Genomic DNA, 144179 nt, shown 5'->3' with positions numbered 1-144179 from the left:
TTGGAAGGAAGAATAAGGAAAGGCAATATAAACAAGATAATACCATTTTAAAGATGCACTGCAGCAATGCACCAAGGCTTCTTCGACAGCACCTTCCAAACCCACAAGAACTACCATCTAGAAGGACAAGGGCAGCAGATAGATGGGAACACCACCACCTGGAAGTTCCCCTCCAAGTCACTCACCACCCTGACTTGGAAATATATTGCCGTTCCTTCGCTGTCGCTGGGTCAAAATCCTGAAACTCCCTTCCGAACCTCACTGTGGGTCTACTTACACCACATGGCCTGCAGCGGTTCAAGACGGTAGTTCACCGCCACCTTTTCAAGAGCAGTTAGGGATGGGCAATAAATGCTGGCCCAGCCAGCAAAGCCCACATTCCATGAATGAATTTAAAAAAAAAGTGGGCTGGAAGAGCAGAGAGACCTGGGGGCATACGCACACAAATTCTTGAAGGTAGGAGGACAAGTTGAGGTCATTAAAAGCTATGTGGGGAGGTGATGGCACAGTGGTATTGTTGCTGGACTAGTAACACAGAAACCTGGGGTAATGTTCTGGGGACCCAGGTATGAATCCCACCACAACAGATGGTGGAACTTGAATTTAATAAAAATCTGGAATTAAAAGTCTAATGATGACCATGAAACCATTGTTGATTGGGAAGAGAAGGAGATCTGTCATCCTTACCTTGTCTGGCCTGCATGTGACTCCAGACCCACAGACATGTGGTTGACTCTTAAATGGCCTAGCAAGCCACCCAGTTGTAACAAGCTGCTACAAAATCACAAAAAAGGAATGAAACCGAATGGACCACCCGGCATTGACTGGAAATGACAATGGTAATCTCAGCCCTGTCGAACCTGCAAAGTCTTGCTGACTAACGGCTGGGGGCTAGTGCCAAAATTGGGAGAGCTGTCTCACAGACAAGTCAAGCAACAGCCTGACATAGTCATCCTCATGGAATCATACCTTACAGATAATGTCCCAGACACCACCATCACCATCCCTGGGCATGTCCCAGTGACAGGACAGGCCCAGTAGAGGTGGTGGCACAGTGGCATACAGACGGGAGGAAGTTGGACTTGGAGTTCTCAACATCCACTCCGGACCCCATGAAATCTCCTGGCATCAGGTCAAACATGGGCAAGGAAACCTCCTGCTGATACCACTGACTGCCCTCCCTCAGCTGATGAATCAGTGCTCCTCCATGTTGAACACCATTTGGTGGAAGCACTGAGGGTGGCAAAGGCACAGAATATACTCTGGGTGGGGATTTCAATGTCCATCACCAAGAGTGGCTCAGAAGCGCCACTACTGGCCTAGTCCTAAAGGACATAGCTGTGAGACTGGGTCTGCGGCTGGTAGGGAGGGAAGCAACATGAGGGAAAAACATACTTGACCTCATCCTCACCAACCTACCTGCCGCAGATGCCTCTGTCCGTGACAGTATCATTAGGAGTGGCCACCGCACAGTTGTTGTGGAGATGAAGTCTTGCCTTCACATTGAGGATACCCTCCATCATGTTGTGTGGCACTACCATTGTGCTAAATGGGATAGATTTCAAACAGAACTAGCAACTCAAGACTAGGCTTCCAAGATGCACTGTGGGCCATCAGCAGCAGCAGAATTGTACTTGAACACAATCTGTAACGTCATGGCCCACACTCTACCATTACCATCAAGCCAGGGGTTCAATGAAGAGTGCAGGAGGGCATGCCAGGAGCAGCACCAGGCATACCTAAAAATGAGGTGTCAACCTGGTGAAGCTATAACACAGGACTACTTGCATGCCAAACAGCAGAAGCAGCAAGTGATAGACAGAGCTAAGCAATTCCAGAACAAACAGATCAGGTCTAAGATCCACAATCCTGCCACATCTAATTGTGAATGGTGGGGGAAAATTAAACAATTCACTGGAGGAAGCGGCTCCACAAATATGCCCATCCTCAAAGATAGGGGAGACCAGCACATCTATGAAAAACATAAGGTTGAAGCATTTGCAGCAATCTTCAGCCAGGAGTGGATGACCAATCTTGGCCTCCTCTGCCAGTCTTCAGCCAATTCGATTCACTGCACATGATATCAAGAAACATCTGAAAGCACCGGATACTGTAAAGGCTATGTACCCTGATAATATTCCAGCAATAGTACCGAATTAATGCTCCAGAATTGCCACGTGCCTAACCAAGCTGTTCCAGTACAGCTACAACACTGGCATCCACCTGGTTATGTGGAAAATTCCCAGGTATGTCCTGTACAGAAAAAGCAGGACAAATCCCAACCCAGCCAATCAAGGTCAGAAGTGGGAATGTTCGCTGATGATTGCACAATGTTCAAACACTTAAGCAGCCCATGTCCGAATACAGCAAGACCTGGACAATATCCAATGCAGTGGCAAATAATATTTGTGCCACACAAGTGCCAGGCGATGACAATCTCCAAGGGAGAATCTACCCAGCACGCCTTGACATTCAATGGCATTACCATTGATAAGTCCCCCACTATTAACATCCTGGGGGTTACCAGTGTGATGGAATATTCTCCAATTGCCTAGATGAGTGCAACTCCAACAACATTCAAGAACCTCAATAGCACCCAGGACAAAGCAGCCTGGTTTATTGGCATCATATCCACAAACATTTACTCCCTCCACCAACGATGCACAGTAGCAGCAGTAGCATTTACAAGATGCACGGCAAGAACTCATCAAGGCTCCTTACACAGCACCTTCCAAACCCACAACCACTACCATCTAGAAGGACAAGGGCAGCAGATGCATGGGAACACCATTGCCTGCAAGTTCCCCTCCAAGCCACTCACCATCCTGACTTGCAAGTATATCACCGTTACTTCACTGTCGCTGCGTCAAAATCCTGGAACTCCCTCCCTAACACTACATGGGCTGCAGTAGTTCAAGAAGGCAGATCACCACAACCTTTTCAATAGCAATGCAATGAGGACACTCCATAGATCTTCAAATAGCTTCGGTGAATGTCTGACTCCTGTGTGGCTGAGGGTAGCATGCTTGCGCTCTGTGATCAGGGTCATATTATGGAGATGCAGCCATGAAACTTTAAATACACCCAATCCCTTGTCAGCCTTCAGCACTTGTGCCCTTCAGGAGCAGACCATCTCCGGACACAAATGTTGAAGAACTGGGGGAGCCAGCCCCACCTCAAAGGTGCTGAGAGGACTCAGAGAGAATGAGGGAACTCTGTGACGCCTGCTCGTGACATTCCGGCAGCAATGACAAGCATCATCGAAATGCAGGCATCAGTAATGTGTCCAGTTAATGTGAAGCTGGACCATCGCTTTGGTCTGAAGGTTTCTCACTGCACAGGGAAGAAGCCCTGGACTGAGACACCTGCCTTGATCTTGTGCAGGGACCAAGGTTTCACATCTGAGTGACAAGAACACTGCTCATGTGAACAAGGAGCCATAGGCAGGGAGACATTATTGGGAGTTTATTTAAAAAGGTGAACATTATGTACAAGTGATTAAAACCCATGCCCAGGCTGTGCAACTTTGTCTTGGTGCTCCCTGGACATTCACAGTGGAGCTGGAGGCAGCCTGCTGACTGGTACACCCTGTCTGTGATGAATTTGGCGTGTGCCCTCTGGAGGGCCGAGACCTGGAGGGCCACAGCCTGATTTGGGTATCCTGCCGTGGGCCAGCTGTACCCTCTTTGGCTTGTGGAGCTGGAGCTGTGAGGATTGCAAGAAGAGCGGATTTGGATCGGCTGGACATTCCCAGAGTCACCTGCTTGGATGGCCCCAGGGTGTTGAGCGGTCCTCCTCCCAAAGGTTGCCCAACGACCCCTGGCTGACTCTTTGAGGAGAAGGGGAAGCCGGAGTGAGATCGAGCTGCCCCGCACCTCTCTCGCATTGAAGCTGTTGGAGGTCTGGACCAAGGTCTCCAAGGCAGCCACCGTCCTGCCATTGTTGATGTTGGTGCATTGGCATGTCGGCGCTATCACCTCAGACTGAAGGCGGACAGACTCCTCCATCGTCCCTTACAATCTGAGGAATGCTCCAGACATCCTTTCCTGATATTCCTATGATTGTCTTTGCAGCTCCGCCAACCGATTGAAGATCGAGTCCAGAGGCTCATCGCCTGACTCGGACTCAGCAGATTCCTTGCCCCCAGCAGTCTTCCGAGTGCTGGTGACCTCGGATGTCCCTGCCTCCGCCTGCTGTGGTACAGGTTATGTGTTGTGCTCACCAGGTTGTGATCCTGAGGCTACTCTAGATATATAGGTCCCACCGAGGTGTGTGTTGCTGCGCTGGTGGAGGGTGTGGGTGAGTGCCGTGATGAGTCTTTAACAGTGCTGCCCTCCGGGTCCTCATCTGAGATGCTCTCGGTGCTGAGGTTGGGTCCAAGGTTGCCTGTGGGAGACGTGTCAGATGTGCCCAGGGCAGAAAGTGGAGATTATTGGTGCTTGGCAGCCATGTCGAGCACAGAACAGTAGACTCAGAGTAACATTGAGATGGGGATTATGTGGTGCAGGACACTCATGTGAGTGTTCTCCGTTAATCTCACTGTAGCGGCAGGAACTGTCCACATCCCCTCCAGCCAACTCCAAAGTTTGACTAAGGAACAGAGTCAGTACCTTGAAGTGATTGTGCATGATCTTGTCCTGCATAAAGACAGACGGAGAGAGTGTGATCAAGGTGCAATGCCAGGCCACATGACAAGGACGCCAGATGTGTGTGCATGTGGAGTGCAACCATGGATGGGATGAGGTGGCGATCTCCAGGGGAGAGGAGGCCAGATGGGGATGTGAGGGTGTGTGTGAGAGAGTGAGTGAGTGGTGATGTCCCTTGAGCTGGCAGTGAGTGAGATACCAGTGAAAGTTGATGGGCTTGTGAGTTGAGATTGATGAAATGTTTGACTTATTCTGGCAGCATGGATGAGATCATTAATCCATTTTCTGCACTGGATGGCCAACCTCTTGTGTGCAGTGTTGGCACTGCCCACCTCTGCCACCACTTCCCAAGCCAGAGTGGTGAGATGATGGGCCCCCTGCAGCCAGAGCGGGGTTAGAGGACATCGTGGTGGGCATCCACTATGTCCAGAAGGCATCCCAGGGATGTATCACTGAATCAGGGGGCTGCACTATTCCTGGCTTTTGGGGCCATCAATTCACCAGAACAGTTCTGGGTTGCCAGCTGTAAGAAGTGTACGTGAGGCTGCAGTTTAAATATGGTGCCTGGCATGAGGAGGTGGCAAAGTAATGCCGTGGTGGACAAATCGGAGGCTACTCGCCAGTGATCTGACATGTTTCCTGTGACTGCATAATTTATGAGGTGGAAGGGAATGATACAGTGTGAAAGCCTGCCATTGCAGTGGATGGGTAAAACATCATTTTTCACAGGTGCTACTGCACTTAGTGCAAATCTGGGATGATTCCTTGTAAAGGAAGTACCAAACAACAGCAGATGCACAATGTCATGAAAAACCAATTACCGCCATGAATTACTTATGGGCATATTGAACTATTTAAGGAAGACGTGCCCGTTTTTAAAGAAATACAAGCAAGGACACTGACCAAAAGATGGCTGACAATGCAAAGTGACCCAATTTATGGAAAATTCCTCTGCGAATTATACTGACAGACCTGTCCTGAGAGAACATAGGTTGTCACACCTGAAATGGTGTCATAGCCTTCTTGGAGCAGAGACACTTGTAATTGAGACTTGAAAGGACTGAACTTTAATCTCCTGTGGTTGCAGAGCCAAAAGACTGACTAGCATGTCTCAGCAGTCACCAAAAAATCCATCTCCTGTTGAGTTATATCTCAGAAAGTGTAAATGGTTCTGTATGAATACAAGACGACTATTCCGCCTCCTGGAATAAAGGGGAAAAAATAGGTTAAAAAGCTAGCTGCAAAGCAGTGCAGAGTATGCTGTAGAGTGGCAGCACAAGAAGGCCAACTCATCACCCTTGCAGTTGCAGGTGGAGTCTCTCTCTCTCTATCCCTTTCTCTCTCTCTGTTGCTGGGGGCAAGGCTCAGCAGAAGGCACAATCAAAAAAGAAATAAGACAGCTTCTTCAGCCACCCTGCAGAATCAAGTGTCCCCAAACCCACTGTGAAACTGCCAAAGTTGGCTCTGCTGGAATTACCCAAGTTAATGGCCACAATGGACTGCCACCTGTGCCTCACGGACAAGCCAAATTTGTATATATTTTTAAACTTTTATTTGGAGTCTCAACTTCTCATTTCTGATCTGCGTGTACGTGTGTTGCGTTTTTATTATTTTTTTCTTGGAATTTAGTCATTAATAAACTTGCACTTAGACTCAAGAAAGCCTAATTAAATTGGCTACCTCTATAAGTAAATATATTGGGACTTTGAAAAGATAAACCACGGTGTGAATGGATCCTTTTTAAATTAACCTTGTTGCGACCAACTGAGGCTGTTGAATAAAGAAGGGGAGCCAGCTCATTCCTCCTCACCTGGAAGCAATACAAAGTTGGGATCCCTTTCGGGAAGTTAACAAATTGGGGGACCTGCCCCGCGGACTGGTTGCAAAAGCTATCAAGAATATCAGTTGAAGGGACCAAAATAGAGGATTTGAATTTTATTGAGGAGGTGGAGTCATATACATTACTCGTTACTCAACACCTACTGCCTATTGCAAAGAAGCTGCAGGAGATAAAACAAGATGACAAATGTGTCCAGATAAGAGGATACTGTCTGGAAGGATGGCCAGACTATAGTCCCAACAACCCAGTACTATAGCAGTATTTTGAACAGAGAAAGCACCTCACAATGATCTTCTAGTATTTTTTTTATTCATTCAAGGGATGATGCTGGCTAGGCATTTATTGCCATTCCCTAATTGCCCTTGTTCAGAGGGCACTTAAGAGTCAACCACATTGCTGTGGGTCTGGAGTCACATGTAAGGAGAGCAGATTTCCTTCCCTAAAGGACATTAGTGAATCAGATTGGTTTTTACAAGAATTATTTCATTTAATACAACAATTAAATCATTAGACTTTTTAATTCCAGATTTTTTATTAAATTCAAATTCCACCACATGTTATAGCAGGATTTGAACCCAGAGCATTGCCCTAGGTCTCTAAATCACTAGTTCAGCAACAATACCATTACACCATCACATCCCCTTGATAGAATAGTCATTCTGAGAGCACTTCATCTTGATATTTTACAAAGAATTAATCAGGGCCACTTAGGGATAGCAAAATGTCAGGCAAGAGCCCAGCAATCAGTCTGGTGGCCAGGGATTACTCATTCTATAGAAGAACTAATTTCAAATTGCCTTACATGTACAGTGAACAGGCCAGAACTAAAGGAACCACTCTCACCTTCTACTTTTCCTTTAAGGTCATGGGGGTCCCTGAGAATGGAGTTATTTGATTTTAAAGGCAAGATATCCCCAATTGTCATTGATTATTAGTTCAGGTAGGTTGAACTGAACAGATTACACAGCATCATGGCGGAAGCAGTCATTCAATCTCTGAATTCAATCCACGCAACACATGGCATTCTGGACATTGTAGTGTCAAATGATGGTCCGCAATTTTCTAATGAATTATTCCACATTTTTGCAAAGGAATGTGGATTTGTTTACGTGACTTGCTCACCTCAGTATCCATAAGCAAATGGGGAAGTTGAGAGAGGTGTTCGAACGCTCAATGAAGAAGAATGAAGGTCTTGTTATGGGGGAAATTAAATATATAGATTAAAAAAGGAGAACACAGTAAGAATTTGCTGAACATACTTAAAATCTTCAGGCAGCCATTGATGCTAAACTTATTGACAATTGAGGATAAGCAGATGGACATTGCATACAAAGAGGCTTTAAGTTTTTGTGTGATTTACACAGAAGTCAATAGATGAGCTAATGTCCAGTAACAGGCAGGACAATTCAAGTGGTGCAATGATGCGGTGAAGCCTTGAGAGCTAGACTAGAGAGAAAACATGGCATAAAGTTAGATTTGGTGTACTCCCCTCTCACATAGGGAAGGGGCAGATGGTTTTAGCTTAGATGTGGGAAGACATACAATAGACAAAGAGGGGGCTTTGATGAAACACAAACTGTCTTGAGTTGTGAGAACCAAGGTCTTTGTGTACGTATTTTAATTTTGATTGGATAATATAATTATGTATACATCCTTTAGAATAATTGGTTAGCAAAATCACATGTTTATGTACTCAATAGGATAGTGTTAACATGGGACCTGTATGTCGGTTACCGATTGGATGTATTCAAATGTACTCAAATGTATTATGATAAGAAAAAGTACAAAAGTAGTGAAATGTAATCAATCTGGGAGCTGGGTCTTCATTCTTAGGAAAGATTGCGGCTCCCTTGCATATGCTTGAATAAAACCAGTTAAAGGAAGCCTGAGTCTCTGTGGTCGCTGTGTGATCTGGGATTGTAATTTCTCCTCTTCAACTGGCCTATGTGGTAGCTACTGGATTGGAGGGGGTGCCTTCTTCAGTCTGAATGTAGCTCTTGTGAGTTACAGTACCTCAACGCTACTGAATGGTTTCTCACCAAGAGAGTTGTTGATGGGAGTTTGACTGAGAACCCAACTTCCAGCTCTGCAACAGAAACCAGACCCTAATATTCCATCAAGCAACCACGAGAGGGTTAAATAGTGTGAAGATAAACAGAGAAACAAACAGGCTTTTAACTTCAACTTCAGGCACAGAGCAGGTGACTTATCAGTACTTCAGTTCAGGGAGAGAGTATGGGTATGAGACCAACAGAAAGAAGGCATAATAATCAAAGATCTCCACAAACGAGATGTTACAGGATTGAGACAGACCATGGAACTATGAGGAGGAACCTTAATATCCTGGGAAAGAAAGCCAATAGAAACTTGGGCTTACTACGCAGATCCTGATGGAGATTATGAACAAGAAACAAGATAAAGCTCTACAGCCACTCAGGAGGAGGAGACTCATATCGAAAGAAGAGAGAGTACGAAATATTCTCGACCACAGAAAGAGATCAGAACGAGCTCAGGGTCAAGGCACCTCAAGAGACTAAGATAAAAGCAAAATACTGTGGATGCTGGAAATCTAAAATAAAAACAGAAAATGCTGGAAAAACTCAGCAAGTCTGGCAACTTTGCGGAGAGAGAAACAGAGTTAACGTTTTGAGTCCATATGACTCTGAAGAAGAGTCATATGGACTTGAAATGTTAACTCTGTTTCTCTCTTCACAGATGCTGCCAGTGTTTTTCTAGCATTTTCTGTTTTTATTTTACCTCAGAGACTAACCCTGCGAAGTCTGACTCTTTGTGGGAGATGTGGGAGGATGTAAATAATTGGGATAAAAGGTTTGGAAGGAGATGTAGAGGAAAGGGTTAACATCAGAAGCACCTGATGCTGATGTAATGATGATGTAATACACATGACTGAGTAACAGAGATCTAGAGGAGGGAGAAGTTCCAAACTCATGCAGAGCTGCTAAGATGTACAAAGTGCTGTAAAGAGCTAATAAATAGTTTTAACAAACTACGGTCTCAAGCAGCTTATTTTGGGAGAATAGGGAAACCACAGAGAACTGCATCTAGACCCTCCCTGAGCACACTAAAGAAAATATATTTGAGGACCAGGATCTTAAACCCGAGACTAAGGTCATGGTTCTCTGGGTAGCAGTGATCCCTGTGCTCCTCTGTGCTTCAGAGACTTGGGCAACCTACAGCCGGCACCTCAAAGCACTGGAGAAGTACCACCAGCAGTTTCTTTACAAGGTCCTCCAAATCCGATAAAGATGGTTGAACAGCAGTGTCCTGTCCCAAGCCAACATCGAGGTGCTAATCACTCAAAATTAGCTCCGCTGGGTGGGATATGTTGTTCATATGCCTGACACCAGACTCCTGAAGCAGCTGCTCTACACAGGACTTGGTCTCAGCAGGACAGTCCCAGGAGCACAGCGGAAACACTTTAGGGATGTCATCAGAGCATCCCTGAAGAAGCTTCTCTTTAGGGATGCACGAGGGCATCCCTAAAGAGGCCAAAATGGAAAAGTCTCATTTGGGGAAGGCGCCGATCACATCAAGAGACTTCATCAAGGAGGTGAAGTTGAGGTGTCAGTAGGGAGCGCCCACACCTACAAAAAAAGCCATTGACCCAACCCTTCAAGCACCACTTGGCCCACACATGGCAGAGTCTGCAGATTGCACATTGGGGCTTAGCAACCATTTCAGAACCCATCAAACCCGAGGGACTGCCTAAGTAGAAGAAGACAAAAAGGAAGCTGTGTTTAAAACTTTATTAAACCGTGACCAAGCCTCAGCTGAGAATTGTGTCCAATTCTGGGTACTACACTTTAGAAAGGATGTCAAAGCCCCAGAGAGGGTGCAGAGGAGATGTACTGAAATGGTACAATGGACGTAGGCCTCAGTTATCTGGAGAGCCTAGAGAAACTGGAGTTGTTCTCTTCAGAGTAGGGAATGATAGGAGGAGATTTGACAGAGGTGTTCAAAATGACAAAAGGTTTTGATTTTGTCAGGAGAAACTGCTTCCACTGGCAGGTGATGAAAGAAAAACAAAGCCAAGGAGAGAAAAAAATGATAACAACGAGAGGAAGAAAAAGATGTAGGGAATTGTTATGACCTGGAATGCACTACTGCCTTAAAGGTGGCGGAAGCTGACTCAGTAGTAACGGCTAAAAGGAAATTGGATAAAAACAAAATGAAATACTGAGGCTGCTGGAAATCTGAAATAAAAGCAGAAAGTGCTGGAAATACTCAACTGATTTGGCAGCATCTGTGGAGGGAGAAACAGAGTTAACATCTCAGGTTGTGATCTTTCATCAGAACAGGAATTGGTTAAATATTTGAAGAAGAACGTTACAGGGCTTTATGGAAAGAGCAGGGGAGTTGGGCTAATTGGTTAGCTCTTACAAAGAGTTGGCACAGGCATTATGCACTGAATGGCCTCATTTTGTACAGTATCATTCTATGGCTAACGCTCACTCCTCAACCAACACCAAAAAGAAATAAGATTAACTAACCATTCATTCAATTGATGTTTATAGGACCTTGCTGTCTGACCTTGTTGGCTGCTATGTTTACCTATCTAACAACCGTGGCTACATATCCAAAGTAATTCATTGGCTGAGAATCAATTTGGTGACAATAAGTGTTCAGGCAACGAGCACGCCAACTGAGAACCCAAAGCTGGTTTGAAATTGGACTTTGGGCCTCATTAATTTTTCATGTGTAGGATGACAGCACCTGCATGGGTAACTCACACATTGAAGATAAAGAATGTCACACCATTTGTCTTGGCGACAATGGTCTAAAAGTAAATGTTGGGAGAGGTATTGGAGCAATAGAGTCTAAATGTGATGACAGCTGGTGGGCAGCAATGGATAGGGGATGGAGGTGAGCATTTCTGCTCCTCTTGGCTCAACAGTGTTTGTTATTTTCAATAAAATGACTTTTAATAAAACATATCTTTATTTGGGAGCCGAGGAGGAGAATCCCGAGTGGGAACAGGTTCCGGGCCCCAGGAACCTGCTGCATGCGCTGGAAGCAGAATCTGGGAATGGGTCTTCAAAGCAGACATTAGGCCCCAAATGAGCATCAGGAAGGGACCTCACGCCCGATTTAGGTGACTGCCTGGAATGCCCCAAAAAAAGGCCTGTTGAAAATTAGCAGCAGCCCAAATGCATGTGCAAATTTGGCACCCGCTGTAGTGCCACTAAATTTAATCAGCATCCTGCCCGTTTAATGCCCGAAAAACAGACGTAACACTTATTCTTTTCTACCCTGGGGATGTCCTAAGGATGTGAAATATCTATATACAACAAAAACTTTTAGTTATATTGCACCTTTAACGTAGTGAAACACATTCAGATTCTTCCTTACTGGGCTTCAGTATTTTGAATTCTTGTTGATGCCAAAGGTAGATAGGGAGTTCCCAGAAGGATAAAAACAGTATTGGGAAATAAGGATACTGGTCCAAACTGGTCCTGTATACTTTACAATGAAACACCAGTAAAAACTGAGAAATCAGAGTGCTGGTTTGAACTGTTTTTTCCGACTGGGTTGACTCCAAGTGCACGGGAATATTATAAGTCCAAGATAAAAACGTCCTGCGGATGCTGGAAATCCAAAACAAAAATAGAAATACCTGGAAAAACTCAGCAGGTCTGGCAGCATCGGCGGAGAAGAGCAAAGTTGACGTTTCGAGTCCTCATGACCCTTCAACAGAACTAAGTAGAAATGGGAAAGGAGTGAAATATAAGCTGGTTTAAGGGGGGGGGGGGGGGAGTGGGGAGAAAGAAGGGGGGGAGTTGTTGGGACAAGCAAGCAGTGATAGGAGGAGATAACCAAAAGATGTCACAGACAAAAGAACAAAGAGGTGTTGAAGGTGGTGATATTATCTAAAAGAATGCTAATTAAGAGTGGAGAGCAGGACAAGCAAGACAGCTCTAGTGGGGGTGGGGTGAAATAACCGATGGGTGGAATACATTTAAAAATAATGGAAATAGGTGGGAAAAGAAAAATCTATATAAATTATTGGAAAAAACAAAAGGGAGGTGGAAGAAACGGAAAGGGGGTGGGGATGGAGGAAGGAATTTAAGATCTAAAGTTGTTGAATTCAATATTCAGTCCAGAAGGCTGTAAAGTGGCCAATTGGAAGATGAGGTGCTGTTCCTCCAGTTTGTGTTGAGCTTCACTGGAACAATGCAGCAAGCTAAGGACAGACATGTGGGCAAGAGAGCAGGGTAGAGTGTTAAAACAGCAAGTGACAGGGAGGTCTGGGTAATGCCTGCGGACAGACCAAGGGTGTTCCGCAAAGCGGTCACCTAGTCTGCGCCTGGTCTCTCCAATGTAGAGGAAACCGCATTGGGAGCAACGAATGCAGCTGACCAAGCTGGGGGAAATGCAAGTGAAATGCTGCTTCACCTGAAAGGAGTGTTTGGGCCCTTGGACGGTGAGGAGAGAGGATTTTTTTAATGAGATAAACCATTGGACACAGTATATGAGCAACCTGCGACTTAATCTGTGATGAGTGTAGCATGTTTGGTAGGAACAGGTGACTGTGCAACTGAGTTTGTAAAAGCTTTTCATCACTGGTGGGGACGGGGGGATTCCTTGTGTTTGGATATGTTGCAAATTCATCTTCCGACTGGGCACTTTACAGCCTTCCAGACTGAATATTGAGTTCAACAACTTTAGATCTTAAATTCCCTCCTCCATCCCCACCCCCTTTCCGTTTCTTCCACCTCCCTTTTGTTTTTTCCAATAATTTATATAGATTTTTCTTTTCCCACCTATTTCCATTATTTTTAAATGTATTCCACCCATTGGTTATTTCACCCCACCCCCACTAGAGGTACCTTGCTTGTCCTGCTCTCCACTCTTAATTAGCATTCTTTTAGATAATATCACCACCTTCAACACCTCTTTGTTCTTTTGTCTGTGACATCTTTTGGTTATCTCCTCCTATCACTGCTTGCTTGTCCCAACAACCCACCCCCTTCTTTCCAACCCCCCTTAAACCAGCTTATATTGCACCCCTTTCTCATTTCTACTTAGTTCTGTTGAAGGGTCATGAGGACTCGAAACGTCAACTTTGCTCTTCTCCGCCGATGCTGCCAGACCTACTGAGTTTTCCAGGTATTTCTATTTTTGTTTTATAAGTCCGAGCACCAGCCTATGTTATTTAGATAATCTTAGCTGGCTGTTAAAATTGGTTTCAATGCCCGCGGTTCAGTGAGAGAAAAATTGGCCAGGCTTCCTCCTTTGTATTCTTATCCAATGACACCATGATCTGTACTGGTGCATGGCAAGGACAAGGTCAGCCTTTGGCTGTAACTTTTCCCTTGCAGTAAAATAACTTGCCGACACTTATATTCAGCTTGAGACATGAATAATAGCTCCTTGGATTAAACACCTGAGAGCAGCTAAGTGGTGCTGGAACTCTGCCCCGGGAAAAAGCCACTGCCTTTAGATAAAGGGCAGAGACAGTTTGCAACAAAATAAATATCTTAGCTCAGATTAAAAGAGGGAGAAATCCGTCCAAGTCTTACATTTGGAGTTGATTTTTTTAACTGTTTTCTACCATAATGCTATTAGAGATAAGATAACACCAGTGGGATAATTTCTCCATCAACACCACTGCGTAGCAATAAATGAAGAGGAGTGGCACTTGGACAGAACACTGGCATTCTTTAAGAATGAGCGGTTTATGCACTGTGTGAGTTCAAGCATTGTACTATTTGTTTCTTTCTGTATCTTGCTGCAGAAGTCTACCTAAGGCGCGAAAGGGACCTGACAATATAGATGAACTAATCCACATTGTCCAGTAGAATCAGGGGACATAGCCTCTGCTTGAGGGATAGTGGAGGGTAAATTCTAATCTAAGGAAATAATGACTTTGATTTTAAGTCTCTCCCCACCAATGCATGGTGGGCTGGAGAGGGTTATGGGGTGGGGTAGGTGAGGGGAGTGGTCAGTGGAAGTAGTTAGAATTGAAACATTACAATGCAAATTAAATCGATTTCTTTGATGAGATAACCCATTGGACACCGTATATGAGCAATCTGTGACTTAATCTGTGATGAGTGTAGCATGTTTGGTAGGAACAGGTAACTGTGCAACTGTGTTTGTCAAAGCTTTTCATCACTGGTGGGGACGGGGGGATTCCTTGTGTTTGGGTATGTTGCTGATCAGCTGATAGAAATTGATAACTGTGAGTTGTCAACAACTCCATTATTATTGGGTCTTGTGACAACCAGTGTTAAATCATTCTGAAGCCAGATGGTGAAGTAGGAAACCGGATGCCAATCTTTTACTTAATACTAGATTTATTTACAGAATGAAGCATTAAAAATTTCTGCCTCTTCTGTAACCAACACCCTGTGTCCCAGCAGTCTTTATTTATATGTGCTCAAGGCATTTAACCAGTCAATGCCCTTCACCTGTCTTAATCTTGATCCTTAATCTTGACAAGACAATTAATGTACCATCAACAACAGGATTGTACAAGTTGAATTCAATGGACCTTAGCCTTTTTGAGTCTTGCTATTCCAATGTTCCTATACAAATACCTCTGTTAATTTAGCCTGAACGTCCTTGTAGTATTGCCATTGTCTTACAGAAAATACAGGGGATCTTGGTGGATGTGCCATGTGATTGCTGGTGTGATACAAAAAACAGACTTTTGAAGGCTAGGGTAAGAGGTAGAAAGCTGAAGCGGTTGTTGCGAGAGACTTCTGAAGATCTGGAGGTTGTTATGGTTCAATGATCACCCTTTGAAGATAGAGCAGGGAATAGGCAATTAAGCAGAATCAAAGGAGAGGAAAACTTCAGAAAAGGTCAACACAACCCTCTTCATTTTACCTTAAAATAAAGACAGTTCCAAAACAAAGCAATCTTATAAAGCTCATAATTGTAACATTGTGTGCAGGTAATGGGCTGGCAAGTTTTCTATATTGCATATATTAGTTTGCAGACAACACAAAAACTTGCTGTGTGGTTGATAGTGAGGAGGGCTGCTATAGACTGCAGGAAGATATCAATGGACTGGTCAGGTGGACAGAAAAGTGGCAAATGGAATTCAATCCAGGGCAGTTTGAAGTGATGCATCTGGGGAGGTCAAACAAGGCAAAGTAAAATACAATAAATGGGAGGATACTGAGAGGCATGGAGGAAGTGAGGGATCTTGGAGTCAATGTCCACAGATCCCTGAAGGTATCAGGACAGGTCGATGAGGTGGTTAAGAAGGCAAATGGAATCCTTGCCTTTATTAGCTGAGGCATAGAATATAAGAACAGGGGCATTACACTGGGTCTATATAAAACATGAGTTAGACTACACCTGGTCAGCTAATTACAGAAAGGATCTAATTGCACTGGAGCAGGACAAAGGAGGTTTACAAGGATGTTGCCAAGACTGGAAAATTGCAGCTATGGGGAAACATTGGATAGGCTGGGGTTATTTTCTTGGAATGGAGGTGGTTGAGGGGAGATTTGATTGAGATGTACAAAATTGTGAGGGGCCTGGATAGAATAGTTGGGAAGAGCCTATTTACTTTAGCAGAGAATCAGTGACTATGGGGGCATAGATTTAAAGTGATTGGTAGAAGAATTAGAGGGGAGATGAGGAAAAATATTTTCATCCAGAGGGTGCTAAGGGTCTGAAAATCACTGCCTGAAAGGGTAGAGGAGGCAGAAACCCTCAACTCATTTAAAAGGTATCTAGATATGCACCTGAAGTGCCATAACCCACAGGGCTAAGGACCAAATGGGATTAGGCTGGGTGGCTCGTTTGTCGTCTGGCGCAGACATGATGGGCCAAGTGGCCTCTTTCTGTGCTATAAACTCTCCATGACTCTATGATTCTCTTCTGTCAGTGACTACACTGCAAAAGTACTTCAGTGGCTATAAAATACGTTTGAATGACCTGCAGCAATGAAAGACACTATATAAATGCCATCCAGCTGGGGATGATTGCTGAGGTTAGTGGAATGAGTGGTTGGATTTGAAAATGAAGATAAGTTCCTTGAAGTTAATTTTCAAAAGAAGGAGGCAGTGGAAAGTAAGAAGGATTGTGGTGATTTGGAGCATGAAACTTCTTAAAAATGACCAAGATTCTTTCTTCTTCCATAGATAAAATTGATAAAGACTTGCATTTATATAGTGCCTTTCATGACTGCAGGTCATCTAAAAGTATTCAATGGCCAATGAAGTACTTTTGCAGTGTAGTCACTGATATAATATAGCAAACACACCAATATATTACCTACTGCATAGCATTACAGTTATGAGGTTTATAAGGTTGTTAAATTTTGGACTGTGTCTTTATTTGAAGGTAAAATGTAAAGGATCACGTGACCTGTTCTGAAGTCCGCCCGACAGCAAGTCTGGGTGATTTGATTCTTAGAGATTAAAGGGGACCTAGGTTGTTTTACTGGAGAGACAGTGCAAGATGCTTACACTTGGAGGCAATGGCAACAGCCTGTGTGCAAACAGTGGATAGAATGTGAGTCTCCAAAGTCACAGAAAAGTGTTGAGAAATTGGTTTGTAAACAGTTGTGCTTTAACCTGCTCAGTTACTTCCAAGATAAAAGAGAGTTGTGTCGCAAGATAGCCAATCAGCATTTCTACCTGGAGACAAGGCCATGTGAAGCACATGGCCATGGGGATGGGCTTTGAGAGGGGAAGGATCTAAGATATCTCTGAAAACTCACAGATAAGGTTAGTCTGCCAGGATCCAGGAGAGGGAAAGCAGCTATAGGCAGCAAGATGCAGGAATGCAGGTGAGAGCTCACACTCAGATTGGAAAGACCGGATTTGTGAGGCATTAAAACGAGGATGGAAGATTTGCCTAGCTTACATAAGAAGAAGACTTCCCAAGGAGAATAGCCTCACTGCAAAAGGCAGTTCAGGGATTAAAAGTTCATAGGCTGACAAAGTAAACCCTCAGACCTCAGAATCACCTTGGACTGGTTCTGTGAGGATTGAATGTCTACTCAAAGGAGAGTGTAAAGTCCATCTATGTAATATGTTTCTGGTTGTGCTAAAAGGAAAAAGGGAATGTTCTGTTTAGTGGTTGAAAGGATAAGTTGCCTGAAAAGACAGGGTGGAATTCTCTGATGCCCCTGCTGGCAGGAGCAACAGTTGGTGAGTGGAGAGAATTAGAAACATAGATAATAGGAGCAGGAGTAGGTCATTTGACCTTTCGAGCCTGCTCCGCCATTCAATATGATCATGGCTGATCCTCTGTCTCAACACCATACTCCCAATCTCTCCCAGTACCCCTTTACACCTTTAGAGTCCATAAATCTATTTCCTTTCCAAATATATTCAGTGACTTGGCCTGAGAATTAGAGAATTCCACAGGTTCACCACCCTCTGAGTGAAGAGGTTTTTCCTTATCTCAGTCCTAAATGGCATTCCCCATTTCCTGAGACTGTGAACACTTGTTCTAGACCCCCCAGCCAGAGGAAACATCATCCCTGCATCTAGTCTGTCCATCCCTGTCAGAATTTTCTATGATTCAATGAGATCTTCTCTCATTCTTCTAAACTCCAGTGAATACAGGCCTAGTCGGCCCAAACTCTCCTCATACGACAATCCTGCCATCCCAGGAATCAGTCTGGTGAACATTCGCTGCACTCGCTCAATGGCAAGTATGTCAATTCTTAGGTAAGGAGACCAAAACTGCACACAATACTCCAGGTGTGGTCTCACCAAGGCCCTGTATAGCTGCAGTAAGACTTCCTGTACCCAAGTCCTTTCACATCCACTATTTCCATGGCTACCTCCTTTAGTACCCTAAGATGTAGATTATCAGACCCTGGGGATTTATTGGCTTTCAGTCCCATTAATTTCTCCAGCACTATTGTTTTAGTAATACTAATTTCCTTTCACTAGACCCTTGGTTCCCTACCATTCCTGGGAAGTTACTTGTGTCTTCCTCCCTGAAGTCAGAGCTAAAGTAATTGTTTAATTGCTCTGCCATTTCCTTGTTCTCTATTATAAATTCTGTTTTGGACTGTAGGGGACCTACATTTGTCTTCACTAATCTTTTCCTTTTAACATACTTAGAGAAGCTTTTACAGTCTGCTTTTATGTTCCTTGCAGGTTTACCCTCATACTCTATTTTTGCCCTCTTAATCAACTCCTTGGTCCTTCTTTGCTGAATTCTAGACTGCTCCCAATCCTCAGGCTTGCTACTTTTTCTAGCAATTTTATATGACTCCTCTTTGGATCTAATACTATCCTTAATTTCTTTCATTAGCCATGGTTGGGTCACTTTTCCTGTTGTGCCAGAAAGGGATGTATAACTGTTGCAATGCATACATTCATTCCTTAAATATTAGCCATTGCCCATCCACCATCATACCTTTTAATGAAGTTCCCCAAACTATTTTTGTCAACTTATACCCCACCCCTTTGTAATTTCCTTTGTTTAGACTTCGAACCCTAGTTTCTGATCGGACTACTTCACTTTCCATCCTAATGAAGAATTCTATCACTGCTCCCTAAAGGACCCCGCACAACAAAATGATTAATTAAGCCCTTTTCATTGCACAAAACCTATTCTAGGATAGCCTGTTCCTCGACATACTGGTCTAAAAAACCATCTCATACACACTCCAGGAATTCATCTGCCACAGTATTATTGCTAAATTAGTTTGCCCAGTCTATGTGTAGATTAAAGTCACCCATGATTACTGTAGTAACCTTGTTATATGCATCTCTAATTTCATGTTTACTGCCATCCCCTTCATTATCACTACTGTTTGGAGGCCTGTAGATAATTCCCACTAATGTTTTCTGCTCCTTGTTGCTTCTTAGCTCCAGCCAGACTGATTCTATATCTAGATTGTCTGAGCCAATATCATCTCTCACTATCGCACTGATTTCAGTCTTAACTAACAATGCCACACCACCTTCTTTTCCTTTCTCCTGTCCATCCTAAATATTGAGTACACTTGGATATTCAGTTCCCAGCCTTTGGACCAAAGATCGTTTTCATGCTGGCGTGATATGACAATGGGATCTTCCCATGCTCCCGCCATGTTGGATCAGGAATCCCGCTAGGTGTCGGTGTGAAACTGATTTGCATCCTGCTAATGGAATACAAATGAAGGCCTGACCGGAATCTTTCATCCACGCCTGATTCTTTGCTATGCCAGCAACAAAACACACCAGTCCAGGACACGTCTGGACCAATGTGGCGTGCAAAAGTCAGGACTTACCTTAAGGGCCTTAGGCCGCTCGTGGACATCCAGCTCCCAGACCCTGAAGTACCATGTGCAGCTCAGGGTGGTTGAAGCCTTATTCACGTGGCTCCTCCGCGAAGCAGCTTCCAAAAGGTGGTGGGAGTTGTCCGTGCAGCCACCTCGCTCAAGCTTCGGACTTTCTTCCAGGGACAGCAACATGGGTTTGGACATCCTTCCAGGGATGTCGCCGTGGGATCAGTTCCCCAACCTGGAAGTGCTAAAGAAGCCCAAGAGGACTGCAGATATGGTGGGGTCTGGGGGCCTAGAGTGGGACATTTGGGGTTGGGGGTGCAGGAAAGGGTTTTACAGGGGAGTACATGGGAAGTTGGTTGTTGGGTCGGGGTGGGGAGGTTGGTGGGGGGGTGGTGGGGCGATAATGTTCAGCTGTGTGATGGAGGGGGTAACGTCCAAGTGTGTGATGGGTTGGGGGGCATAATGGCCAGGTGAAGGGGCTCACAGGGTGGTGTTGGTGGAGTTAACGGCTGACTCCTGAGGAGAGAACTCAGGGTGGGTATGGTAGGAGGGAGTGGTCAAGGTTACAGGGGGCAGAGTATGCTGGTAGTGTGGGAGGGTGAGGCTACAGCATTGATGTGTGAAGGGGTGATGAGGGTTGTTCGTAGGGACTTGGAGATAGACACGGACTCGAAAGGTGGGCAGGATGAGGTTGGGCAGGTTAAGATTTTCGGGTAAGAAGGAAATGTGAACGTTCACCTGGACATTATCAAAGGCAAAGGGTTTGGGTTGGAGGGTAACAGTAGGGCGGTCGAAGGTAATGTTGGAGGGATGGGGGGAAAGGGAGTGGGTAACTGTAGGAGGAGAAACAGTGCCGGAGCGAAGATAAAAGCTTATAACTACAATGCTGGTCAAATCGAAAGTAATCAGAGACTCGCGTTGGATGAGCCGAGATGCTGCATGGGAGTTGGCTCAGTGGGTGGCTGGAGGTGCAAGTCATCTCAGCTGGACAACTGAAAGTGAACCCCAGCAGGCAGCACTGGCAATGCTAGGGACCTGTGTCATGAGTTTGATGGAAGAAGGCTCAGTGTGCGTGGTGAGCGGTTGCACATGGCTTGCAATGGCCCTGCCACATACTCTTCTCCCTGCAGACTCACTCAAGGGATTGGGTGTCCGCAGGGGAGGTGACTGGAGGTGGGGGTGGGGGGGAGTGGTAATGGTGAGGGTTGGGGTGTTCACTAAGCCTTAAGAACCACGTTGAAAAAAGACATTATAGCAGTTAATGTGGTTATATTTACAAAGGTAACAATTGTGACAATGAGTTGTTCAGCCGTGCAACCAGTTGTAATAACAATTGTTTTTATTTTTTGTGGCTACTACTTCCAGGTGCTCCGCCGACATCCACAGGAGTGGTGAAGGCAGCCTGCTGACCAGTCGGCCCTGTTACCTTTGATAACTTTGGCAGCCGTCCTCTGGACCGCCAAGGCCTGGAGGGCCCTGGCTTCCTTTGGCTGTTCTCCTGTGGGCCAGCTGTTCCCTCTGTGGTCACAGAGGATGAGGCTGAAGGGGGCATAGGCATAGGAGATTCGGAAGGTCTACACAACATTTGAGATCCCTGAATAGATGATCTCAGGTGTCCAGTTCCGTTCCTCCTCCCTTAGGGTGCCTTAAGGCCCAAGCCTGACTCCTTTAGGGGAAGAGACACCTGGGTGGAAATTGAGGTGCCCCATCACCCTCCCGCATGCCAACTGCAACAGCTCTGCCATGGCTGCTGCAGCAGAGTGCCGGTCTGTATGCTTCCCTGGTAGGATCCGCTGGGCTAGAGTCTCCGTGGAGTCCGCCAGTCTCCATAGAGACCTTGATGCCCCCCACAGGTCAGCACCATTTGATTAGAGAGTAGGTGGACGGACTCCTCCGACTTGCGTGCCGCTCTGTTGAGGACCTACAACACCATTGCCTGATGTTGCTCAGCTTCTTGCTGACTCTCCACCATTAGTTGGAAGGCCGATTCCAGAGGCTTGTCATCCGATTCAGACCTTGCAGATACCTCTTCCCCAGCAGTCCTCTGAGTGCTGGTGAGCTCAGCTGACTCTGCACCTCGTACTGTGGTATGTATCCATGTGGTGACCACCAGATTGTAAAACCCTTCATAAGTTAATCATGCCTAACAAGGTGTATGTCTCTGGGCTGGTGGAGGGTGCAGGTGTCTGCTCTGGTGCCTCTACAGGTGCACATCTCTCCTCTTCCCCTCTCTCTCCTGGCTCCTCTCTGGGCTAGGGCTTCTGCTAAGGCTTGACAGGTAGTCCTCATCCTTGGGCCTTGGCCTCTTCCTGATGGCACCTGTAAGAGAGAGAGGAGAGAGCAATTGACAACATGAGCTGCCTTCAGCATGGGGGCACTTTTGACCCTCAGGTTTCTATACCATGGATGGATCCTTACTGGGCGGACGCCCAAGTCCAAGCTCCCCATTGCTAACAGCCGTGGCACGTCTACCAGCTGAGCTGCCCTCTCCTTGAACTCTGCGAGGTGCCTCAGATGTGGATGTCCCCGCGCCCCCCTGCAAACTTAGCCAGGATGTCCTCAGTTCCTTCATCTAGATCATTAATGTATAAAGTGAAAAGCTGTGGTCCCAACACTGACCCCTGCGGAACTCCACTAGTCACCGGCTGAGAAGGACCCCCTTATCCCCACTCTCTGCCTCCTGCCAGACAGCCAATCTTCTATCCATGCTAGTACCTTGCCTCTAACTCCATGGGCTCTTATCTTACTGAGCAGCCTCCTGTGTGGCACCTTGTCAAAGGCCTTCTGGAAGTCCAAGTAGATAACATCCATTGGCTCTCCTTTGTCTAACCTACTCGTTACCTCCTGAAAGAATTCTATCAGATTTGTCAGGCATGACCTCCCCTTGACGAAACCATGCTGACTTTGTCCGATTTTACCATGCACTTCCAAATATTCTGAAATCTCATCCTTAATAATGGACTCTAAAATCTTACCAACGACCGAGGTCAGGCTAATCGGCCTGTAATTTCCCATCTTTTGTCTCACTCCCTTCTTAAACAGGGGGGGTTACATTAGTGATTTTCCAGTCCTCTGGGACCCTCCCTGATTCCAGTGATTCCTGAAAGATCACCACTAACGCCTCTACTATCTCTTCAGCTATCTCCTTCAGAACTCTGGGGTGTAATCCATCTGGTCCAGGTGATTTATCCACCTTCAGACCTTTCAGTCTTCCTAGCACCTTCTCCTTGGTAATGGCCACCATACTCACCTCTGCCCTCCGACTCTCTTGAACTTTGGGGATGTCACTCGTTTCTTCTACTCTGAAGACTGACGCAAAGTACCTATTCAGTTCCTCCGCCATTTCTTTGTTCCCCACTACTACTTATAGCCTCTAGCATCTAGCCTCTGAATCCTGGCAATTAGTCCTTTTTTTCTGCATTATTATTTCTTGTTGTTGAATGTTCGAATAATGTAAGCCTGAAGTTTTAGGAATGATGGTTCCTAACATTGTGGCTAAAGCCTGTATCAGGACACCAAGACACATTAACATCCAGAAAATGAGGTATACAAATTATCGGATACAGAAAGTTAACTATTATAAGTGGTCCCCAAGGTTTCTGTGCTGCTCAGCTAATCAGCCCATTAAGACAAAAATCTTTGACTCCATCAATGTTCTATAAACGGCAATACAATATCAAAATCTTGCATGGATATAGTGTCCTTAATGTAACAAGTTGGGTCACAGAAATGTAATCAGACAAAATTGGCACTTAGCCACAAAAGGAGGCAACAAGATAGGGGAGAAAAGTAGATTTTAAGGGGTGTCTTAAAGGAGATAGAGGCTTAGGGGGGAATTCCAGAGTTTAGGATCGAGGTGGCTGAAGGCATGGCCACCAATGGCAGGTTGACAGAAGTGGGATTGCACAAGAGGCCAAAATTGGAGCAATGTAGATACCTTGGAGGGTTGTGGGCCTGGGGGAAGTTTACAGAGATCATAGAATGGTTACACCAGAGAAGGAGGCCTTTTGTCCAGTGAGGCCATACTGGGTCTCTGAAAAAGCGCTTTAGCTCATTCCATTCCCCTGCCCTTTCCTTGTAGCTCTGCAATTTTTTTTCTTTTAGGTACCTTCCAAACCTGCGACCTCTACCACCTAGAAGGGCAAGGGCAGTAGATACATGGGAATGCTAGCACCTGCAAGTTCTCCTTCAAGCCACTCACCATCCTGATTTGGAAATACATTGCTGTTCCTTCACTGTCATTGGGTCAAAATGCTGGACCTCCCTCCCCGTCAGCACTGTGAGTGTACCTACACCATATTGACTGCAGCAGTTAAATAAGGCAGCTCACTGTCACCTTTTCATGGGCAACAGGAACAGGCAAGAAAAATACTGGCTTAGCCAGTGATGCCAACATCCCATGAAATAGAAAAGGTGCATATTAAATTCCTCTTTGAAAGCCATCTTTCAGTCTACTTCCATCACCCTTTCAGGCAGTACATTATAAATCATTATCACTCGCTGCGTAAAAAAAATCTTTTCTACATGTCATCTTTTCCAATCACTTAGAGTATGTGCCCTCTGGTTCTCGACCCTTCTGCCAATGGTAGCTTCTCTCTGATAGTGAGCATCAAGGTTATTTGCATATAAGGATGAGAATAAGATGAATTATTGTGAAGGAATGCAATTATCAACATGGAGTTATGAGAGAATCCAGCTATAAATAAGGAGCTTTAAGATTAAAAAGTGTTTCTCCTATGAAGTTGGGATTAAAATTAAAAGCAGAGTTTACCTGCTGGAAAAAGGTTCAAGAAGTTTATAAACATGCTTGGGAATAATTGTGTGATCAAGGACAACAACATTCTGTAGCATAAGATATAATATATCATCTAACACAAAACAGGGACTGCCTCCACATCACCTCAGCAAGGCACTGGTAAATTGTAAGATACCACAATCTAACAATGGGTAACATTAAAGAAGACTCTAAATAGCTTGTCAATAACTTGGAATCCTGGAAACCGAGTGTGGTGACTACTATCTGCAACTTTCAGCATCCTGTTTGCTTGAAAGATGTTGACTAAAGAATGTTGATATAAACCAGGGTGTTGTCCAGCATGAGTGCCCAACATGTTTTCCGCTGGTTCATTTCCTTTATGGTATAAATATTGAAACCACACAGCAGAATTTTTAGATTTGTTGTATTTAATCCAGCGTCTCTTAAGGTAAAGGCATAACAGCTGTAGCGTAGTGATGATAGCTCTCCCCTTAATTGGGATAGAGGTATCTTGCTAGTCTCAGTAGATTTTTACTTGGGGATTTAAGGTAAATACTACTTCAAATATTGTTGGATATCTTAAATATCTCCCCGTAACATGAATAAGACTTGAATTCTCTATTAGAGACAAGATAATACTTTCTTTTCCTCGAACTATCAATGTTGTGATTATCATCAAATGTGAGTTGCATGTTCTATTCTTTAATAAACTTTTATATAATTTAGAAAGTATATTGTCTCATATAGTCTTCTGTATCAAAACTTGAAAACCCATCTCTATACAACCTTCAGTGGGGAGGTGATGGCATATATGGACTGATAATCCAGAAACCCAGGGTAATGCTCTGGAGACCTGGGTTCAAATCCCACCACAGCAGATGGTGGAATTTGAATTCAATGAAAAAAATCTGGGATTAAAAGTCTGATGATGATCATGAAACCATCGTTGATGGTTGTAAAAACCCACCTGGTTCACTAATGTCCTTTAGGGAAGGAAATCTGTCTGGCCTACATGTGACTCCAGATGCACAGCAATGTGGTTGATTCTCAAATGCCCTCTGACTAAATGTCAGCACATCTCATGAATGAATAAAAAAAAGGTACACTGCTGGGGAGAGATGCCCAGGCCCTTATAAAAATATTTGGGTTGTTATTAACACTGTGTTCAGCTGAGGCCAGGTAAGTTCCAGCTCCTTATCTTACAAATCAATTTCTTTTTTTTCATTGTTCCATCATTTTTTCATTGTTCCATTCATTTCTCCATCTGCCCAGCTTGTATTTCTGCCTGTTTAGTCTAGGTTTAATTCAGTTTGCTTAACTGATTGTACGATTTACTGCATCGTTGCCGGAGCCACCCAGGTGTTTTAAAATGATGCCATATCTTTTTGCATTAAGTTCTGCTTTTTGCTTGTTAAGCCTTGATCAATCCACTACAGAATGTTCTGGACGCCTGACTGGACGTCATGGCCCTCTACTCACCAAAAGGTTGATGCCATGTACATGTTGCAACAAGCAGCTATGGAATATTGCCTTTGTGATCAGATTAAGAAGTATCAAATCTTACAGAAATAACCAAGGTTTATCAACAGGTAAATTCACACATTTCACATTTTGGTTGGAAAATGTCCTTTTGAAGTTCGTAGTGGTCTGTGAAGAGTTTAAATGTGAGGAAAAAACAGTAAAGGAAACCTTGCAGTTACAGATGAACACAACACACTCTTACAAAACTATTCCTGCTTCTACCTGCTTTGCTACCACCAGTTTTTTGATCTTGCCCAAACACCAAGGGTGCTACGTTTCCAGGAACATTTAAAAGAATCCTCTGCTGCTTGTGGATAAAATGCTAGGAGGTTTTGTGAGGCATTTTGGGCCTTAACTTCTGTTAAGTAGGAATGCCCTCCGTTCCTAGTTCCTTTCCTGAAAATCCAGCTGATCCTTTCTCGCCCGACCTTCCAACTCAGGCTGGGCAAGAACTATTCAGTACACTAAGTTCCTGAGGCCTTGTGTTGAGGGCTGGAGAGTAGGAGGTAAGGAAGCCATGCCCCCTTTTTAACAGCACTAGTTGCCATAAAGCAGGTAAGTTTTGAGGTCCTGTCACTTTCAGAAGGCAGGGATAAGGTCAGTTTGTAAGGTAAGTGGGTAAGATTTAGGTGCTTGGAGGGGGGTGGTTGGTCAGTTGGGATGGAAGGGTGTCAGTCACAGGGGGAGCGTCGGTTGGTCAGTGAATGGTTGGGGGTTGGTTGGTCAGTAGAGGATTGGTGGTCAGGTAGTCAGTGGGAGTAGTGGGGTCAGTTGGTTGGACAGGTGGTCAGTGGAGGGGTGGGGGGTCAACGATGGGGTGGGGGGGGGGTTAATCAGGAGGTCAGGGTGGTCCAGTAGTGGATCAGGAATTGGAGAGACACCTGTGGGGGGGTCGGGGGAGGGGGTGGTCTCAGTACTGTAGTCACTCAGGAGTTAGAAATGGGCCTGAATTTCATGCTTGGCGTGTGCAAGTCGGTGGGCCCAGAAGTGGATGTGAACTGTGCTTCTGCCAGCGATCAGCCCCCGAGGGCAATTTCACTCTGGCCAGCCAGCGTAATACACGCTTTGAGAAAGCCTCAGCGCTGCAGAGGGGGTGGGGGGGGGGGCAGGAAGAGGGCAGGCACCGACAAAAGTGAGGGCGCGGGTGGGCGCTTCTAATGAGCTCCCCGAAGGCAGACAGCTGCTGCGGAGCTGCCTCAAGGAGCTGCAGACCCAGACAGATTAAACAGCAAGAACAAAACGCAGCAAATGGTGTCCATGCAGCACATTCAAGCACCCGACTGCAGAACTCACAATCAACAGACGATTCTGGTCATGGCTTTAATACTTCTCAGTTCTACTGGGTAACTATTACTGTCAGACAGTCGGAACTTTTGGATGGTTCAGGTTACAGGGCATCTACTCAATGGAACTTTGAACGTACCAGGCAATTGCTATGCAATCTTTACGCGGGGACTTCTGAGGAGTGGGGGTAGAGGAGGGAGGCCCTAATGCATCTTTGGGGGAGCCTCCAGTTATGATGCCCTGGAACTCGGAAGCTTTTTATTAGATAGCACTTTGCAAAGCTGCTAAGAAAAGTTCCTGTCACAGATCTGGAATGTGCTGCCTACGAGGTGGAAGCAGAGGCGATCAATGATATTCAAAGAAATTGGCAACGCACAACCAGCAGTATAACTCTAGTCTGGTGGCTCTGAGATTCTCCTTACAGGTACTTACTGTACCCTTAAAAACTGCACTGAGCGGCTGTATTATTACGATACTGGAATCATGGACGTAATTTGCTAGACTGTGATTTTCCAGTCTAACACTGGGTGCAATCGAAGCCTCACACAGTTCACCAGCAGAGTGAGACCTTGTGTGCTTTAGCTTTGGATGCAACTGCATTTATCACGACTCTTACAGTTCCACATCCTCATTCATTGTAATCTCGTAAACCTAGCACGCTAGCAAATCAGGTAACAGTGCAGCAAAAGGATTCATAGCCAGAGCCAAAATCAAGCACCTCTGCCCTCAGAACTGATTGTTAAGTTGCTTTCAACATAATCACGTTTCCCATTTTGAATAAAAGGGAGACCCAGCCTTTTGGCTGATTTAGATCTATTGATTTGATTTGTCCCAGCAATACATGCCACAGAGACTATAAATACACTGCTCACATAACTCTCTGCCTGATAAAACTGAGAGCCAGGAGAGGCGATAGTCAAGCAGTCATCTTGCTGGGTGCCTTCAATCCACATTTGGACTTTGCGCTCACGGGGTAGTTACTGATTTTGAGGGCACTCAGATTCTGACTTCGATACTAGGATGAATAGCAGAAATAACCTGCATTTATTTAGTGACTTTCATGTCCTCAGGGTGTCCCAAATTGCTTTGCGGCCAATGAAGTAGTTTTTTGTAGCATAGTCACTGAGCCAGGGAGAGGGCCAGTTAGTTCAATTAGCGAGATGGCTAGTGCTTGGTTCAGAGTAACACCAACAGTGCTGGGTTCAATCCCTGTTTTAGCTGAGGTAGATTTGGGGCCTGACTCCTTGCCCTGTCCGCTAGTAATATCACAGCATAAGCCACGACCCAGCAATGCTTGAATAATCAAGAATCCTAACTATAGCAGAAGTAGTCACTGTTATAATGGAGGGAACACCACAGTCAATTTTTGCCCAGGTAACTCCCATAAACAGCAACGAGATAAATCGATAATGAGTTTTACTGTAGTTGGTTGGGGATAATTATTGGCCAGGACACCAGGGGGAAATGTCCAGTTATTTTTTGAACTAGTGCTGTAGAATCTTTTACATCCACGTGAGAGGGCTGTTATGGCACAGCCGATGGTAAATGCTGAGTTGTTCAAATCCCAAAGGGAAACTTGAAACAAATTGTCACAACTTGTTTTGCAATTTGTATAAATTTTGAGATGCGTGCCCTGAATTCAGCAGTAATAGGACCACCAGGTCTTATAGGTTTTTACAAAACTAGATTAAACATTTATTAATAGAAGGCATGACTTTAAACCACATACATAGATCTGCAAATTACTACTATGATAATTTCTAAATCCCCTATTCAATCTAACTCCAAGGGCAGAATTTTCTGCTTGCTGGGTGGGAACGTGCTTGACCTGAACAAGCGTAAAATGACGCACCATCACGTTAGGCGAGCGTACATCATTGCACACTCGCATGATATTTCATTCGGCAGGCGCATGTGGGAGTTGGCAACGCACCCGCCGACAATTAACAAGCCGATTAAAGTCATTAACACTCGACTTGAATTAAATTTTTCGCTGCCCGCCGGCCATAAGGTTGGCGGGCAGGTGAAAAGGCCAGGCGGCCTTTGCATTTTTTGTGAAGCCTCATCCACGGGTGGGATGAGGTTTTAATCCTTCATTAAAAAAGTTTAAAAACATTTTTATACTAATTTCTTATATGTTCCTGCTCATGTGACAGAGTCACAGTGACATGAGGGGACATGTTTTTTTAACACCTTAAAATTCTTTATTTTAATTTTTTTATATCTTCATCTCCCTGCGGCAGTGCATGCTGCACCCCCTCGCCCTCCTCCCCCCCTACACACAGGCAGCACTGCAGCAGTAAGGCAACAGTAAGACACATCGATTTTAAAAGATCCAGGCAAAGAAACAAGATACCCTGAACAAGTCGACTTCCAGGTGAGTTTTCTTGACTTCAGTCCTTTGAAGACAGCAGCTTGAGGCATAGATGCTGAAAGCTTTTTCACACACTTGTAAGATCTAAAAAATGCCTTCCCTTACACACAGCCCTTGCTCCTTCTTGATACATATCTTTCTCTTTGAATGCAAATCCCCATTGTTTCACTCTGTCTTTGGACTTTATCCCTTGTAATAAAACCTTCTCATAGCATTAAGTTTTACCAGTAATCTTTGGGAAAAAAATAGACCAGACTAGATTGTTTTCAAAGGAGGGGTGAAATGTGTCACCTAGCCAGGTGAAGCTTAGAAATGGTGGACAGGACTTTCCTGTCAGCGAGCGGGGGGGCGGGACCCACTCGCTGACACGTAAAATGATGCGCGGTGATGTCGGATGGAACTCCCAATGTCACCGCGCCCCATTTAAATTTTCCGGTAGGCTGGGGCGCAGCAGAATCAGCTGTGTGCCCGTTGACCTGTCAATGGCCAATTAAGGCCATTGACACCCATGTTTCTAAACTTCCCCATGTTTATCTAATTAACATTTCCAACCTAACCTCTCTCCTTAGGTCAAAGCACCCATACTAGCTGCCTATAATTCAATTCAATCACACACACACACACACACACACACACACACACACACACACACACACACACACAAACACACACACACACACACACACACACACACACACACACACGTCCCATTATTACTCTATTTTCCAATAAATTCCAATAACATTATGAGAATTATTATATCTTCTTGACAGGGCAAATGGGTTTCATATAAAAATCGACGCCTCTGACAGTGCAGCCTTCACTAAGTACTGTACTGGAGTGTCAACTTAGATTCTCTGTTCAGATATCTGGAGTGGGACTTGAACACAGAACCTTCAAGCTCGTCAGTGAAGGTGCCACCAATTGAGTCAGGGCTAACCAATGGAGGCATTGTTCTTCAGATTAATTGTTTAAGTGAGGCTCCATGTGCTTATTCTACTGCATTAAATAAATATATGGCGTACTATGGGACCAAATAAATAGGAACAGATGATCCTTGTGGTATTATGTTTTCATAAATTGAATACTAGTTACTGCTGTATATGAGATCTTTCTGAATAAAGACTGTTTGACACATGTGACAAACAACTTGTAGACACTCCTGAGAGATGTGGCGAGGCACTGCATCCACATAAAGCTTTCTCCAAATTGTGAGGCGTATGAGTTCTGTTCAAAGCTGGACAATGTTTGCAAATGGAGTCGAAACCTGTACATGTACTACGCCCGCCTTTTCCAAACCCTGGAATTGGTATAAATGATACCAATTTAGCTGATGTTAGAATAGGAGATGTAAGGCCTGTTAAAGGATTTCGTTGAGAAATTAATCACTGATGAGCGGGGCAGCCATTGGTACATTTCGTACTTGTTTACCATTTGAAAATTGGATGCAACACATCCCCCTGTCTCTGACATCTTCAGGTGGCCACTTGATTCTATCTCTCTCTTGTCCTGTCTCTCATTCTCTTCTCATCTGCCTTTTTTTCCAGCATCCTTCTTCGTGCTTCTCCATGTCCTTTCCTGCTTCCCTCTCTGCCATTTACTTTTAATCTTTTATTTCAGGTGCGTGGTATGAGGTGCGATAGGGTAGTGTTGGGGGGGTGTCAGGAAAATAAATCAAAAATGGCTTCAGATTGAATTTGGTATGGAGGGTTGGCAAGAGATCTGTGGATGTCAGTGGCTCCAATACCACGCCCCTCAACCATTCATGCTTCCCCATCAACTCTCAGCCATTGAGTCTCCCTTTCCTTCTTCTATTCACTATCCTTTACAACTTCTAATATCTCTTCACTCCTAACACTTCACCTTCAGAGTACCTGCTTCACCCCTTGCCATTCACTTCACCCTTAATCCTACATTAACACTCCCCCATTCCTAATCAGCCTTCCTCCTCCAAATATACAATATATATCAATGAATTGGATGAAGTGATCAAATGTATGTTGCTAAATTTGCTGATGACACAAAGATAGGTAGGAAATTGAGCTGTTAAGAGGGTATAAAGGGTCTACAAAGGGATTTAGATAGGTTAAGTGAGTGGGCAACAGTTGGCAGATGGAGTAGAATGTGGGAAAATGTGAACTTGTCCACATTGGAATGAAGTTTAGAAAAGCCGTATATTATCTGAATGGACAGAGACTACAGGATTCTATGGTACTGAGGGATCTGGGAGTCCTGGTACATGAATCAGAACAAGTTGGTATGCAGGTGCAGCAGGTGATTAGGAAAGCTAATGGATGTTGCCACTTGTTACAAGGGGAATTGAGTATAAAAGTAGGAAAGTATTGCTGCAGTTGTACATGGACTTAATTAGACCACATCTGGAGTACTCAGTACAGTTTTAGTCTCCTTACTTAAGAAAGGATATAATTGCAATAGAAGTGGTCCAGAGAAGGTTCACTTGTCTGATTCCTGGGATGAAGGCATTATCTTATAAGGAATGTTTGAGCAGGTTGGACCTATACCCATTGGAGTTCAGAAGAACAAGAGGTAAGCTTATTGAAACATAAGATTCTGAGAGGACTTGATAAGGCTGATGCTGAGAGGATGTTTCCCTTTTATAGAACTAGGGGACATAGTTTAAAAATTAGGGGTCTCCTATTTATGACTGAGATAAAGAGCTTGTTTTTCTCTCAAAGGGTTATTAGTCTGTGGAATTCTCTTCCCTAAAGAGCAGTGGAGGCAGTGGTTACTGAATATATTCAAGGTTGATTTCAATTTTTGATTGCCAAGGGAGTCAAGGATTATGGGGGATGGACAGGAAAGTGGAACTGAGGCCACAAACAGATCATCCATGATCTTACTGGATGGTGGAACAGGCTTGAGGGGCCGTATGGTCTATACCTGTTCCAGTGTTTTATACAGTTCCAGCATAACCCCCCTGCTCTTATATTCTATGCCTCAGCTAATAAAGACAAGTATCCCATATGCCTTCTAAACCACCTTATCTACCTGTCCCGCTACCTTAAGGGACCGGTGGATACGCACACCAAGGTCCCTCTGATCCTCGGTACTTCCCAGGGTCCTACCATTCATCATGTATTCCTGTGCCTTGTTTGTTCTGCCCAAGTGCATCACCTCACACTTATTCGGATTAAATTCCACTTGTCACTGATCGGCCCAACTGACTAGCCCATTTATATCCTCCTGTAATCTAAGGCTATCCTCCTCACTATTTACCACCCCACCAATTTTCGTGTCATCCACGAACTTCCACAAACAACAAGGGACCCAAGACCGATCCCTGTGGAACCCCACTGGACACAGGCATCCAGTCACAAAAACACCCCTCGACTATCACCCTCTGCTTCCTGACACTCAGCCAATTCTGGATCCAATTTGCTAAATTGCCTTGGATCCCATGGGCTCTTACCTTCTTTATCAGTCTCCCATGCAGGACCTTATCAAAAGCCTTGCTGTAGTCCAAGTAGACTATGTCAAATGCATTGCCCTCATCTACACACCTGGTCACCTCTTCGAAAGATTCAATCAAGTTGGTCAGACATGACCTCCCCTTAACAAAACCATGCTGACTGTCGCTGATTAATCCCTCCCTCTCCAGTGTAAATTAACTCTGTCCCTCAGAATTGCTTCCAATAGTTTCCCCATCACTGAGGTTAGACTGACTGGCTTGTAGTTCCCTAGTTTATCCCTTCCCCACGTCAGTCCATGACCCAGGACCTCCAATCAATCCCCGAAGAAACCTCTGAAGAGGATCTGGAGGCATCCTTCCTGAAGTCCAGTCACAACACTCACCCACACCGTGAGTTGTGGACTCGAAATCTGTGCCAGGGTGGGGGTGGCGGTGTGGATAAGGTATGGAGCGCTTGGTGGCCCTTTGGTGCCTCCATGTTGCTTGTATGGGTGGGCAGGCTAGGAGCCCGACCCCAATCATATCTGTCTCTGTTGCAGAGGCACGGTCAGTTTTTACAGATGTCCCTAATGCGTGGTCACTTCCCTCCCTTACCCTGACACCCACCTCAATTGCCTGTGCTTGGGATGCAGTGCCAGGGAAGCACTTTACACCACACCCACCCGCAATGGTTGTCTCCGAGGCTGTCCAGCACTTACCCTCCGGACACCCCCCCCTCACAGTTGCCTCCGAGGCTGGCCAGCACTTACCCACCAAACACCCACCCCCCCTTCACAGATGCCTCCGGGGCTGGCCAGCACTTACCCTGGACATCCTGCAACAGCAGTCGGCTCCAAGGCTGGCCAGCACTTACCCCACCAGACACCCCCCCCTCACAGTTGTCTCCGGGGCTGGCCAGCAGTTACTCTGGACATCCCCCATAACAGCAATCGCCTCCGAGGCTGGCCAGCACTTGCTACTGGAAAATGTCCCATCCCCCACTGCAGTCGACTCCGTGGCCAGGCATCAGTTGCTACATCATATCAACAACTTCTAGGTCCCTGGCCCCCAACCACCTCCTCTTCACCATGGATGTCCAATCCCTCTACACTTCTATCCCCCACCGGGTTGGTCTGAGGGCCCTTAGCTTCTTCCTCGAACAGAGGCTCGAACAACTCCCATCCACCACCACTCTCCTCCGTCTGGCTGAACTTGTTCTCACGCTGAACAATTTCTCCTTCAACTCCTCTCACTTCCTCCAAATAAAAGGTATGGCTATGGGTACCCACATGGACCTCAGCTATGCCTGTCTCTTTATGTGGTATGTGGAACATTCCTTGTTCCAGTCCTACTCCAGCCCCCTCCCACAACTTTTTCTCCGGTACATCAACGATTACTTCGGTGCTGCTTCATGCTCTCGTCTGGACCTGGAAAAATTTATTAATTTTGCTTCCAATTTCCACCCCTCCATCATTTTCACATGGTCCATCTCTGACACTTCCCTTCCCTTCCTTGACCTCTCTGTCTCAATCTCTGGTGATAGACTGTCCACCAATATCCATTACAAGCCTACCGACTCCCACAGCTACCTCGACTACAGCTCCTCACACCCCGCTTCCTGTAAGGACTCCATCCCATTCTCTCAGTTCCTTCGCCTCTGTCGCATCTGTTCTGATGATGCTACCTTCAAAAACAGTTCCTCTGACATGTCCTCCTTCTTCCTAAACTGAGGTTTTCCACCCACGGTCGTTGACAGGGCCCTCAACCTTGTCCAGCCCATCACTCCCCACCCCCACGTGCCCCCCGCGCGCCCCCCCCCCCCCCCAAATCTTAAACCAGCTTATATTTCACCCCCTCCTTATATTCACTCAGTTCTGTGGAAGGGTCATGAGGACTCGAAACGTCAACTCTTTTCTTCTCCACTGATGCTGCCAGACCTGCTGAGTTTTTCCAGGTAATTCTGTTTTTGTTTTGGGTTTCCAGCATCTGCAGTTTTTTGTTTTTATCAAGATATTGGAAGTGTTGGCAAGCTTAAAAGTGGACAAATCTCCAAGTCTGGATGATTTGTACCCCAGGCTGCTGAGGGAGGCAAGGGAGAAGATCGCAGGGGCTCTGACCCAAATTTTTAATTCCTCTCTGACCACGGGGGAGGTGCCAGAGTACTGGAGAACAGCTAATGTGGTTCTGCTATTTAAGAAGAGTTGTAGAGATAAGCCAGGGAACTACAGGCCAGTGAGTCTAATGTCAATGGTAGGGAAACTATTGGAGAAAATTCTGAAGGAGAGAATCTACCTGCACTTGGAGATGCAAGGTTTGATCAGGGATAGTCAGCATGGCTTTGTCAGAGGGAGGAAATGCCTAACAAATTTGATTGAATTTTTTGAGGAGGTGACCAGGTGTGTAGATGAGGGTAGTGTAGTTGATGTAGTTTATATGGATTTCAGCAAAGCCTTTGACAAGGTCCCACATGGGAGACTTATAAAGAAGGCAAATGCACATGGGACACAGGGTAATTTGATAAGGTGGATTCAAAATTGGCTTAGTTGTAGGAGGCAGAGGGTGATGACGGAAGGATGCTTTAATGACTGGAAGCCAGTGTCCAGTGCCGTACTACAGGGATCGGTTCTCGGCCCACTATTACTTGTCATTTATATAAACGACATAGATGACTTGGGGGGGGGTAGGATTAGTAAGTTTGCGGATGACACAAAGATTGGCCGGGTGGTTAACAGTGAGGTTGAGTGTCTTGGGCTACAGGAAGATATAGATGGGATAGTCAAATGGGCAGATAAGTGGCAGATGGAATTTAACCCTGAAAAGTATGAGGTGATACACTTTGGAAGGAATAATTTGACAAGAAAGTAGTCAATGAACGGCATGGCAGTAGGAAGTTCTGAGGAATAAAGGGATCTTGGTGTGTGTGTCTATAGATCTCTGAAGGCAGAGAGGCATTTTAGTGGGGTGGTGAAAAAGGCATATAGGACACCTGCCTTTATCAATTGAGGCATAGAATACAAAAGTAGAGAGGTCATTTTGGAGTTGTATAGAACCTTGGTGAGACCACAGCTGGAGTACTGTGTGCAGTTCTGGTCACCACATTATAGGAAGGATGTGATTGCACTGGAGGGGGAGCACAGGAGATTCACCAGGATGTTGCCTGGGATGAAACATTTAAGTTATGAAGAGAGGTTGGATAGACTTGGGTTCTTTTCATTGGAGCAGAGAAGATGAGGGGCGACCTGATCTAGGTGTACAAGATTATGAGGGGCATGGACAGGTTGAATAGGGAACAGTTGTTCCCCTTAGTTGAAGGGTCAGTGACAAGGGGGCATAAGTTCCAAGTGATGGGCAGGAGATTTATGGGGATGTGAGGAAAAACTTTTTACCCAGAGGGTGGTGACGGTCTGGAATGCGCTGCCTGGGAGGATGGTGGAGGCGGGTTGCCTCACATCCTTTAAAAAGTCTCTGGATGAGCACTTGGCACGTCATAACATTCAAGGCTATGGGCCAAGTGCTGGTAAATGGGATTAGGTAGGTAGGTCAGGTGTTTCTCATGTGTCAGTGCAGACTCGATGGGCCGAAGGGCCTCTTCTGCACTGTGATTCTGTTATTCTGTGATAGTGAGTTACTGTAACGAACAGTATAATAAATGCAAGCAATGTGACCTTAGAAAATCTAGTTTTTAATTTGATTATTGAAACATGCGGTTTCAATTTCATGAACTCTTTGCACTTTTTTCTAAAGAGTTTTTTTTAGATCTTTTGCCCTTTCAATGGTTTCCCAGAAAGCTCTGTTGTGGTTTTCATCCCACACTAGCCTGATATCATTCTCTTTTATCTAATCTGCCCTTGTCGAGCTGCATGAACTGCTTGTCGACAATTAGGTTTAATGCAGTAATCTGTTTACCCAACTTAATGTAGTTTCATGCTACACTCACTACCAAATGGCAGAGATAACACTCAGATAGATGGCAATAATTAAAATATTTACTCATAATTAAATATAAATATAAAGCACAAAAACACTTGTTAACTTAGATCGGGAAAACATCCCTGGGAGTTCTACCCTTTTCATGAATTATTCCACAACTAAGTTAACAAGCCTTATTGTGCTTTATATTTACATTTAATTGTGAATAAATATTGTAATTATTGTCATCTATCTGAGTGTCATCTCTGCCATTCTGAAGTGAGTGCAGCATGAATCAACATTAAGTTGGCTAAACAGATTAGTGCATTAAACCTGATTGTTGACAACCAGGTCATACAGCTCGACAAGGGTAGATCACATACAGAGAATGACATTGGGCAGTAGGGGATGAGATCCACAACTGAGCTTTCTGGGACCCATTGAGAGCTAAGATCAGATGGCAAAATGTCCATTTATTTATGCCCCTCAAAGGTGGTCCATCCAGTTTCATTCCTTTTTTGCTACATTGCAGTGGTTTGGTACAACTGAGTGGCTTGCACGGCCATTTAAGAGTCAACCGTGTTGCTGTGGGACTGGAGTCACATGTAGGCCAGGCCAGGTGAGGAAGGCAGATTTCCTTCCCTAAAGCACATTAGTGAACCAGATGGGTTTTTATGACAATCGACAAGGTTTCATGGTCATTATTAGACTTTAATTCCAGATTCCAATTGAATTCAAATACCATCTGCCGTGGCGGGATTCGAACCCGGGTCCCTAGAGCATTACCCTGGGTCTCTGGATTGTTAGTTTAGTGGCCATATGATTACGTCTTCACCTCCCCAACAAAGGATTAATGCCTCAAAGAATAAATGCACCTAAAGTGTTAAAGCCCCTAAAGGAATAATCCCCCTAAATTGTGAATGCCCATAAAGGATGAATGCCCATAAAAGAATAATGCCCCTAAAGATTAATGCCCATGAAGGAATAATGCCCATAGATGATTAATGTCCCTAAAGTAGTAAAGACCATAGATAATTAATGTCCCTAAATAATTAATATAAACAATGGATTAATGCCCAAAAAGTATTCAGCCTTTGTAAGAATTGCTTCTGACGAAATTGAAGTATATAGACTTTAGAATTAGAGCTAGACTAGCACTAAGTTTTAGGTTATATCCTGCTTTCTTGACTCCCTCAACCGAACAAAATATTTTGACTAACTTTGTCTTAAGATGTTGCGTGTACTTGTATGCCACTGTAATTTAAAGGTGCTCAGCAGAACAAGGGTTAACGTGGGACTGAACAATAGTATGATACACAGAGTCACATGGTAATAGACTCAGAAAACAGTCCAGAAAGAACCTACCTGCATGGGAGCAGCACCATGCATGGCAGTAACTGGGATGTTTACATAGTTAAAGATTATCAATAAATGGTTCATGTCTAAAGATACAAGTCTCAAGATCTCATCAATGAGCAATCAAATGAACCCATAACACAACAAATTTCTTTAATCCTCTTAAACATCTCAACTAGGCCATCTCTTAACCATCAATACTCAAGGGAATAAAAACAAAAAAACTGCGGATGCTGAAAATCCAAAACAAAAACAGAAATGTCAACTCTTTTCTTCTCTGCCGATGCTGTCAGACCTGCTGAGATTTTCCAGGTAATTCTGTTTTTGTTTTGAATACTCAAGGGAATACTGGTCTTGTCTAAGCAATCTATCCTTGCAATTTATTTTCCTGATTGTTGCTTAGCAGCTACATATCCGGGACTCTGAACACAGAGAGATCTGACAGGTAGGATAGTGGATGAAAGAAAAATTGATGGAATAATTTAAGGAACAGCTGGGTGTTGTGATGTTGGGGAATCTTTTTGCAAGGATGATGGACTAAATGGCCTTTCTGATAACATTGTAGAATAATATAGCACAAAAGATGGTAATTTGGCCCATGATGCATGTTCCAGGCCTTTGAAAGGGCTGCCTGACCAAGTTCTATTCCCTTGGCTCTTTTCCCGTCGCCCAGAATATTGTTGTCTTCAGTTATTTATCTAATTATTTCATGACTGTTACTATCAAATCTGCTTCCAGCTCCTTCTTAGGGAGTAAATTTCAGAGCACAACAACTCCCTGCATTGAAAAAAAATCCTCACGTCGCCTCTAGCTTTTGACCAGTCATCCCTAATCTACCCTCTGGTTACCTGACTCTTCTGTCATTGGAAACAGTTTCTGTTTTCCTCTGTCAAAACTCCTTTCATGATTTTGAACACCTCTATCAAATTTCATCCTAACCCCTTCTGCTCTAAGGAAAACAATCTCAGCTTCTCTAGTCTTTACGTATAAAGTTCGTCATTCCTGGTACCATTCTTGTAAATCTCCTCTGCACCTTATTTCTAAGGCCTTGAACGACTTCCTAAAGTGTGGCATCCAGTATTGAGCACAGTACACTAGATGAGGCCAGTGGTTTATATAGGTATCATTTCTATCTCGTGTCACCTACTATATATTTAAATAGCCTTCATGAGGAACATTTTTGTGCCAGTAAAATTATTAAAAGACCAAGAAATATAATTACTCCCATTGTCTAATGAAACTAAAGCTTGGAAACGGCAGTGAGTGAAGTAATTGTATGAACACTTCATAAATTCTTTCCACTCTTAATGAAAGAGCTGTTTATTTTAGATGAGTTAATGCCTCATTAAAATAGCAGACGGGGGAATTTGATCCAAGCCCAGCTCTACAATAAAATCAGCAAAAGTATTTCCTCAGCTTGTTAGTCCTTAATGGTTATTGTTTAATGTTAGCCAATATTTTAAGAACCTTCTTTTGCGTTGTATTATGACGGCCAGAAATGAAATGACAGGACAGTGAGGTCAAATATATCAGGAAGGAGGTAGTGGGTAAGATTAAAGTCATAGCATTCAAATTATCCACCTCATGACTATCTTCATGCCGTATGATAAAGAAATACAAATTGGGAGACATGGGACGGAATTGTCCCAAATTTGTGTGGTAGCGCATTGGTGGGTTTTCACACTGTATCGTCCCAAACCTGCCACATTATTTATGCACTCCCGGGAAACATACCGTTTCCATGGCGGGTGGGCTTTCATTCGACCGCCCGCCATCACCTCACCGCGGCATCACGCCGGGCGCCATATTTAAAGCCCAGATGGAAGCACACACCTCGGTGCTCCCAGACCACCACTGCTGCACAGAAGACATGGCCCTGAAACTGAAGAAGACTGCAGCCCCCAGGTTCAGCGACGTGTCCCTTGAGAACCTTCTGGATGCCGTGTAGGCCCACTGGGATGTCCACTCTCCTGCTCTGGCTGCAGAATGGGCAGTACCATGACCAATCCGGCTTGGGAGGCAGTGGCAGTGGTGGTTAGCGCCAATGCCCTTCACAAGAAGACAGCCACCCAGTGCTGCAAGAGGATGAATGATCTCCTCCATTCTGCCAGGGTAAGTCACTCTTCTTATCACTCTCAACTCTCACACTCAAACTCATCACATATCTACAGGGCCCTCACTCACTGCCATCACCATTTACTCTCTCACACTCACCGTCATTGTCCTCATCCCATCCATGGGACCACTCAACACCCACACAGGCCGGGCATACCTATTAACTGGCCTGGCAGGTGTCCTGCTTGCACTTTCTCCATCTCTATCCATGCAGGACAAGCTGGCACATAACAAAAAGGAGAGGTCGCAGACCGGTGGCAGTATGCCCAAGATCAAGGCCCTCATGGACTTTGAAAACAAAGCCATCCAGCTGGCCGGCAAGGATCTGGACCAGTCCTGTGCTGACGATGAGGTGATGATCTACCAAGTCAGGTTCCAGCAGTGCAACATTCTTCAGATAACCATGCTGTGAGTGATGTGACCTGTTCACAGGCCACTGCCATGCACTAATTATCTCTCTGTGTTTTCACAGCCACATCTGCCAAACAGCCAACGGAGTCCGTGACCCAGGGCCTCATTTCAAGCCCCGAAAAACCTCTGAAGAGGAATTTGAAGGCACCCTCCCTGAAGTCCCGTCACAGCGCTCACCCACAGCCTCCACCAGCGCAGAGATACACACCTCGGTGGGACCTAGCTTTACAATAGCATCTGGATCACAATCTGATGAGCACATTGCACCATCTGATCCACAACAGGTGGAGGCAGGGACTTCCCAACTTTCTGGAACTCACAGGACTGCTGGAGGCCAGAAATTTGCTGAGCCCGAGTCAGATGGTGAGCCTCTGGAGTGGGTCATGTCTCAGTTGCCGGAGCTGCAAAGGCAAGCTCAGGAACATCAGGAAGAGATGTCTGCTTCACTCCTCAGATTGCAAAACACGATGGAGGAGTCTGTCTGTCTTCACTCTGAGATGATAGTGTCGGCATACTAACGCACCAAGGTGAACACTGATAGGATGGTGGCTGCCATGGAGACCTTGGTCCAGGACTTTGCTCCTGCACTGCTGCACGGCCTCAACTCCATTGCTCTATAGTTGGCCTCCAGCTGTGTGTATGTGAGAGGGGTGCCGGGCAACTCAGTCTCACTCCAGCTACTCCTGCTTCTCAAGGAGTCAGCTAGGGGCCCTCAGGCACCCATAGGAAGGAGGTGCACACTCCAGGCCCATCCATCCAGGTGACTCCGAGTGTGTCCAGCCCACCCAAATCCCGTCTTCCTTTGACTTCAGCAGGTCCAGCTCCACAGGCCGAGGAGGGCGCCACTGCCACATAGCAGGACCCCGAAAGCAGGCTGGGGCCCACCAACTCTCGGCCCTCCAGAGGATGCCTGCTAAGGTCTTTACAGACAGGGCGTCACAGTCAGCAGGCGGCCTCCACCTCTGCTGTGGATGTCCGGGGAGCATCAAGACGTAGTGGCAGGGTTAGGAAAGTTAAAGAGAATTAGTTGAACAGCCTGGGCATGGGTGTTAATCATTTGTACCTACTACTCACTATTGTCAATAAACTCCCAAGAATGTCTCCCTGCCTATGGCCCCTTGTTCTGATGAGCAGTGATTTTGTCACTCAGATGTGAAACTTTTCTGTACAAGATAAAGGCAGGTGTCTCAGTCCAGGACCTCTTCGCTGTGCTATGTGCAGCCTTCAGTCCACAGTGATGGTCCAGCCTCACACTCCCTGGAAACATCACTGATGCCTGCACCCTGGCAGTGCTGGTCATTGCTGCCAGAATGTAGGCACCACAGAGTTCCGTCATTCTCTGTGTGCTCTCAACACCTTAAAAAAAAACCCCACTAGAGCTATACCTTGAGTGCCCTACCATCCATTCTTAATTAGCACATTCGTTTAGATAATATCACCAACTTTAACTTTAACACCTATGTGTTCTATTGTACTATTGTCGTTGACATCTTTTGATGATCTGCTTCTATCACTGCTTGTTTGTCCCTACAACCACACCACCCCCCCAACCTCTCTGTCTCTCTATCTCTCCGCCCCCCACACACACACACCTTAAACCAGCTTATATTTAAACTCTTTCTTGGACTCGAACTCAAGTTCTGTCGAAGGGTCATGAGGACTCGAAACGTCAACTCTTTTCTTCTCCGCCGATGCTGCCAGACCTGCTGAGTTTTTCCAGGTAATTCTGTTTTTGTTTTGGATTTCCAGCATCTGCAGTTTTTTTGTTTTTATCTCTGTGTTTAATTGACTGCCACTGCTCTTCAAGAAATGCCTACCTCCTTGAAGAAGTTCTGTTCCTCTTTGCGACAAGATTTCCGTATCTCTCTGTTGTCTTGCTCACCTTCCTTGCTTTCCATTTCCCTCCTAGTGTTTGACAAGGTGTTTACTAAAACCTACTTTCACAGCCATATCTCCTTTCTCAGTGACTGTCTCCGTCTCCGACTTACCCCACGTGGATTTCAACTGAAATTCCACCCCTCATGTTTCGAACCCACCCAGGATTACAGGTATCTCCGGGACATAAAACGTTTCTTGGACTGCTGTTCCCGTCACATTCTGAAATCCACACTCAGTGCCATGCGCCGTCATATGAACACACTCGACCTCTCCCTCCAGCAGCACCGCCGTACCCTTTTTCAAAGCTGCGCGTGCCCCCAGTTTCATTTTATCCTTCGGCTCATCCGACGCCTCAACAAGAAACTTTTTCTCTTTCTCTCAAGTGCTAAGGAACGCAAGCTCCAACAACTCATCGACACCAACACCCATCTAGGACCCTCCACCCCTGCCTGTCCCTCCGTCCCCACCCTTTCTTCCAGTCCCAACCCCAGCCGTGTATTCACTATACCCCCTGACCTTCCCCGCTCCGATGCTGAACGTTCAGTGCTCAGCAAAGGACTTAGTTTCATACCCTTACGCCCTCACCTCAATGAATTTCGAGCTCGGCATGATACTGAACTCTTCTTCTGCCGTCTTCGTCTCCGGGCTCACTTCTTTGGGCAGGAGTCCTCTCCCAGTTCAACGGATCCTTTTACCCATCTCCAATATTCTCCCTCCACCTGGACCCCTCCCTCTGGATTCTTACCTTCTCTCGATCTTTTCATTGAGAACTGTCGGCGCGACATTAGTCGTCTCAATTTCTCTGCTCCTCTCACCCATTCTAACCTGTCTCTCTCTGAACTTACTGCACTCCATTCTCTCAGGTCCAACCCTGACATTGTCATCAAACCCGCTGACAAGGGTGGTGCTGTTGTTGTCTGGCGCACTGACCTCTACCTCGCGGAGGCTGAGCGTCAACTCGCAGACACTTCCTGCTACATCTCCCTGGACCATGACCCCACCACTGAACATCAAGCCATTGTTTCCAGGACTGTCACTGACCTCATCTCCTCTGGGGATCTCCCTCCCACAGCTTCCAACCTGATAGTCGCCCAACCTCGGACGGCCCGCTTCTATCTCCTACCCAAAATCCACAAACAGAACTGCCCCGGTAGACCGATCGTCTCAGCTTGCTCCTGCCCCACAGAACTCATTTCTCGTTATCTTGACTCCCTTCTCTCTCCCCTTGTCCAGTCCCTTCCCACCTACATCCGTGATTCCTCTGACACCTTACGTCACATCAACAATTTCCAGTTCCCTGGCCCCAACCGCTTCCTCTTCACCATGGACGTCCAATCCCTCTACGCCTCCATCCCCCACCAGGATGGTCTGAGGGCCCTTAGCTTCTTCCTCGAACAGAGGCCCGAACAATCCCCATCCACCACTACTCTCCTCCATCTGGCTGAACTTGCACACTGAACAATTTCTCCTTCAACCCCTCTCACTTCCTCCAAATAAAAGGTGTGGCTATGGGTACCCACATGGACTCCAGCTATGCCTGTCTCTTTATGGGGTATGTGGAGCATTCCTTGTTGCAGTCCTACTCCGGCCCCCTTCCACAACTCTTTCTCCGGTACATCGATGATTACTTCGGTGCCCCTTCATGCTCTCGTCGGGACTTGGAAAAATTTATTAATTTTGCTTCCAATCTCCACCCCTCCATCATTTTCACGTGATCCATCTCTGACACTTCCCTTCCCTTCCTTGACCTCTCTGTCTCAATCTCTGGTGATAGACTGTCCACCAATATCCATTACAAACCCACCGACTCCCACAGCTATCTCGACTACAGCTCCTCACACCCCGCTTTCTGTAAGGACTCAATCCCATTCTCTCAGTTCCTTCACCTCCGTCGCATCTGTTCCGATGATGCTACATTCAAAAACAGTTCCTCTGACATGAACTCCTTCTTCCTTAACCGAGGTTTTCCACCCACGGTCGTTGACAGGGCCCTCAACCGTGTCCGGCCCATCTCCCGCGCATCCGCCCTCACGCCTTCTCCTCCCTCCCAGAAACATGATAGGGTCCTCCTTGTCCTCACTTATCACCCCACCAGCCTCCGCATTCAAAGGATCATCCTCCGCCATTTCCGCCAACTCCAGCATGATGCCACCACCAAACACATCTTCCCTTCACCCCCCTTATCGGCATTCCGTAGGGATCGCTCCCTCCGGGACACCCTGGTCCACTCCTCCATCACCCCCTACTCCTCAACCCCCTCCTATGGCACCACCCCATGCCCACGCAAAAGATGCAACACCTGCCCCTTCACTTCCTCTCTCCTCACCGTCCAAGGACCCAAACACTCCTTTCAAGTGAAGCAGCATTTCACTTGCATTTCCCCCAACTTAGTCTACTGCATTCGTTGCTCCCAATGTAGTCTCCTCTACATTGGAGAGACCAAACGTAAACTGGGCGACCGCTTTGCAGAACACCTGCGGTCTGTCCGCAAGAATGACCCAAACCTCCCTGTCGCTTGCCATTTTAACACTCCACCCTGCTCTCTTGCCCACATGTCTGTCCTTGGCTTGCTGCATTGTTCCAGTGAAGCCCAACGCAAATTGGAGGAACAACACCTCATCTTCCGACTAGGGACTTTACAGCCTTCCGGACTGAATATTGAATTCAACAACTTTAGGTCGTGAGCTCCCTCCCCCATCCCCACCCCCTTTCTGTTTCCCCCTTCCTTTTTTTTCCCAATAAATTATAAAGATTTTCCTTTTCCCACCTATTTCCATTATATAAAAAAAAAACCCACTAGAGCTATACCTTGAGTGCCCTACCATCCATTCTTAATTAGCACATTCGTTTAGATAATATCACCAACTTTAACTTTAACACCTATGTGTTCTATTGTACTATTGTCGTTGACATCTTTTGATGATCTGCTTCTATCACTGCTTGTTTGTCCCTACAACCACACCACCCCCCCTCCACCTCTCTGTCTCTCTATCTCTCCGCCCCCCCACACACACACCTTAAACCAGCTTATATTTCAACTCTTTCTTGGACTCGAACTCAAGTTCTGTCGAAGGGTCATGAGGACTCGAAACGTCAACTCTTTTCTTCTCCGCCGATGCTGCCAGACCTGCTGAGTTTTTCCAGGTAATTCTGTTTTTGTTTTACCTTTAGGGTGGGGTTGGCCCCATCTCTTCAGCATCTGCGACCAGTGGTGCTGTGCTCCTGAAGGGCTCAGGTGCTGAAGGTGGACACAGGACCAGATGCTTCTAAAGTTTCATGGCTGCCTCTCTATGATATGACCCTGAACACAGAGCGCAAGTGAGCTCCCCTCAGCCAGACAGGAATCAGACTTTCTCAGAGGCTATGTGAAGACATATGGAGTGTCCTCACTGCATGTCATCACCATCCTCCTACTTCGAGTGACTATTAGGGCCTCCACTGTGTCTCCTTGACAGGAGCATTCTCACAGAGGGTATTCATGCTGATATAAGCTAGACTTGAGTAAACGTTCACAGATGCGATGTGAGCATCTATGGAGATGCTTCACTGAATGTTGTCGTCATCCTCCACAAATCTAGCTAGGAGCCCGACTCCAATCATGTCAATGTGGTTGAGCCTGAACTGTCTGAGTTGCAGAGGAACTGTCACTTTATACAGGTTCCCCTAATGCGTGGCCACTTCCCTCGCCCACACTACCCTCCATCCCAAATGCTTGTGCACTATATTCAACAGCAGGCCCTTGGCCCCACAACCCCATGAGTTGCCTCAACGACAGGGCTGCACTTACCTCCTCACCTCACAAGCTGCCTCAACAGCAGAACTGGCCTTAAGCCCGACCCTCCCAGAATCCCTCAGGCTTGAAGTCCAACAGGCGACGCTGGCGAGCGCTGCATAATGTTACTGTGTACTCACCTCCGAGTTCCCCTCAAAGTGCAGCCCGCAATGTGCACGTCCCTTATGTGCTGTTGTGAAACATGTTCCAGCCAACATGGATGGACAATCCAGCAGTGGGTGGGCAGGATGATTCCAGCAGGCTGGCCTGATCATGATATGCTGATGTATTACAATGAGTTCCTGTCTCCCTCTTTTTGTAAATAGAGGAGTTACATTCACTATTTTCCAATCTGATGGGATCATTCCAGACTCAAGGGAATTTTGTAAATACAACCAAAGCATTTCATTTCTCCACATGCACCTCTTTTAAAACCCTAGGATGAAATCCATCAGGTCATGGTGACTTGTCAGCTGTTAGTTCTAATTGTTTTCTTAGTACCCTTTCCCTGATGATTGTAATTGTTTTAAGTTCCTCCCTCCCTTTCACCTCTTGATTTACAACTATTTCTGGAATGCTATTTGTATCTTCTACAGTGCAGACCGACACAGAGTACCTACTTAATGCATCTGTCATTTCCTTATTTTCCATTCTTAGTTCCCCTCTAGAGGACCCGTACTCCCATTAGTTACTCTTTTCCTTTTTAAATACTTGTCAGAAATCTTACTATCTGTTTCTGTGGAATCTTCTCCCCTCACTGGTGGTGAGCTTGGAGGCAGGAAGGGCATGTAATTTGGTGGGACGGTAGAATACCTGAATCCCACCACCTACTCTCCTCCGCCAGAATTAAGTTCTGGGCAGGAAGGGCTATGATCGACCTTTCAACCCCATCGCCAAAGTGGCCAATTAATGACCATTTAAGGGCCTTACCCCACCTCCACTGGTATTAACCTAGCTGTAGGCGGACATGTCGCCATGCGACTTGCATGGAGGCTAAAACTGTGTGTCCAGCTTGTTACCTCCAGGGATGGTGGTGATCCATCGATCAAAGGCACTCAGTGCCTGATTGAGGGACAGGACATCGAGAAGGTGGTTGGGTGAGTTGGGGGCGGGGGCGGGGGGTGGGGGGGGGGGGGGGGGGGGTGGTGCCGGGGGGTGGGGTGCGTGGGGGAGGTGGCATGGGCTGCTTAGAGCTACACCCCCCTGCCCTTGCTGCTGACCTCCCTGAAACCCGTCTGCTGCTGGCCTCACTACTGCCTGATTGGGTTATGGTTCAGTGGGCCTGGCCAAAAAGAGGCAGTGGGTTTCTTGCTGCCTGTCTCCAGCCTCAACAAGATTCCAACTAGCTTTCTCTCATACTCTCATTTTTCCATCTTTTGTTTAGTCATTCTTTGCTGGTTTTTAAATTCTGTCCAATCTTCTGACCTGTCACTAATCTTTGCAGGATTGTACTGTACACTTTTTTATTTCAATTTGATACTATCTTTAACTTCCCGAGTTAGCCACTGATGGAGCATCCTTCTCTTAAAGTATTTCTTTCTCACTGGAATATATCTTTGCTCAGGGTTATGAAATATCACCTGAAATGTCTTTCACTGCATCTCTACTGACCTACCCCTTAACCTAATTTCCCAGTTCACTATAGCTAGCTTTGTCTTCATAACCCTATAACTGCCTTTATTTAAGTTTTAAAATACTATTCTTAGTGTTTTAAGAAATTCAATCATGCTATGATTACTGCTATCTTACCTAGAGACCCCTTTACTATGAAGTAAGTAATTAATCCTGCTTCATTGTACACTACCAGGTCTAGAATAGTCTGCTCTCTTGTTGGCTTTAGAACGTGCTGCTCTAAGAAATTGTCCCGAATATGCTCGCCGAACTCATCTTCCAGGCTACCTTTGCCAATCTTATTCATCCAATCTATGTGTAAATTATTGCCCAATCTTTCTTACAAAGTCCCCATTATTTCCTCCATATTACTATGTCCTACTTCTAGTCTAGATATCATTCGGAAGCCTATAAACAACTCCTACAAGTGTCTTCTTACCCTTGCTATTTTTTATCTCTACCTAAACTGATTCCATATCTTGCTCTTTTGAGCTTAGGTCATCTCACACTATTGTACTAATGTCATCCTTAATTAACAGAGCAACCCCACCACCTATTCCCTAGCCTCATGTCTTTTTGAAATATCATTTACCTTTGAATATTCAGGTCCCAGCTTTGGTCATTTCACAGCCACATTTCTGTAATGGCTATCAGGTCATACGCATTTATTCTAATTGAGCTGACAATTCATCAGTTTCATTACAAATGCTATGAGCATTCAGATACAAAGCCTTTAGTTCTGTCTTTCTATTGTTTTTGCAAATTCTGGCCTTATCTCCTGGCACACTCTTAAATTTGTGTGCTCTGTCCCTTACTGCCATGCTCTGATTATCCTTACCCTTATTGCTACCTTGCTCTCTTGCCTTTTCCTCTCTCTTTAATTTATCACATATCCTCTCACTTGATCCCTCACACCCACCATTTTGTTTAAAGCCCTTTCTGCCGCACTATTTATATGATTCATCAGAACACTGGCTCCAGCAAGGTTCAGGCGAAGACCATCCCATATTCAGCTCCCACTTCCCCAAGTACTGATACTAGTGTCCCATGAGTCAAAACCGTTTCTTCCATCCCAAAACAAAAACAAAAATACCTGGAAAAACTCAGCATCTCTGGCAGCATCTGTGGAGAGGAACACAGTTAACGTTTTGAGTCTACATGACTCTTCAAAAGAGCTAAGGAAAAATAGAAAAGGGGTGAAATATAAGCTGGTTTGGGGGGGCGGTGATGGTGGGAGAAGAAAAGCTGGACAGAGGGTCAGTGATAGGTGGAGATAACCAAAAGATGTCATAGACAAAAGGACAAAGAGGTGTTGAAGGTGGTGATATTATCTAAGGAATGTGCTAATTAAGGGTAGAAAGCAGGATGAGCAAGCTACAGATAGCCCTAGTGGGTGTGGGGTGGGGTGAAGGAATCGAAAAAGGCTAAAAAGTAGAGATAAAACAATGGATGGAAATACATCTAAAAATAATGGAAATAGATGGGAAAAGAAAACTCTATATAAATTATTGGAAAAAACAAAAAGGAGGGGGAAAATCGGAAAGGAGGTGGGGATGGAGGAGAGAGTTCATGATCTAAAATTATTGAACTCAATATTCAGTCTGAAAGGCTGTAAGGTGCCTAGTCGGAAGATGAGGTGCTGTTCCTCCAGTTTGCGTTGAGCTTCACTGGAACAATGCAGCAAGCCAAGGACAGACATGTGGGCATGAGAGCAGGGTGGAGTGTTGAAATGGCAAGCGACATGGAGGTCTGGGTAATGCTTGCAGAATTTCCATTATTGTTAAATGTATTTCCATCCATTGTTTTATCTCTATCTTTTAGCCTATTTCGATTCCTTCACCCCACCCCACCCCCACTAGGACTATCTGTATCTTGCTTGTCCTGCTTTCTACCCTTAATTAGCACATTCCTTAGATAATATCACCATCTTCAACAACTCTTTGTCCTTTTGTCTGTGACACATTTTGGTTATCTCCACCTAACACTGGCCCTCTATCCAGCTCTTCTTGTCCCCCCCCACCACCCCCCCGCCACCTTAAACCAGCTTATATTTCACCCCCTTTTCTATTTTTCCTTAGTTCTGTTGAAGAGTCATGCAGACTCAAAATGTTAACTGTGCTCCTCTCCACAGATGCTGCCAGACCTGCTGAGTTTTTCCAGGTATTTTTGTTTTTGTTTTGGATTTCTAGCATCTGCAGTTTTTTGCTTTTATCTTCCGTACCAATCTTTGAGCCACACATCAAACTTCCTAATCTGATTTAACCTGTGCGATTTTGCATCTGGTTTAGGTAACAATCCAGAGATTACAGCCTTTGAGGGTCTGGTTTTGAATTTAACACCTAGTTGCTCATACTCCCTATGCAGTACCTCTATCATAGTCCCATCTATGTCACTGGTACCAATGTGGACCACCACACCTGGATCCACCAGCTCTCACTGCAAGTTCCTCTCCAGCCCAGAGCACACGTCCCAAACCATGGCACCGGGCAGGTGATACAGCCTTCTGGACTCATGCTCTCAAGCTGAAGAGAACTGTGTCTATCCCCTTGACTATGCTGTCCCCGACTACCACAACATCCATATTTACTCCCCTAACTTGAATAGCTTCCTGGACCATTATGCCATTGTCAGATCGTTCATCCACCCAACAGCCCCTGCTCTCATTCATACAAGCTGAAAGGACTTCAAACCTATTGGAAAATTCAAAGGGCTGAGGCCCCTTCTTGATCCCCAAACCTGCCTCACTTTCAGTCACATTCTCCTCTCTTTGACCATAGACCAAGTCAGACAACTGTAGCCTAAGGGGTGTGACTGCCTTCCAGAGCAAACTTACCCGCTTCCTGATACACTGCAGTGTCTGCAGCTCAGCCTCCGGCTCATTGACTCTGAGCCGAAGCTCCATGACCTGCAGACACTCACTGTTTGCCTTGGATCACACTGGCATCTGCCAGAGCCCACATACTGCAGCTGTAACACATCACCTGCCCAGCCATCTCTACTGTGCTTTGATTAACTATGAATGAATTTCCTAATTAAATTTATACCCCTAGTCCTGTGAAAAGGCGTATCAGGGTGCAACATGGGATTACCCAGGCTTGACCAAGTTGCGGATATAAGTTTTTAAAATGCTTGCAGTAAAAAAACTCAGGGCTGAACGTTCCAGTTGGCGAGTGGAGGGGCAGGCCTGACATACTGACATGTAAAATGATGCGCAATGACATCGGCTGTGCGTCCCAACGTCATCGCGCGCCGTGATATTTCGTTCGGCGGGCGCGCACCAGAGTTGGCTGCTCACCCACCGAAATGTCAAAGGCCTCTTAAGGCCAGTAAGAAAGTAATTAGACTAGTTAAGAGCACTACAAAAACAAAAACAGAATTACCTGGAAAAACTCAGCAGGTCTGGCAGCATCGGCGGAGAAGAAAAGAATTGACGTTTCGAGTCCTCATGACCCTTCGACAGAACTTGAGTTCAAGTCCAAGAAAGAGTTGAAATATAAGCTGGTTTAAGGTGTGTGTGTGGGGGGCGGAGAGAGAGAGAGACAGAGAGGTGGAGGGGGGGTGTGGTTGTAGGGACAAACAAGCAGTGATAGAAGCAGATCATCAAAAGATGTCAACAACAATAGTACAAAAGAACACATTGGTGTTAAAGTTAAAGTTGGTGATATTATCTAAACGAATGTGCTAATTAAGAATGGATGTTAGGGCACTCAAGGTATAGCTCTAGTGGGGGTGTTTTTTTTCAAAAATAATGGAAATAGGTGGGAAAAGGAAAATCTTTATAATTTATTGGAATAAAAAGGAAGGGAGAAACAGAAAGGGGGTGAGGATGGGGGAGGGAGCTCACGACCTAAAGTTGTTGAATTCAATATTCAGTCCGGAAGGCTGTAAAGTGCCTAGTCGGAAGATGAGGTGTTGTTCCTCCCGTTTGCGTTGGGCTTCACTGGAACAATGCAGCAAGCCAAGGACAGACATGTGGGCAAGAGAGCAGGGTGGAGTGTTAAAATGGCAAGCGACAGGGAGGTTTGGGTCATTCTTGCAGACAGACCGCAGGTGTTCTGCAAAGCGGTCGCCCAGTTTACGTTTGGTCTCTCCAACGTAGAGGAGACCACATTGGGAGCAACGAATGCAGTAGACTAAGTTGGGGGAAATGCAAGTGAAATGCTGCTTCACTTGAAAGGAGTGTTTGGGTCCTTGGACAGTGAGGAGAGAGGAAGTGAAGGAGCAGGTGTTGCATCTTTTACGTGGGCATATGGTGGTGCCATAGGAGGGGGTTGAGGAGTAGGGGGTGATGGAGGAGTGGACCAGGGTGTCCCGGAGGGAGCGATCCCTACGGAATGCCGATAGGGGGGGTGAAGGGAAGATGTGTTTGGTGGGGGCATCATGCTGGAGTTGGCGGAAATGGCGGAGGATGATCCTTTGAATGCGGAGGCTGGTGGGGTGATAAGTGAGGACAAGGAGGACCCTATCATGTTTCTGGGAGGGAGGAGAAGGCGTGAGGGCGGATGCGCGGGAGATGGGCCGGACACGGTTGAGGGCCCTGTCAACGACCGTGGGTGGAAAACCTCGGTTAAGGAAGAAAGAGGACATGTCAGAGGAACAGTTTTTGAAGGTAGCATCATCGGAACAGATGTGACGGAGGCGAAGGAACTAAGAGAATGGGATGGAGTCCTTACAGGAAGCGGGGTGTGAGGAGCTGTAGTCGAGATAGCTGTGGGAGTCGGTGGGTTTGTAATGGATATTGGTGGACAGTCTATCACCAGAGATTGAGACAGAGAGGTCAAGGAAGGGAAGGGAAGTGTCAGAGATGGATCACGTGAAAATGATGGAGGGGTGGAGATTGGAAGCAAAATTAATAAATTTTTCCAAGTCCCGACGAGAGCACGAAGCGGCACCGAAGTAATCATCGATGTACCGGAGAAAGAGTTGTGGAAGGGGGCCGGAGTAGGACTGGAACAAGGAATGTTCCACATACCCCATAAAGAGACAGGCATAGCTGGGGCCCATGCGGGTACCCATAGCCACACCTTTTATTTGGAAGAAGTGAGAGGAGTTGAAGGAGAAATTGTTCAGCGTGAGAACAAGTTCAGCCAGACGGAGGAGGGTAGTGGTGGATGGGGATTGTTCGGGCCTCTGTTCGAGGAAGAAGCTAAGGGCCCTCAGACCATCCTGGTGGGGGATGGAGGTGTAGAGGGATTGGACGTCCATGGTGAAGAGGAAGCGGTTGGGGCCAGGGAACTGGAAATTGTTGATGTGACGTAAGGTGTCAGAGGAATCACGGATGTAGGTGGGAAGGGACTGGACAAGGGGAGAGAGAAGGGAGTCAAGATAACGAGAAATGAGTTCTGTGGGGCAGGAGCAAGCTGAGACGATCGGTCTACCGGGGCAGTTCTGTTTGTGGATTTTGGGTAGGAGATAGAAGCGGGCCGTCCGAGGTTGGGCGACTATCAGGTTGGAAGCTGTGGGAGGGAGATCCCCAGAGGAGATGAGGTCAGTGACAGTCCTGGAAACAATGGCTTGATGTTCAGTGGTGGGGTCATGGTCCAGGGAGATGTAGCAGGAAGTGTCTGCGAGTTGACGCTCAGCCTCTGCGAGGTAGAGGTCAGTGCGCCAGACAACAGCACCACCCTTGTCAGCGGGTTTGATGACAATGTCAGGGTTGGACCTGAGAGAATGGAGTGCAGTAAGTTCAGAGAGAGACAGGTTAGAATGGGTGAGAGGAGCAGAGAAATTGAGACGACTAATGTCGCGCCGACAGTTCTCAATGAAAAGATCAAGAGAAGGTAAGAATCCAGAGGGAGGGGTCCAGGTGGAGGGAGAATATTGGAGATGGGTAAAAGGATCCGTTGAACTGGGAGAGGTCTCCTGCCCAAAGAAGTGAGCCCGGAGACGAAGACGGCGGAAGAAGAGTTCAGCATCATGCCGAGCCCGAAATTCATTGAGGTGAGGGCGTAAGGGTATGAAACTAAGTCCTCTCGTCGGGACTTGGAAAAATTTATTAATTTTGCTTCCAATCTCCACCCCTCCATCATTTTCACGTGGTCCATCTCTGACACTTTCCTTCCCTTCCTTGACCTCTCTGTCTCAATCTCTGGTGATAGACTGTCCGCCAATATCCATTACAAACCCACCGACTCCCACAGCTATCTTGACTACAGCTCCTCACACCCCGCTTCCTGTAAGGACTCCATCCCATTCTCTCAGTTCCTTCGCCTCCGTCGCATCTGTTCCGATGATGCTACATTCAAAAACAGTTCCTCTGACATGTCCTCCTTCTTCCTTAACCGAGGTTTTCCACCCACAGTCGTTGACAGGGCCCTCAACCGTGTCCAGTCCATCTCCCGCGCATCCGCCCTCACGCCCTCTCCTCCCTCCCAGAAACATGATAGGGTCCTCCTTGTCCTTACTTATCACCCCACCAGCCTCCGCATTCAAAGGATCATCCTCCGCCATTTCCGCCAACTCCAGCATGATGCCACCACCAAACACATCTTCTCTTCACCCCCCCTATCGGCATTCCGTAGGGATCGTTCCCTCCGGGACACCCTGGTCCACTCCTCCATCACCCCATACTCCTCAACCCCCTCCTATGGCACCACCCCATGCCCACGCAAAAGATGCAACACCTGCCCCTTCACTTCCTCTCTCCTCACCATCCAAGGACCCAAACACTCCTTTCAAGTGAAGCAGCATTTCACTTGCATTTCCCCCAACTTAGTCTACTGCATTCGTTGCTCCCAATGGGGTCTCCTCTACATTGGAGAGACCAAACGTAAACTGGGTGACCGCTTTGCAGAACACCTGTGGTCTGTCCGCAAGAATGACCCAAACCTCCCTGTCGCTTGCCATTTTAACACTCCACCCTGCTCTCTTGCCCACATGTCTGTCCTTGGCTTGCTGCATTGTTCCAGTGAAGCCCAACGCAAACTGGAGGAAGAACACCTCATCTTCCGACTAGGCACTTTACAGCCTTCCGGACTGAATATTGAATTCAACAACTTTAGGTCATGAGCTCCCTCCCCCATCCCCACCCCCTTTCTGTTTCCCCCTTCCTTTTTTTTCCAATAAATTATAAAGATTTTCCTTTTCCCACCTATTTCCATTATAAAAAAAACCCCACTAGAGCTATACCTTGAGTGCCCTACCTTCCATTCTTAATTAGCACATTTGTTTAGATAATATCACCAACTTTAACTTTAACACCTATGTGTTCTTTTGTACTATTGTTGTTGACATCTTTTGATGATCTGCTTCTATCACTGCTTGTTTGTCCCTACAACCACACCACCCCCCCTCCACCTCTCTCTATCTCTCCGCCCCCCACACACACACCTTAAACCAGCTTATATTTCAACTCTTTCTTGGACTCGAACTCAAGTTCTGTCGAAGGGTCATGAGGACTCGAAACGTCAACTCTTTTCTTCTCCGCCGATGCTGCCAGACCTGCTGAGTTTTTCCAGGTAATTCTGTTTTTGTTTTTGTTTTGGATTTCCAGCATCCTCAGTTTTTTTAGTTAAGAGCACTGCCCGTCCAACCTTAAGGTTGACGGGCAGCCAAAAAAGGCCAAGCAGCCTTTGCATTTTTCATGAAACCTCATGCACAGGCGAGATGAGGCTTCCTGAAGCTTTTGTAAATTCAATAAATTAATTTTCCCAGCTTTACAAACATGTCCCAACTCATGTGAAACTGTCACACGAGGGGACATGTTTAAATAAATTTTCACATCATTTATTAAACTCTTTCATATCTATTCAATCTCCCTGAGGCAGCTCCGTGCATGAACGAACGCAGGCCCCGACTCCCCTTCCACCCCACCGTCTGCACAGGTAGCGCTGAACGCTGCCGGCCACACGTTACGCCAATTAAGGCCCGCTCACGTAAAATGGAGGCAGGCATGCGATTGCGGGCAGCAATCAGCTCTGCGCCCGCTCTCCCCCAGCCTGCCTGCCGTGGGAATGAATTTGAACGTGTGGCCAGGCCAGGAATGGTTTGTGTTATATTTTAATAAACTAATAGCTTGATCTTAGGGTCAAGATATACAGAATGCTAGGCACTGCACTGAAATGGCAGCACAGATAAGCAACGTGCGTGTTTTGGAACATCGTTTGTGCCAACGGTCAGGTCATTCCTTGATTGTTTACAAATTCCTCTGTGACTGAGGGAGGTGATGAACAGGTCATTCTGTGTTTATGTTGTAAACTCATTTGTAATTAAGGACGTCATGAATTGGACATACAGGATAAAAACTGTTCTGTTGAAGGGTCATGAGGACTCGAAACACCAACTGTGCTCTCCTCTGCCAATGCTGCCAGACCTGCTGAGTTTTTGCAGGTGTTTCTGTTTTTGTTTTTGTTTTTGTTTTGGATTTCCAGCATCCGCAGTTTTTTGCTTTTATATAAGATTAAAATATTCTAAGTTAATGATGAGTTATCCCAAAGATGGTATATATAACTGATAGAAACTATCATTTTGAATTGCCTTTTAGAGCATTCTGAAGGAGCATTCCCCATGTGTGCACACTTGTACTAAATAAAGAACTGCTGCTGAATCTACTTACAGTCCACTCTCTGCCATGTCTTCTAGATACTCTACAACACCTGCTTGAGCTTATATTCATATTATTTCAATAAATGTTCTGCTCACCCTGACTGAAATTCCCGAGTTTAGATAAGATAAACAGGAAATATTCAGCAGCCAATCACCTACCTGCTTCCCTGTGATGTCACCTTGATTTTTCTTTCCGAATGTGGGCTCTGATTCCTTGCTCCTTATATGTCGTTCTCTACACAAAGTCCCGCTCTACTCTCTCGCTGTTTATACTCCTGCCCTGCTCTAAAGTCTTACTCCCTTCTCCAGAGCCAGGGAGAGGGATCATGGGCCCTGGTGCTTCTCCCATTTCTGTGCCCCTTTCTCACTTGACACCCCCCCCAATCGAGGGACTGGGGGAGGACACAGAAGAGGTCGGAAGGAGAAGGGCACTGCGCCACATGCGCCATCATTGAGGGACGACTTCAAGACTCAGGAGAGGTTGGGAGGGAAAGGACCCTGGGCCACAGACACTGTCATCGTGGGACTTGACTGGGGGGGTGGGTGGGAGACTTCAAGACTCAGAGGTCAGTAGGGGGATGGGCCTTCCGGGAGTTGTGGGGAGGAAAAGTAAATGTAGAGGCATTTGTCTTCCAATCGAGCAGCATCAAGGCCCCAACCAGGGAAGAAAGCAGTACATGAGTCCGACAACACCCAGAGGCCCATGGGAAGGCAGGCAAGAAAAGGAGGGACTGGGGAATCTGGCGTCAATGATTGCTTGCTGTTCAGAATACCAGCAATCATTGGCTGAGCAGTCTGTCGATCGGGATGGTCTACACGCCAGATTGACTGCTTTGGACATTGACCATCTAGAATGACAGGCTACTGAACCAATGAGCTTGGGCCCCAGTGATTGGCATCATCTACACACCCCTCTCCTGAGCCCTGCCCTTCTCTCCCTCTTTATAGTTGTGCTCTGCACAAAGTCTCGCTCTGCTCTCTGTTTTAAGTCTGTTCTGCTCCCTCCAGGGGCATTGGTATTCTGAAATTTGGACCTTAGACAGCATTGTAGGCACGACAAATTGTTTTAATAATGCTCAATGATCAATACAAATTTACAGCAGTTGAGATCGTACAATCTTATTGCAAAGAAAACAGTTTTGACTTTAATTTTTTTAAACACAGGTAGAGTTATGATATTCGGGGGCTGAGTCTTGGCACCTCAAAGTTGTCAGGTTGTTAACATTCGCAGCCCCTCATCATTCCCTGAACAATGCAGCTAAAATTTTAATGCATCTTACAGCTTGAGTACAGATCAAGGGGGAATTTTAACCTAAACTTCCCACTGGGAAACTTTAGGGATCGGATGTGACACTGAACATAAGATATAGTTGCAGGAGTAGGCCATATGGCCCCTTGAGACTGCGCCAACATTCGGTAAGTTCATGGATGACCTTCAACCTTAATTTCCCAACCACTCCCATATTCCGAAATCCCCCTAGAATCCAAATACCTGTCTATCTCAGCCTTGAATATGCTCAATGACTAAGCATCTCCAGGCCTCTAGCATACAGAATTCCAAAGATTCACAAGCCCCTGAGTGAAGAAATTTCTCCTTATCTTAGTTCTAAATGACTAACTTCTTATCCTGAGACTACATCCCCATGGTCCAGACTCTCCAACCAGGGATTCAGCATATACCCTGTCAAAACCCCCCTCAGGTTCACTCTGAAGTCACTGAGGGAGTAAAATGTCTCGTCATACTCAAAATTGAGGGCAACGTCACTTCACAGCAATATTTTAAAAAAAATATTGAATCTATAGCAAGTGAAAACCTACTATCCTGTCCCATCTCTGTTGCTCTGATGGGACAGGAATCGTGAAGTGCTGGCTGGCACCAACACAGTTTGGGTGTGTCAAGGGGGTACGACGAAAAGAGGGGGAGGGGTACTGAACCAAACTGCTGGACAGCTGAAAGTGGCCTGGGAAATAGAGGGCCTATGACCCTACATAAGATTTCACTAGGTCTACAGCTTGAATATTGAGTGTATTCCAGACCATTCATGGGGCCCGCTTCTGATTCATTGAGCTCCAATATACCATACACCAGCATCTCGCTCATATATGATGCATGGGGGAACCTAGGAGGTAGGAGCAGGAGTAATTACAGTGGGTGACACCATCTTGATCCCATCTTACAATGTGGCAAACTCACTTCCATTCTCCTTTAATAAAAACACATTGCTTATTACTTCAAATTACTTTTAGTAGCTTTTGATAACAGGCTAGCCTCAATAATCTTTGGCCCAAAAGTGATAATGGCTTTTAAACTGAGTAACAAAAAGATATTGCACTTATGTGTAAAAATAATACACTTTGTGAGAATTGGTTACACCACCCTTGATGTAGAATGACATGAAAACACCAAGCCTCGATTTTAAGTTTGCCTGCCCAGCATAAAACAGGAAGAGGGAGGGGGGGGGGGAACATTTGGAATGGAGTGGGAAGTGGGTTAATTTACCATTCTATCCCTTTGCCAATCAGACCAAAAAGAATTTTAATTTCAGACAGCAAGGTGGGATCCTTTTTAAACATAAAGATGGAGTTGGATGATGCCACTGAGGCCTGATATGCCATTCCAACCTGAGACCTGACAAGTGTTGATTTTTCCACCAGGCCAAATCTGAACAGTGCCGAGATTTATGGGAGGCTGCCTGTCTTCTTGTGGAGGACTGGGGGCTGGGGGGGCGGTGGGGGGGGGTGGGGGTGGTGCGGTGTGGGCAGAATGTATGAGTCGGATTGCTCCTCTAGACCCCACCAGGAAATCTTTGGCTTTCTTGTGCACTTCTCCTTCAAAGTAGGGATTCCTCTCCCAGAGTTCCTTCGATGGACTCTGTGCACAGTGTCTTTGTGGAAGATTCTTGTAATCTCCCCAGTAGCTCCCAACAGGAGCCTAGCAGATCCCTGTCATGGCTGAGGCCTGGTGTAGCCCAGTTTGGTCAGTCCTTCGCTATTTTATCCAAGGTTCTGGAGTTATGGCAGGAGACTCAAAGAGAGTCCCAGTGGAATTTTAGAACCAAAGTGTTTACGATTTTGCTACAGTGACACAACAATCCCCCTCCCCTCACCCCTGGTTAAATGAAAACGCCCTTGCTTTGGTCTGTTTTCCAGCACATTTTATAATTGGGACAGGTTTTATGGATTCTTGACCATCAATGTATCAACAAAGTATTGCAATTCACTAATACGTGGTGACAGCAGGCAAGGACCAGAACGTAGTTGCTTTAACTATTCCAGTGGTTTAGTTGGTAATTCTTTATCATTTGCTCATGGGATGTGAGCACCCTAATTTGCGCTGAGTAGGTGGCAAGCTTCTTGAACTGCTGCAGTCCACCTAGTGCAGGTACACACACACTGCTTCTTTTCTGGAGTGGTTTGATATAATTGAATGGCTTGCTAGGCCATTTCAGACAGCAGTTAAGAGTCAATCACTATGGCGTGGGTCTGGAGTCACATGTAGGCCAGACCAGATAAGGGTGGCAGATTACCTTCCCTAAAGGGCATTAGTGAACGATATGGGTTTTTGTGACAATCCAATAGTTTCATGATCATTATGAATGAGTCTAGTACTTTAGTCAGATTTATTAATTAGTTGAATTTAAAATCCCCCATTTGTCCTGTAGGGCTTAAACTCATATCTGCAGAGCATTAATCTGGCATTATGGATTACTAGTTCAGTAACATTACCACTAGGCTACTGTCGTCTATGATACACTGGCGGTACAACACTGAGACATACAGACCAAGGAGATCTCAGCTTCAATTCCCAGTATTTGAATTTTAACAGAGCAGAGAATGATGAAGCTCATCCTCGGTGGTGTAATGAAGAGATTCAGTCTCAGAAAAGAGGTTTTGTCCTTACTGAAACCTTTCTGTCTCTCTCTCCTTTAAGATGCTCCTTAAGACTAAGGCTTTAGTCACCTGTCCCAATATCAGTCTGGTGTCAAACTTTGTTTGGTAATGCTTCTATGAAGCATCTTGAGATGCTTTACAACATTAAAGGTGCTTCAAAAATGCAAATTATTGTTATTAAATACAAAACTGGACTAATACAGATAAGTCAGACATTATAAGCATGTAGGTTTAATACTTTACGTTGAGCTTCTAAGGATTTCTAGGGACAGTGGCTGATGCAGGACACCAGGGGCTGTAATGGGAAAATAGTACAGCTGATATTCCAGGACAATATGGTCAAATGCGTTGAAGAAGTTTCTCCATCCAAATCTATCCCATCGTAATGTGATCAGCTGGGTTGGCAGTGGGAAACTTCAGTATGTCAGGCTAGGAAGAGGGAAGCATTTCCAAAAGATCCCAGCTCTTGATCAATCTCCAGTAATCCCTGCTGGAAAGCATGTATTGGGCCAGCTGCACTTGTTTATGATGTCCTGACACTCACTATTTAAGCTCAGTTAGGTGAGTCATTGATGGCCTCTGGAATTACATGGAAGTACATAGGGTGGTGAGTATACAGAACAGACTGCTCAGGGAGACAGTGATAAGGCAGATTGGGTCAGTGGACAGGCACACTCATGGTGAAGCCATGAAATTTGAGTTCAACAATTTCTAGTTTTGAGTCGGGGTAAAATTATCGTGAAGCGTATTGTTGGTTGTAAAAACTCAATTGGCTCACTACCTTCTTTCAGGGATTATCTGGCCTAAGTGTGACTCCAGTCCTACTTTCATGTTGAGTCTTGATGCTCTCAGGGCAATGAGATATGGACAATAAATAATTGCCAGTGTCACCCACGTGGGAAAATTATGCTTTGTTCCTATAATACATACAGGATATTTTCATTTCTCTCAAGGTACAGGATAGGTTAAAGCACCTGTCTCCCTATGGAATTTTAATTCCCATGTGAAAACTTGGTTTCAAGTTAAAATTGCAACAGAGCCTTAAAATGCCATAATAGCTTGGGCTCTAATTTCCATTTAGTCATGAGCTCCAATATTAGTCAGTTCGGGGCATCAATTGTACAAGCAAAAAAGCGCTGTTAAAATGGGTGCAGAGCAGCAAAAAAAATGGTAAGTGGCCCTTATTGGATTCTAACCCCAGTTCTACCTGGTTTCTACTAGAGCTATGTGAGTTAAAATTCCACCCCCTCAACCCTCCCACCCCCTCAGCTTAATATGAGAAACCACAGTTGTTGATATTCCATAGCTGTCTGCCATCATAAGGAATCATAAGGCTTAGAAGGAGATCGTTTGGGCCCATTGTATCTGTGCTAAAAAATTAGGCAAGAGCATGTCTAGGAATAGAAAGGTGGGTCTGATATTGACAAGGGCAAGTGCAGCGATTCCTATGGAAAATCAGGAGAAGTGTCTTTTGTCATTGCCCAGATTTACCAGATGGAAGTCAGCCTGATCGACAGGTTTAACTTGCAGGCAGGCGGGGAGGACTCTGAGACAGGTAAGTCTGATCCATGATCCAGGGGAGCATTCCTGTTTCTCCCAGCCCACAAGCAGCACTGTAAAGGCACTTGCTTTCACCCCCAAGATGTCCTCACCTCCCTTGAGCTATCGATAATGCCCGAGGACTGGGAAACTCAGCCAACCAAGCCTGGACTTGTCAGCCCTGCCAACCTCATTAAAGTATATAAATGGCCAGCCCGCCTCCTGGGAGTGGACTGGCCTATCCCGCCTCAGTGAAACCCGGAGGTGGGGGTGTGTGGGGTTGGCGTTCAGGTCTTTAGAATTTTAGCATCTGTCCTGACCCCAACCCTCCATTTTTTAGGGGCTACAAATCAGCCCACAGAGCTGAAAACATTAGGCAACTCCAAAAAAAAATCTATCTAAGGAAAATAAATTGGAAAATAATACAGAAGCAAAAAAAAAAAGAAAATATGAATGATAGGGATCATTTTGCATGTATGCCCTGGGGTAGTGGACTGCATGTATATGGCGCACCATGCTCTGCTTTGAAAAAAACATACCAAAAAATCCCCATCAAGTTGATTCCTGAGAAATATGAGCCATGCTCCAGATAAGTGGATTAAAGAGATATTCAATTGAAAGTTCCCCCCTGAGTATATATTTTGTAAATAAAACCTTAATTGGTAATTCCAAAAGCATTGCGAGTTCAAGCTCATTATTAATTTAAACTATAATTTGTTCAACGAAATCCACAATTACTTCACACCGCAGGGTCCCACTTGATTATAAAAATGTAATTAAATTAAATAATTTAAAGGAAAAAACGTTAAAACGCAGGCCATGGCAAAAAAGTTGTCCGGGAATGAGCCTGCGTAACCTTTGGACATACAGAATCTGTGCATGGTTTCTGCTACAAGGGGTCTGTTTTACTTTCACGCTAAGCTCTCATGCACTGAATTCAGGGGCAGGAGAATTTGAGAAATGCACTGTTGGTGAGACCAGTGCAATTACAACACTGGTCGGATGTGACTTATTTCACTTTCGGCTGTATCAACGTCGGCTCGTAGATCTCAAAGTGGATTCCCTTTGACTTGGTTATCTTCATTACTGCTCCGTTCAACTCTTCCTCTTGAAGTATTTTCATTAATCCCTGAACGATTAGCGATGGTCTGCAAATCGCAACATTTCCATTTTATTTTTAAAACTTATTTTCAATGTAAATATTTCTGCATGCACCTCCAGTAGCATCACATTAAATGCAAGAGAACGAGGGATGCTTGTAGTATTTGCAATGCTAAAAGGATTTGATAGGGTAGGCACAGAGAAATAGGGCACAAGAGAACATGTTCCTAAAATTACAACTGGGCCATTCAAGGGAATTCAGGCAGTACTTTTTCTATACAAAGGTTGGTAGGAATATGGAATTCTCTTCCTCAAAAGGCTGCAGAGGCTGGGGATCAACTGGAGATCTGAAGACTAAGGCTGATGGATTTTTATTAGATAAGGGCATCAAATAGAGTTGCCAATGCTCCAGGATTGGCCTCAAGTCTCCAGGAATTGAAGATCAATCTCAAGGACACGGCTGTATGACATTAAAAAAGATTGCTTTTTTTGTCATTCTCTTTGAACAGTTCTCTTTACCAGATGTAAAAACATTAAAAATCAATCATCATCCAATTGGGTAATGAGTCTTATTGCTTTCCAATTGGTATAGGAAGGCAGTACGTCACAAGGATGGATGCGTTGATCGACAAATGGCAAGAGCATGGGGGCAAGTCATGTGATGAATCCTCTAGGAATACATTTAATTACTAATGGCAACTCTAGTATCAAGGGACATGGATGACGACAGGTAAATGGGGTGGGAGTATAGGTCAGTCATGACCTAAACAAGGGCTGAATGACACCTAATGCTCCTATCAACTAATGACATTCCAGGGAGGGGGCAGCTCTATTGCCATAACTTTGGTGAAACCATTCCCCAAGAGAAACAGCATGAATTCAGCTGGGAAAAAAAAAAAACCTTTCCTCTGGGGCCTGGTATGGCAAGAGACTGGGAGGATCCCTGTAGAATATCACAGACAGAATATTTAGTACTCAAAATTAAATTGTAAGTACAGACTGGTAATGATTAGTTCAACACTGATGTTAGGCAGAATAAAAAAAAAATCAGGATATGGGCATCACTGACAAGGCTGGCATCTATTCCCCATTCCTTGCCACCTTGAGAAGGTGATAGTGTTGGTGGAACCGCTGTGTTCTTGGTAGCTTTTTTATGCAACTGAGTATCTAGGCCACTTCAGCAAGTAATGAAGTGGGTTCTGAAATCACATGTAGGCCAGACAAGCTAAGGAGGGCAGATTCCCCTAAATTAGAGGCATTTAGATTTTTATGACAGCTTCATGGTCAGATTTACAGACACCAGCTTCTTATTTCCAAATTTTCTTTTAAAGAAACAATTCAAATCCTCAAACTGGCATGAGGCTAGTTGTGATTATTAACCAACGTCTCTGGATTATTCGTCTTGTATTGTCATTATCGTCCCAATGTATTCACACCAAAAGCTCTTTCAGGTAAGTTAATACAAGTGAAAACTAGAGTCAATGAAAGTTGGATCCCAGTGATGGGATTTTTGGTTTCCATAGAAGCATGGAGTAGATGGGCTGAATGGCCTCCCCCACCAATTCATGAAATTTCTAAAATGACAGTGACTGTGTAAACCTGGCCAATGGAAACCAATTTTCTAAAGACTGAAATAGGGTGGGGGTGGGTGCAAGAGGAGGACTCTGAGCCAGGCAATCAGCAGCAGCTAGAGGAGAATGCAAGAGGAGGGTCCTGGACAGGCAGTCAGCAGCATCTAGAGGAGAGTGCGAGAGGAGGACCCTGAGCCAGATGGTCAACAGCACCTAGCACCAAAAATCACAGCAGAAACATAAATTCATTGGTTGGTGAGAAACAGTTGTTAGGGAGTATCATCAAGTAGCTAAGAATTAGCAAAACAGATTCTTTTTAAAAGAAGGGGCTACTTACATTTAAATAAGAAACACAAGCAATAGGGAAATAAAGTTAAGTCGAGGCCAGGTAGAATAAAGTTGCATAATTAAACCAAAGTAAAATAAAGTTAACGCAAAGGAAGTAAGTAGAAGCCATGGCAGGACAGCTCATGTGGAATGCTTGTCTTGTAATATGTAGGAAGCAATGGATGCTACCAGTGTCCTAGATGACCACATGTGCAGGAAGTGTCACCAGCTGCAGAACCTTGAGCTCCAGGTTTCAGAGATCAAGTGGTGACTGGAGTCACTGTGGCACATCCCGGAGGCTGAGAGCTACGTGGATAGCACGTTCAGAGAGGTGGTCACATCACAGCTTAGGAGCCTGGAGACAGAGAAGGAATGGCTGGCTGCCAGGCAGTCCAAGAAAATTAGGCAGGTAGTGCAGGAGACCCCCGGGGTCACACTCAACAATCCATTTTCTGTTTTGGATATCGCTGAGGGCTTTGGTTCCTTGGAGGAGTGCAGTCAGAGCCAAGTTTGTGGCACCACAGGTGGCTCTGCTGCACTGGAGGATAAAAAGAGGGGAAGACCAGTAGTGATAGTGGATAGGTTAGTTAGGGGAATAGACAGGCGTTTCTGTGGCTGCAGACGTGACTCTAGGATGGTATGTTGTCTCCCTGTGCCAAGGCCAATGATGTCACAGAGCGGCTGCAGGATATTTCTTTTGATGGACGGTGATTAGCCAGAGGTGGTGGTCCAAGTTGGTACCAATGGCTGAGGTAAGAAAGAGGATGAGGTCCTGAAAGCAGACTTTAGGGAGATTGAAAAGCAGGACCTCTTAAGCAGTAATCTCAGGATTACTCCCTGTCCCACGTGCAAGCGAGTATAAAAATAGGAGAATTGGATGAATAAACACGTGGCTGGAAAGCTGGTGTAGGAGGGAGGGCATCAGATTTCTGAGGCATGGGGATTGGTTCTGGGGAAGGTGGACCTTTACAAGCCAGATGGTCTGCAAGTGAACAGGACTGGGGTGAATATCCTCATATGGAGATTTGCTAGTGCTGTTGTGGGAGGGGGGTGGGGGAGTTAAATAGATTGGCTGGGGGATGGGAGCCTGAGGACAAATCCAGAACAGGGAACGGGAGATGGAGAATTAGTGAGTGACTCTGAAAGGCAGAAGAAGCACAGGTTAAAAAGTGTACAGCACAGGAATTTGGCAGTGTTAAAAGGTATTTTAAAAGGTTAGTGCAAGGAGCATAGCAAATAAAGGCAATGAGCCTAGGGCACAGATAGACACATGGCAGCATCATATCTTCGTTATAACGGAAACTTGGCTTAAGGAGGGGAAAAAATGGCAGCTCAACAACCCTGGACATAGAGTTCTTAGGCAGGATAGGGAGGGGTATAAAAAACATGGGGTTGTAGCATTATTGGTTAAAGAATCAATTACAGCTGTGAGGAGGGATGATGTACTAAATGGAGCATCAAAGGAGACCATATGGGTTGAGCTCAGGAATAGAAAAGGGGCAGCCACACTGTTGGGAATGTACTATAGGCCCCCAAGTAGTGGAAAGGAGTTAGAAGAGCAAATATGCAGACAGATTTCTGAGTGCAATAACCATAGGGCAGGAATCACTGGGGACTTCAACTACCCTAGTATCAACTGGGATACGAACAGTATGAAGGACACAGAGGGTGGAAAATTCTTAAGTTGCATTCAAGAGAACCTTTTTAGCCAGCATGTAACATGCCCAACAAGAGGGAGTGCACTTCTAGATTTAGTCTTGGGAAATGAAGATGGGCAAGTGTATGAAGTAGCAGTGGGGGACCATCTTTGGAGATGGTGACCATAATATAGTCAGATTTAACATCATTATGGAAAGGGACAAAGGTAGAACAGGAGTAAAAGTTTTAAATTGGGGCAAGAAAAATTTTACGAAGCTGAGAGGTGAGCTGGTGAGAATGGACAGGATACAGCTATTAGAAGCTTTCCTTCGAAAACTTGTGTCAAATCAGTGAGAGGCATTCAAAGACGAGATTCTAAGGGCACAGTGTAGACATGTCCCCACAAAGAAAAAGGGTGGCACTGCCAAATCTAGAGGCCCCTGGTTATCCAGAAGCATACAGGCCAAGATACAGCAGAAAAAGAAAGCTTCGCTGTCTGAAGAAGTTTCAAAAGAAGAACTATGATATGGTGAAAAAGGCTGTTTTAAGTGTATATGAGTTGGTTCCTGAAGCCTACACGCAGAAATTTAGGAATATGAGAAAATAGCCTGGGCAAATTTTTATTCAGGTTGAAAGAGTAAAACAAAATAATTTTGATTGGGCATTAAAAATAAAGACAACCTATGCAGCTCTTAGAGAAGTAGTTCTTTTGGAAGAATTTAAAGATTCAATCCCTTCGGCAGTGTGAACTCATGTGGATGAATACAGGGTTGATTCCACAAGGCAAGCAGCGGAGATAGCTGATGATTATGAGTTAGTGCTTAGAGCTAAATTTATTTTTTTGTCACCCTTTCAAATCAGAAAAAGGATAGAAAGCAGGAAGGGGAAAGAAAGATGGGGAGTCAGGGAAGAGAAAGAGTAGCTGGAAATTCCCAGGAAGTTTTTTCTCAGAATATAATGGAAGGTGCTGAGGGTAGAAATGACATTCAAAAGTTGAGGCGTTTTCATTGTAATAAAGTGGGGCACACAGTCAGTGTGTTGGAAATTGCAGGGAAAACCTGTTGGAATTATTGGGGTGCAGAAAAGTTCTGGAAGGAAAAGTACCGTGGATTCTGAGGTTCAGGCACAGGAAAAAACCACTGGTTGTGTACAGGTAAAAAAGGGAGAATCTGTGATTGGTAAATAAATGGGGATGTGTTCGCAGTTTACCCAAGAGAGTTCTGAGGAGCAGGTTGCAGAACTGTTTAAAGACTTTGGGCAGAATATTACAGCACCGTTTCAGCAGGGACGGGACCTTAAAATGCAGCGAGACATTGTAAACCCTTTTGACTTGAGTGGAAACGTAAAATCCCGCTGTCGTAAAATTCTGCTCTTTGTGTGTGAAGGGAAAATCTTTCCATGTGTACAGGGTGGAGTAAGTAAAATTGTTAAGATTTTAAGAGACACAGGGCTAGTCAATCCTTAATGTTTTGGGATAGTAACCTTTGTTGTTCAGAGAAAGTATTGCAGGGACAGGTGATAATAAGTGGAGTTCATGGAGATGCTAAACGTATTCCCTTGTGGAAGGTACATTTAAAAAGTAAGTGGAAAACTGGCAAAGTGACTGTTGGGGTGGTGAAAAAAATTGCCCATTGCAGGGGCTCAATTTATTCTGGGTGATATAGCTGGATCACAAATGTAGGTGATGCTTATGGTAGTTGATTAGCTTGTGGAAGTGCTTTCAACAGAGGTGTTACAAGATTGTTTCTAGATTGTGCGATGAGATCACAGGCACACAGATTGAAACAAGAAAAACAAGAAGGACAGGCAGTTCAAAGGTAGGAAGAAGGTTTTGAGATCCAATTAGCATGAACTCTGTTTGATTACATTGCTCAGAAAGCCTCAGGAGAGGACCATTCAGCTGAAGTGTTTCACCCAAGGCAGTTAATTGAGTTGTAGCAAAAGGATTTTCAATTAAAGCAGCTATGTCAGACAGCTTACTCAGGAACAGAGGCAAAATGTATTCCAGAATGTTATTACCTTAAGGGTGATATTTTAATGAGAAAATGGAAGCCAGATCATGTTTCAGCAAATGAAAACTGGAGGGAGGTACATCAGATTGTTATCCTATTAGGGTATAGAAATGAGATTCCGAGGATTGCTAATGAAATTCCAATTGAGGATCATTTAGGAATTAGAAAGACACAGGCAAAAGTACAGTAACATTTTTATTCGCCAGGATTGCATAGGAATATAGTCAAATTCTGTAGAACATGGTGACAGGGAAACCACAAGCAGTGATTGAGCCGGCATCTTTAATCCCAATACCAGCATTTGAAGAACCTTTTACTAGGGTCATGATTGATTGTGTAGGACCCCTCCCTGAGATTAAAAGTGGAAATCAGTATTTACTGACAATAACGGATGTGTCTACCAGGTTTCATGAAGCAATATTACAATTAAGAACTATTACAACTAAGAAGATTGTGGAGGAGCTAACTACATTTTTTACAAGATATAGTTTACCTAAGGAAATACAATCAGGGTCAGGGTCAGGGTCAGGGGTCAAATTTTATGTCACAGCTGTTTATGGAAGTAATGAGCAGTTTGGGGATACAATAGTTTAAGTCAACAGCTTATCATTCGGAGTTAGAAGGAGCTTTGGAAAGATGGCATCAAACTTTAAAAACTATGATGAGAGCATACTGTCAGGATTATGCACAGGATTGGGATACAGGAATTCCATTCTTATTATTTGCTATTAGAGACGCTCCTAATATATCGACTGGTTTTAGTCCCTTTGAACTAGCGTATGGTCATGAGGTAAAGGGACCACTGAAATTTATTTATGAGAAATTGGTGGATCAAAATCCAGAAACTACTCTCCTGGATTATGTATTAAACTTCAGAGGGAGATTAGATAGAGCATGTGAGTTGGCTAGGGAACACTTAAAGATATCACAGCAAGTGATGGAAGTGAAGGCAGATAAGAAAGCGAAAGCTCACAGTTTTATTGCTGGAGAGGAAGTGCTACTTCTGTTACCAGTACTGAATAACTCATTAAAGGCGAGGTTTAGTGGGCCTCATAGGATTGAAAAGAAATTAAATGAAGTAAATTATCTAATAAACACTCCAGGTAGAAGAAAGATTTAGAGGGTGTGTTATGTGAATATGCTTAAAAAGTACTTTGACAGGGAAAAAGAACAAAAAGAGTTATTAGTGGTTGTCGATAATGAGAAAGAGGTAGCAATGCAAGACTCTGAAGTTGATTTTCTTCTATTCAAATTGGATAATGAGGGGGTACTTGAAAACTTAAAGGTAACATTGAGTAACCTTCCAGACAAGTGTCAAAGTGATTTGGAAAAGCTATTGCAGTCACACAAAGCTATTTGTGGAAATAAGCTGGAGAAGACAGATTCAGCTATATATAATACCTCTGTAGTGGTTTCATCTTCGATAAGGCAACATCCTTATAGATTAAATCCAATAAAGTTATCACAAGTACAGAAAGAAATTGATTTCATGCTTCAAAATGATATCACTGAGCCTGGTAACAGTAACTGGAGTTCGCTTATTGTACTGGTACCGAAACCGAATGGAACACAGAGACTGTGCATGGACTATCGAAAGGTGAATGCGGTGACAAAAGCGGATTCAGATCCTATACCGCGGTTGGAGGATTGTATTGACAAAGCGGGGCAATCAAAATTTATCACAAAGATTGACTTGCTAAAAGGATATTGGCAAGTACTGTTATTGGAGAGAGCAAAGGAGATATTGGCTTTTGTGACGCCAAATGGACTATATCAGTTTAAAGTCATGCCATTTAGTATGAAGAATGCACCTGCGACAATTCAAAGACTGACAAACAAAGTAATTGATGGTCTAAGCAATTGTGCTGTTTATGTTGATGACTTAATAGTTTTCAATCAGATGTGGGAGGAGCATTTACAGCATCTGGAAGAATTATTTACTTGATTACAAGAAGCTAATTTGGTGATGAGCCCGACTAAAAGCGAATTTGTGAAGCAAGTTGCATATCTAGGCCATACCATTGGACATGGTAAGGTGGCTCCAAGGGATGTGAAAGTCAAGGCTATCACAGATTTCCCACCAAGAAGTTTTGAGATTTCTGGGCATGAGTAGGTTTTATCAGAAATTTGTACCAAATTTTGGCAGTGTGGTTGCTCCACTGGCTGAGCTATTAAAAAAGAACAAGAAGCTTCAATGGTCACTGGGATGTCATAAGGCATTTGATAGTTTGAAAGCTGTGTTAACTACAACACTAGATTTGCATTATCCAATTGCGCCAAGCCAATTTAAGTTGGCCGTTGACACAGGCGATATAGCCATTGGGGCCTGTACTGTTCCAAGAATATGACACTGGAATTGAAAAACCGATAGTGTATTTTTCACTGAAGTTGAATGCACAACAGAGAAAATATTTAACGATTGAAAAGGAGACATTAGGTTCAGTGATAGCATTGCAGCATTCTGAAATCTATGCGGCAAAAAGTTTGTCAGAAACAATTGTTTATAGAGACCACAATCCTTTAAAGCTTCTAGTCAAATTTAGTCAAAAGGATATTCAGATGGAGTTTATTAATGCAACCCTTTAATCAACAGATTATACATGGGCAGCATTTTCCACCCGTCGGGGGAGGATGTGCGGGGGTGGGTGCAGGCGGGCGGGTTCCTGATCGGTGCCCACGGTTGGGGGCGCGTCACCATTTTACGTGGGCAGGCCAGTTAAGGCCTGCCCAGCGTGATGTCCACTCGGAAGCACTGTGCGCTCCCTGTGCGGGCGGGGGGTGGGGGGTGGAGGGGAGGGAGTGGGGGGGGTGGTTTCCCTAAGCCGTGTGTATGCTCTTTCGCGTATGCGGGCGATAGAGCGCACGGATCTCCCTGAGGCTAAGTGCTGCCTCAGGGAGACCGGTGGGAGTTATGAAAATATTTTGAAGGGTAGAAAAAATTTTCCTGACATGTCCCCCGTGTGACACTGTCACATGAGCTGGGACATGTCAACTTCTTTTATTTAAACATTTTATAAAAATTTTAATACCCTCATGAAACCTCATCCTGCCCGTGGATGAGGTTTCATGTTTTTTCTGAAGGCTGCCAGGGCTCCCTTAAAGTTGGATGGGCAGGTCCATTAATCATTTTAATTACTTTTTTAATGGCCTTAATAGGCCTTTGACAGTTCGGCGGGCGCGCAGCCGACTCTGGTGCGCTCCTGCCGGACTGAAGATCAGAATGAATAACGCGCGGTGACATCGGGACGCATGCCTGAGGTCACCCAGCATCATTTTACGCATCGGCAAGCAGGCCCCCCCCACCCCCCCCCACTCAACGACCGGAAGATGCAGCCCCATGTTGCTGGTGGAAAAAATCTATTTGCAAATGCATGGTTTGAAGCTCAAAGGGAAAATTGGACATTTTAAAACCTGGACATTGAACTGGAATGATATCTGCTGATACCAAGGTTTGTATATATATTATATGCGTGCATCTGGTAATGTAATAGTGTAAGTATAGTGTAAGTGTAGGAGTTAGTGTAACTTGGGTTAATAAAAAATGAAGCCGTCTATTAGAAATAAGATGGTTCATTTTTCAATAAGGAGGGGGACGTTATTGGAAATTATTTTATTATAGAGTTTTAGTGGGGTCTGTGTCTATGTATGTGTCTGTGTGTATTTCAATTGGATTAAAGCCAGCTAGTCTGGGTGCTTTGATGGACAGTAGTTTTGAGGTTATAATTAGGTCAATGTAAGGAGGGTAGAAGGTAAGGTGTAAATTTGCATTTGTTCCAAGAAACCGTTCAAGACAACGGGTGAAATCTTACCCTAGCTAGAAGATGCCAAGCAATGGTTTTTTTTTCAGTTTACTAATAAAATTGGTGGGATGAAAGGATATTATTGTTAGAAGAGTTAAAATTAAAAGCCTTGTGATATAATGGAAAATTTACATTCAAAGAGAAAGATGTGTATAAGGAGAAAGGAGATTGTGTGTAAGGTAGGGGCATTTTAAGATCCAATAAGTGTGAGAAGCCTCCAGCCTGTAAGCCTCAAGTCTGTCTGCAAGGACCCAGAGCTGCAAGAAATTCATTTTGAATGTGACTGTCCAGGGTGTGCTTTGCCAGAGGTCTGTTAAATCTATGAGCCTTACTGTTGCCTTAATGGGGGTATAACTTAGAGTCAGAATAATTAGAGGATTTTTGTAGTTCCTATAGTAGTAATTTTGCAGATGTATATATGTGCCTACAATCTTTCTTGTATTAATAATTGTTTAATTTAGTTTTATAAGATTCGGTGGTCTTATTACTACTGAATTCAAAACCTGCATCTCAAAACATACAAATTGCAAAAATGGATAATGACAGTTGTTTCAAGTTTCCCTTTGAGATTTGAACAACTCAGCTTTTACCATTGACTGTGTCATAATACAGCCACAAAATACTTAATACTGTAGAAAGCCTAGAGGAGCATAGAAGGTACAGGGGGGGAAGTAAAAATGGAAATTAGGAAAGCAAAGAGAGGATATGAAAAAATATTGGCAGGTAAAATCAAAGAAAATCCTAAGATGTTTTGCCAGTACATTAGAAGTAAGAGAATAACTAAGGAAAAGGTAGGGCCTATCAGAGATGTACATGGTAACTTGTGGGCTGATGCAGAAGATGTGGGCATGGTTCTCAATGAGTACTTTGTCTCTGTCTTCACTAAGGAGCGGGATGATGCAGACATTCTAGTTAAAGAGCAGTGTGAAATATTAGATACAATAAGCATAGTGAGAGAGGAAGTACTGGCGGGAAGAACTGGCATCTTTAAAGGTGGGTAAATTACCAGGGCCAGATGGATTGCATCCAGGCTGTTGAAGGAAGCCAGGGAGGAGCGAACAGAAGCTCTGACTGTCATTTTCCAATACTCAGTAGACACAAACGAGATCCCAGAGGATTAGAGGTCTGCGAACGTTGTACCATTGTTACAAAAGGGTGCGAGGGGTAGGCCAGAAAATTATAGGCCGGTTAGTCTGGCTTCAGAAAATTATTGGAAACAATTCTGAGAGACAGGATAAACTATCCCTTAGAAGGGCACGGATTGATCAGGGATAGTCAGCATGGTTTTGTTGGGGGAAGATCGTGTCTTACTAACTTAATAGAATTTTTTGAGGAAGTAACAAGGAGGATTGATGAGGGTAGTGCAGTGGATGTGATCCATATGGATTTCAATAAGGCATTTGAAAAGGTCCCACATGGAAGACTGGTCAGGAAAGTGAGATCTCATGGGAGACAGAGGAAGGTGGCAGGTTAGATGCAAAATTGGCTCAGTGACAGGAAACAAAGGGTAATGGTCGATGGATGTTTTTGAAAATGGAAAACAGTTTCCAGTGGTGTTTCACGGGGCTCAATGTTGGAGCCCTTGCTGTTTGTTGTATATATTAATGACTGAGGCTTAAATGTGGGAGGCATGGTTGGGAAATTTACAGATGACACAAAAATTGGCCATGAGTTGATAGTGAAGAAGGTAACTGTTGACTCCAGAATGATATCTATGGTTTAGTTGAGTGGGTGGAAAAGTGGTGAATGGAATTCAATCTGTAAAAGTGTGAGGTAATGCATTTGGGGAGCGCAAACAAAGCAATGGAATACACAATAAGTGGGAAGTTACTGAGAAGGGTTAAGGAACTGAGAGACCTTGGAGTGCATGTCCACAGGTCCTTGAAGGTGGCAGAACAGATGGACAAGGTGATTAAGAAAGCATATCGAATGCTTTCCTTTATTGGGTGAGGTATTGAATACAAAGTGGGGATGTAATGATGGAACTGTATAAAACACTGGTTAGGCCACAGCTGGAATTTTGCGCACAGTTCTGGTCACCACATTACAGGAAGGACATAATTGCTCTGGAGAGAGTGTAGAGGAGATTTACAAGAATGTTGCCAGGGTTTCAAAATTGCAGCAATGAGGAGAGATTGGATAGGCTGGGGTTGTTTTAGAACAGAGAAGGGTAAGGGGTGACCTAATTGAGGTGTACAAAATGATGGGGGAAAGATTTGTTTCCCTTAGGTGAGGGGTCACTTACTGAGGGCATGGGTTTAAGGTGATTGGTAGAAATATTAGTGAGGACATGGGGAACAATTTTTTCACCCAGAGGGTGGTGGGCATCTGGAATTCATTGCATAAGTTGGTGGTTGAGGCTGAACTGCTCAACTCATTTAAACGGTACCTGGATCTGCATCCTGGAGGCAGTGTAACCTGCAAGACTATAGACCAGGTGCTGGAAAGTGGATTAACGTGAATGGCTAATTTCTTTTTTTTCTTTTTCTCTCGCAGACAAGATGAGCTGAATGGCCTCTTTCTGCACCGTAACTTTTCTATGATTCTATGGATGTGGCGGGGGGGTGGCAGTGAAATTTGTGCAGAGTACAAAATGGATGCTGAGGAATCAGGTTCAAACCTGGCCCAGTTTCCTTTTCTATTGATTTTTAAATCAAGCTGCTTCTGAAAAGGACATTTTAATGTTCTAGGGGAGAAACCCTTAGTGACCCATTATCAGATGGGGTCTATAAACCATGAATGTATCATTATTTTTCAGGTGCTAAAGGGCTTGTTGCAGATTTCCAGATTTTTTTTCTCTTTATATATGAAAAGTAGTGTAGATAGATTATTACTTCGAAAATGCATCTCAAAAGTGGGACTAGAGGGTAGATATAGATAATTAGTAAAATTTAGAAGAGATTACTTGGGGGGATAAAAAAAAAATGCTTTTTAAAGCTAAAAGGCTAGATGGAATGTCGGTGCTTATCATAAGTGGTTGGAATACAAAGGTTAAATTACAGTAACATAATGTCCCCACTGTGTTCAGTCTGCACCTCAGGACAGATATACTGACTTTGAAGGATGTGCAGTGCAGCTTCACTAGAATGAAACTAGGGCTAAAAGGGTTAAATTGTAAGGACACATTGCATTGGACTAGGCTTGTATTCCTTGAGTAAACTAGTTAAGATGTACCTAAGGTACAATTATTGGAATCGATGTCAAGCCACATTAGATTGGGCTTGCACATTGTTAATTCAATACAAATCCTCTATGCATTTTACTTTAATCCTCATTGACCACAAGACCAATTTGCTGAGTTGAGTAACTCATTACGGTTGCCTCCAACTCTAGCTGTTGTTGTTCCACAGCATGGACCTAATTTGAACCTATTTTGTCAGATGGAATCATCACAGAACCAAGCCAAAGTCAATACCACAGAACACAGCAGCACAGTGTTAAAGATTAAAGAGGTGACTTCATGCTGGGATGTGATCACCGGCTAATTTTATGCTCGTCGAGGTGAGGAATTTTGTTACAGGCACAGGCTGTGCCAATGCTCTCTTGGCCAGCCTCCCATTTTCCAGCCTCAGCTCATCTAGGACTCTGCCGCCCGCACTCGGTCAACCCGGTTCACCCCATCAGCCCAGCATTCGCTGTCTGAGATTGGCTCCCAGTCCGGCAATGCCTCAATGTTAATTTCTCATTCGTGTGTTCAAATACCTCCTCATGCAGGCCCCCTAACCATCTGATAACTGTGTTCCTCCAGTTCTGGCCTTTTGTGCCTCACCAATTCCCTTTGCCCCACCATTGGCAGCCTTGCCTTCAGCTATGTATGCCTTTGTTAAACCACTCCCCCCCCTCTCTCATCATTTAAGAGGTTCTTTATAACGCACCTTTTTGACCATCTCTTCTGGTCATTTGTCTTAATATATGGTTTGGTGTCAAATTTTGTCTGACTATGCTCTTGTGAACCGCCGTGGAACACTTTCTTACATGAAAGGTGCTATATAAATGCAAGTTATTGTTGCTGTATGCACCATTACCCATCTTTTCCCCCAACCAGTATCAGCAGCAAAGACTCACTGATCAAACTCAAAGAACAACAGGGGACGGTTCAAGGATATGTTAAAAAGGAGCCCTTGGGAATGCTGTGGAGCCTGGTGAAGAACAGTGTTGGAGATGGCTCCCGTCTGTTGGACCTCAATGATAAACAAAATAGGGCAGAATTTAAAATGGTAGGTGAGTCACTGACATCTGTTGTGCACTTCTGCCCAAATCAAATTTAAACCCTTATTGCCTCTGTTTGGGAATTAGAAACAATGAGGGCAATTTTACCCCAACCCACCTGTGGGGAAATTGAGGGGAGTGGGAGCAAGGTTGGCTTTATACTGTCCCCAGTTTTACTATGTACTGAAGTTCCACCAGATCTCAGGTTTCCCGTCTGGAGAGCTGAATTAGAATGACCCACATAGGGGCAGAAGTGGGCCATTCAGTCCCTTGAGGCTGATTGACCAGTCAGATCATGACTGATCTGCATTTTAATCTCTTTTACGTGGCTTTATCTCCCCCATCTCTCGCTATCCTGACCCAACAAAAAAAAAAATCAATCATTCCACTCTTGAAAATTTCGGTTGTCCAAATATCCACAGCTTTCCCGGGGAAGAGAATGTTCCAGATTTCCATTACACTTTGGGTGAAACAGTGCTCCTTGGTGAAGAGCATCATTATGGAGATAACCATGCTCTACCCCAACAAGGTTGGGGAAATGTCCGTATTGGATATGTTTTAAAAAAACGTTGTCTTACATTACTTTCTCATCTCTCAAAATGTACTTACTCTAGCATTCCATAGTGGTGAACCAGCGCTTTGACACTGTCCTTGAATACGTGATACTTTCCCATCTTTTCCTCATAATTCACAGAGGTCAGAAGCGGAGTGTTCACAAAGGCTGGACAAATTGTGTTGATCCGAACCCCATAGCCCAAAAGCTTTGATGTTGCCTGAAAAGAAAGCAGCTAGAGAGTTACCATTCACCAGACATTGTAGTCCCGCTGAGCGCATCTTGTGCATCTGGGAACAAGAGCAAACGGTGGCCGCGCGCCTAGTGTCTTCACTGGGAGTCTGGGGGGCAAGGTGAAGACAGGACATGAACATTCTTTCAGAATGTTTCGACTACAACAAGATGTTGGAGTCCTTTCGTTCCAAAAGGTCCCAGATAGATATTATGGGTGTCATGGATGGACAAGCAGACAGACGAGTGGGTGCTCGAGAAAGCTGGTGTTAAGAGGAACCTGTTTGAGGCAGTGATGTCAAGGAAGCTCACATATTTTGGACACATGATGTGAACAGGATGGGAGTGTTTGGAAAAAGGGATAATGTAAGGTAACATACCTGGAAAACGCACACAAGGAAGACTCTAGTGGCATGGATAGATAATATCAGAACATGGACTGGCCTCTCTGAAGGGACAGACAGTGAGGGCACTGGAGAATAGAAATCAGCGGAGAAAGATTGTTCAAACGTGGTCAACCCTCAGAACGAGGGCAGACAAGGATGCTGAAAAGTCATAATGTTTTGGGGATTTACCCTCTCTGCCATAACCGGGGTGCCCCAGGGCCATAGTAATTATTAAAGTCCAAGATCATCACAGTCAGGGTTTGTCAGGGTAGCATGCTTGGACGAACCATTTTCAGCTGCTTCATCAATAACCTTCCTGTGGTAAAGTGGAGTGCTATGTACCTTTAAGAGAATGTACTTAGCTGGCCATGTGACTGTATTGACCAATCGCTACATAGCGCAAGCTTCTTGGGTAACTGTAAGTCTAGGGCTGGAGGTGATTGATGAAGCACACATGGTGTTAGTGCTCTGTTCTTAGTTCCAATAAACTACCAGTGTTTGCTCAGTTAATTGGTCTCTCTTCCTATATTGTTTCAAGCACCAACTAATGTGTTAATATCCAGGGCACAGCTAGCATTTGTCAGACCAAAGCAAATCTGATAACAAAACATAAAATTTCCCTAGTCAAGAAAGAGGCCATTTGCTGCAGGGCAGGAAATCCTGGCTCTCCTGGTCCTGGAAAGCAGCAGAAAAATTTGCTCTTATATTATCAATAAGAAAACATTAAGATCTAATGCCTTTGGGCGACGGAATGGCATGGTGAGTTAGATACTGGCTGACTCTGGGAACTGGGTCCAAATGCAATCCAGACAAACAGGATGAAAACGCTCCATCAAGGGTCCTTTGTGAAATGGGTTTTGCAGTCTCAATCCAAATCCTGGAGGGAAAAACCTTTTTTTAAATTCAATCATGGGACATGGGTGTTGCTGGCTGGGCCAGCATTTATTGCCCATCTCTAATTGGCCCTGAGAAGGTGGTGGTGAGCTGCCTTCTTGAACCGCTGCAGTCCATGTGGTGTAGATACACCCACAGTGCTGTTAGGGAGGGAGTTTCAAGGTTTTGACCCAGTGGCAGTGAAGGAACGGTGATATATTTCTACGTCAGAATGGTGGGTGACTTGGAGGGGAACTTCCAGGTGGTCATATTCCCAGGTCATTGATGAAGTAGTTGAAGATGACTGGGCCGAGGACACTATCCTGAGGAACTCCTGCAGTGATGTTCTGGAACTGAGATGATTGACCTCCTACCACCACAACCATCTTCCTTTGTGCTTGGCATGACCCCAGCCAGCAGAGTGTTTTCCCCCTATTTCCCATTGACTCCTCTTTTACTAGGGCTCCTTGATGCCACTCTCGGTCAAAAGCTGCCTTGATGTCAAGGGCAGTCACTCTCACCTCACATCTGGAGATCAGCTCTTTTGTCCGTGTTTGGACCAAGGCTGTAATGAGGTCAGGAGCTGAGTGACCCTGGCGGAACCCAAACTGAGCATCAGTGAGCAAGTTAGTGCTAAGCAAGTGCCACTTGATAGCACTTTTTGATGACCCCTTCCATCTCTTTACTGACGATTGAGAGTAGACTGATGGGGCTGTAATTGGCCGGTTGGATTTGTCCTGCTATGTGTGTACAGGATTTACCTGGGCAATTTCCCACATTGCCAGCTAGATGCCAGTGTTGTAGCTGTACTGGAACAGTTTGTCTAGGGGCGCAGCAAGTTCTGGAGCTTAAGTCTTCAGCACTCTTGCTGGAATATTGTCAGTTCCCATGGCCTTTGCGGTGTTCAATGCCTTCTGCTGTTTCTTGATATCATGTGGAGTGAATTGAATTGGCTGAAGACTGGCATCTGTGATGCTGGGGACCTCTGGAGGAGGCCGAGATGTATCATCCACTCAGCACTCTTGGCTGAAGATAGCTGCAAATGATTCAACCCTACCTTTTGCACTGGTGTGCTAGGCTCCCCCATCATTGAGGAATGGGATTTTGTGGAGCCTCCTCCTCCAGTGAGTTGTTTAATTATCTACCACATTCACGACTGGACGTGGCAGGATTGCAGAGCTTAGATCTATTCCATTGGTTGTGGAATCGCTTAACTCTGTCTATCACTTGCTGCTTATGCTGTTTGGCAAACAAAGTAGCCCTGTGTTGTAGCTTCCCCAGGTTGACACCTCATTTGTAGGTGCTGCTCCTGGCATGCCCTCCTGCACTCTTAATTGAACCAGAGTTGATCCTCTGGCTTGGGGGTAACGGTAGAGTGGAAGATATGTCGGGCCATGAGGTTACAGATTGCATTCAAGTACAATGTGAAAATGTGCAATGTGAAATTGTCCATTTTGGCAGGAAGAATGAAAGAGAAGCATATTATCTAAATGGTGAGAGATTGCAGAGCTCTGAAGTACAGAGGGATCTGGGTGTCCTAGTGCATGAATCACAAAAAGCTGGTGTGCAGGTGTAGCAAGTAATTAGGAAAGCTAATATAATGTTATCATTTATTGTGAGGGGAATTGATTACAAAAGTAGCGAGGTTATGCTTCAGTTGTACAGGGCACTCGGGAGACCACATTTGGAGTGCTGTGTACAGTGTTGGTCACCTTGTTTAAGGAAGGATGTAAATGAGTTGCAAACAGTTCAGAAAGAGTTTAACAGCAAGGGGGTGTTAGGTTATTGGCAGATTTCAGGTTACTATTAGATCAGCCATGACCATATTAAATGGCGGAGCAGGCTTGAAGGGCTGAATGGCCTACTCCTGTTCCTTGTTCATATGTCCGTATGTTAATTGTGCTGCTGATGGCTCATGGTGCTTCATGGTTTCCTAGTCTTGAGTTGCTAGATCTGTTTGAAATCTATCCCATTTAGCCCAGTGGTAGTGCCACACAACACAATGGAGGGTCTCCTCAATGTGAAGACGGGACATCGTCTCCACAAGGACTCTGCAGTGGTCATTCCTACTGATACTGTCATGGACAGATCTATCTGTGACAGGCAAGGTGGTGTGGATGAGGTCAAGTATGTTTTTCCCTCTTGGTTCCCTCACCACCTGCCGCAGACCTAGATAGCAGCTATGAAATTTAGGATTAGGCCAGCTCGGTCAGTAGTGGTGCTACCGAGCCACTCTTCGCGATGGACATTGAAGTCCCCCGCCCAGAGCACATTCTGCACCCTTGCCACCCTCAGTGTTTCCTCCATGTGGTGTTCAACATGGAGGAGCACTGATTCATCAGCTGACGGAGGGCGGTACATGGTAATCAGCAGGAGGTTTCCTTGTCCATGTTTGACCTGATGCCATGAGACTTCATGGGGTCTGGAGTCAATGTTGAGAACTCCCAGGGCAACTCCCTCCCGACTGTATCCCACTGTGCCACCACCAATGCTGGGTCCGTCCTGTTGGTGGGACAGGACACACCCAGGGATGGCGATGGCGGTGTCTGGGATACCTACTTCTACTTCAGCGCAACACCTATTGTCACTCCAGATGATAGGACAATTAATATAAAGGCTGGAAAAGTGTCAGATGATGTCATCTGGATTGCCAGTTAAGCTAAGTGATCAAAGTGAAGAAGCCTTTGATCTGCATCGAGCAATTGAGTGCAATGTTCCATTCCCCAGCACCATCACCTTGGGCACAAAGTTGTGTACAATACAAAAATCAATAAGACATTTAAAAATGTTGGTTCCACCTCACATGAACAGCAAAGACAAGCAGAGATAAGAATGAGACTGGGAGAAAATAATGACTCAGGATTACTCACTGCTATAGCCCTGGTGAATCCAACCACACCATGTTTTGTGGCTGTGTACACTGGCCCGTGTGCTGCAGGGAATATACCTAAATGGAAATAGAAGAAAAAAAACATGAGATCAGATTAAACAACAACGACAACAACAACTCGCATTTAGACAGCATCTTTGAGGTAGTAAAATGTCTCGAGGCACTTCACAGGAGTGTTAGCAAACACAAGTTGACCCCAAGCTACATAAGGAAACATTGGAACAGGTGAGGAAAAGAGGTAGGTTTTAAGGAGGAGGGAAGAGTAGAGAGATGGTGAGGTTTACAGACGGAATCCCAAAGCTATGAGCCTCGACTGCTGAAGGTACAGCGATGGTGGATCAATGGAAATTTGGGGTGTGCAACAGACCATAATTGTCGAAATGCAGATATCTCTGAAGGTTGTAGAACTGACGAAGGTTAGAAATGGAGAAGGTGAGGCCATGGAGGGATTTTAAAACCAGGATTCCTGATATATGAACACCAAATACTGACTACGCAACTCTGACACCAAGCAATATAATTCTACCACTGTGTGTATGCACACGCATGTGAGATCTTGCATCTGCACACACTTATCAAGCTTTTCTATTATAAATTAGAGCAATGGAGATTTGATGGTAACCTTGGAAACATATGTATAACATTAAACATAAAAGGTTAAAGACAGAGCGTGGGAGAAACAAATTTACACAAAAAGGTGTGATTTAGTGCCAGAATAATAGGTTAGATCGGTCGTTGAAGAATAAGGGAACAAAGTGCTGGAGGATCAGGTCAACCACATGGAGTCAGGCATACTGCTTGTGGGAGAGATAAACACCGGCCAAGACTGGGTAATCCAAATAGCCTGTTTCTATGTTGTGAGTTCTATGTTGTTTAATGCAGAATTCGTCGGTGCAGATTTGTAATGGTAGCTGCCAAAGTAATGTTGAGTGCAGCACCACCACAAGTTGGAGACAGGAATCACAGTTTGACCACTCTGCACAGGCAGTTCCCATTATAAATGTGAACAGGAGAATAAGGACATAAGATATAGGAGCAGGAGTAAGACATTTGGCCCTTCAAGTCTGCTCCACCATCCAGTTTGGTCACGGCTGATCTTCTACTTCAATTCCACCTCCCTGCACCATCCCGATATCCCTTGCTTCTCTTTTCTTTTGTCAGCCTTCTATCTCATGAAAGGAAGGTTTGCATTGTGGTGGTCAACCCTCTGTGCTAAGTAGCAGAGGGTGTGGCTTAGAATTCCCCACTCTCGCCTGGCAGTCTCTATGGTATTTGCTGCAGAGGAACACAGTGGGCTGAGAATATGCAGTATTCACTGGCCTCTGTTTTCTCTGGGCCCTCTTCTCATCTAGCTGAACTTTTTGTTTCTGCTCCCCTCTTCCAATGCCCTTCCAAACAGATAAAGATAACAATGCAAAAGATGAGGCTGAAGCATTCGCAACAACCTTCAGCCAGAGGTGCGGAGTGGATGATCCACCTCGGCCTCCTCCGGAGGTCCCCAAAATTACAGATGCCACTCCATGTGTTTTCAAGAAATGGCTGAAGGCACTGGACACTGCAAGGGCTATGGGTCCTGACAATATTCCAGCAATAGTACTGAAGATTTGTGTTCCAAAACCTGCCACTCCCCTAGCCAAACTATTCCAGTACAGCTACAACACTGGCATCTACCCAGCTATGTGGAAAATTGCCCAGGTATGTCCTGAACAGAAAAAGCAGGACAAATACAACCCAGCTAATTATAGCCCCAACAATCTAATCTCAATCATCAGTAAAGTGATGGAAGGGGGCATCAGCAGTGCTATGGAGCTGCCCTTGTGCAGCACTAACCTGCTCACTGACGCTCAGTTTGGATTCTGCCAGGGCCACTCAGCTCCTGATCTCATTACAGCCTTGGCTCAAACATGGACAAAAGAGCTGAACTCCAAAGGTGAGGTGAGAGTGACTGCCTTTGACATTAAGGCACCATTTGACCAAATGTGGCATTAAGGAGCCCTAGCAAAACTGGAGTCAATGGGAATCAGGAGGAAAACTCTCTGTTGGATGGAGTCATACCAAGTACAAAAGATGGTTGTTGGAGGTCAGTCATCTCAGTTCCAGGACATCACTGCAGGAGTTCCTCAGGGTAGTGTCCTAGGCCCAACCATCTTCAGCTGCTTCATCAATGACCTTCCTTCCATCATATGGTCAGAAGTGGGGATGTTTGCTGATGATTGCACAATGTTCAGCATCATTCTGGGGTCCTCAGATACTAAAGCAGTTAATATCCAAAAGCAGCAAGATCTGGAATCACTGAATCCCCCATTATCAACATCCTGGGCATTATCACTGACCAGAAACTGAACTGGACCAGCCATTTAAATGCTGTGGCTACAAGAGCAGGTCAAAGGCTAGGAACCCTGTTGTGTATAACTAGCCTCCTGACTCCCCAAAACCTGTCCACTATTTACAAGGCACAAATTAGGAGTGTGAAGCAATGCTCCCCACTTGCCTGGGTGAATGCAGTTCCAACAACACTCAAGAAGCTTGACACCATCCAGGACAAAGCAACCCACTTGACTGGCACCCATCCACAAACATTAATGTCCCCCACTGGCGAACAGTGGCAGCTGCATGTGCCATCTACAAGATACACTGCAGAAACTCACCAAGCCTCCTTAGACAGCATCTTCCAAACCCCTGACCACTATCATCCAGAAGGACAACGGCAGCAAACACATGGGACCACCACCACCTGGAAGTTCCCCTTCAAGTCACTCACCATGCTGACTTGGAAATATATCGCTGTTCCTTCACTGTCGCTGGGTCAAAATCTTGGAACTCCCTGCGCAACAGCACAGTGGGTGGGTCTACACCACATGGGTCTGCAGCGGTTCCAGAAGGCAGCTCATCATCATCTTCTCAAGGGCAACTAGGGATGGGCAATAAATGCTGGCCCAGCCAGCGATGCCCACATCCCGTGAAAGAATAAAGAAGTGTCAGCTTCCAGAGGCCACAGCCTTCAGCAACTGTCTCCGAGTTGTCACTGTTGATGTCTGCCGTTTTCATATCCCTCTTGCCAGTGTCCTTGCAGTGGAAGTACAGACGCCCAGGTAGTTCTCCAAGGCCAGGTTATCCTGGTTGGTGAATGGGGGCCGGGGCCCACTCACCGACGCATAAAATGACTTGGGATTGAGGCCATTGACAAAGTAATTAACGTAATTAGTGGACCTGCCCATCCAACCTTAAAGTTGGCAGGCAGGTCGGGAGTCCTGGCGGGCATTGGAAAAAGCATAAAACCTCATCTACGGGCAGGATGAGGTTTCATGTATGTTTATAAATTTTTAATAAAAGTGAAACTGAAAGTGATGGACATGTTCCAACTCATGTGACAGTCTCACATGAGGGGACATGTTGGGGAAATTTTTTTTTCTGTTTTCAATATGTTTTAATGTGTAGCCGATCTCCCTGATGCAGCACTCAGCCTCAGGGAATCCTTCCCCACCCTCACAGGGAGTGCATAGCGCTTCCTTGCGGACATCACACTGGGCGGGCCTTAATTGGCCTACCCACGGAAAATGGCGGCGTGCTCCCGATTGTGGGCGCTGATCAGAGGCATGCCTCTACCCGCCCGTTCTTAAACTTCCTCACCGACGGGGGGAAAATTATGCCCCAAGTATCCAAATATCTATCTCTATCTTGATTATATTCAGTGACTGAGCATTCACAACTCTCTGGGTAGAGAATTCCAAAGATCCACAACTCTTTGATTGAAGGGATTTCTTCTCATCTCAGTCCTAAGTGACCAACCCCTAGTTCTAGACACCCAGAGAGGCAAACTATTTTCTCAGCATCTACCCGATCAAGCCCTCAAGACTTTCATATGGTTCATTGAGATCACTTCTCATTATTATTTTAAAGGAACTTAATGGGCAGAATTTTCTGCCTACTGTGCGGGCTGGCCCAACCCAATCTCCGGCGGGTGGGGAGCCGATCCCCACCGGAGAAGTGGGCCCCGTCGCCATTTTAAGTGGGCGGGCCAATGAAGGCCCTCCCAGTGTGATGCCCGCTGGGAAGCGCTATGTACTTCCTGTGTGGGCACGGGGGAATTCCCCAAATGCGAGTGCGCGCTGTTTTGCACATGCGCACGAAAAAGCGCACATCTCCCTGAGGCTAAGTGCAGCCTCAGGGAGATCGCTTACACTTGTACAAACATTAAAAATAGAAAAATATAAAAACCCTTAACATATCCCCCTCATGCGACAATGTGACATGAGATGGGACATGTTAATAAATTTCACTAAAGCTTTATTAAAGTTTTTTTAAACACTACATTAAACCTCATCCCGCCGGTAGATAAGGTTTCATGTTTTTTCTATTCTCCGCTGGGGCTCCTGGCCTGCCCGCCAACCTTAACGTTGGACAGGCAGGTCCTTTAATTGTTTTAATTATCCTGACAATGGCCTCAATTGGCAACTGACAGGTTGGCGGGTGGACAACTGATTTCGCTGTGCCCCCGCCTTCTTGAAGATTTAAATGGGGCGAGATGATGTTGGGGGGAACCCCCGTCATCCCACATCATTTTACGTATCAGTGAGCGGGCCCCACCCCCTGCTCACCGACGGCAAAATTCAGCCCAGTAAATATTTTTTAGAAAGACCAAACTGCATGGCTTTAAAAATGACTGCATCTCATTTACTTGCCCCCTGTGCCTGCTTTCACCTTAAGACAACACTTGGTTTTAACTCCTTGGTAATTCTGGGTTTTTGGGGAAAAATGTGAAAGCAGGTGACATTTGAGATGATTTTCATTCCTATTGAACTTAATGGAAATGAGGATTGAGAGGGATGGGACTTGATCTTTTACATAATCATCCAAAGTCAAAGTGGTGTGTCTAACATCGTGGGAAATTAACTTGCATTTTATAAATGGTTCTGGGAGAAAAGGGCACAGCCAGATAATCATAGCTTTGTTGTGCTCTTCTCTCCTGTTGGCTCATTTTGCTGCTGTCTCTCCTACTCCAGCCCAGAGACTAGCAATTCCAATTATAAAAAGGAAGGGGATTTTTCTCAGAGGAGTTCAATGTACAAATGGGGACACAGCAGAGTCTTGGTGGTTCACAAATACAAATCTGTCATGGTGACAGGATAAGTTTAACAGGCTGTTTAAAAAAAAAGTGAGATCCTAAGCTTTATAAATAGAGGCAGAGGGTATAAAGAAAGGATGTTCTGGCCAACATTTATCCCTCAAACAATACCAATCAAGGAGATTATTTGGTCAACATCTCATCGCTGCTTGTGGGGTCTTGCTGTGCACAGTTGGTCCATGCAAACCAAAAGAATAAAACGACAGACACAAATATTTCCTTTTGTGAGGGTTAATAAGTCTTCTGTGGCATTGCTCATTAGCAAAGGTGTAAAATTGAAATTAAAAAAACTTGTCCTGAAATAGCACCTTGCATTTTTAAAATTCATTCATGGGATATGGGCATCGCTGGCTAGGCCAGCAGTTATTGCCCATCCCTAATTGCCCTTGAGAAGGTGGTGGTGAGCTGCCTTCTTGAACCACTGCAGTCCATGTGATGTAAGTGCACCCACAATGCTTTTCGGAAGGGAGTTTCAGGATTTTGACCCAGCACCAGTGATAGAACGATGTGCCTTTCATGTCCTGAGAAGTATTTCATAACTAGAGAACCAGCTTTGAAGTGTGGGCACTGTAGGCAGACGTTACAGCTAATTTACAAACAAGCAGCATACAAACAGCTATGAGATAATGGGCCAGTTAATCTGCCCATTTGCTACTGCTGGGCCATAGATAACTGTGATCCAGAAGACCCAGAGATACCCCTGCTGTTCTTTGAAATGGTACCATGGGATCTTTTACATCCACCTGAAAGGGCCTGAGAGTGTCCAGAAAACACAGCACCTCTGACAAGGTAGCACTTGTTCAGTACTGCACTGGAGTGTCATCTTAGATTATGTGCTCAATTCCTGGCGTGGGCTTAAACTTGGAGCATTCAATTCAGTGTCAGCTATTGAAGCTTTTTTTTTAAAGCTGGATGTGACGCCTGATGTTGACGGGAAGATGGATTCCTCAAGCTGAGTCGGAAACTTTTGAATCCCGAGCATCACAATGTCACGGTGCTGTAGCGGAAGTGGCAGTTGTTGTTCATCTTACACTATGGGGGTGAATATCTTAGGTGGTTGAGCAAATGAACAATAGTGCACCAAGGCAGCTGGTTTGACATGCTGCCCACTTTGCAGTGCCATGAAAATTCATGAATCTCACCACTTTTCTTCCTTGGCGTCTGTGAAAATGCTATTGTGAACTCTGAGGTGAGAACATTGTCAAAAAACTTCTTTCCAGTCAGGGATGGGAATGAGTGCATGAGGGCAGCTGCGTCACATATAATTTAATCCTGCCGCATTGTGATTGGACAGAAAATCTTTAGGGGAAGGCTGGGTTTTGTGGCAATATAATTAGGAAACACAGGAACAGGAGTCAGCTGTCCTGTCCCTTGAGTCTGTTCCACCATTCAGTGAGATCATGGCCAGTCTGTATCCTAACTCCATCCATCTGCTTTAGCTCCACATCCCTTAACTCCTTTCTCCAGCAAAAATCTATCAAGCTCACATTGAAAATATGAGAGATTAATAGAGGTAACCTCTACCGACTTTTATGGGAGGGCGCTTCATACTTCTACTACCCTTTATGTAAAAACGTGTTTCCTAACTTCTCTCCTGAATTGCCTGGCTCTGATTTCCAGGTTATGCCCCATTGTCCTGAGCTCTCTTCACCAGTGACCAATTCCTTCCAAAATCCCAAAAACCTCAAAACAAAATCATCCTTTGCGATATCATGAGACTCTAACAGTTTATTCATGTCTTCTCACAATATAACCTCTGAGTTAAAGAGTGACAAAAAGAGAAAGTTACCAATTAGACAGGAGATAAGACAGATTTAACCAATGAGGAAGAAGTAAAGGTATTCAATCAATGAAGAGAAAAAACAATGGACATTCATGATGACACTGCATTCACACTATTTGTTTTATTCTATAGATAGATAGATAGATAGGCGGATCAATAATCAAGATGTACGTGTATGGAGATCTTGGTAGAAGGATTGAATTGATGTCAGAGTCCTCAACACTTCAAGATATGATGCCCGGATTATTAAAGTATCAGTGTGAGGTCCAATGAGAAATAATCGGTGCCTGATTAACAGGGAAATTCTATATCCAGTTTATACTGCAGAGTGCCATTCCTTCCTCATTATACCCATTGAATACACAATTAAGATCCCTACACATTACAGGAAAGCAATGAAAGTGCAGGCAGGTCACATATTTAAATAAGAAAAGCCCTGGGTTACGCAAAAGACTGCAACTAAACAACCCTCACAAAAGCATATGCTTGACTAAGTTAGAATGCATCTAATGAGTTTAAGATGACTTTAAAAGCAGTTTAAAAGCCTGAACAATGCTCAAGACACTTTGCTGATTTAATAAAGCTGTCACCAGGGACAGTAGCGTCACAAAGAATTGTAGAAACATAGAAAATAGGGGCAGGTGTAGGTCATTCAGCCCTTCAAGCCTGCTTCTTCATTCAATATTATCATGGCTGATCCTTTATCTCAACACCATACTCCCGCTCTCTCCCAATATCCCCTGACACATTTAGGGTCTAGAAATCTATTTCCTTCTTAAATATATTGGCCTCTAAAGCCTTCTGTGGTAGAGAATTCCACGGGTTCACCACCCTCTGAGTGAAGGAGTTTCTCCTCATCTCAGTCCTAAATGGCCTGCCCCGTATCTTGAGATTGTGACCCCTTGTTCTAGAGACCCCTTAGCGAGAGGAAACATCATCCCTGCACCCAGTCTGTCTATCCCTGTCAGAATTTTATATGTTTCAATGAGATCCCCTCTCATTCTTCTAAACTCCAGTGAATACAGAGATAAAAACAAAAAAAAACTGCAGATGCTGGAAATCCAAAACAAAAACAGAATTACCTGGAAAAACTCAGAAAGTGTGGCAGCATCGGCGGAGAAGAAAAGAGTTGATGTTTCGAGTCCTCATGACCCTTCGAGTTCTGTCGAAGGGTCATGAGGACTCGAAACGTCAACTCTTTTCTTCTCCGCTGATGCTGCCAGACCTGCTGAGTTTTTCCAGGTAATTCTGTTTTTGTTCCAGTGAATACAGGCCTAGTGGCCCAATCTCTTCTCATGTGACAATCCTAACATCCCGGGAATCAGTCTGGTGAACCTTCACTGCACTCGTTTTATGGCAAGTATATCCTTTCTTCAGTAAGGAGACTAAGACTGCACACAGTACTCTGGGGGGTGTGGTCTTGCCAAGGCTCCGTACAGCAAGATGCAGCAAGACATCATTGCTCCTGTACTCAAATCCTCTCGCAATGAAGGCCAACATACTTTTTGCCTTCTTCACTGCTTGCTGCACCTGCTTGCTTGTTTTCAGTGATTGGGGTACAAGGACACCCAGGTCCCTTTGTACATCAACATTTCCCAATCTATCACCATTTAAATAATACTCTGCCATTCTGTTCTTCCTACCGAAATGGATAACTTCACACTTATCCATGCTATACTGCATCTGCCATGTATTTGCCCACTCACCCAACTTGTCTAAATCGCCTTGAAGCCTCTAAACATTCTCCTCATCGCTCACATTCCCACCTAGTTTTGTGTCGTCAGAAAACTTGGAAATATAACATTTGATTCCCTCATCCAAATCATTGATATATATTGTGAATAGCTGGGGCCCAAGCACTGATCCCTGTGGTACCCCACTAGTCACCGCCTGTTACTCCATAAAAGACCCATTTATTCCTACTGTCTGTTTTGCAGTAGTCATTAGAGCAGTGGCTTTAAATTTTCAATTCCCCCAAGGCAGGTAAGAATGCAATACAGGTTGGGGAGGTCAGGGGTAATAAATGGAAGAGGCTTTGTTTAGTATAGGATACAGGGAGCAGAATTTTAGATGAGCTGGTACGTATGGAGTTTGGATAACAGGAGGTTGGCCAGGGGGGCATTAGAATAGTCCAGTTTGAAGGTTTCAGCAACAGTAGGAGGGGAGGTGGGTGAGGTTGTTAGTTAGGAAGAAGCTGGTGTTGGTGATAGGAAGGCTATGGGGTTGGAACTTGGGCTTCTAGGACAATGAAGATGTGAACCATCTGGGTAAGCCTTAGACTGCGGCCATGGAGGAATATGGAATTAATAGAAAGGGTACAGATTTTGGGGTGGGCACACAAAAAATTACCTTGACGTCAATGCTTAATTTGAGGAAGTTGTGACAGGATGTCAGAGAAGTGGTCTGTCACCAGACACAATTGGGGGGAAAGTGATAAATGGTGGCAACTTTAGGTTTTGAGCAGACTGTGTCACGATAATGAGGAAAAAACACCAAACTGCATCCAGAAATATTGGACTTTAAAAATGAGACCTGAGTTTTTAAAAAAACGTACACAAGCCACTGGCTGGAATGCTGCAGGGTGACTCCCTAAGAGGTAATGGAACCCCACCCTGTTGCCAGACAAGGTACTATTAAAGACATCCAGAAACTAATTGCTCTCCCTGGTAGAGACAAAGGGCAGAATTCTCCCCCTGTCGGGGTGGGGGGTTGGGGGGGGTTGGAGGTTGTGCGGGGTCAGGCGCGAACCCGATAGGCACCCCCGATAGGGTCCGCGCCGCAATTTTAGGTGGGCGGGCCAATTAATGCCCTCCCAACGCGACGTGCGCCCGGAAGCACTGAGCACTCCCTGTGCGGGCCGGGGGGTGTTGGATGGTTTGGGGGGGGGGCACACACGCACGCACACCTGAAAGGGGGCCGAAATCTCCCTGAGGCGCAGAGATTAGTTTATGGTTTAAACATTTAAATAAAGAAATTAAAAACTTAAAAAAAAATGAGCTGGGACATGTCAATGAATTCCAAAAAAAAAAAAAAAAATTTTATTGAATTTTTAAACACTTCATGAAACTTCATCCCGCCCGTGGATGAGGTTCCATGAAAAATGTGAAGGCCGCCTGGGCTCTCCACCTGCACCCCCCCCACCCCCACCCCACCCCCAACCTTAAGGTTGGACGGGCAGCTCATTTTATTAATTCAATTAGTTTTTAACAGGCCTTTGACAGTTTGGCGGGCGCGCGGGCGTCTTGGCTGCGCGCCCGCCGAACCGACAATCTAAATGACCCGCGGTGACATCGTGACGCCTGCCCATCCTCCCCACATGTCATTTTACGTATCAGCGAGCAGGCCCTGCCCCCACTCACTGACCTGAAAATCCTTCCCAATGGGAGATGAGTATCGACTCATTAAGAAATCCTGTGAGCAATGCCCAGGCAGATTTGTGAATCCGCTTCCCCCCCTGGGAATACACAAAGGAGGGGTTAAAAGTGAGCCAGAAAGCTGCCCTGGTCTCTTATCTATTGGTGGGTGTGCTGAGAGAGCAAGTGCTGGAAGTTTGACTCAGAAGTAACAGCCACGCACAGTACCCCTGCAAATCGCCATTTTGCAGGTATCCTGATCTCTCTCCCTCTCTACCGAATTCAACACTACTGGAACCTCGAAACTAACTATTCGTCTACTTGAGTCAACTCTACTGGAACCTCAAATCTGACTACTCGTCTACTGGAGTCAATTCTACTGGAATCTCAAATCACAACAGCCACAATGCTCAATCACCTACTCCCATGAGGCAAGGACTGTTCCATATACCTTTGTCCATGTGTATATAATATATTATATATAGATTCACTAACTTCAAGCTAAATTGTTACTTTTAACCTGTATGACTGTATATGCATGTGTTTTATCTTTTCTTGCCTTTAGTTGTTAATAAACTTACTCTGACCTTTAACTCAAGAAAGTCTAATCAAATTGGCTCCTTCAAAGCCAGAACTACTGGGTCTGGGAAAAAGGTATTCGTGAAAGGGATCCTTTTTAGATTAAATCTTGTCGCAACCAACAGTGGGGCTGGGGAGGGGGAGGGTGGGTGGCAGGGCCGCTGAATAAAGACAAGGAGCCAGTTTATCCCTCCCCACCCAGGGCATAAAGATTTTGGGGTGTCCCAGCCAGACAGTGACAAATTGAGGGGTCTCGTCTGGATCAACAACTCTGGGGAACCTCACCTTGGGGGTGGGTCGTAACACGTACATGAGGAAGCTGACTCCGTATCTGCAGACGATGCCACTAAGGGGCTGCACCTAGCTGAGGAAGACGAGGTGGTCAAGGATAAGTCTTTGTGAGAAAGCCGTTTTTGGAGATGCGTTGGCTACGAACAAATTGGTAAAAGTGGAACCATGTGAGGGCCGGCCCAATTAAGTGGACAATGGCAGGAGCCATAGGACGAAGATGACATGCTCAACTGTGTCGAGGGCTGCCAAAAGGCTGAGAAAAACAAGGTGAGATCATGCAGCGCAATTAGTTCTGGCTTTAGTCACAAATGTAGCTATTCCTAATTTGCAGCATTAGTATTCACTGAGCCTCATTACTCAGCCCCTGCCCCACCTTAGTAATCTGGACATCTGCCACTATTATTTTCTGTAGTGAAAGCCTTTTACACTAGACTGTACACAACTGGAGTCTAACCTATCGTGCATGACTCATGCCAAAGAAATCGAGATCCCGTAAAATCCACAGCTCTTGAAGATTAATCTGCATTTGTTCAAGTAGGAAAGAAAGGGTAGCTATCACTTATATTGTTGTTTCATGTCAAAAAGGGGAAGCTTTTAATCATATCTTTGTCAGATCTATGACAACCTGGATTTACGCAAACATCATTCTGGTAACAAAGTATCCCGCAGTGCGTCACAGGTGGGGTTGAATCAGAGCATGGTTACTTTGGAAAGCTGGCTGAAGAGATAGGTTTTTAAAAAAGAACTTGCAATAAGTGTTGCATTTCGTCACATTCCTGAATGTGATTTAGAGAATTACACAGAAATTGAACCATGGAAACAAATTATTTGGCCCAGTCAGCCCACGTTTGTGTCTATTCCCCATATTATTCTTTCTAGGTCACTTCATTCTCCTTTCCCTTAACCACCCATCTGATCTATTATATTTGAGACAATCTCAACTTCAATTGCTGACTCTGGTGGGACATTCTGCAGTTTCAAGACACTGTCTCTGTCCTAAATCTCTTAAATTTAATCTTTATCAATGTCCTCTTGCCCTCATCCCTGGAAAAAGTACTTTACTTCACAACCACTTCTTAGTTGACTGTTATATAGGCAAATGTGACAGCCTACTAGCCAGTGGGTGTCACTGGCTAGGCCAGCTTTTAATCGCCCATCCCTAATTGCACTTGCTCAGAGGGCATTTAAGAGTCAACCACTTTGCTGTGGGTCTGGAGTCACATGTAGGCCAGGCCAGACCAGGTAAGGATGGCAGGTTTCCTTCCCTAAAGGACATTAATGAGCCAGATGGGTATTTACGGCATTCGGCAATGGTTTCATAGTTATCATCAGACTCTGAATTCCAGATTTTTATTGAATTCAAATTCCATCATCTGCTGTGGTGGGATTCAAACCCAGGTCCCCACAGCAACACCCTGGGTCTTCGGATTACCAGTTCAGCGACAACACCACTACACCACCACCTCCCCATAATTTGTATTGGTACCTTAAACATTCACTCCCTCCATCATCAGCACACAGTGTGCATCAACTACAATATGCACTGCAGCAATTTGCAAAAGCTCCTTTCGACAGCACCTTCCAAACACGTGGCCGTGACCATGTAGAAAGACAAGGACAGTGGGCGCATGGGAACACCACCACCTGCAAGTTCCCTTTCAAGTCACACACCACCCTGCCTAGGAAATATATTGCCATTCCTTCATCATAGTTGGATCAAAATACTGTAACACCCAATGCAATAGTACTGTGGGTGTACTTACACCAAATAAACCACAGCAGCTCAAGGCGGCCTTCTGAAGAGTAACAAAAAACGGGAACTAAATGCCAGCGATGTCTGCATCCCATGTGTGAATATTTTTTCACAATGGTCTCGCAAGTGCATTTGTAAGGATGATAGTTAATGTGTTTTGATGGCCCTGGTTAAGTGACAATGTTTGTCTAGGAGAGGAGAACTCTTTGCTGTTCCTTGAATTAGGTCTAGGCAGGCAGGCAGGTGTTGGCTTAACATGTCATTCAACAGAAAACATCTCTGACAATGCAAGGTCCCTGAGGCCTGCACTGAATGTTAGCTTGGATTAGGTTTTCAAGTCCTGGGGCAAAGCTTGACCCCACAGCCCTCTGACTCAGAAGTGAGAATTGACTAATCCAATCCGAGGAAACTTTTCAATGTCTCAGAAGTGTAGAGCAAGGTGGGAAGGTTTAAGGGGATTCCTGAATGTGGGGCAAGGTGACTGAAGCCCGCTGTCATCGCTAGTGAAATGGAGGCAAGAAGAACATTCAGCAGATCAGAATACAAAGAGTAGAGGGCATGAATGAGGTGCAAGAGGCAGAAAAGTTACAATGGCAAGAGCAAGTAACGTATTTATTTCAAAAGCAACTAAACAAGCAGGCGAAACTTCAAAAATGGCTTTAATCAAACAAATTCAGCACCACACAGCAATGCCTCACAAAACAGTACTGAGATAAACGACCTGTTAATCTGTTAGAGTGGTGCTGGCTGTGGGTTACCTATTGACTAGGAAAACGGGAGAGCTTCCCTGCTCTGCTACAAGCAGATAAGGTGGAGCAAAGGTGGCGCAGAGGGATTCTGTACTAAGCTCTGGGCGCACTCCCTTCAGTGGACAAATTTAATTTGGCACCCTGCCTGATTGAGTTGGCAAGTTTTGTTGATGATCAATGCACAACTGCACTCCTCCCCCCACACCTTCCACCGTCGCTCCGTCTTCAGTGCTTAACCACAAATAGCCACAAAGTGATCAGGCTCCCACTGTTCTGACTAGTTATCATTGACACAGTTTGAGAAAGTGCTCAAACAAACACGTTGCCATAGATCCTGGAGCTGGAATTCGCTGCTCCACTCTCAACATTACATTTCAGCTGAACAAACAGAGCAACAGTGGCCGAAGCTAGTGAGGAGGCCGAGATAGGTAACGTGACACCAGCAATGAAACGTCAATAATTTCAGAGATGGCATGATTCCACCCTGTCAACGTAGCTCAGAACTAATTACAGCCTAAATTGCTATGTGCCTCAGCACTAATTGTGTCTTTTAATTCCTGCCTGTCGTTTACTTTCCTGCCAGGTAAACACTGACGTAACTTGTGGAGGGAAAACGATGCAAATGAAGCAAGTCATCCAAGGTAGTTGACATTTGAAAGAAGTGTTGGCGGAGAATCTGGTCCAAATAAACAAAGGAGCCAATTAAAAAGAAATTGGGAATAAAAACAGAAAATACTAGTCTGGCAGCATCTGTGGGGAGGGAAGCAGAGTTAATGTTTCAGGTCTGTGGCCTTTCATCCTCCAGGTGCACCATTTTCCCACTCCAATTGAAGGCTCTTTGCTACCTGATTGCATTCACCTTGACAATCAGTGCAACGACTAGTTCACCATGCGTCCCTCACCCCCACCACCCCCCCTTCATCTCCAATACCATTTAGAATGAATAATAACTGTTCAAAGAAAATGAAAAATAACTTTATGTTAATACCCCAAAGGTTTTATGTCCCATGGTGCATGCAGCAGTGTCTTGGAAATTCATGTCCGAGCCCTGAAGACTCAGCAACCCTAGTGAGGACGCTGACCAATAAATGATTGTTCTTCAATCAAATTTGAAACTTGGAATTGCACAGCAATACTGGAAGCACTCGGGAAGTAGCAATAATCCAATAAAATAAAAGCAAAATACTGCAGATACTGCAAATCGGGAATAAAAACAGAAAATGCTGGAAAAAAACTCTGTGGAGAGAGAAACAGTTAATATTTTGAGTCCAAAATGACTCTTCATCAGAACCCCGATGATTAGACTCGAGTCAAAGTGTTAACTCTGTTTCTTTCTTCACGGACGCTGCCAGACCTGCTGAGTTTTTATAGCATTTTCTATTTTTAATATAGCAATGATCCAACATTGACATAGAATATCAAGTCACAAGAGACCAGGAAAAGAAGCATTCAGCTGAAAAGCTGAGAAGGAAGAGGTCGTGATTAATTGCCACAGATGTAGAGCCAAAGTGGAACTAGAACAGGAGTGTAAGATTGAACACGGACACCAAACTAACTCTGAACTGAGAAGGTAGACCTTCATTAAAAATGCAGTGGCCCCAGTAAAAAAATATGCATTCATATAGCACCTTCCCAAAGCACTTCCTAGTTAATGAATATAATTATTTGAAGTGTAATTGTTGTATTCGTAATGCAGGTCAATGTGACAGCCAATTTGTGCATGGCGAGCTCAAACCAACATTTGCAACAGCAACAATAACTTATATTTATATAGTGCCTTTAACACAATGAAATATTTCAAGGCGTTTCACCGGAGCATTATAAAACAAAGTGACACTGAGCCATATAAGGCTTATTGGATCACATGACCAAACGCTTAAGAAACGTCTTAAAAGGAGGATAGCAAGGCAGAGGAGCAGAGTGCTTTCCGGAGGATGTTCCAGACTTTGGGGTCTAGAGAACTGAAAGCACAGAGACCAAAGATAACTTCAGTGGTGGGCAAGATTCTAGAAACAATTATTCGGGATAGAATTAGTAGTCACATGGAAAAATATGGGTTGATAAGGAAAAGCTAATTTGGATTTCTAAAGGCGAAATTGTGTTTAACTAACTTGCTGGAGTTTTTTGAAGAAGTAATAGGAAAGGTTGATGAGAGTAATGCTGTTGATAGTGGTGTACATGGACTTTCGAAAGGCATTTGGTACAGTGCCACACAACAGACTTGTGAGAAAAGTTATTGCTCATGGAATAAAAGGGACAGTAGCAACGTGGATACAAATTTGGCTGAAAAATAAGAATCAAAGAGTAATGGTCCATGGATATTTTTTGGGCTAGAGGAAGGTTTGAAGTGGAGCTCCCCAGGGGTTGGTATTGGGACCCTTGCTTTTCCTGATATATATTAATGATCTAGATCTTGGTATGCAGGGGACAATTTCAAAGTTTGCAATGATACGAAGCTTGGGAATGTTGTGAACTGCAAGGAGGATGGTGTGGAACTTCAAAGGGACGTAGACAAGTTGGTGGAGTGGGAAGATGGGTGGCAGATGAAGTTCAATGTGGAGAAATGTGAGGTGATGCATTTTGGTAGGAAGAACATGGGCAGACAATATAAAATAAGGAGTGAAGTTTTGAAGTGGGTGCAGGAACATAAAGACCTGGTGGGTGTATATGTGCATAGCTCAGTGAAGGTGACAGGACGGGTGGAGAGAGCAGTTAAAGCATGTAGTATTCTGGGCTTTATTAACAGGGGCACTGAGGACAAGAGCAGGGAGGTTATGCTGAATTTATATAAGACACTTGTTAGACTTCAGCTGGAGTATTGTGTACTGTTCTGGGTGCCACATTATAGGAAGGATGTGAACACATTGGAAAGTGTGCAGGAGAGGTTTACAAGAATGGTTCCAGGGGTGAGAAACTTTAGCTATGAGGATAGATTGGAGAGGTTGGGACTGTTCTCTTTGGAGAGAAGTAGGCTAAGAGGAAATTTGATGGAGATGTTCAAAATCATGAGGAGGCTGGACAGAGCGGATAGGGAGAAGCTGTTCCTGCTCATAAAAGGATCAAGAATGAGAAGGCACAGATTTAAAGTGATTTGCAAAAGAAGCAAATGTGACATGAGAAAAAACTTTTTCACACAATGAGTGGTTTGGGTCTGGATTGCACTGTCTGGATGTGTGGTGGAGGCAGTTTGAAGTGAGGCATTCAAGAGGGCATTAGATGATTATTTGACTAGAAACAATGTGCAGTGGTATGGGGAAAAGGCAGGCCAATGGCACTAGGTCATAATGCTCATTTGGAAAGCTGGTGCAGATACAATGGGCCGAATGGCTTCCTACGGTGCCATTAAAGGTCTGTGATTCTCTCATTATAATTGGAATGCACAAAAGCAATGAAACAAATTATCAGATAATTTTCTTAGTGATGCTTTTGGTATTCAATTTTTCGGTGTTTGATTGTGTGTCTGTTGATTCTTGTGTGTTATCAGTCAAGCCTGAGTGTGGCGGCTGAAAAAGAGAAACTAAAAGTAAGCTAGTAACTTGTGCTGCAGACATTTAAGCATTGTAAATAAAGCTCCTGTTCAAACATAGAGACTGGTGTATAACACAAAGGCATGTAAAAGGCATATAACACAACAATGTTGAGGGATAAATATTGGCTAGGAGACCAGGGAGAACTCCCCTACTCTTCTTTATAATAATGCCATCGGATCTTTTACATCAACCCGAAGGGACAGATGGGATAAGGTTTAACAGCTCATGTGAAAAAGATGGCACCTCCGATAGTGCAGCGCTCTCTCAGGCCTGCACTGGGAATGTGACCCTAGATTATGTGGTCAAGTCCCTGAAGTGGGATTGAATGCACAAACATTTGGCATGGCCTGCAGGGTTACAGATTCCTGGGGAACACCACTTGTCAGATCCTGATGAACAGAGTACATTCTCTTTATCCTTGCCCCATCTATGACCTTCTAACTAATTACAGATTCCTTCCAAGTCTGCGCATTTTAATTTTTGCTAATAAGCCCTTGTACAGAACATTATCAAACACCTTCTGGAATTCCAAACAGACAACATCCATAAACACTACCCGACCCATCGTGTTAGTGACCCCACCACCCCCGCCCCCCGCCGATTTGAAAAAATCCATTAAGAAACCTATTTGTATCCAATAAAAGCTTATCAGGAGGCAGAAGAAATAAACATACAGGGGAAACAATATTTCCACATCATTCTGTATATTTGCATTTACAATTTTGCTATTAATAGCCAACCCAGCAACATTTACCCTAACATTGCTGCCTCCAACAAGTAGACTTTCCACTTTCCATATCGGAGGTGGCCACTTTTTCTCATCCTGCGGAACTGCTTAGGTTATTTGAGAGTGGACACGTCATCGCTGTGAGATATTTTAATATTTGATTAATTCTAGGAATGACAATAATAACAGTTTGCATTTATGCAGCACCTTTAATGAAGGGTCCCAAGGGACTTCTCAGCTGCCTCAATTAGACAAAATGATATCAACTGGCCTTAATACCCTTACCTAACAAAGTGTAGCAAACTCACTCCTAAAGTTTTCAACTGGCCCAACTTCAACAGGTTTTAGGGGAGATATCTTCTTGCAGAATAGAGGGGGAGGGGAGGATAACGATTAAATGTTGTATGTTAAGATTGTAAAATAATAATACATAGCAGCAGCTGATTGACTGAGTAGCTTGTGAACGGTTTCTGACAGGCCAGCTATTAGTTACCAGGGTTTTCTGCTTTCATTTCACACATGACGTGCAGTTTTATCTGGACACAATGGCTGGAATTTTCTCCTCCCCGCCAGTGGCAGGGTCTGAGTGGTGGAGGGATTGGGGGGGGGGGGGGGGAGAATATGACAGGAGCCAAGAGAAAAAAAAATCAGTCTCCCGACGGTGGGGAATGATGACGGGAACTTGTGGTCCCGAATGTCATGGCAGGACAACGGCGGGCCAGAGGTCACCGGGACCCCAATTTGCACATTATGAACTGTATTCTAGTTCACGCCAGTCCAATTCACGACCAGACCAACGGTCAGATGTCTCGCTCAGATGGCAGGGCAGCACTTGACCAAGAAGCTACAGCCTTGATCACCGGAGAACCACACGGAGGTTTGGTGTGCGGTAGCCCAGGGTCGGGTGGGGTGTTGCTGGAAGACAAAGGCGAGGTAGCGGGGTGGGGAGGGGCTGTGAAGCAACACGGGAACATTGAAGGTCACAGGAATGTTCAGAGGGAGGGGCCTGTGCTGTTAATGGCAGAATACTTGGGGGTCAAACTGAGAGTACTGGTGGTGGCAAGGCACTGTAATTGTAAGAGGGGGCAGTGGGATGCAGTAGGGTGGGAGGTGGGAGGGCGAAGGTCCGCCTGTGGCGGGTGTGGGTCTCATCTGGGTCATTGGAAGGGACGAGAAGTTTCACACGGGTCTTGGGAGTGGGCAGGATCAATGTGGGTATGGGGACTGTGACAGAAGCATTGGGGAGGGAAGGCATTTTTGAAGGGTGATGGTGATGGGCTCTACCGCGATAGGGGGTGCAAGGGTGACTGATGAGAGGGTGAAGGTAACTCCAATGGGGTTGAGGGTGATGAGGGGAAAGAGGTGGAGGAGGTATTGGACAAAGTTTGGAACGTGACACAGACCAACCTCATGCAAAGGCAGATCAGGATGTCGACACGCTCGATGTCCAACAAGTGGGAGGAGAGTCATCGGGTGGGCAGAGCTGAAGATCAGCTCAGCTGGACAACTGAAAGAGAATCCTGATAACGTATTCTGACAAGGCAAAGGTCTCTCTATAGACTCCAAAGGGCAGCAGAGGGAAGGGGAATAGTGTGAGTGGGGGGGGCTTCTTGCAGATGACTCACAAGACCATTGGCAAAGAGCGATGCCTCCATGCTCAGGCATGATTCAGGGGGACAACCTGGGACCCCCAGAAGGGACGTGGGGGTGGGGAGGGTGGGGTGTGCACAGGCAAAGACACAAACAGCAGCAAGAAAAACTCAGGAAACCTCCATGAAGTGCCATGCATAATATATTAATAAAGGTGCAATGAATATTTACAATGATTGTACCCCATGCCACCAGTGTGAACTTTGCCTCCTTAATATTTATTACCATCTCACTAGGTCTGTGTGCTTCCCCGCCAACCATGCAGAGGTGGAGGCAACCTGCTGACTGCAATGCCCCCTTGTCTCTGATGATTTTGGCAGACACCCTCTGGAGGGCCCCAGCCTTCTTTGAGTCCCCTGTTCTGGGGCAGATGTGCCCCCAGCAGTTCCCGAGGCTGGAGCTGATGGGGTTACAGGCAGAGGGGACTTGGAATGGATGGACACCCTTGGAGAGTCCTGAATGGAAGCTCCAGGAGCGTTCACTTGATACCCCTCATCTGGGGTGTCCCTCCGAGGGCCCCTCTCTGAATCGAAGAGAAGGGTAACCTGGAGAGGTCGAGGTCATTCCACGCTCATGTAGTCACTGCAAAAGCTCACCCATGGCTACAGCGATGGAGTGCAGGTCTGAGCCCATCTCTGGCAGGAACTGGGCATTCTGCTGGACCAGGTTCTCCATGTCGTCCTCCATGCTCCCCATGGAGACCTTGATGCACTCACATGTCGGAGCCACCACATCAGAGAGCACGTGAACGGACTCCAACACATCGCATGCCATTCTGTTGAGGGTCTCTGACACTACTGATGTTCCCCTGCGTCTTGCTGATACTCCAGCATCTTCCCAATGACCGCTCCCAGAGCTCATCATCTGATTCAAACTTGGCAGGAGCCTCTTCTCCACCAGTCTTCCGACAGCTGGATATCTTGGTTGTCACTGCCTCCTCCTGCAGCGGACACATGTCTGTGAGGTGACCACCACAAACCGAAACTAGATCTATGAGCCACTGAGATGAGTGTCTCTGGGTTGGTGGAGGGTGCAGGTGAATGCTGTGACAGTCCTACAGGTGAGAAATTGTCCCCATACTCTTCTGAGGCTCATACGGCCTGGGGCTGAGTTCAGGTATGGGGGGCTGGCCTCACTCTCTCCCGGCTGGTAACCAAAAATGGAGAGAGGAGAGAAGGAGTGACTGCCTAGGCCGCCTCCTACATCGCACACTGCCTCACCCTCAGGTTCCGATTGGCAGAGATTAAACATGCTTCCTCACTGGATGCTTGAGGGAGAGTGACCTCGTCATCGGCACATGCACGGTCATGGTCCTCCCCTGTCAGCTCAGCAGCCTGCGGTTCATATTGTGGGAGGGGCTGGATGTCGGCACGCCCCCTCCTGACTTCTCCTCCTCACATCTGTTGTGCACTCTCTTCTCCTTCGTAAAGGTAGATCTTTTGTGAGCACTTCTGATGCAGGACCAGGCTGCATGCTGCCAACTCTATGGCTGAAAAGTGACCTCGTGACTCCCCAAAGCCTGTCCACCACCTGCAAGGCACGAGAGAGGAGTTTGAGGAAATACTGCCCACTTGTCTGGATAAGTGTAACTCCAGCAGCACTCAGGAAGCTGGACGCCATCCAGGACTATGCAGGCCACCCAGCAGCCTCAACATTGAGACCCTCACCGGCCCATTGGTAGCTGTGTGTGCCATTTGAACGGTACAATGCTGCTAATCCCCGAGGCTACTTCAATGGTCCCCTCCAGACCCACAAGCTCCAGCAGCTAGAAGGCCAAGGGCAGCAGAGTCATGGCATCAGCAGCATCCGCAAATCACCCTCTACTTCAACCTCAACCCACGCCCCCGACCCCTGGACACCCCTCCCAAAACGGATGTGCCTTCAGTGTGGAGGGGCAGCAACCTGCAGTTGCCACCCTACCAGCAGACCACACGGACTGCAGTGGGGCAATGAGGCAGCAGCCCAGCACCCAGTGAAGGGCTTTTAGGGATGGGCAGCTCAGATGCTGGCCTTGCCAATGACAGATTCAGAACATGGTGACGCGAGGATAGAGACTAGAGGGTTCACGTACCCTGGTGACATGGATTAGATCGTTCATGCATTTCCTGCACTCCAGGGTAGTCCTCCCCTTGACACTGACCAACCTGGCAACACCCTCGCAGGCCGCTGTGGTGAGTTGGGTGGGCTTCCTGCTCCCATCTCTGGGGGAGAGAGGACGTCCCCTCCTGTCCTCCACAGGAGAGTCTCCAGGGAGTCTTCACTGAACCGTGGGGCCAGTGCTGGCTGCTTCCTGGAAGCCACCTCGAGGTCCTGGACTCCTGGCGCGATCACTAGCTGTCCAGGGGCCTTTTAAATATAGCACCCGGACATGATGGTGGTGCACGTGACTTCCTCCCTCCCCTACCATGCGATTCGATGTAAAACCCCAGGCTACATAACTCATGAGGTGAGCAGCGCACGATTTGACTGGCTGGCCTGCCCTGCTTTCCAGCAGGCGTTCCTCAGAGCTGCCTCTCCCAGCACGGAGAGCATTATCTTTTTTAATTCGTTCATGGGATGGGGGCATCGCTGGCCAGGCCAGCATTTATTGCCCATCCCTAATTGCCCTTGAGAGCTGATTGGCTTGCTAGGCCATTTCAGAGGGCATTTTAAGAGTCAACCACATTGCTGTGCATCTGGAGTCACAGGTAGGCCAGACCAGGTAGGATAGCAGATTTCCTTCCCTAAAGGACATTAGTGAACCAGGTGGGCTTCTACGACATCGACAACGTTTTCATGGCCACCATTGGACGTTTAATGCCAGATTTTTTTTTTTATTGAACTCAAATTTTATACCTGTCCTGGTGGGATTTAAATCCAGGTCCCAGAGCAATGCCCTGGGTCTCTGCATTACCAGTTCAGTGACAATACCACCATGCCACCACCTCCCCAAAGGAGGTTTGCTACTATTTTGTTTAAATGTCATTGGGTTCTATAATGACTGTTTAGAAAATTAAAAATCAGTATTGTTAAATGCAACGTGTGTCCTTAAAGCATGATTGAACCTGCAAAGGAGTTCTCCTTGAATGCAGAGGAGCAGTAACATATCTTGTCACAGCGAGCTTTCCACAGCTCTGATTGAAACAATGAAATATAGGTCAAGTCAGAGCATGAAAGTCATGAAAATATCCCCACCTGCCAATTTTCAGTCGGTTTAACAGCTCCCAAGTCATGTTCTCGGGGCACAAATCCGTCTGGAAGGAGACACGGGGGCCAGTACCAACGCCCCTCCCCCAACCCCCCCCCCCAAATAAGGAGTGCTTCCAGCCAGGAGCAGTGTTCACCAGCTATCCTGGTTCGAAAATGGACAACTACAAATCTAAGATAAAAGCAAATACTGTAGATGCTGGAAATCTGACTACAAAGCTCTTGATGTTCCACTTATCAAGTGAATAGAAAAGTCGGAGACAGGGTTTCCTGACTGGGACATCGCTTCTTGCAAGGAGCATATGACTGGGAATAAATGTTTTATGAAATAATTTGCATTTATATAGAGTCTTTCATGGCCTCAGGATACACTAAACTCCTTTGCAGCCAGTGGGATATTTTTGAAACATAGGGACTGCTGAAATGTTAAGAAACATGGCAGCCAATGCCTCCCAAATAGCAGTGAAATAAATAACCTGACTTTAAAATGATATTTGGTTGAGAGATGACTGTTGATCAGGGCAACTCCCTTGCTCGTTAAATAGTTCAAATCAGAATCTATGTCCATTTGAGAGGGCAGGAGGAGCCTTTGTGTAACATCGGATGTAAATGGCAGTACCAGGTTCAAGCCCAGTTGCCGTCTTTCAAAATGTATATAAAAAAAAAAGAAATGATTAAACAAGGTTGTAAAATTAGTAGAAGATGATTAACTAAGAAGTCAAAAATAATGTTTGAACACCAAGTCTGAAAGAGGAAATGGTTAATCAAAATGTAGGGAAATGATTTGCCAAAAGTGTCAAACTAGGTTCTGTGCCAAGTCTCAGGTGAACACAATGTTCAGATGCAAGATGAGGATACTACCACATGAACCTTTTGACAGCAATTATACTTCACCTTTTGCATCACTGTAAATTGATTGATATTTAACACTGGGTCAGAATTTTCTGTAGCAGGGCATCTAGCCATGTCTGCCCTAGTTAAACCTTCCCCCGCACTCCTCAGGTTTAAAACCTCTTGCTCAGAATGTTGTTGAAAGTTTGAGCTGATAGTGGGAGAAAATGAGATTTGTAGACTCAAAAATAACATGAGGAAGACTGAGCAGGAGAGCAACTTAAATCAGGCACAGAAAGAAAAAATAAAAAAAAAGGGAAAGAAAAATTCGATTAAGGGAGAGAAGGAGACAGAAAGGAAAATTAAATTAAAAAAAAAATCCCACCAGAAAAACTCAAAACCTGAAAGCATGAGGCTCCACATTTGTAACAGTTACTTCCCAGTGCCAGAGAAGTTGATTGGCAGTCATGAACATGATGCTAAGAACACTTGTGTTTGCAGTCACAAGACTTAACTTTCTGGGGTGAGTTTAATGGGAAATTATAGGTCAAATGCAGTAAGTTCCTACAAGAAACAGGGAGGCTAAGCAAGCGATCCCTGTTTTGACAAAGCTAATGGCAGAACAAAGCAACTCTAAGAGCAAATTTTGGATATTGATGTTTAATTGCACATCTACTCATTGTCTGAAGTTGCTGAACCATTTGCCCAGAGAAAATGGGGGGAAGGCACGAGCTTTGCTGCTGTCTTAATGGCAACTTCTGACCTGTTATTGCTGCAATTTTGGTGGGTGGGTGAACAGGGTGCTGAGGTTGAGAGTCCAGATTCATGGTGCGCAAGCTATAAACAGGCAGAAATACAAAGGGAGACAGATATTTCTCAGAACCATCGGTAGTCTTGAAACATTTAAGAAATAAAAAACAGTGAAGCTATATACAGTTTGAAACAGGCTGATTTGCAAGGAGTTATGATGCTTACTACTCAAAGGTGGTACTTTGGAGATCCAGGACTATGACTCACCCAAAGCAATCAGACAGAGCTGTGAAAGAATATTGTCAGATCTCAGTCTTATTGCTCAACAGAAGAACTGACTCATGACAGGCTCAGAACAACATGCTTCTGAATGGTGTTTCCTGGTAGAGTTCAATAGACTAAATGTACAGAGGTTGTGAAGGAGTCCAAAATAGGGGCTGCATTTTCGCTACCAAGGCAGGTAGTCCGAGATGGGAAATTTCCCTACTCGGCAGACCCTCCTCAATTTATAGGGTCCCGTTAGACCCAATTTTCACTCTGGGGAGGAGAGGGTGGGATGGAAGCAGATCCTAGATGGCCACAGGCAGGGGAGAGGAGGGTGATGGGGTGAGTGCCAGGGCAGGCTGGTTGGAAGGCCCGCCTTGGTTCTCAGGAACTTTGTTTTAGAAGCTGTTAAGCCCTCTAGCCCTCACCCCTCACTTTCCCTCACCCTCCCCCCACCTCCCCTCAAACACTCCATGTAAACTCACATGTCCCTAACACACTCACCCAAACCCATCATACTCCCATGCTACCTCCATGCCAACTCACTGTCCCATCCTCCCATTCCTGCTCATATCCCCATGCCCCTTCATACCACCTCCATGGCCATTCACCCAGTATCCACCATGGGCAGACCCCAGGAACCATGTGGAGATTTAAAAAAAAACTTCCAACAATCTAATACAGCACTCACAGAGTAAGTGATAGTAAAACAAGACTCATTCAAGAAACTAATTCAAAACTTTTAAATCTCCTCAAATGGTTATTTTCTTATAAGATGAAACTCCTATTCAGGCTCCACATCAAAGACAGGAAATCATTTAACAACATCATTAAACTGTCAAATCAAACCCCTGCTGAGATAATTGCAGCTGTGGAAACTGAACTAAGCATTCCATAATTACATGATAACAGCCCTTTGGAAATGTCAATAAAGAACGCTGTCAAAACTGCATGACCGGATGATAATTTTTTTCTAACCCACATCCATGGTCTGTCAAAGTAATTCAGCAGAGGGTACTTTTTTAAAACTCTCACTGAAAGCATCAGGGTGTGTTTTTCTTGCATGCTTAAAGAGCAGGAGCGTAAATAAAGACTTCAGATCATGACACTTAAACAGAACTTATCCACTCTTCAAGAGCATTTATATTTACTCCATCAATTCATGACATTGTGGGTTAAACAGCCAAAACGGGGTCTGTTGGAACTCAGCATTAAGTTGTGAAGGCCCTGTTGAGTTTGGCTTTCCCGCCTGTGGGAATCACACCCCACCTCCTTTCCCCTGCCGTCGAAAACTGGATCTGTTGGAAATGGAGGTGGGACTTCTGCATCTGGGTTTTGCTCACCAGTTTTGAAGGTCCCCCGGAGCCTTCCCATCTCTACGAAAATCCAGTGCTGGGTTACTAATAACTCCGAAAGGGAACTCAGGGATAAACGCTTTCAGGCAGAAAATGGAATTCGCTGTCACATGGACTAGCTGAGACAAATAGCCTGGCTGATTTTGAGAGGGAAGCTAGATAAACGCATGAGAATATTCAGGGTCATTGTCTCCGCTAGAAGGCATAAAAAATGTTTAAGTCACTCTGACCGGTCCAATCCTCATTTCATAAGCTGAGATGTTCGTTCTTCACTAACATAACATGGGCTTGGTTCCTGTAAATAAGTGAATTGGTAGAAAAGCACTCTTAAAAGGAGTAATGACTCCCAAATCTAAGCATCAGGGAAAAAAAACCTTCATCACGGTTACATATACTAGGGGCCCACTGCATGTGACTGAAAATGTGATGACTCATCTGCCATTGCTCACAAATTTAATAGTTACATAAGTAAAATAAAGACAGATGGCAAGAGCTGCAGTACAAGTTGACAGATATGGCTCTTAAGCAGCACTTAGAATAAATGTCTTGTCAGAGGCAGAAGGGGAGGTGTTATAGTTGAGGTTTTTTCAGCTGGTCTTTAACCGAAACTCTGCTGGGGAAATTCCTCCGTGTTTACTGAAGCCACCCCTCGAAAGCTGCCTCAATCCACCATATGATTCTGAGCTGAATCAATCAACAGCTGAGCCATCAACAGACTCCCCAACGAGGTTTGACAGCCGAACATTTCATAACAATTTTATTGTGGGCAAAGATGCCAAAAATGTCCATTCAATAACCCTTCAGAGTTGGCAATGTTGTGAGGTTAACAGTTTGCAGTGATTTAAGTGCAGCAGAACGCAACTCAACCAGTAATCAAGCACAGAGGACCAAAAACCATGACAAATAGAGTGGAGTAGTCTATGTGGGATTAGCAGCCCGAGACAGCAGGATGGTCTCTAAACCACCAGGTTAGGGAGGAAAAGGTCCTGAGCCCCCACTGCAAGTGCACAGGGAGGAACTTTGGGAGAGTAATGGGGTTGCCAACCATCCATGATTGCCTTGAGGTCTCCAAGAACTAAATTAACTCAAATAGGTGTCACTTCATCTCAACACTCAGACTGACACTATCTTGGCAGAGTTTAAAAATGAACTTGGTAGCTGTCCAAAGAGACTTGGAACATAAATTGTTTTTATAGAAGTACAATATTTCTCTAAAAAAGAGAGACCTGAGGGAATAAATTAACAATAATTTCCATAAGAAAGACAGGTCTCAAAATAAGATTGCTAAAAGGATGGCTGAGTTGCTACTATTGTTATAATTGATCTACAGACACTTCTTGGGTGGAAACATTAAGTTTATTTACAATATATTCAGCAGCAACTACCAGTGTGCTTTCAGCTCCAACTCTAGCTCTACACTGACTGCTGAGGTAGCCCGCGCCACTCTCCTATTGGTTACTACAGATCATGTGATCTTCCTTAACAAGTATTATTCTTAAAAGGTATATCACACACTAAACAAAACCACAATTACTACAAAGATAGACAATGCAAAATAGAAATGAAATCTTGGGAGCCATTCGTAATACCAATTGATGAATTCTATGTAGACAACATTGTTGGAAAAGTCTCAGAAACTCAGAAGTCAGTCTGCCAGGAACTCAGGCCGACAACAGTGCCACCTACAATAGGTTAAATATGCTCTAAATCTATCAAGCTACAAAGGCTTCTATAAATTCAATTAGGTAGACACAGAGCAATTATTTCTTCTAGTGGGGGAATCCCAAACAAAAAGGCTTGGGAAGGAGCAGACTTTTCTCCCCCCGAACATGAAGGATGGAATTTCTCATGCAGGTTGTGGCCCCCGACCTGGCTTAGAATTTGGGGGTAAGCCATCTCCACGTAGCTGAGAAGCCCTGAGCTGATTTAGTGGTCACTGGGCCACTCATTGGCTCATGCCAAGATTTCTGCCCCCATCTGGGAAGTAGCCCTGCCTCTGAGAGTGGTGGCCAGTGTTAGGACTACAGTTCCCAAAGATGATTGTTGCTGGAGTCAGATTAGTCGGATTAGAAGCTGGGGGGCGCAGGGTGGTGGTGGGGGGCGGTACCATCAGGGTCAGGCTGGCAGCCCGAGTTGGGGGGGGGTGTAGAAGTTGCAGGGGGTGGGTAGTACCAGAAGGGGAAACTGCTGTTGGACACAGTGTGCTCCAAAAAGAGGAGATCCCACCTCAGCCCACAACGAGGCTGCAAGTATTCACCTGGCAGCCTCGCCGTATGGCGTGAGCACCCACCCCGCCGCTAGTAAAATACCAGCAGCGGCGGGTGGCGCCCTCTGCCGTGCCACCCGATTTTATACCCCCTTGCCTCCCAGTCCACTCCTGGGGCTGTATAAAATTCCACCCAAAAGGTATTGATAATCTGGGACTCAGCTCCCAAGATGGCTGTTGGGCCAACTGGAATTTTTGTTACAGATAAAAGTGACAAAAGGTATCAAATAAAACTGGGCAAATTGAGTTGAGATTCAATTCAGCTATTATTTTGCTGAATGGTGGAAATGGCTTGAGGGGCTGAATGATCCATTCTGTCCTTTTATTTGTTTGTTGCGTTTTTTGTTCCTAAAAATCCTACTTCCTCTTTTCATCAGACTTTTAGAGAACTTTATTTTTAATCATTGGGTCACGGGATGTGGGCCTTGCTGGCAAGGCCAGTAAACACTGTCCATCCAGAATAACCCTTGAGTAGTGGTGAGCTGCCTACTTGAACCGCTGCAGTGCATGTGGTGTAGGTACCCCCACAGTGCTGTTAGGGAGAGAATTCCAGGATTTTGACCCAGTGACAGTGAATGAACGGCGATATATTTCCAAGTCAGGCTGGCGTTTGTTATGACCAGGTGAGAAGGGGTGAACCAGCTCCCCTCTATTCAACCTTCTTGATTGGTCCCAAAGGGTCAAGTTTCTTTTTCGAGTATACACCTTTTCTAAATCAGATTGTATTTAACTATTTAAGCGGTGAGCAGTAAGGAGCCAATCAAACAAGGTTTGCTTGAGCCAAAGTAAGGGCAAATTTATTAACAGCTAAACCCTAGAAAAATAATAAAAATGCAACGTCAAGCATTCAAGCCTCTTTCAGTCATTAGGCACCGCAACCACCCCACCAACCCCCCACAACCTGCCCCGCCCCCCTCCCCCCACCACCCCCGACACACACACATATCAGAAAGGACCAAAAAAAAAGTTAAAAGAATATTCATTTGCTTGTCTTTGAGGCGTAGATTTTAAAGGTTGTGACCGATTTAGGTTAGCAGGTTTCTTGGATGTGGTCAGATATAGAAGATGTTGCAATTGATACAAGATCACTGGTAGGTTCATGGGTAAGTTTCTGGTAGAGTAGGCTTCTCAAACCGGATGACACTCTTATTCCAAAAGAGAGAAAGGGGCAAGAGCAGCCCTCAGCTTGTCTCCTCTGAAGACTTTCTTGGCACTGCCTGTCTCACCTGCAATCTCTCTCTAGTGGCTGGCAGCCTTGCTTTGAAAAACGTCACCCACTGTGTATTTCCAAGACGTTTTGGCTGGGTCTGCCTGTGGCAGCCATTGTTGTAATATACAGTACTTTGCATTTTTAATGTCTCTTCCTTAGACAGTTAGGAGTATCCCAGTATCTCACCTCAGCGCCCATCCATCTACAGCGAGCAGGGAGGGTTGAATGGATCTCACATCGTCTCTGCTGGCACCTCTCACGGTGCACTGGATGAGGGCGGCAGCTCCTCCGCCCCTCTGCACACAATGAGGCTGCGATGATTGGGGAGATGCCAGCTGCAGAACTGGCAGCTCCCTCCCAGGTGGGGCCAGCACAAGTTCCACGGGTCAGAGGAGGAACATTTGAGGACTCTGGGTCTATACTCGATGGAGTTTAGAAGGATGAGGGGGGTCTGATTGAAACTTACAGAATACTGAAAGGCATGGATAGAGTGGACGTGGGGAAGATGTTTCCATTAGTAGGAGAGACTAGGACCCGAGGGCACAGCCTCAGAGTAAAGGGAAGACCTTTTAGAACAGAGATGAGGAGAAACTTCTTTTGCCAGAAAGTGGTGAATCTATGGACTTCATTGCAACAGAAGGCTGTGGAGGCCAGGTCATTGAATGTATTTAAGAGTGAGATAGATAGGTTCTTGATTGGTAAGGGGATCAAAGGTTACGGGGAGAAGGCGGGAGATTCAGGTTGAGAAACTTTTCAACCATGATTGAATGGCGGAGCAGACTCGATGGGCTGAATGGCCTAATTTCTGCTCCTATGTCTTATGGTCTCTTATGGTCTTATGGTCTGCCAAGGTCATTGAGGCCAACAGGACAGCAGAGAGGGCAGGCTGTCTCAGATGCCAGTGCCAGCGAGGGGGCATCACAAAGACGTAGCACCCGCAAATATAAAATGAAAGCACCTTAGGCTCACCGCGGGTTCGTCACTGGTGGTTTTTTGTTGACTTCCCCTATGAGTAACTTCTGATTGTGTGTGAATTGCGACACCATTCTAATTGTGGTTTTTTTGGAGGGTTTTGACAGATTTAGCATAAAGGTCTCCAGGATGGAGGCTACTGGCCAGGCTTGTGTTGGAGATCTGTATGTGCTGTGGCAGGAGAAGGTTCCTTGGATTAGAGCATTCTGGGTGTCCCTGCTTCCCTGGAGTATACATGGGTCAGTGTCTAACACCTCATTTCCCTGTGCATGCTCATCCTCGGACTCACTGCTGGACACATCGTTTGCATCCGCAGCTACTGTGTCTACATCTTCCTTGTCCATAGTGTCCCCCCTTTGCAGTGCAAGATTGTAGAGAGCGCAGCATGCAATAACTATCAGCAATGCCCGATCTGGGGGTTACTGGAGTGCGCCCCCTGAGCGGTCCAGGCATTGGAAGCGCATTTTGAGAAGATCGATGGCTCTCTCCACCACAGTCCTTGTGGAGCGGTGGCTCCTATTATACCACTGTTCAGCTTCTGTTCTTGGATGGTGAAGAGGCGTCATGAGCCACCTTCTGAGGGGATAGCCCTCGTCACCCAGCAGACATCCATCCAGCTGAGCTGAAGCACTGAAGAGCCTCGGCACCTGGGAGTGTCTGAGGATGTAGGCACCGTGGGAGCTGCCTGGGTACCTTGCACAGACTTGTAGAATCAGCATCCTGTGATCACACACTATCTGCACGTTCATGGAGTGGAAGCCCTTCCTGTTGACGAAAGCACTGGTCTCACCTGCTGGCGCCTTGATGGCCACATGTGTACAGTCTATAGCACCCTGGACACGGGAGAAGCCAGCAATGGCCGCGAAGCCTCTGGCTCGCTGTGTCTGACTGGCGTTGTCTCAGTGGTAGTGGATGAAGTTCAATGCATGTCTGAACACAGTGTTTGTGACCTGCTTGACACAAGTGTGTACAACTGATTGGGAGACACCGCAAAGATCACCCACCGACCCCCTAGAAAGAGCCAGAGGCATAAACGTTGAGTGCAGCTGTGACCTTTAGAGACACGGGCATGGGGTGTCCAACCACACAGTTCGCTGAAATCTCTGGACCAATCATCTGGCAGATAGTGTTGACTGTCTCTCTGGACAGACGGAGCTTCCTTTATTGACCTCAGACATGTTCAGGTAGCTACTTTGCTTTCTGTATATCCTGGCAGCAAGATACTGGCACCTTCTGTGGCTCCTTGTGCCTTGGACGATCTCTTGGCCCTGCACCCCTTGTGCCTGCACCTGTCCTCCCAAAGGTGGCTCCCCTGGAGGCTGAACATGCACTCCTGGCCTCCTCCCCCTTCTGGTCCTCCCTTTCTCCTCAGATGAGGTGCCTCCAGTGGAGAGCACAACTCCCATTCCCAGGCTCAGAAAGGCTTCCTGAAACCTACAGGCCCTAAAACAAATGCTCACTGCAAAGTGCCGACCTGAAGGTTATGAGTCCAGTCCAAGCAGCTGCGATGCATTTGGAACTTTTCCGCCTCACACAGGCAAGTTTCTCTAACTTTGGAACAGTAACTTTTAAATCTGTACAATTGCAACCCTACTGAGCCCTCTTCTCCAGCCCGTGGATGAGCTTCATATAAATTTTTGCTAGCCGCCTGCCTGTTGCGGCCTTGCGATGAGCCGAAGATCACACAGGCGACGCAAAATCCCGTCAACTGCAGCCTCAAGGGCCTTAAGTAGCCCATTAATTAATGGCGGGCGAGCAATGGACATCGTTGCGCACCCACCCACCGAAATATCGTGATGATGCGCAGTAACATCGGGACGCGCACCTGATGTCACCGCACGTCGTTTTATGCATCGGCGTGTGGGTCCCGCCTCCTCACACCGACGGAATAATACTGCCCCAGATCTTGCTGCATTTGGACATGGACTGCTTCCTTACATCCGTCTGGGAGGGTAGACTATAAAGGCATGGTGATAAAAACAAAAAAAACTGCGCTTGCTGGAAATCCAAAACAAAAACAGAAATACCTGGAAAAACTCAGCAGGTCTGGCAGCATCGGCGGAGAAGAAAAGAGTTGACGTTTCGAGTCCTCATGAACCTTCGACAGAACTTGAGTGAATCCAAGAAAGGGGTGAAATATAAGCTGGTTTAAGGTGTGTGGCGGGGGGTGGGTTGGGTGGGGGGAGAGAAGTGGAGGGGGGGTGGTGTGGTTGTAGGGACAAACAAGCAGTGATAGAAGCAGATCATCAAAAGATGTCACAGACAACAGAACAAAAGAACACAGAGGTGTTGAAGTTGGTGATATTATCTAAACGAATGTGCTAATTAAGAATGGATGGTAGGGCACTCAAGGTATAGCTCTAGTGGGGGTGGGGAGCATATAAATCTTTTTTTGGGGACGAAAGACTACCCTAAAAAGTTAGTGGCATTCTACCTCCATTGTGAACATCAGACTAATAGACAGGATATGATGACTGGGTAAATTGCCAGGACTCGTAGTACTTTAAAAGAGCTCACTGCATCATCTCTGACACGAAGGCTGAGTACTTTGATAAGTGGCTGGGAGGCACTTGGCATTTAAACAATCGTACCTCCAGAAAGTTCCTTCAGCAGAGGTGATGGAAAAAATTATTGGCGGGCAAACTGCAGAACAGTGTCAATCTCTCCGAACCATAGGCCGGGATGGCAGAAAGGGGGTTTGCCATTCTGCTGGAGAGAACCCAATATTAAAAAAACCAGAAAACCCTTTATTCTCTATACTTCCTACTCTCAGTAAAGCAAGCAGGCGTCTTCGAGAAGCTGAACAATCTCCACTGGGATCCATCAACTTCTGGGCTTCTGGACAAAGATCCATCTTTCAGTTCTCTAGCCTCAGAAACTTTGGGACCAATGGACTTAATGTTCATTTAACCGCATCTGCTTTTGAGATGTAAAACAGCACTTAATCCTTGAGAAATCTGACAATCCACACCATGTTCTGAAACTCAGCAAAGTAGATTTTCCAATATAGCATTTCTGACACAAAGCTTTGCCCTGTGACAGTGCACATTAGGAATCTGGGCATTGACGTCACATCTTCCATTTAATCATTAGAACAGACAGAAAATTCAGCAACCTCCGCTGATCTCTACTCTCCAATTCGCAATCATGGAATAATGTAGCACAGAAGGCGGCCATCCTACCCATTGTGCCCATGCTGGCTCTTTGAAACACCCCACTTAGCCCTTAAAATGTTTCCTTCTCAGATATCTATCCAACAATTCTTTGAAAGCTGCAAGTCAGGCAGTGCATTCTTGTTCACAATTTACTCCATAATCAATTCCTTACGTTATCTCTGGTTCTTTTGTTAATTGTGCCAAATCTGTATCAGCTGGGTCAGTAACCAGAGTTCTGCCAGTGGTAACAGTTTCTTCCTCTTTAATCTATCAAAACCCCATCACACCTTAATTAAATTTCTGCTTGACCTTTGCTGCTCTAAGGAGAGCAACCCCAGCTCCTCTTCCCATCGCTTGCCATTTCAATCTTGCTCTGGTGCTCACATTTCTGTCCTTGGCCTGCTACAATGTTCCAGTGAAGCCCAATGCAAACTGGAGAAACAGCACCTCATCTTCCAATTAGGCACTTTACAACTTTCTGGACTTAACATTGAGTTCAACAACTTCAGACCATTTTCTTCCCCAAATGCCAGTCTGTATCTTGCCATAGGGAAATTGTTAGAAGCTATTATTAAAGATATTATAGCAGGGCACTCAGGAAAATTCAAGGCAATCAAATGGAGTCAACACGGTTTTATAAAAGGGAGATTATGTTTAACCAATTTATTGGAGTTCTTTGAAGGAGTCACATGTGCTGTGGATAAAGGGGAACTGGTGGATGTACTGTACTTAGATTTCCAGAAGGCATTTGATACTGTGCCACACCAAAGGTTATTGCAGAAAATAAAAGCTCATACTGTGGGGGGTAACATATTGGCATGGATAAAAGATTGGCTAGCTAACAGGAAGCAGAGAGTAGGCACAAATGGGTCTTTTTCTGGTTGGCAGGAAGTAACAAGTGGTATGCCACAGGGATCAGGCTGGGGTCTCAATTTTTTACAATTTATACAAATGACTTGGATGAAGGGACCAAAGGAATGGTGGCTAACTTTGCTGTCATCACAAAGATAGGTAGGAAAGTAAATTGTGAAGAGGACATAAGTGACATAGATAGGTTAAGTGAGTGAGTAAAGATCCGGCAAATGGAGTATCATGTGGGGAAATGTGAAATTGTTCATTTTGGCAGGAAGAATGAAAAAGAAGCTTATTATTATGTAAATGGTGAGAGATTGCAGAGTTCTGAGATTCAGAGGGATCTGGTGTCCTAGTGCATGAATCACAAAAGGTTAGTATGCAGGTACAGCACGTAATTAGGAAAGATAATAGAATGTTATCATTTATTTTGAGGGGAATTGATCACAAAAGTAGGGAGGTTATGCTTCAGTTGTCCAGGGCATTGGTGAAATCACATCTGGAGCATTACGTACAGTACTGGTCTCCTTGTTTAAAGAAAGATGTAAATGCGTTAGAAGCAGTTCAGAGATGGTCTACTAGGCTAATACCAGGAATGGGTGGGTTGTCTTATGAGGAAAGGCTGGACAGGTTAGGCTTGTATCCACGGGAATTTAGAAGAGTAAGAGGCAACTTACTTGAAACCTTTAACATCCTGAGGGGTCTTGACAGGGTGGATGTGGAGAGGATGTTTCCTCTTGTGGGAGAATCTAGAACTAGGGGCCACTGTTTAAAAAAAAGGGGTTGCTCACTTAAGACAGAGATGAGGAGGAATTTTTTCTCTTAGAGGGTTGAGAGTCTTTGGAACTCTCTTCCTCAAAAGGTGGTGGAAGCAGAGTCTTTGAATATTGTTAAAGCAGAGCTGTATAGATTCTTGATTAACAAGAGGTTGAAAGGTTATCGAGGATAAACAGGAATGTGGGGTAGAGATTACATTCAGTTCAGCCATGATCTTATTGAATGGTGGAGCAGGATTGAAGGGCCGAGTGGCCTACTGCTGCTTATAATTCGTATGTTCTCATATTTTTACTTTCAGATAGCGCTGACCTTTGTTCTGCTTTAGCACCTACTCTGGACCAATGCTTTGTGTATTTAATACTGTCATTACCACTCCCCATACCTTGTCTTCCATGATAACTTTGTCATTTAATCTCCCCCTGCCCTTTAACCTATCCCTGATTTTCTCTTTGGCTCCACCTGCCCACCCACCTCTCACCTCTCTTTTTAACAGCATAAAACCCATCACAATCCTACCTCTCTTCAGTTCTGAAGATGAGTCATTTGGACTCGAAACGTTAATTCTATTTCTCTCTCCACAGATACTCCCAGACCTGTTGAATTTTTCTAGCGCTTTCTGTTTTTATCCCAGCTCCTCATAGAGTTATGCAGCACAGAAAGAGGCCCTTTGGCCTGTCATGTCTGTGCTGGCCATCAAGAACCTAGCTAGCTTCTCTAGTCTCCTGACATGAACACCTTCATCTCTGGTGCCATTCTAGCAAATCTCCTCTATACTCTCTCCACAGCCTCTACACCCGTCGTATCATATGCAGGTTTTTGCAAATCTGTAAAATGTGCGGAGTCCAAAAATAACAATGTCAAAATGTAAATGATGGTTCAGCAAGAACTTCAAGCCACAGAGGATGTTTGTTCCTCCAGGAACAAGCTACATTTGTTACTGACTTCAGCAAGGGGAAACTCAGAGGCAGCAAGATAATGCTTGAATGGCCTTATTTCGTTGAACTCTTGAAACTTGGCTCATTCTGCGTGTAAGCATTTATTACAAATCCAGCTGACATCACAGAATCAAAGCATCTTGCCTAAGTGGAAACTGCCAAATATTCATTATAATATTCTGGTGAAATAAAAAAAAGGTAGAAAATCTAGATTTGAGGTCACCAGTTATTAAAACAGAAAATACTGGAAATACTTAGCAGGTCAGGCAACATCTAAAGGAGAGCAAAAGACAGGGTTAACATTTCAGGTCAATGTCATTCCATTAGAACTGGGTAAAGTTAGAAACGTAATGGGTTTTAAGCAGTGGAAGGAGGGAGTGTGGAAAAGAAATCCAAAGGGAAGATCTGTGGTAGGGTGAAAGACAGGAGAGATTAAACGGCAGAGACATTAGTGGTTTAGGGCCGAAGGGAATGGGGTAATGGAAAGAAGCAAAAGATGTTCCTAGAGGATTTTTGAGGAAACCTCAACCACAGGCGGGGTGAAGTTTCCGATGGTTAATTGAAAATAAAATGTTTTCAGAACTCATTTGCAACACGTTCCTGCTCATATGACGGAGAGTCACATGAGGGGACATGTTTTCCTTATTTTTAAAAAATTTACTCTTAATGTGGAAAATCTTTAGCTCCCTGAGGCAGCTGTGTGCCAGGAGCAGCTACCATCAAAAAGGGAAAAAAAGACAAGGAGAAAACCAGAGTAAATCCAAAACTTTTTTGTTTCGTTCTTTTCGTCCAACTCCTTTCGCTTGCTTAAATCTTACTATATTTCTAACTGACCCCAGTTCTGAAAGATATTTTTGACCTAAAACATTATGTTTGGGGAGGATTTTCTCCTCGTTGGGTGGGCGTGGCGGATGGGTCCAGGAGCGGCCTCGCAACAGTGCCCAGCGATCGGACCCCGACTACAAGTTCACGTTGGCCGGCCAATTAATGACCAGCCAGCGGGAAACACGGGCTGATAACCTCAGCGCTGCCGGGGTAAGGGCAGGAGGAGGGCGAGCGTGGAAGTGTGCACATGTGCGTGGATGCGCTCACAGAGTGCGCCCTGAAGGCACACAGCTGCCTCAGGGAGCTAAAGACTTTCCACATTAAAAACAAAATTTTTAAAAATAAGGAAAACATGTCCCCTCATGTGACTCTCCGTCATATGAGCAGGGACGTGCTGCAAATGAGTTCTGAAAACATTTATTTTATTTTTAATTAAACCATCGGAAACTTCAGCCCGCCCGTGGTTGAGGTTTCCTCAAGAATCGAAAGGCCGCTTGGCCTATTCACCCGCCCGCCAATCGGAAGGTTGGATGGACAGGGAACAATTCTCTTTAGCTGATCGACTAACGGGCTTAACAGCCCTCTTAATTGTCGGCGGGCGCGCTGTCAACTTCCTCCCGCGCCAGCCGACCGAAATATCGCGTGAGTGCATGATGACATCGGGGCGCTCGCCCAACATCATCGCGCACTATTTCACAAGGTGAAAATTCAGCCCTTTGTGTTTCTCTCCACAGATGTTGCCAAACCTGCTGAGTATTTCCAGCAACTACAATCTTTTGCTTTTGTGTTGGTGTTGAAATCACTGTGTTGGCTTGACCCAGCCTTAAGAGCATAAGGAATAGAAGCAGAAGTAGACCACAAAGCCCTTTGAGGCTGCTTCATCATTCAATATGATCATGGCTGATCGTGGGGCTTCAACTCCATTTTCCTACCTGTGCCCCATATCCCTTCATTCCCTGAGACAGCAAAAATCTATCCATCCCAACCTTAAATCTATTCATCGATGGAGTATCCACAACCCCCTGGGGTAGAGAATTCCAAAAATTCACAAACCTTTGAGTGAAGTAATTTCTCCTCATCTCAGTCCTAAATGATTAGCCACTTATCCTGAGACTATGCCCCCATGTTTTAGACTCCCCGACCAGTGGAAACAATCTCTGTGTCTATCCCATCAAACTCCTTCAGAATTCTGTAGGTTTCAGTGAGATCACCTCCCATTCTTCTAAACTCCAGAGAACATAAGCCCAATTTACTCAGCCTCTCATCATAGGACAACTCCCTCATCCCAGGGACCAATTTAGTGAACCTTCTCTGTACCAAATCAGGTGTATCCTTTCTTAAATGTGAAGACCAAAACTGCACACATACTCCAGATGCAGTCTCACCAAAACCCTGTATAACTGTAGCAAGACTTCTTTATTCCTGTACTCCAATCCCCTTGCAATAAGTTGACCATGGGAAGATTATTGTGAAATTTTTGCCCCAGGTCTACCAAGAAGTGATTGCAGCTTCTAAACAAAGGGCTAAAGATTCATCTGCATCTGTTTTTCCTGATCCATCAGCATGAGGTTGAAGTGGGCGGTACGCAAATTTCAAGCTGTCTCATGGCTACAATCAGGTAGGTATTCAACCGCGCGGGACTCTTGCTGCTGGCTGAATGCTCACAATGGGGCCTGGTGACATGCAAAGATAGCATGTGTTCCAGCTAGTGGAAAAGGCAGTCTTCCCCTCTTAAAAGGGGTACTGCCCTGCTAGTACCCCAATTTGAAACAAAGCAAAGGGAGCATCAGGGCTGACAAGGGCTCCCAGGTTCACAGATGTGGCTCTGGAGGTCTAGGCCATGGAGGTGGATGGGAACAGAGAGGTCATGTATCCAGGTGGAAACCAGAAAGCTATCAGGAACCACACCCTGAAAGGAACGGGAACAAATGATCAGGGAGATCAATTCAAGTCTGGCTTCAAAGCCCTGGCAACTATGTCACAAGAATTTCAATGACCTCATCTGAGTGGTCAAGGTCAGCCAATGAATTTTTGTGTGACACTCGCTACCTACCATACCACCTATCTCACACACTGTTGAATGAGCAGTCAGGACTCAGGCCTAACATTGAGATATTTCACTCCAGCCATCTTCCAATGATGCCAGTCTCAGACCCACCTCTCACTGCCACCACAAAGCTCCAGCTATGGCAGGCATATCACTCAAAAACAGGCTACACAATCACTGACATTCTTCTCTCTCTGCTGTGGGACAAGGTGGCACGCAATAGAAGGGAGAGGAACAGAAACAGTGGGGGACAGGCACCCCTGAATCCCCTGAGCCCCCAACAAAGAGGTCATGCTCTGCATCATGAATCTGGCTGTGACGGAGCCCGTAGCATTCAGCATTGCTGACAGCACCTGGGATGACTATATTACTGCCTAATGCTCCTTCTTAACAACCAGCTCACCTTCATCCTGTTATCAACATGCTGATGGTATGACCATGATTCCCTTGCTTTCCACTACCCCTTGCCCCCTTCCCTCACCCCAACCCTCCCCACCTATTTTCAGCTTTCAAATGCACCAGATCTATGGTCTGCCCAGCCCCAACAGCCTCAGGAGAGAAAGAGACAGTAACGCCACACCAACCGATGAAGAAACTTCATCATTTGATCTGACAGTCACAAGTACCAGTTCAGGTACTGGCACTGTGGAAACTTTAGGGACCAGCATAGAATGGGAATCTGCACGCGGCAAGTCACTAGGCATGAGTAGAGTATCGCAAGGCCAGCGGGAAAAGATAGCTCATGTGCCGGATCCTTGAAAGGCGAGAATGCAGATGAGTTCTGCTTAGAGGACACAGATGAAAAATGTGATAGGGTGGCTTACAGGAGAACTCTAATGAGCATGCACACCCAGATCCTGGATTGGCAGACATGGCAGATGAGTCAGGTGTAGCGGGGGGGTGGGGGGGTGGGGTGGGGGCAGCGGGCAGTGGTGGTGGTGGGGGCAACCCTCATCTCTGAGCAGCCACTCTCTGGTACCTCTTGGTGGGAATGACAGACTGTCTCAGGGTGAAGGCATCATGGCTGCTGCCAAGGTGACAGGCATTCACCCATATGATGGTCTGTGCATGCTGACACCCCGACTGAACACTGATGGAATGGTAGCTCTTGTGATTCCTGTACCTTGCCCCATTGACATGTGCAGCCCTCAAAGCCATGTGTGTGCGATGACTACCCGCACTGCTGGAAACCCCAGTATTATGACAAAACAATACACCCCATCATCCCACTTCTCTTTGCTTGAAGAGAATACGGTAAAATTCCTTGCTTCAAATACAGGCCTCCATGTACTCCTGCATTTAGCGATGGATGGTTTACTGGGAGACGTTCGCTATCTGGAATGATTTGGTCTCAGGAGTTTAATGTTCTGCTCACTGGCAGCACCATCCTCACCCTTGTGTAAGGCTGCAGGTCCTGGTGAGAAAGGTGGCACAGTTTCTTGACCAATCCTTGTTGAATCAGGCATTGAAACTGGGTGGGGTGGAGGTAGGAGAGATGTTCCCTGTAAACCCATGGTGAGTACTGCCTTCTCTGGAGAGCCTCACTCCTCCTTCCTCTTTGCCGAGAACATATGAAATAGGAGGAAAAGACCACACGGCCCAGCGAGATTGCTCTGCCATTAAATATGATCATGGCTGGTATTCTGTCTTAACTCCGCTTTCCCACCTGTTGCCCTATATCCCTTTATTCCGCAAGATACAAAAATCTGTCTATCTCGGCCTTAAATATATTCAATGCTGGAGCAACCACAATCCAGTGTAGTAGAGAATTCCAAAGACTAATGATCCTTTGAGTGAAGAAATTTCTCCTCATCGCAGTCCTAAACGATCAGCCCCTTATCCTGAGACTGTGCCCCCGTGTTCTAGGTTCCTCAGCCAACCTCTCTATTTGCCCTGTCAAACCCCTTCAGAATTTTCTATATTTCAACGAGATCACCTCTCATTTTTCTAAACTCCAGAGGATATAGACCCAATTAACTTAACCTGTCATCATAGGACAACCCTCTTATCCAGGGACAAATCTAGTTAGCTTTCACTTTACTGCCACCATTGCAATTATTATATCCTTCCTTGGAGAGCAAAATTGCTCCAAGTATGGTCTCATTCAAGCCCTGTACAATTGTAGCAAAACTTCTTTATTGCTGCACTCCAATGCCCTTGCAATAAAGGCCAACATGCAACTTAGCTTCCCAATTGTTTGCTATATGTACATGCTGACTCCGCTATCCTTGTATGAGTACATCGAAGTCCCTCTGAATATCAACACTGACAAGTTTCATACCTTGAAAAAAATTCTGCTTTTTTATTCCTAGTATCAAAGTGAATAACCCCACACTTCCCCACATCAAACTCTATCTGCCACCTTGTTGCCCAGTCAGTAACCCTGTATCTCTTTGCAGTCTCTGTGTGTCCTCCTCACAGCTTGCATTCCCACCTAGCTCAGTATCATTAGCAAATTTAGATACATTAGTCTCTGACTCTTTGTAAACAGCTGAGGCCCCAACACTGATCCTTGCTGCATTCCATTAGTTACAGTTTGCTAACTTGAAAGTCCCTTGTTTATCCCTCTTCTTTGCTTCCTGTCCAATTTTCCGATTTAACAGAGATTTCACAGACAAACTACACAGTTATGAGATAGTATATTTTCCTTTGTCGTCCTTATTGGGTAAAGTAGAAAGCTGAGGATAAAGAACGCTCATTCAACATATCATTTGTCATGCTACCAATGGCCATTTTTTCTTGTTCATCAGCGGAACATCTGATAGATGCAGAAATCTATTGTTATGCTCAAGTTACCAAAACTAACCGAGAAACACAAGTAATACATATTTATTTAAGCGTCTTTGGATCCGTATTAGAAACAACCTAAACTTAGTGACCACGTACAGAAAGGGGTATTTCTGGAATTGAACCAACTAACACTGCACAGAATATCAACATCATTGGTAAGTTTTTCCAGCGGGGATCAATCTACTGCTTGCGAGGACAGTGGGTCAGAGGGTTTTCAGAAGCAGAATAGGAGATCTCAACCTCCATTGATACAAGCCATCAATGGTTCAGTTTTAGGCAAGCTACTTTATGCCCAAAAGTAATTACGGTGTTTTTAATTTACAATGATCACCAGAGGCAATCAACAGGGCTGAAAGCTCCTTTCAGGCCTTTGTTACTATGGAGCAAACTCAACTCCAAAGAAACCCAGCTTTCCACTATATAACACAGCACTGAAATCGGAGTGAAAGAGATACATCAATGCTAAGTTACTCCTTGTGTACAATTCAAATGTCAGCAAATTGCATGGAAGATTGAGGGGGATTTCATTTTGGTACAATCAGATTTACAAACACGGTTATGCTGCATATGACAGAACAGGCGTGAGAGGGGCTGAATGGCATACTCCTATGTAACATTTTCAAGGTGTGGAAAAACTTGCATACAGCTGGGATTGATGTAGAGAAATGGCGCACAATTGTAAAATGAGGAATATCTGTAATGAAAGATGTTGATCCAGCCCGGGAAGAGGCTCTCCCCACTTGGCATGCCCTAGTAATTGCAGAACAAGAACTGATAAAAACTAACAGGATGCTGGAGCTATACTGCTAACTTGTTTGAGCATGAGACAGGAGCACCTAATAAAAGTCCTACACATAATATACGGTTCCTTCATGTGCCACAGTTAATCGTATTTTTTCACATTTCTCCAGTTCCAAAGTTGAACATTGCTGAATAAAGTGACATGCTGTCGAAGCACCCTTTTCTCATGAGGTATAAATTGTTGCTCCTTTTGAAATTTTGCATTCTTGCATTTGTCCTGACGAGTGCAAAATGAAAAGCTTCAACGGCATGTCTCTTTTTTCAGCCAGACTCAAGTTCTGTACTACCAAATAACTAAAGCTGCATATCCTCCAACTCACCAAGCATAAAGCAGTGAGAAGCCGGCCCGCATTAATAAAATATCAATCAGCTAAAAGTATTTTTCCTGGGAGAAGTTACGGTAGTGGGTTCCCCTGAGGGTGTGTTGACACTTGCGATCAGTTCCCCAATATGCAAAAAGTTCAGAAACATCTGTTTTTAAATCGCCGCCCTACCTTGAGAATATTAGCTTATCAGAGAGAATAGCTACATATTGCCAATGGCGTAGCTTTAAGTGCCAAGAAACTGCATAAGAAAACACCAACAGACGGTGTTATATTTACAAAATGTTTTCTTCCCTTTCTTACTTAATGGATGGGGAAAGAAAACATCACAGTGCTTCCCTTATAAAGCTTGACAACCAAAGGTTTGCCCATTATGGATTTCACTCTGCCAGAAGTACAAACTTGATTAGAAAAATCAAGAAAATCCTCAGAAAAATAAAATGTCTCCTGAAAAAAGAAACAGTGGCATTGGAGGATGGGACAACGATGAATCAAAGTCCATCGATAATAAAGTCGTCTTTAAGTATCCAGAAACCCTTTTCAAACATGGTTAGTCTAACATAAAATGGGTTGTTTACTGTAACACTGTCATAAATATTATAAATACAAAGTGAAGAGAAAGATTGAAAATATTTTAAATCTTGAAACTGCTGGAAATACATAACAGGTTATGCAGTGTTCACCCAGAGAAAAGACAGGAAGGCGTTTTGAACAGATCCCTTCTTCAGAAAAGAATTATGTGCATTTCTATAGTGCCTTTCACAACCTCAGGTTATCTCAAAAGTGCTTTGCAGATAGTGCAGCACTTTTGAAGTGTCGACACTGCACTAGTATGGGAAATGCGGCAGCAATTTGCACATAGCAAGCTCTCACAAACAGCAATATGATAATGAACAAATTATCTGTTTGATGGAGGCTTCTATTAAATGGTGAGAGTTTCCCCGCCCTGCCCCCCCCCCCCCCCCCCCCCCCACAAAAGAATGTAAAATCTTTTCCACTGATATTGGGAGGAATCTGGGAGCCGTACATAGCGGATGCTGGGTGAATGACTATAGAGGATACATGGGATGCGTGGAGGGGGCATGGGTGAGTGAGGGATGGGTCGGGAAAGTGAAGCGTGGAAGAGCTGGGGGACTTTTAATCAAGCTGGAAGCTGTGCTGCTGTTGCTGACAGCCAAGGTGATCCTGTCAGCCAACCTCCGCATCTGTGCTCCTGCTCTGGTTCACAGCTTGCAAACTGCACCATGAAGCTGAATCCTGCAGAAAAAGGGCAAAATCCTGGGCAAAGTCACATGCCAGTCAGTTGTGCAGTCTACGAGCCGTGAAAGGGCCCAGCCCGCAAAACGCCCTTCCAAGAGGAAATGCCGGCACCTTCATCTCTGTGCTTGATTTTAATTTTTTCTGCTTCACCCAATTCCATTGAAATGTTTGCCTAAATTTCAGCCGTCAGTTCCGTGGAGCCCTGCCCTTGACGCTACACAGTCTTTTCTCTCCACCGTGATGCATGTTTACATGGTCAAGTTCCATCTGAAATCTTTGCTTTTAGTGTAATCACAGTAGCGGCAAAGGTTCTGCTCGTGCTGTGCTCCACGAACACAGATCATAGAGTCTGCATGGACTCAGCCTACAGTTATCGAAACAATCCCATAGAATTATGGAGCACTGGAGGAGGTCTATGAGTCCACTGTGCCAGCTCGGAAAGAAACAGCTACCTAATTAGCTCCACTTGCCTGTCCTTCTGAGATCCCAGCAAGCAGTCATAAAAATGAATAGGAAATTGCAGGTTGGCAGACCAAAATTTGGGATTTTTATCCCAGCGTCAGTGCACCTGTAACCAGAGCCATTCCTTACCCCTAAGAGAACAACTTTTCACACAATGATAAAGTACATCCTTCTTTTGAGGACTTCTCTGCAGCATTTTAACAGAATTGTATTCCTGCTAAATAAAGTGCCTTGATAGCCGCATTTTTTAAGGAAACCATTAGAGGCCCTCTCTTACCTGCTAAAGATGCCATGTTCACAATAACTCCTCCTTTTCCGCCATTCTCTTTGCTCATGTACTCCAGAGCCATGTATGTTCCTCTTATCACCGAGGTCTGGCATTTAGAAAGTACAACTTATTTTAAATCAGCTAAAAATCTCAGTTACCTGCTGATAAAGTACAAGTCTGGGTTAGGTATTCAGTGATGAGATGTTTGCCTGTATTAACCTTGTTATATATTATTCCCCAGCAGTGACACATATGGCCTGCAGGGAGCATATAATGGAAACCTGGGCATATACTGTGCATGATTTGTCCTGAGCAGGGGTGGGAAACTTCAGTAACCGAGAAAAACTATTAAAACTCCTTGGAGCAGAGAAATTTAAGAGGATATTTAATCAGCTTTCAAAATTTGGAGAAGTTGTGGTAACAAGGAAAAACAGTTTCCATTGGCAGGTGAATCAACACAGCCACACAGTAAAAAAAGAAAGCCAGTCAGGAGATGGCGAGATTTTGTTTTTACACTCAGCGAGTTCTGATGATCTGAAATGCATTGCCTGAAAGGTTGGTGACAAAGGATTGAATAGTAACTTTCACAACAGCATTAGGTTTATACAGGAGAAAGAGAAATTTGTAGGACTATGGGGGAAGAGCAAGGGTGCAGGACTAAGTGAATGGCTCTGTCATACAGCCACGATGAAGAGCCGGGCTGAAAGAATCTTACAGCACAGGAAGAGGCCTCTGGTACATTGTTTTAAAAATGGTGGGAAAATTATACGCAATATGCATCTGAACTTCCGAAGTGCAGTGAGAGATCAGAAAGTTAACTCCTTAATTGTTGGTTGGTATTACTTTGAAATAGTTATTTTCAATCTTTACGGGGATTTCAGCTCATAATATTCATCTTACTTTGTGTCCCTGGTTGAATCACGGCCTTTGTTTATTTTGGCGATGCTTTTCTGTTTACTTAAGGCAGCCTGCACCTTTGGATCATTTTTACAGTATCTGATCATAATCATATTATTGTTCTTACCTAGGTGCTGAGCTATTACTGTTTGGCATCAAGGCAAAGATTGCAGCAACACTGCAGACTCAAACTCCTATCTGACCACAGATTGTAGCAATTATAAGGCTATTCACTCTTCTCATTTTGGGTGAATCTTCCCCCACATAGACATGTCATGCATGACTGCAGTCAAGCGAGGCTTAAAATGTGTAGGGAGAAACAGAGTGAATGTTTCTGGTATGTGACCTTTCGTCAGAATGTGGAAAAGTTAGAAATGTAACATGTTTTGAGCAAGGGGCGGGTGGGACAAGGACATAAGGAATGTCTGTGACAGCGTGAAAGACTAGAGAGGTTGACTGACAGAAAAGTTAGTCTTCTGGAGCCAAAGGGCAGATGGCAGCACACCTTTTGTTTCATTCCTTGCCCCATCACCATTCCCTTTGGTCCTGGAAGACTATCAATTCTGCTATTCAATCTTTCCTGTCTTCCAACCTATCAGAGGCCTTCCTTTGCCCTTGTCCCACCCAACTCTTGTTCAAAAACTATTACTTCTCCAATTTTTCCCAGTCATGAAGAAAGGTCACAGTAACAAAAGATATAATAATGTGCTTGGAAATTATTTTTTTTAAGTAGAGTTCTAGTGGGGTCTGTGCCTACATGTGTCTGTGTGTGTCTTAATTGGATTAAAGCCAGCTAGTATGGATGCTTTGATGTATAGCAGTTGTGAGATGTTAATTAAGTCAATGTAAGGAGGGTAGAAGGTAAAGTGTAAACTTGCATTTGTTAAAAGAAATCATTCGGGTGAAATCTTACCCTAGCTAGAAAACGCCAAGCAGTGTGTTTATTTTTTTCAGCTTACTAATAAAATTTGTGGTATGAAAGGATGTTATTGTTAGAATAGGTAAAGTAAAAGCCTAGTGATACAATGAAAAATTTGCATTCAAAGAGAAAGATATGTATAAAGGAGAAAGGAGATTGTGTGTAAGGTAGGGGCATTTTAAGATCCAACGAGTGTGAGAAGCCTCCAGCCTGTAAGCCTCAAATCTGTCTGTAAGGACCCAGAGATGAAATAAACTCAATTTGAATGCAACTGCCTGGGGTGTGCTTAGCCAGAGGTCTATTAAAACTATGAGTTTTACTGTTGCCTTAACAAAGGTATAACTGAGAATCAGATTAATTAGGGTATTTCTATAGTTATTATAGTAGTAATTTTGTAGCCTTATGTATGTGTTTACAATCTTTCTTGTATTAATAAATGTTTAATTTAGTTTTATAAAATACCTCTCAACACTCTGTGGTCTTATTACTACTGAATTCAAAGCCTGCATCTTGAAACATACAAATTTCTAAAATGGGTTATAATGGTTGTTTCAAGTTTCCCCCTGGGATTTGAATAACTTAGCCTTTACCATCAGCTGCGTCATAATAATTGGGGGCTCTTTGCGGGATATATTTGAAATTCCTTGGCCAGGATATTGAGGTCAGTGAGCGGGAGAGCAGGGGGGCGGGGCCCGCTCGCCGACATGTAAGATGATGCCGGATGATGCTGGGCGGAACTCCCGATGTCACCCTGCGTCATTTCAATTTTCAGGTCAGCGGGGGCGCAGTCAAATCAGCTGTGCACCCGCCGACCTGTCAACGGCCTACTGAGGCCATTTAAAAAGTAGTTAAGCTCATTAATAGACCTGCCCGTCCAACCTTAATCTTGGCGGGTGGCCGGGAGCCCTGGCGGGCTTCAGAAAAAGCACAGGTGGGATGAGGTTGCATGAGGGTTTTTAAAAATTTAATAAATGTTTGATTAAAAGTGATGGACATGTCCCAACTCATGTGACAGTGTCACATGAAGGGACATGTCAGGGAAGTTTTATTTTTGCCTCTTCACCATTTTTAAATTTGGCGCCGATCTCCCTGAGGCAGCACTTAGCCTCGGAGAGATGAGTGCGCTCTTTCACGCTCATGCACGGAAGAGCGCACTCTCAGCTAAGGGAATTCTCCCCCCACCCCACCAACCCCCCACCCCCACCACCCACCACCACCCACCCCCCGCGCAGGGAGCGCATAGCGCTTCCTGGCGGATATGGCCTTAATTGGCCCGCCCACGTAAAATGGCGGTGTGCCTCACTCCTGCACTCCCACCCCCCCCACCCCCCGCTGGGGGAAAAGTTCTTCCCCTTGATCCTTTTGGAATTGGTAAATTGTAAGGCTAAGAGTACGGGAAGCCCTTTGAATTCAGGAGTGGGTGTGAGGTCATTTTGAAGTGATGAGACTGCAAAATGGCTTTGGTAATTGCTAAGACTTGTCTGGGAGTGGAAGACATAACTCTGGCTGGGTTACAAAAATCATCCAAGAATAAGTTCACAGAACTAACGGATAAATCAAAATTGGGGTTACTTGTGGGGACCAGGAAAGCAGGTATAATTGAAGTGATAGCACAGCATTTGAAGCGGGAAGTGATACCTGACACCAGTGAGTCATAGCTGGAGGTAGTGAGACTTCAGTTAGAAATGAAGAAGCTTGAATTTGAACAAGGAATGGAACTGAAAAAACTGGATCTAGAGGTAGCAGAAAAAGAAAGATTATTTCAAAAAGAAATCGAAATGTGAAAACTTGATCTCCAGAGGGAAAAGTTAGCTATGGAAGAGAGAACCAAGGGAAGAGACAGAGAATATCGGCTTAAAAGGCTGGAAGTTAAAAGAGGGACCGCACATTTGGAGGAAAGGTCTGATGAGGAAAAAAACCTCTAACCTAAAACCCAGTGGGGAGATGTTTAAATTCATACAAGCTCTTCCAAAGTTTGAGGAAAAAGATATTGAAGCATTCTTTATTTCATTTGGGAAGACAGCTAAACAGATGAAATGGCCACCGGAGAACTGGATATTAATGTTACAATCCAGGTTGGTGGGTAGAGTGCATGAGGTATATGCTCTGCTGTCTGAAGAAGTATCGGTGAATTATGATGTGGTGAAAAAGGCTATTTTGAGTGTATATGAGTTGGTTCCTGAAGCACACAGGCAGAAATTTAGGAGTATGAGAAAACAGCCCGAGCAAACTTATATTCTGGTAGAAAGAGTAAAACAAAGTAATTTTGGCCGGTGGAAAAGGGCATTAAAAATAGAGACAACATATGCAGCTCTTAGAGAAGTAATTCCTTTGGAAGAATTTAAAGATTCAATTCCTTCGGTAGTGAGAACTCATGTGGAGGAACAAAGGGTTGAAATGCTAAGACATGCAGCAGAGATAGCTGATGATTATGAATTAGAACATAGAATTAAACCTTTTTTGTCACCCTTTCAAATTGGAAAAGGAGAAAAAGTGGGAAAGGGAAAGGAAGTTGGGTAGTCAGGGAAGAGGAGTAGCTGCAAATTTCCAGCAAGTTTTTTCTTAGAATAAAAGGAAGGTGCTGAGGGTAGAAGTGACATTCAAAAGTTGAAGTGTTTTCATTGTAATAAACTGGGGCACACAGTCGGTGTGTTGGAAATTTCAGGGCAAATCTGTTGGAATTATAGGGGTGCAGAGAAGTTCTGGAAATAAAAGTACTGTGGGTTCTAAGGTTCAGGCACAGGAAAAGCCAGTGGTTTGTGTGCAAGTAAAACAAGGAGAATCTGTGATAGGTAAAAAAGTGGGAATGTGTTTACAGTTTACCCAAGAGAATTCTGAGGAGCAGGTTGCAGAACTGTTTAAAGATTTTGTGTGTGAAGGTAAAGTCTTTCCATACGTACAGGGCGGAGTAAGTAATGATGTTTAAATCTTAAGAGACAAAGGGGCTAGTCAACCCTTAACATTGTAGGATAGTGATATTTGTTGTTCCTAAGGAGTATTGCAGGAACAGGTTCATGGAGAACCTATTCTCTTTGGAAGGTAAATTTAAAAAGTAAGTACAAAACTGGTAAAGTGACTGTTGGGATGATGGAAAAAACTGCCCATTGCAAGGGTTCAATTTATGTAATGATATAGCTGGATCACAAATGTGGGTGATGCCTATGGTAGTTGATCAGCCTGTAGAAGGGTTTTCAAAAAAGGTGTTAAAGAGCAGCATCCTGGATTGTTTCCAGGTTGTGTGTTAATGAGATCACAGGCACAGAGTGAAGCAAGAAAAACAAGGACAGGCAGTTCAAAGGTAGGAAGAAGGTATTGAAACCCAATTAGCAGACACTCTGTTTGATTTAATTGCTCAGAAAGACACAGGAGAGGACCTTTCAGCTGAAGTGTCTAACTCAAGGCAGTCAGCTGAGTTGCAGCAAAAGGATTTGCAATTAAAGTAGTTATATCAGACAATTTAATCAGAAACAGGCAAAACGTGTTCCAGAATATCACCTTAAGGGTGATATTTTAATGAGAAAATGGAAGCCAAAGCATGTCTCAGCAAATGAAAGCTGGAAGGAGGTCCATCAGATTGTTATCCCATTAGGGTATAGAAAGAAGGTTCTGAGGATTGCTCATGAAATTCCAATGGGTGACATTTAGGAATTACAAAGTACAGAAACATTTTTATTGGCCGGAATTGCATAGAGATGTGATCAAATCTGTAGAACATGTTGCGTAAGTCAGGTGATAGGGAAACTATAAGCAGTGATTAAGCTGGCACCTTTAATCCCAATACCAGCATTTGAAAAACCTTTCACTAGGGTCATGATTGATTGTATAGGACCCCTTCCTAAAAGTGGAAATCTGTATTTACTGACAATAATGAATGTGTCTATCGGGTTTCCTGAAGTGATACCTTTAAGAAATATTACAACTAAGATGATTGTGGAAGAGCTAACTAATTTTTTTTTACAAGACATGGTTTACCTAAGGAAATACAATCAGGATTTGCATTTTATGTCACTGCTGTTTAAGGAAGTAATAAACAGTTTGGAGACAAAATAGTTTAAGTCAATGGCTTATCATCTGGAGTCACAAGGGGCTTTGAAAAGGTGGCATCAAACTTTAAAAACCATGATGAGAACGTATTGTCAGGATTATCCACATGACTGTGATAGAGGAATTCCATTCTTGTTATTTGCTATCAGAGACACGACTAATGCATCGACTTGTTTTAGTCTCTTTGAACTAGTTTATGGTCATGAGGTAAGGGGACTGCTGAAATTGAGTTATGAGAAATTGGTGGGTCAAAATCCAGAAACTACTCTTCTGGATTATGTATCAAACTGCAGAGAGAGATTAAACAGAGCATGTGAGTTGGCTAGGAAACATTTATAGGTACCACAACAAGTAACAAAAGTGAAGGCAGATAAGAATGCTAAAGCTCAGTTTTATTGCTGGAGAGAAAGTGTTAGTTCTGTTACCAGTACTGGGTGACTCCTTAAAGGCAAGGTACAGTGGGCCTTACAGGATTGAAAATAAATTGAGTGAAGTAAATTGTTTAATAAATACTCCGGATAGAAGAAAAAAGCAGAGGGTGCGTCACGTAAATATGCTTAAAAAGTACTTTGACAGGGAAGAGGACCAAAAGGAGGTGTTAGTGGTGGCAGATAATGAGAAAGAAGTAGAAATGGAGGATCCTGAAATTGATTTTCTGGTAATCAAATTGGATAATGAAGAGATACACAAAAAGTTAAATGTAATATTGAGTTACCTTCCAAACAAGTGTCAAAGTGATTTGGAAAAGTTATTGCAGTCACACAAAGCTATTTGTGGAAATAAGTTAGGGATGACAGATTTAGCTATATATGATGTCTCTGTGACAGTTTCATCTTCGGTAAGGCAATATCCTTATAGATTAAATCTGGCAAAGTTATCACACGTACAGAAAGAAATTGATTTCATACTTCAAAATAATATCATTGAGTCTAGGCTGCAGTAACTGGAGTTTGCCTATTGTACTGGTACCGAAACCAGATGGAACACAAATACTGTGGGTAGACTATTGAAAAGTGAGTGCAGTGACAAAAGTGGATTCATATCCTATACCATGTGTGGAGGATTGTATTGAGAAAGTGGGACAATCAAAATTTATCACAAAGATTGACTTGTTAAAAGGATATTGGTAAGTACCATTGTCAGAGAAAGCAAAGGAGATATCGGCTTTTGTGATGCCAAATGGACTATATCAGTTTAAAGTCATGCCATTTGGTATGAAAAATGTAACTGCAACATTTCAAAGACTGACAAACAAAGTAATTGACGGTCTAAGCAATTGTGCTATTTATACTGATGACTTAATAGTTTTCAGTCAGATGTGGGAGGAGCATTTACAGCATCTGGAAGAATTATTTATTTGATTACAAGAAGCTAATGTGGTGATGAACTTGGCCAAAAGTGAATTTGGAAAAGCACAAGTTACGTATCTAGGCCATACCATTGGACATGATAAGGTGGCTCCGAGAAATGTTAAAGTCAAGGCTACCATGGATTTCCCAGTGTCCACAACAAAATAAGCAGTTTTGAGATTTCTGGACATGAGTGGGTTTTACCAGAAATTTGCGCCAAATTTCAGCAGTGTTATTGCTCCACTGGCTGAGCTATTAAAAAAGAACAGGAAGTTTTAATGGAACTGGAGTGCCAGAAGGCATTTGATAGCTTGAAAACTGAATTAAAGACGTCACCAGTTTTGGAAGTAACCAATTACACCAAGCAATTTAAGTTGGCCGTTGGTGCAAGCGATATAGGTATTGAGGCCGTACTGTTACAAGAGGTTGACACTAGAATTGAAAAACCGATAAGGTATTTTTCAGGGAAGTTGAATGCACAACAGAGAAGATATTCAACAATTGAAAAGGTAACATTAGGTTTGGTGTTAGCACTGCAGCATTTTGAAATTTGTGTGGCAAACAATTCATCAGAAACAATTGTTTATACAGATCGCAATCCTTTAAAACTTCTGGACAAACTATGAGCCAAAAATGCAAGGTGATTCAGGTGGAGTCTATTCATGAAACCATTTAATCTACAGATAAAACTTGTCGATAAAAACAAAAAGCTGCGGATGCTGGAAATCTAAAACAAAAACAGAATTACCTGGAAAAACTCAGCAGGTCTGGCAGCATCGGCGGAGAAGAAAAGAGTTGACGTTTCGAGTCCTCATGACCCTTCAACAGAACTGGGTGAATCCAAGGAGAGGGGTGAAATATAAGCTGGTTTAAGGTGATGGGGGGGGGGTGGTGTTGGTGGTGGGTTGGGGGTGAGAAGTGGAGGGGGGTGGTGTGGTTGTAGAGTCAAGCAAGCAGTGATAGGAGCACATAATCAAAAGATGTCACAGACAAAAGAACAAAAGAACACAGAGGTGTTGAAGTTGGTGATATTATCTAAACGAATGTAAAGGAGATATGGCTGTGAAAGCAGGTTTTAGTAAACACCTTGTCAAACACCAGGAGAGAAATGGAAAGCAATGAAGGTGAACAATGCAAAAGAGAGATACGGAAATCTTGTCGCAGAAAGGAACAAAACTTCTTCAAGGTAGGCATTTCTTGAAGAGCAGTGGCAGTCAATTAAACAAAGAGATAAAAACAAAAAACTGCAGATGCTGGAAATCCAAAACAAAAACAGAATTACCTGCAAAAACTCAGCAGGTCTGGCAGCATTGGCGGAGAAGAAAAGAGGTGACGTTTCGAGTCCTCATGACCCTTCAACAGAACTGGGTGAATCCAAGGAGAGGGGTGAAATATAAGCTGGTTTAAGGTGCGGGTGAGGGGGGGGCGGTGTTGGGTGGGGGGAGAGAAGTGGAGGGGGTGGTGTGGTTGTAGGGACAATCAAGTAGTGATAGGAGCAGATAATCAAAAGATGTCACAGACAAAAGACATGTCGCTGGGCGAGAGAATCTGATACAGATACGTTATCAAGAGTTTGAAGCTTGAAGGGAAGATTCGACATTTTTAAAACCTGGACACTGAACTGGGATGATTTCTGCTGATACCAAGGATTTGTATATATATCCTTACATTAATGCATGAATCTCGTAATGTAATAGTGTAAGTATAGAAGATAGTGCAAGATGGGTTAACTAAAAATGAAGCCGTCTTTTAAAATAATGACGGTTCATTTTTCGATGAGGAGGGGGATGTCAGGAAGATATAATAATGTTTATGGAAATTATTTTTTTAAATATATTTCTAGTGGGGTCTGTGTCAATGTGTGTATTAATTGGATTAAAACCAGCTAGTATGGGTGCTTTGATGTATAGTAGTTTTGAGATGTTAATTAAGTCAATGTAAGGAATGTAGAAGGTAAAGTGTAAATTTGCATTTGTTAAAAGAAACCATTCAAGACTGTGGGTGAAATCTTAATCTAGCTAGTAGATGCCAAGCAATGGGGTTTTTTTCAGTTTAATAAAATTGGTGGGATGAAAGGATGTTATTTTTAGAAGAGTTAAAGTTAAAAGCCTAGTGATACAATGGAAAATTTACATTCAAAGAGAAAGATGATAAGGAGAAAAGAGAATGTGTATTAAGTAGAGGCATTTTAAGATGCTTTACAAATGTGAAGCCTCCAGCATGTAAGCCACATGTCTGCAAGGACCCAGAGCTGAAAGAAGTTTGTTTTGAATGCCACTCTCCAGGTTGTCATTGCTAGAGGTCTGTTAAATCTATCAGTTTTCCTGTTGCCTTAATGAAGGTGTAACTGAGAGTCAGGTTAATTAGGGGATTTTTGTAATTATTACAGTAGTAATTCAGTTTTATAAAAAAACTCGGTGATCTTATTGAATTTAAAACCTGCATATCGAAACATACAAATTACAAAAATGGGTTATATCAGTTGTTTCAAGTCTCCCCCTAGGATTTGAACAACTCAGCCTTTACCATCGGATGTGACATAATACACAGATATGAAATATTAACTCTGTTTCTCTCTCCACAAATGCTGTCAGACCTGCTGAGTATTCTTGGCATTTTCTGTTTTTGTTTCAGGCTTCCAGCATCCGCAGTATTTTGCTGTTCAAGGCTTAAACCATGCTGGTTGGATCTCCTTGGGGGTGGGATTTGGAAATTCAAACTGAGTCCTCTTAGTGTTTTGACAAAATGGAGACCACCAACCCAAGTGCATGTCTCAAAATGTTAAAATGTTGCTTTTTGACAGCGAGCTTGAGTTGGTACAGCCCTTCCTTGCTGACCAGAATTCAGTATGCATTGCATTGCAAAGCACTGTGGGAGGAGGGAGTCACCTCCAGGCAATATAACAGGGACCCTAGCAGCTGTATAAACAAGTTACTCTAGATACAGACAGATGACAAAATATAACCATAGCCTAAAGTAACTTTCTTCAAACAAATGTGGTAGCATGAAATAAAAATCAATGAAGCACCAATTTTCAACTGAGAATTAACTGACTAATTCCAAAATTTACTGGTGGTGTAAATATACTGCATGTTGTTAAAGCCCTCTGAATTATCAATCACATGGCACGGAGTCTCGTCAACATTAATTTAGTGAGCATGTTCCCAAAAAAAAACTGTCTTTGAAATTCAGCACCACCTTGAATTCTCTTATGATAGGACTGAAAATTTTCTTATCATTTATAAATGGGAGAAAAGTATCTATTTAAACTGGTCTGTACAACCCCAAAACAACAGGATCCTGGATTAAAAATACAATTCACTGCAATTTATTAGCCATTATGAGCAACTTTGAAGCGACATATCTTTGTAAGTAAAGAGGGGTTGCCACTTTATCAGCCAGGGATAATGGTAACTGTGAGATAACTTAAGAACCTTTCCTTTCTTACCAAATTAACATTGATTGTTTGCTCCCAGTTGTTCTCATTGTTTATGCCGGCATTGTTACACACTATGTCCAAACTTCCAAAGAGATCCAGTGTCTTCTTAAAAGCACCTAAACCAAGACAGAATCATAGAATTGTACACCAGTGGAGGCTATTGGGCCCGTCGAGTATGCGCCAGCTCTTTCCAAGAGCAACCCAGTTAGTCCCACTTTCCTGTCCTTTCCCCATGTCACTGCAATGTTTTTTCTAAGTATTTACCCCATTGGCCTTTGAAAGTTACTACTCAATTTGTTTCCCCCACATGCTCAAAAAGTGCATTCCAAATCCTGAGCATTTGTTGTGTCAAACAGATTTTTCTCATATTGGGTGGCATTTAACGGAGGTGACAGGGAAGCCAGCGATGGACCCACATCACCCCTTTTATGGGAAGGCTTGCCGTGCCTGGATAGTGGCACCCAGGCCTGCCACCCGGGATCAAGGACTCCAGAGACCCAGTGAATCAGAGTCTGGCTGCTCTTCGTTGCTTGGCAGTGCGACTGGGGAGATGGTGCCAGCTGCCGGTTTCACATCCGCTCAAGGCCTCAGATCGAGGAGGGTCCCAGGCACAGGTGAGTGATGGGCAGTGGGTGGTGGTGGGAGGGGTGGGGGGTTGGGGGGGAGAGAGAGGAGGGGAGGTTTTACAAGGAGGGGAGGGGAGAACAGCTAGGACAGGGGTGGGGGGGTGGGGGGGGTGTGGCTCTCAGTGGACGCCCCCACTTTTTGTGTCAGGTTACTCGATCAGGCACTGGGAGCCTGACGATGAGGGGCCCTCCTCCCACCAGGTGCCTGCAAGCAAACACACAAGGATTTACTTTTCGGGCTTCCCCCACACTGATTACCTCCTGCCTGCTGCCGGGTTAATACCAGTGGCATGGGATAAGACCCTTAAATGGCCATTAATTGCCCACTTAAGGGCCTCAATTAGCAGCAGGGGAGGTAGGCTGTCCACAGGCTTTGAAGGCAGCAGGGTCCCGACCCACCCCCCTCCTGTCTGATTAAACGCCTCCCCCACACTCCATCAAACACACCATGGGGGGAGGGCATAAATTCCGCCCATTGTCTCTGCCTTAAAGCTGTGCCCTCTCATTATACAATCCCCAGCCAATGGAACGATTCTCTCTTTTTTTACTCTACCCGAAACCTTCATGATTTTAAACACCTCCATCAAACATCCTGTTCACCTTCTCTGCTCGAAGGAGTTTGCTGGAAAAGATCTCTCATATCTTTGATGGTGTTCACTTTTTGTAAATGACTAGTTAATAACTAGTTAGTTCACTGCTCATTATTTTCAAAAAAATAGGAAAATTTGCCCATTCTCCCCAATGTGCTGGTTGTACTGAGAGTATGGTTTAAAACCTGCCAAGTCTCTGGTCATTTGTTTTGCCTTGGTCTGAATTTTGGCCTGATTTATGCTCCTGCGATGTTTAACATCATTCAAAGTATTGTATAAATACAAGTTAATGTTTATTTTAATCCCACATATTTCTCCTTTGCCCATCTTTAATATTATGGGTCTTCATCTCAGTCCCTGGAGAATGCAATTATTGACTTGGCTTCAATAGTCCCTCACATTGATACATTCCCCACTTCTAGTGACTAGCTATATACCACCAACATAGACGAAAAGCACTGCACATTTTAAAAATAATGAATTTATGATGAGGCTTCTCGATTCTTTTTGAAGTGATACTGCACTCTCCAGAAACAACTGTGGTTATCCTAGCAGCTTAACACAGGTATTATAGAAAAAAAAGATTTGCATTTACATAGCAGATTTCATGGTCACGGACATCTCAAAGTGCTTTATGGCCGCTGAAGAGTTTGTTAAAGTGTAATGACTGTTGTAGTGTAGGAAAAGCTGCTGATTTGCACTCCTGACATCTCATTAGTTTTAAATGGATTAATGGTGGGAATCATTTGATATGAAAATGCTTCCCATCTACGAGGCAACATCTGGTTGACGTAGATACAAAATATCTTAGACGTGTGTATTTGACATTTATCATAGGATATGTTAACTATATACCTCAATCAGTAACCTGTACAAAATTATAAATCCAACACACTGCTGCAGATCACATTACTAACAGTACGTTCCTTCCAGAGGATAAACCTGTCCTGAACCACTTACATTTTAATTGATCTTCTGATCCCACATCGCATACTATGAATACACTGTGAGTAGCATCAAACTCCCCATCCAATTCCTTCTTGCATGCTTCACCTGTACTTCTATTCAAATCCACAAGAGCCACCTAGACATAAAAGGAATGAGAGAGAGAGAGAGGGGGAAGGCAGGGGAGGGGGAAGGGAGAGGTGGGGGGGAGAGGCGGGGGGGAGAGGGGAAAGGGGGGGGAGGGGGAAGGGGAGAGGGGGAAGGGGAGAGGGGGAAGAGAGATGGGGGAAGGGAGGGGGTGGGGGAAGGGAGGGGGTGGGGGAAGGGAGGGGGAAGGGAGTGTGGGGGGAAGGGAGAGGGGAGTGGTGGGGGAAGGGAGTGGGGGGGGGGAGGGAGTGGGGGGGGGAAGGGAGAGGGGGGAGTGGGGGGGGAAGGAAGGTGGGGAGGGGGGAGTGGGGAGGAAGGGAGAGGGGGGAGTGGGGGAGAGGGGGGAGTGGGGGAGAGGGGGGAGAGGGGGGAGTGGGGGAGTGGGGGGGGAAGGGAGAGGGGGGAGTGGGGGAGAGGGGGGAGTGGGGGAGAGGGGGAGTGGGGGAGAGGGGGGAGAGGGGGGAGTGGGGGAGTGGGGGGGAAGGGAGAGGGGGGAGTGGGGGGGGAAGGAAGGTGGGGAGGGGGAGTGGGGAGGAAGGGAGAGGGGGGAGTGGGGGAGAGGGGGAGTGGGGGAGAGGGGGGAGAGGGGGGAGTGGGGGAGAGGGGGAGGGGGAGTGGGGGAGAGGGGGGAGAGGGGGGAGTGGGGGAGTGGGGGGGAAGGGAGAGGGGGGAGTGGGGGAGAGGGGGAGTGGGGGAGAGGGGGGAGAGGGGGGAGTGGGGGAGAGGGGGGAGTGGGGGGAGTGGGGGAGAGGGGGGAAGGGAGGGGGAGGAGAGGGAAGGGAGAGTGGGGGAATGGGGGAGAGGGGGAAGGGAGAGGGGGAGGGGAGAGAAGGGAGAGGGAGTAGTGGAGGGCAGAGGGGGCAATGGGGGGAAGGGAGAGGGGGTAGTGGGGGGGCAAGAGGGAGCAGTGATGGGGAGAGGGGGAGGAGGTAGTGGGGGGAAGGGAGAGGGGGGAAGGTCGTGGGGGGAAGGGAGAGGGGGGAAGGGAGAAGAGGGGAGAAGGGGGTAAAGTTGGGGAATGGAGGGGGTAGAGGGTGGGGAAGGTAGGAAGAGAGGGGGAGTGGGGGAGGAGAGGGGGAATGGGGGGGAAGGGGGGGAGGAGTTGGGGAGAGGGGGCGGAGTTGGAGGAGGGGGAAAGAGTGGGGGGAGAGAGGAGGAGTGGGGCGGGAAAGGGGGAGGAGTGGGGTGGAGAGGGGAGGTGTGGGGGGGTGGGAGAGGGGGAGGTGTGGTGGGGTGGGAGAGGGGGAGGTGTGGGGGGGTGGGAGAGGGGGAGGTGTGGGGGGGTGGGAGAGGGGGAGGTGTGGGGGGTGGGAGAGGGGGAGGTTTGGGGGGGTTGGAGAGGGAGGTGTGGTGGGGAGAGGGGGTAGAGTGGGGAGGAAGGGAGAGGGGGAAAGGAAGGAAGGGAGTGGGGAAAAAGAGTGGGGGAGGGAGAGGGGAACGGGAGTGGGGGGAAGAATGGGGGGAAGGAAGATGGGGAAGAGTGGGGGGAAGAGTGGTGGGGGAGAAGAGGGAGACGGGGAAGAGTGGGGGGAAGGACGAGAGGGGAGAGTAGAGGGGGAGAGTTGGGGGGGAGAGTGGGGGTGTGGCGAGTGGGGGGTGGGTTAGTGGGGGGTGGGTGAGTGGGGGGTGGGTGAGTGGGGGGCGGAGAGGGGTGAGAGTGGGGGGCAGGAGAGTGAAGGGTGGGAGAGTGGGGACAGAATGGGGGGGAGTTGGGAGGGAAGAGTATGGGAGAGAGTGAGTGGGGCGGGGAGAGTGAGTGGGGGCGGGGAGAGTGAATGGGGGGGGAGAGTGAGTGGAAGGGGAGAGAGATTGTGGGGGGAAAGAGAGTGTGGTGAGGGAGAGAATGGTGAGGGGAGAGTGAGGGGGAGAGAGTGGGGGGAGAGAGTGGGGTGGGAGAGAAGAGTGGAGTGGGAGAGAAGAGTGGGGTGGAAGAGCAGGTGGAAAGTGGGGCAGAGTGGGGGTGGAAGTGAGGGTGGAGAGTGGGGGTGGAAGAGAGGGAACAGAATTGGGGTGGAAGAAAGATGGGAGAGTGGAGAGGGAAAGAGAGGTGGGAGAGTCGGGCGGGAGCGTGGTGGGGGGGAGAGTGGGACGGGGAAGAGAGGGGGAGAGTAGGGGGAAGAGAGGGGAGAAAGTGGGGGGGAGAGCGGGGAAGGGGGGGAGAGCGGGGAAGGGTGGGAGATCGAGGGGGGAGGGGGGAGGGAAGAGAGGGGAGAGAGTGGGGGGGAAGGGGGGAGAGTGGGGGGAAGGGGGAAGAGTGGGGGGGAAGAGATGGGGAGAGTGGGGGGGAAGAGAGGGGGAAGAGAGGGGGAGAGAGAGAGATGAGGGGGTAGAAAGAGACAAAGGGGGAAAGAGACAACGGGGGAGAGAGATGGGGAGATGGGGGGGTCGAGAGAGAGATGGGGGGAGAGGGAGAGATGGTGGGGAGAGGGAGACGGGGAGAGAGAGATTAGGAAGGGAGGGGAAAGGAAGAGAGGTGGAGAAATGGAGAGGGGGAGAAAGAGAGGGAGAGAAAGAAGTGGGGAGGGGGGGAAAGAGGTGTGTGGGGGGAAGAGGTGGGGAAGGGAGAAGTGGAAAAGGGGGTGGGTGGTATAAGAGAAAAGAAGGGAGAGAGAGTAAAAATATTTACATTAAACAAGGTAAAGTATAAAGACTCAGCAGCTGAACTCGCTTCCTACAGGTTGAGGGAGACAAGATTGTACCTTTGCTCCGCATCTCAGCAGCGCCTCACTGAACGATCTGCCGATCCCCTGAGCCGCTCCTGTCACCAGCGCCACTTTCCCAGTGAGATCCATCTGGGTCCCGGTGGGAGCTGCGAGCTCCTCCATCCTGGGGTTCAAATCGAGCCGGCAGGTCGTGGGCTGCCCGCTGGGCGGCTGCTGTGCTCCCTGGTGTCAGGGGCAGGCACTCTGCAAGATCCAGCAACTTGTTTCGCTCTCACGCACAGGGCTTGCACCTCAATTGTTGCATCACGTGCAGGCACACTGGCTTGCAAAACATTGCTCAGGGACGGGAGGTGAGCTACCAGCGCTTCAAACCTATTGCAGACTCCCGGCTCTCCCCACGGTGAAACCTGGATCCCATTCACGCACCATTCCTCATCTCTCTCTCTCCCTCTCTGTGCGAGTCGCAAATGAGAGTCACTGGTTCGCTTTCCACCGTGCAGCGATTCAGAAACTGCAATTATGTAATTGGAGTGAACTCGTCCAAAAGTTGAATAAAAACAGCTCTGTTAAGAAACGCAGACTGGGGGGATTAGCTGACTCTTATCATTGCGGCAAACTCCAGACACCTAGCCTCTGGAAATAACGGATGTGCAATTTTCTAGCCCCTTACATACAGGACCTTTTTTTTAAAATTCTATCAGGGGCTGTGGGTGTTGCTGGTAAGACCAACACTCGTTGCCCATCCCAAAATGCCCTTGAGAAGGTGGTGGTGAGCCACCGTCTTGAATGGCTGCAGTCGTGGTGTAGGCACACCTGCAGTGCTGTTAGGAGGGGAGTTCCAGGATTTTGACCCAAGGACACTGAAGGGAAGGCCATATATTTCCAAGTCAGAATGGTGAGTGGCTTGGAGGGAAATTTGCAGGTGGTGGTGTTCCCATGCGTCTGCTGCCCTTGTCTTTTTAGGTGGTAGAGGTCATGGGTTTGGAAGGCGCTGTCGAAGGAGAGTTGGCAAGTTTTTGCAATGCATCTTGTAGATGCTACACACTGCTGCCACTGTTCATCAGGGGTGGAGGGAGTGAATGTTTAATGCCTATGACACAAAGCTGGGTGGGAGGGTGAGCTGTGAGGAGGATGCAGAGATGCTTCAGTGTGATTTGGACAAGCTGAGTGAGTGGGCAAATGCATGGCAGATGTAGTATCATGGGGATAAATGTGAGGTTATCCACTTTGGTAGCAAAAACAGGAAGGCAGATTATTATCTGAATGGCTATAAATTGAGAGAGGGGAATGTGCAACGAGACCTGGGTGTCCTTGTACACCAGTCGCTGAAGGTAAGCATGCAGGTGCAGCAGGCGGTAAAGAAGGCAAATGGTAAGTTGGCCTTCATAGCAAGAGGATTCAAGCCAGTGATGTCTTGCTGCAATTGTACAGGGCCTTGGTGAGACCACATCTGGAATATTGTGTGCAGTTTTGGTCTCCTTATGAGAGGAAGGATGCATTTGCTATAGAGGGAATGCAGTGAAGGTTTACCAGGCTGATTCCTGGGATGGCGGGACTGACATATGAAGAGAGATTGAGTTGATCAGGATTATATTTGCTGGAGTTCAGAAGAATGAGGGGTGATCTCATAGAAACCTATAAAATTCTAACAGGACTAGACAGGGTAGATGCAGGAAGGATGTTCCCGATGGTGGGGGAGTTCAGAACTAGGGGTCACAGTCTGAGGATATGGGATAGACCATTTAGGACTGAGATGAGGAAAAATTTCTTAACCCAGAGAGTGGTGAGCCTGTGGAATTCGTTACCACAGAAAGTAGTTGAGGCCAAAACATTGTCTGTTTTCAAGAAGGAGTTAGATATAGCTTTTGGGGCGAAAGGGATGAAAGGATATGGGGAGAAAGTGGGAGCAGGCTATTGAGTTGGATGATCAGCCATGATCATAATGAACGGCGGAGCAGGCTTGAAGGGCTGAATGGCCTACTCCTGCTCCTATTTTCTATGTTTCTATGTTTAAGTTGGTGGATGTGG

The 144179-nt window shown here is 45.2% G+C and overlaps 1 protein-coding gene across 2 annotated transcripts; it reads right to left on the bottom strand.

The window, feature by feature from the left end:
• Positions 1–59370: 59370 nt before the first annotated feature.
• hpgd (15-hydroxyprostaglandin dehydrogenase) lies at positions 59371–142688 on the bottom strand. Of its 2 annotated transcripts, XM_041186096.1 has the most exons (7): positions 142188–142688; positions 139357–139480; positions 137190–137296; positions 126542–126638; positions 81644–81720; positions 77340–77503; positions 59371–63220 (listed from the first exon to the last, which is right to left on the bottom strand). In XM_041186096.1, the coding sequence occupies exons 1-7, from the start codon at positions 142311–142313 to the stop codon at positions 63082–63084; spliced, it is 834 nt and encodes a 277-aa protein (XP_041042030.1). In that variant the 5' UTR covers positions 142314–142688; the 3' UTR covers positions 59371–63081. The 2 variants fall into 2 exon arrangements, with proteins under 2 accessions (XP_041042030.1, XP_041042031.1); XM_041186097.1 differs by lacking the exons at positions 59371–63220; positions 77340–77503; positions 81644–81720 and adding an exon at positions 98428–98799.
• Positions 142689–144179: the final 1491 nt, after the last annotated feature.

Source organism: Carcharodon carcharias, chromosome 4 (genome assembly GCF_017639515.1).
Source record: "Carcharodon carcharias isolate sCarCar2 chromosome 4, sCarCar2.pri, whole genome shotgun sequence".
Taxonomy (NCBI): domain Eukaryota; kingdom Metazoa; phylum Chordata; class Chondrichthyes; order Lamniformes; family Lamnidae; genus Carcharodon; species Carcharodon carcharias.
This window is presented reverse-complemented; position numbering and strand designations above follow the sequence as displayed.

Bases quoted from the DNA above. Each gene is read 5' to 3' on its own strand.
- hpgd (XM_041186096.1), bottom strand. From the start codon at position 142,313: ATGGAGGAGCTCGCAGCTCCCACCGGGACCCAGATGGATCTCACTGGG. The intron at 77,504-81,643 runs GTGAGTAATCCT...CTTTCTTTTCAG, and splicing joins GATTCACCAGGGCTATAGCA to GCAACATCAAAGCTTTTGGG. The intron at 63,221-77,339 runs GTAAGTACATTT...TGCGATTTGCAG, and splicing joins CACCACTATGGAATGCTAGA to ACCATCGCTAATCGTTCAGG.